This window comes from Dermacentor andersoni, chromosome 10, assembly GCF_023375885.2.
Source record: "Dermacentor andersoni chromosome 10, qqDerAnde1_hic_scaffold, whole genome shotgun sequence".
Taxonomy (NCBI): Eukaryota; Metazoa; Arthropoda; class Arachnida; order Ixodida; family Ixodidae; genus Dermacentor; species Dermacentor andersoni.
The window spans coordinates 49,034,877-49,179,055 of record NC_092823.1 but is presented as its reverse complement, the minus strand read 5'-3'; the positions used below and the strand labels follow the sequence as shown (position 1 = coordinate 49,179,055).

Sequence of the window (144,179 nt, the reverse complement as noted above, 5' to 3'; positions counted from 1 at the left end):
GCTTCCCTGGCAGCGGAAATAATACCTCCGAAGTGTTCCCCAAACTATATGTTGGTTACACCTGCCGAGCAGCCACACAAGCGGCGAAGCAGTGAACCGCAGCCGCGTGCTGCGACTAGAGTGAGTGAGCCAATAAAATTTGATTGGGTCCAGCAAAACGCAATAAAACGCGCACCCGGCTAATACCACGATAGGACTGACAGGTGTAGCCTGCTGGCCCGATCGGGGGCGTGCTGGACGGCCGGGATTAGGTCTTCATAGACGCGACTTCGCAGGAGGGCGTCCTATTCTGCCTGGGTGAACTTCGGGCCCAACGACCCGCACTCTCAGAGCACGTGAGACAAAGTAGCAGCCTCACCACAGGCCATGCACGCAAGACTAATTTTATGTTATTTTTATTTTTTATTTACAATAGTGCTACTCTCATTTGAGAGCGTGGCAGTTGGGCGATACAGTAGACATGTATATGAATACGCATTTAGGCAGAACACTTAATTGAAAAAAGGAAGAACAAAGAAAACAATTGCCCGAGGATGGTAATATAAGAAAGAAGCTGAGTTTTGAAACAAAAATATAAGTTTTCACATGACAGTTAACTAACATGATACTGGCAGTTAAGAACACGTAATTAACTAGTTTATACATAAAATAGGAGCGAACTGAAAGATATCACTTAACGCGTGAAGAAATTTTAAAGTTGTGTGAAGGGATACGCTTTAAAGCATACACTTTGAGAGCGAGAAGACACGAATGGAAAAAGAAAGAACAATCTAGGCAAGCAATCAGCAGAAAATGGCAGTTACAACAATTATCTTAGGAATAGCAGTAGTACAGTAATGAAAATTCATTTTGGGAACACAGTGTACCATATGTCCACATAACGACAATGAAACAAAAATGGAAAAAGAAAAGTGGGAAGTCGAAAGCAACACAATGCGAAATTTGTAACGATCACACGTGCGATGATAAATTGTTTTATTTACGCACTGCAGCTTCCACTTGTGAAGTAAATTCGGACAACGATTCGATGGCGGTTATAGGAGGATCAAGTCGGTTCCATTCAGCAATTGTAAGGGGGAAGAATAAATACTTAAACGTGTCATTGTTGCATGTGTATTATGTTAAAGTGTGCGCATGTTTGTTACGTGTTTTTCGAGCCTCAGAAAATGAAATGTACCTGGACACATCTATCTTATAGTTATTTTTTAGAAGCTGAAACAAGAACTTCAGGCGAGCGTGTTTTGCCCTGGTAGATAGCATTTGCAATCTAGACTGCGTTAGAAGATTAGTCGGTGAGTCAGTGCGTTTATATTTGTTGTGAATGCACCTTATAGCCTTTCTTTGTACTGCCTCTAATTTTGTTATGTTTGTTGTTGTATGAGGAAACCAGACTGTATTTGCATATTCGAGAACCGGCCTAACGAACGTTGTGTAGGCCAGTAGCTTCGTTGATGTTGTAGAGAGCGCAAGGCTTCTTTTGAGTAAGAATAGTTTGCGTAATGCTCCTGCCGTGATATTCGAAATGTGTTTATCCCACCTGAGGTCTGAGGTTAATGTAACTCCCACGTATTTATGTTGTTCAACTTTAGTTAGTGGTATGCCGTTAATCTCATATGTAAAGTTAGATGGTCTTGTTTTCCTTGTTACGGTCATGACCACAGACTTTTTTACGTTAATTGACATCTGCCAATTAGAGCACCAAATAGCTAGAGTGTTGAGAGATGTATTAAGTGCGATGTTATCGTTATAATTAGTGATTTTTCTATAGATAACGCAGTCGTCAGCGAACAGTTTTATATTACAACCAATGTTAGCTGTGATGTCATTAATATAGATTAGGAAGAGTAATGGCCCAAGAACTGAGCTTTGGGGAACTCCGGAAGTAACGGTGACAGTGTTAGATGGCATTTTTTCGTAGGTTACAAATTGTGAACGATTGGCTAGAAATTCTTTTATCCAGACTGAAAGGAGCCCTTTCCCAACAACACTTTCAACTTTAGCGAATAATTTGTTATGGCATACACAATCAAATGCCTTAGATATATCAAGTAAAATCATGTCAGTCTGGCCGCGGTGATTGATAGTATATTGTGGACTAGTTCTGGTAGTTGGGTTATTGTTGATAAACCAGTGCGAAAACCATGTTGGTAGGGAGACAAGAAGCCAATCCTCTCTAGAAAAACCGTTATGTGATTTAAGATTATGTGCTCTAGAAGCTTACAGGATGTACTAGTTAATGAAATGGGTCTAAAATTTGAAATTTCTGCTGTGTCGCCTGATTTATGGATAGGTATTATCTTTGCAATTTTCCAGTCGTTCGGTAGCTGTGAAGTCGTGAGTGATTTACGAAAAATTATGCCGAGGTATCTACTGCACCATTCCGCATACCTTTTCAGAAAGTCGTTAAGTATGTTGTCAGGACCGCTGCCTTTTTTAGGGTCAAGATTAAGCAGAAGATTAAGTATGCCAGCGTCCGTAATGTGTAATTCGCCAATGCTTACGCCCTGTCTCGTTAGAATGGGGGGAATAATCTTATTGTCTGTAGTAAATACTTATTGAAAAAAAAATGTTATATGTGTTGGCTTTCGCAGTTTCTTCCTCTGGGCTTAAGTGGGACGCTTCTCTATCATTGGTGCGAAAGTGCCTCCAGAACCTTCCGGGATTATTAGTAAGAAAGCTCGGTAACTTTGCATTAAAATAATATTTTTTTGCTCGTTTGGCTGCAAGCTTGAATTCCGCGATGGCATTAGGAAGTTTCGTCACCCTGGATTCGTCTCCTCCTTTAATTTTTATTGTTCTACGCAGTCTTTTCAGACGGCGCTTTGCCTGAATTACTTCTCGGGTTATCCAGGGATTATTTTTTGGCGGCCGCTTGGTTTTAGTGGGCACGTTGTTCGTGACGCAGTAGCGGACGATACACTTGAACATAAGCCAAAGGGAATGTACGTCAACAGAGTCATTGGAACCCATTTGGGAAAAAGGCTGGAACTCGTGGTCAAGGTATGTTAGTATGCTATTGTCATCAGCGTTTTGAAAGTCGGTTACTATGGACACAAGAAAGTGGGTAGTAATACCAACGAGTGGTAACACGCATACTCGTACGTCATGATCTGATATGCCACGAATTACGTCTGTTCGTACATGGTTAATATCGAAATGATGGCTGATAAATATTAGGTCAAGAATGTTTTGAGTAGTTCCCACTGAAGGCGTTGGACGGGAAACAGCCTGATGAATATCGAAGGTTAACATGAGATCAAATAGGGCATCCGAGGCTGCTGACGAGTAGTGCATGTCATTCCAGTTATTGTCAGAAAGATTAAAATCACCCATAAGGGCGATGCGTGAACCATGGGCGTGATGTTGCATGTAGTCGTGAATGGCACTGATACACTCGTCACCCGAGTTTGGGCTCCGATAAACACACCCTAAAACAACGTTTCTATCTTCGCAAAGCAATTTACAAAATACCGCCTCAGCGTCTTTTACCTCAGGCGGAACGGAAAAAGCAAAACATTTTTTTTATTAATAATGCCACTCCACCACCACGTGTGGGACGGTCTTTTCGGATAACGGAATAATATGGCGGTGCGAACTCTTTATCAAGAATGTCGGACGTCAGCCACGTTTCTGTTATAGCTGCTACATCAGGCTCATAATCAATTAACAAGTTTTCAAGTGCCTGAGGATTGTTGACGACGCTTCTAGCATTTACAGTGAACAGTGTTAGTTCGCTGTTTTTGCGCCTCGGCGAATTACAACACCGCTTTTGTCTTTTCCGGTGATGTTCGTTGCTTTGCCGGCACGGCGATTTTCTGACCCTCTTTCTGAATCGTTTTTTTCAAGCGGCACTTTGTCATCCTGCTCATTGCTCCAAACATACGGGCGATTGTTAATGTATAGTTTGTCGAAAACAAGCGAAACCTTTTCATTCTTTTGCCGGTTTACCTTCGCGCTGTTCCAAAGTTTTCTTCTGATACCCCGCACGCGTTTCGAAAAGTCTTCTGCAATAGAGAGTTGAGTGTCCTTAAGTTTGTACCCCCTTTTCAGTATTGTATACTTATCTCTAGAATCTAGTAATTTGAAGATTACAGGCCGAATCTTGTTAGGTTCTGCTCTCTCCATCCTATGTACGCGTTCGATGGCTACTGCTTTTAATTCCAGAGGGCCTTCAAAAACGTCTTTATTCAGTGTGTGTTCCAGTGTCAAGGGTGTCTCTCCAGTGGCTTCTGGTAATCCGTATATTATCAAATTGGAGCGTCTGCTACGATTCTCTAGATCGTCAATTTTATTTTGCAGTGATATTATTACCATATTCATGCTTGCGATTTGCTCTTAACAAGAATCAATTTTTTGTTCTAGGCTTGTCAACATGTTCAATTTCTTGTCGATTTCAGCTAGATGATCTTCCTTAATGTCTTTAATATCTGCGGCTATTTCCTTTAATTGTTGACTTATTTCGGGGCCGGGATTAGTTTCGACATCTCCGCCAAGCAATAGAAGCTTTAGCATAAGGACAACATGTTCAAACACGGTACTACACAGCCTTGGGCACGGCAGCACTAACAAGAATTCGGGTAAATCTCAGGATATATGCTGTCAAAGGGATGCAGGATTTTGGTAGGAGTTAGTTTGCAAGAGTCTGAGTGTAACCGCCTGCGGCCTCCTTACCTTTAATTGAGGCGGCGGGAAAACCCTTCTCTCTCTGTAAAATAATTTATTAATTTCATTGTGTGTGATAAAAGCGTCTTTGTTTCCGGGGGGGAGTGTCAACCGATCTGACGGCAGCGCGGTCGGAAAAGCCACGCACAACCTCCTCGCCAGAGACGTTCAGGTCCAGAACCTCCTCAATCGCCCCGACGTGGGCAGGGAACCAAAGGATAGAGTCTATGGAGCTGTCGCCATGTTTTCGCCGTTCAGAAATTGAATTACCTGCCAGGCTACCCGGCCTTTCTGGAATGCCCTGATGGCCGCTTTCGAATCACTATACACCCTGTCTCTCCGAGCTTCTCGAATGCTGAGTGGAATGGCCACTTGCTCGGCCAACTCGGCGTCCGTCGTCCGGACCGAGGCACAGTTGATCACTTTGCACAGCGTGTCCACGACGGAAACCGCAAAAGCCTTGATCGTGTCGGTACGCGGCGGCGTCCGCGAAGCTTGTTTTATCTTGTCCGTGTATATTTGCTTCAGTATACTCGACGCTCTTGTCTTGCGACGACCTGCGTTGCGAACGGGAAGAACGTTGCGGGGCAAGGGGGCGACGACAATCTTCTCCCCTATTGCTCTGAAGATTTTGGTGTTATCAGCCAAGTTCACCACAACTGATCGCCATACCTTAACGAATCCGTTGGCACCAAAATATTCGGACTGGACCCAAACTAAACCACCGAAATTGTTTTTCTTTCAGTTTATTTTTCTTTATTAAAGAGGAGACATACATGTTTACACAAGTATACAGAAGGAGGTCCCAGAGCATGTAGCTGCAAGGGGACATCCTGTCTGAAAATATATACATTAGAGGAATTATAAAGCATAAAACAGCTATAGTAGTCACTATGAGGAAGATTATACAAAGTAAATGTAGTACAAGCTGTAAAGTAATAGAAAGTCAATAGCTAGTCGTAGAATTAAAACAGTAGTTTAAGGCATTGGAAACAGAACAAACCAATATACATATAAACGCTATAAATGAAAAAAATAAACTAAAGAAAAAGGAAAAACGGAAAGAAAATGAGCAGGAGTGAATAGCTCAGATATGTGAATTGTTTAGGCTATCTAGTTGAAAAGTGAATAATGTTTCCTTGAAGAAACCTAAAAGCGGAATTGGGTCTTGACCGCTTACTCGTGCAGGCCAGCAATGAAATGAGTACCACCCTCCGTCCGCCTTGATTTCTCGGTGCCCAACCAAACTGGACTGTCATGATCGTCAGTGGTGCCCTCCTTGAGACATCTTAGGAAGCGACTAAGTCTATCACCTATGAGAAAACTTGCGAATTGCCCTATGAAAGCTTAATTTTTGGCTGAATAAAAGTCTTATGCTGCTACTATTACTACTATAGTAAAAAGTGCAGCGTCGCATTACGCACACAAGATGACTTCGGCTTTCATCTGCACACCAAGCAACGTAGTGTACTGCCTAGAATGCGCCGCTTGTAGCAAACAATACATAGGTGAAAGTGGACAACAAATTCATACAAGACTCAACGGCCACCGCGCGGACACAAAACCCAATTTACCCAAAGCAGTAGCGGGCCACTTTAATGAACATGATCATATATTTGACAAAGCAAGGCTGAATATACTACAAAAAAAATTTCCGTTGCCCTCGCAAAAGGAAATATACGGAATCATACCGCATAAACAAGTTTATTTGCCTACACCCGACGGGAATTAATTCGGCACGCGGCAACTTAGAGTCTTTAAAAGCGGTAACTTGAATCTGAAATTCTCATATAATCAACCAAGACACAAAACACAATATGCCACCAGCTAACCTTTATTCTAAACCTCACCTACTGTTCCATTTGGAAATTTTTTTCCTGCCTGCTACTAGATTTAATATGAACGTCAGGGATGGTTTTATTTATTTTCTTTAGCGTGCCGATCCTACTGGTACATACGAAGTGACCCAAATTGGCATCAAAGGCGCGCATTGAAGGCCAGCACAGTACCAGTGACACATACCCAGTGGCCTTACTGGGCGTCAAAGAGGTTTAGTTAAACAGTGGCACACAACTAGTTGAGCTTCGACAGCGACCCATGTTCGCGTTAAGGTGGCTCATTGAAGAACGGACATATGTACAATTTGCTAGATACTCTACTAGCCAAGTTGGTCAAAGGTTCGTTTCGAACCCAGTTCCCTCAGCACACCAGACATATGCGCGACCCATTCGGCCATGGAGTACCAAGCGTCCCGCATAGGCGAGAAAACTATTACATACATACATACATACATACATACATACATACATACATACATACATACATACATACATACATACATACATACATACATACATACATACATACATACATACATACATACATACATACATACATACATACATACATACATAGCCCCCGAAAAGTGCTGAAGTAGCCCAAGAATGCTAATCGCATTTAAGAGCTATAGCTCAGCGGATTTACGGGCCAGCGTGCTCATTGGGCGAGTGTAGACGGCAGCGGAGCGCTGCACGAAAGCAAGAGCCTTAGGTCAGAGATCCCTCGCTCGAATGAGCGCAGTAGAGCGGAGTGCTTTGTGGCGCCACCTGTCCAAAAAGCTTGGAGTCAGTGGGCGCTATAACGTAAAACTATTCCAAACTTTCCTATTCCAATTCTGCACTCCGTCCAGCACGATTGGTCAAAAACTTTTTTGGACACCCCCACTTCACCTGTCTGTCACGCGACGTCACGAAAACCGCCATAGCTCCCCATCTGATATGACGTGTACTCATTGATTATGCATAATTTGACCGAACAAAACAAAAATGGTTATTTCTGATTCGACGCGTTCCGCCATTAGCCCCCCGACTATTGGTCCAAATTTTTCGGGCTGCACCCACTTCACCTGCCTGTCACGCGACGTTACAGAAACATAAAAACTCACCGCGTCGAACTGACGTGTACGCGTTAAAGTGCAATAATATGCCGAACACAACTGAATTTTCTTCTGAATAGCCGCAGGCTGCCCCGTTCCCAAAGGAATAAAAGATGGCTGCCGCCGATCGCTCCGACGCTCGCTACTCGCCCTTGCCGGACAGCATGGGTTTATTTGCGTGTAATAAAAGTTTTTGCTTGGCCGTGTAGCGTTTTCGAGAACTTCCGGCACGCTTACAACCTCTTTCTGCCAACTCTTCTTTGCTGAGGATCTGTCTAAGCGTCATTCTTAAGCTTCCGTTGCATGCCGCCGCGATTGTCGACGAGACACCGCAAGCCAAGTAAGAGAAAGCGGACCAATCGCACACTCTAAAAACTAAAGGAGTGCCGGGCACTCTCTTTGAGGGAGTAGCTGCTTGTCCCATATTTCACTCTCTTTTCGAGAGTAGATCGACCCTCATTGAGAGAGAGTAGGTCAACTCCTCCTGACAGAGTTTTGTTACTCCACCGCAAGGGATTGCTAGTACTCTTCCGCAGAGTGATAATACTCTTCCCACAGGGAGTGCTAGTACTCTTCCGCAGAGTGCTAATACTCTCCCCGCAGGGTTAATAGTACACCGCCAGACCGAGTACTTCTACTCCCCGAAACAGAGTGCTTGTACTCCTTCAGAACAGAGTGCTAGTACTCTTCCCAATACCCTCTTAGCCAAGTCCTGATCACGCATGCAGGCAGGAAATCAGATCAAATTTGGGCCGCTGATATACTGTTCCCTAGGCGGCTCCTCAGAGACACTGGCCCGATTCCAAGCGGCCTTCAGAATAGGCGTGAGCAAAGTTATGCAGGATTTTAAAGTCATTTTTTCCTGGCTATTTGCTGCCTACCGTGAGGCGTGACTGCTCTGAAGCGGCCTATACGTATGCGTCACGAACGCCACTGAGGAGAAAAAAAAAGCGAATTAACACTTAATCCGCAAATATCTCCGCAAATTTCACAATCAGGAGTCACACAATCTAATTAGAATACAATTGTCAAGGAAATCACATACTTATCAAGAATCACAAAGCTCTATACACCATGTGAATTCGAACCCGCGTACACTCGCATTTGTACAATTCAAGACACGCATCATAACCATTACACCACAGCGCCGCCACGCCCAGTCGTGTTCTTTTAGAGGTTATATATATACCAAACGTATTTGATGAATCTGCTGTGGTGGGTGGGGTTTCTCTGCAGTGTGCTGTGCTGTTGTGTACTGGAATACGTGTGCGTTTGCATCATTTCCATTCCTTGCTACGACTAACGAAGGAAGACAACGTAGACGACAACGTGAGAACTATTCACGGCTTGTCGTCACCGCAGGAAAATAACAAATGTGCCGTTCAGCTCATGATCGAGTGCTTCTCCAGTCCATGTTCTCCAAAATACGCGGATACAAAGTATTGCGCCAACCATCCACGTATGTGAATTTAATTCGCGCGTATACTGGTGAGCAACTGCGACGCCAGTACCAGGCATTTCGACGTGCCTCACGCTGCCGTGTAGGCGTTCTTTTCAAGTGCATTAGTTTAGAGTTTGGTTCAGTCCGCTGTGAGCTGTTGTCCTACATTAGCAGCGGATCGTTAGCGTTTTGAAGCGCATGCATTCCAGCATTTGGAGACTGCTTATGCCGATAGCCGCGTCAAATGCAGCGGCACGCATGTTTAAATGACAAATGTGTCCACTTGTTACGCGTGCACTGCTCGTATCCTGTGGCAGTGCTCGTTCTAAAAGCTTCGAAGAGCATCTATACTCATGCGTGTGTTCAATTTATATATGCACAGGATGGACTTGCCGGCTAGTGGGTTGAGCATTTTAGAAGAAACAGCGCAACACAAGGACGGCGCAAAAACATGCCACACCACGAAGCGCTGGTGTGGTTGATGCTTTTTTTCGTCCTTGTGTTTGCGCTGTTTCTTCTTCCACGATACACGCACACCACAGGTACGCGAAAGTTTAGGAGCATAAGTGGTTAACTCTGTTTTCCCCGTTTTCTCTCAGTGTCAATGGCACAGTGCGTTGCCCGGAATTGTGCACGCTTACCCCCATATGCAGAAATGCATCATAACTTGAAGCCCATGCTTGACTTGATCTAAACGACGCAAGTCGTGAACGCACCAAAAGAAAGACAGTGAGCGCCTTGGGGGACGTTCGCACCAGGCGTCGTTTATATCAAGTCAAGCATGAGCTTTGTATTAAGATACATTTCTGAATACGGGGGCTAGACATCTGCTTCTTCCAGAAAATGTCGAAGAAACGCCCGCCAAAACCAGGCACATTCGTAAACTTAGCTAGGCAATACGAAGCTCCATAGAAAAAAAGAAGAGTGGTATTAAAAGCTTTCAGTATTTTTCTTTACTCCAAAATAGTTGCGCTCTCGTGGCTTCACTGTACAGAGATAGTGCAGCGTTAGCTAGAAAGCATGAATTTCCAAACTCCATGCCAAAATAAGCTTGTAAAATTATTTAGGTGCTAGAATCCAGGGTTTGTAGCGATCCTTGAAAATCCTTTATTTCTAAAATGCCATTTTCAAGGCACTGAAAACCCTTGAATTTTTAGAAGTACTGGAAAGTCCTTAAACTTGTACACTTGGCTAGACTTAGCAGACATTGCCAAGCGCTTTTTTTCCCTTCTGTGACACTCTTTCGCATGTCACAGAAAATTGTCTCTGGAGGTAATAGAAGGAAAGCGACATCCTTAAAGTTGAAATTACAGAGGAGCTGCAGATACCAGTTTTATGCACATGGAACTGGCGACAAATGTGCTTGGAGGAGCAGAAGCAGGAAGCTCAACAGTTGAGGCATTCGAAGAGAAGCCGTGAAGAGTAAATTGAGAGCGACAGACACAATAAAAAGAAATTAGAAATGACTATTGCTTATTTGATGGTGGAAAAAGCTGAGGCAACAGATGACATCACATACACTGTCAAACCAAACAGTATTCAAAAACTGCAAATGTTGCAGGTCCAAGTAGTTAATTGTGCTATTGCAGAAAAAACTTTGAGTGCTTTCTTGAAATGCTTCCTTGTGTGCGTTTAGTGGTGGGCGGAGAAAGGCAAATTAGAAGTCTTTCAAATGTTTGAAATCACTGAAATGCGATTTGTTTTGTTTTCTTTTGTTTGCATTAAAGTTAAACGGTGTTCTTGAACAAGTTATTGCCTGTCCAAACTACTACACAGATTGCACGAGGTCCTTGAAGTTACTGTGTCGGGGCCTCGAAAGTCCTTGAAAACCATTGAATTTTTTTCTTCAATATTGCTAAGAACCCAGTAGAACAACTGTCATGGAGTAAAAACCTTGGCTGAACAGGGGCTTATACGCAGAGCACAGGAAGACTAGAAATGCAGTAGTAGGCATGGAGGGCCCTGAAAAAAATGTGCCACATCCGCTCGTCTGCCTTATGTTTCTGCACCGACTGTCGCATTTTTAATAGAAGTGCACTTTCTGTTCTACTCCAATAAACGCAACATTACGAACTCCAGTGTGGGGCAGTCCTTCAGCCAGTGCAGAACTTTTTCTGTACATCCGAGTCAGCTCTGTCATTTTTCCAGCATTGTAGTACAAGATTTGTTAAACTGGTTTAGCAGAATATGAGCAGTATACTCTTAAATTAGCTGTTTATTTGTATGCACAAGTTCAGGTCCTCAGTTTGGTTGCATGACAAATTGCCATACCTCAATAGATACAGGAAACAATTTTATTACAGTTTCATAAAATCCAAACAGTAATAATCACAACAATATAATGACATACATTTCTTTTGGTACGTATACAGCCCATGTCTTGGCAGTGTATAAATTCAACTATACACCGCAAGTACTGTGTCCTGACCACTATTATTCACATGTGTAAAACCATCACAGCAATTCAACAAATATCACAGTAATTAGTGACATACACTTTGTAACTGCTTTACATGAGCATAATGTATACAAATGGTGCCTGTGTACCTACACGACTAGTGCCAGCCGAGTACTATTACTCACAGGTGTAAAACCAACAAAGCAGTTCTTTAAAAAATATCACAGTGCTTAGTGACGTACATGCTGTAACTCCCTTGTAGAAACTTAATACAAACACGTGAGGACACAGAAAGCTAGCAGTGGGCATACCACCGCCTCAATACTAATTCACAAGTGTAAAACCAACCAAGCAGTTCTTCAAAGAATATCACAATGCTTAGTGACATACATTTTCTAACTAGCTTATATAAGCTTTATACAAACATGAGAACATACACAAAGCTAGCGGTGCACCCGCATAGAAGTGCGGCCATCTGAACACGATTATTTGCAAGTGTAAGCTCAACAGAACAGTTCGTTATAGTGACGCACATTTTGTAACTGCCTTATACAAGCTTAGTGCAAGCACAAGAATGCAGAAAAATATAAATTAAAAACTTGCTCTATGCATACACAAACAGATCAACACAAATGGTAAACACCGCTTTGAAGACAAATGTGACTGTGGCAAAGCGCAGTGCTGTGCCGGTTGAAATTGCCACCCACAAAAGTATTGAGCAATGCTTAAACCACAGGCAATAAAGTGCTGAAAGACTGCGTCTCTAACGTAACCATTTTAATTCAAATTTCTTGAATATAGGGCTCGCTTGCAGATAAGGCATCTGATCCAACTGACCTGATTTTACACCTGCTACATGCATACAATGCACTCAGATATAACTGGTAATAATAATTATAAAAGGCATTTAAAAACTTGATAGTATGATGAAGCTGCATGACTAGACAAGTTCTGTCCCCCTCGTACTTGTTAAAAAGGTGTAAGTACGACACATGTTCTTTTTTTCCTCAATTTTTGCATTAATGGACAGCCGGGAACCTCGAACCGACACACAAAAAAAGATACTGCTATGTTAATAGTGTTATGAAAAATTTTTTTTGAAAGCTTTTTTACAGACAAGTTGCAGTCTCGTTTCTGGAGGTTGAGCTGTATCTTGCAAAATAACTTGAAAAGTGGTCACATGGGAGCATGACACTATATCATAATGTTAGTTTCAGTTGACTCTCTTGCCCTACAAGTCGCTGCTCACTGTGGCCAGTGAAGCAACAGCAGTGTCTGTGTGATTTTCATCACACTTCTGTCCTATGCCATTCTTACCAGAGTTGGCGGCACATAGATACCCAAATTTCGATAGTGTTGCTTTCTCAGGTGGTTGCTTTTGATTTGCTCAATATCAGTTGGCACTTCAGCTGCATCAAACTTCTTTTTTACCTCTTCAACAACAACATCAACAACAATCTTATGACACCTGTGTTGTCCTTCTAGTTGCCTACAAAGACCAGTCAATCTAGCAACAGCACTGACAGTCTCTACTATCTTGTAATGGGGGAGAGGTGTGTCCCACCATGTGTTCCACATTGTTGTCACTATGTGGGCTGGCTGGGGAGGCAACAACTGTAATATGTTTGCATTTGCATATATTAAAGTGATGCTTGTACTGTGTTATAACACCTAACTTAGTCTTGCACTTGCTGCACAATAACACTGGCTCACAGTCGTGGTGAAAAGCTTTTGTATGTTGAGCAAATGAGTTGTATCCACTACAAAAATAGTCAGTGATAGCACACACGTTGCTCTACCAGGCCTGGTGTGGTTCCTTCTGACACTGCTGCTGATGCTGACGCGCTGCTGCTTGCCTCGTACACTGTTGCAGCTGCAGTAGACATGGCAGTCTCTGTATCTATTGCTGCTGTGTCATCTGTCATGGTAACTTCCAAGTGGTATCGGGCTCACTTCTGCAACAGAGATGTTGTTTGCCCCTTGAGGGCTCTCATGATCAGGGCCAATAATTTCGTAGGCATTGTCTCCTGCATCGAAGAACCAATAAGAACAGCATGAATTAATAAACATAGCTCTAAAAAGTACGGACATCAAGACTTAACCACAAGCTTTGCACATTAGTGACCGGGCTTAATGAATAATACTTGCAGGAGGAGTTACACAATTGTTTGTGTATATTACAGTAAAGCCTCATCAGAAGATATTCAAGAGGCACGGGAAACATGTCTCTCGATACCAAAAATTTTGAGACACTGAGGAGCCAGACTAGATCACTTTATTATGCATCATCACTAAAGTATGTTTTGATATATCTGAAGGAATAAATGCTCAGGGTGGCTTAAAGGGCCCCTAAACCACTTCTCGACATTTTTTGAACATTTCAAGTAAACACGCGTATCGAAATCAGAATGCCGTCACGATCGACGAAGCCAAATGCCAGAGTGCGTAGCACTGCCGGAGCACCACAATATGAAGAAAATGACCCCGTGCGCCTCTCTGGACCTATCCTGCACCCCCCAGTTTGTCCTGACGTCACCAGGCTGTCTCTAATGATGTCATCAGTTTCCGGTGCTGTCAATTGGTCGAACGAAAGTGTACGACTGACGGCAAGGCCTGCAAGCAAATACACACACTCCTTCTTCCTCGTCGCGTTGCACGCGATGCCATTGTGGGCAGCCAATGGGGGCAAAGAACAGAAACGTCAACAGAAGGGTCTCCCTATGAGGCTCTTCAACACGAGTCACCATACAGTTCCGTTGTATTAGCGCCACCCCTCGCAGGACGACGGGCCAGCGCGGCAGCAACAGAGCTCGTTGGTGTTGGCCTGTCCCGTAACATTTGGAGGTGTACTAGGCAAGGAAAAGACGATACTGTCCATATGGCGTGTACCAGATGAAAGAGTAAAATGAGTGGGGACTACTTTTCGATAATCAAACACACGTAGCTCCACTATTACTGCACCATTTCGAAAAATTCTCGTGGCTACCTGTTCATTGCCTTATTGTGTAGAACTGCAACACCGCAACTAAATTTCAACCTCGGTGGTTTAGGGGCCCTTTAAAGAAGACATTCACAGCTTTTTAGTGACTGTAGATTGTGTTAGCTTCCTTCCCAACTTCTGGAATTTAAACACTTCACTTTGCAAGCCTTGTTGCTCGCAGTACCTTTGAGGTGCTCTTAGGCGCTAGTCAGCTTCAACTCCCGACACTTTCTGCCCTGCACTGTCCTCGTTGCCCTCCTTTTCTGGTTCATGCTAAAAGAGACGTGCGCGATTGACTTGTGTAAGGATTGCGTGATCTTTACGCCCTTCGGAGCACACAAGGTGCACAAAGTGAATGTGTTTGGGTTGTGTCCCTTCGAAGTAGTGAATACTTAAAAAGTCACCCTTAGTAACAAAGGTGTCTCTTGTATACAGTATTGTTAACGTGGCAAACATCGGAAAACCAACCAAACCATTTTCAGATGTCTCTTACAACCAAGTGCATCTTGTAATGAGATTCTACTGTACTGAATATTTTTCAACTATGGATCATCTGCATGTACATATAGTCACAAAGACATGTTGTGTGGAATGGCGAATCGGGAAACAGTTCGTACTCTTACTTTTTGTCCCTAACATAAGCAGCTGATAACAATATGATAAAAAGCAGGCAATGAGGCTAGAATGGAACATAATCCTTCAGCTCTAAACAGTTTTTTGGGCCTACATCATTCCCTCATATGACATAAGGAAACAACTTGACTGCAGTAATGGCTGCATGTGATCTGAGTTGATTGAAACAAACTATACGTAAGGTTGTCCTGTATGTAATTTTATCAGCGTGCTTTTTAGATGTCCTGCTGGTGATCCTGGCTGAGCGATGCTTCTCATGCTTTTTGGCACGATTCCTTTTTTTCCACTCCACTTTTTTTGCAGATTTTCTCCCCTTTCCCTTCCCCCTTGTGTAAAATAGCACACTTGAAATATCAAATCTGTTGAACTAACGTGTGTATCAAACCTGTTAACATGTGTGCTTCTCTGTGGTCTGGGTTGTATTTTTGCGCTGCACAATTCAATTCAAGATGAAAGATGGAACGTCCCTGCCTTTAGTTTAATTGTGTATGTGTGTGTGTGTGCGTGTATATGTCTCTCATGTTTTGAAATATATGTACATTCAGGAGTGCCTGCATGCCCTTCTCTCCTGCTCCAGTGACGAAAAGGAGAGCCTGGTTATGTACCATAGTAAAAAATTCAAAGGTTTTCGCTGTGCCCATTACATCCCTAATCATATGGATCTGTCACAATACAGAGTAGCAGTGGTCCATAATACTAGCCCATCCCAACATAATTATAAATTAACACATACCGACATGCTGCGAAACAGCTGTTGCAAAGCCGCTGGTGAAGGCAATTTCCGCAGCACTGCAGTGGTACAGCCGAGTTCCACCTGTATAGTGACAAATCCATATGCGTGTCAGCAACTCAGTAGTTGCTGATGGTTTCATAAGCTTTACACTACACAATACAGTAATCTAGACAACTTTGTTGGAACAAATGCACATAATTAGGACACCACTTAAACACTAACACGATTAATTGCCCCCAATCTCTCACTCACTAAGGGATAATACTACTGAAACATCGGTGGAGAGCTCAGATTAACACAGCCCATAAAGGACAAGCGTTCTTTGAGGAAAACAGCTATAACAGCGGTTAGTTTTCTTGATCATTTTATGTGGTAGCTTTGATTTAAATGTCATGCAGTACTATAAAATACGAAGTGCCGCATTTGTAGCAGCAGAAGGCGTCGTCAGGCTCATGGTACAACAGATTTTTGCACTGTTTGTCAGTGAGCCGACACATACAAAGAAAACCGAATTCACACATTCATATACAGTGTCAAGTGCACTTCTCCTTCTGAAAACGCAGCCACCAGTTCCAATGTTGCTGAAAGGAAAGGTTATATAAAGTGCCAGACTGCATGGAACTGCCACTTATGACTGTAAATGTATGGTCTGCTGATTGCAGAGGTAGTCACATGCTATTTCTAGTCTCTTTTAGAAGCATTACTAAAGAATAAATTAAAATCTATTCATAAGTTACGAATTTCATGCATCCACAGTTTGGCTAAATAACCTGTGAGAAAAAGACATGTTTACCTGGAATAGCAACCTTTTTTCCTGCTGCAAAACTTTCCTTCGAATTAATGAAATAACTTTACAGCGTCATAATGCGTTTCTCGCAACTACTTGCCGGCAGTGGCGAGTTAGTGTTTATATCCGACTCATTGGGCGACAATACTGCCAAACACAAATGCTTCACGAACACGAGAACACGTCCCTCGCAGAGAATAGCAACCATATATGCCTCTGTGAGACATGATCGCACCTTTGTGGTCAAAATGTACATTAGAACGACATCACCATCTCATTAAAAAAAATAAAGCCTCCGTACAAGGCAGCCGCCAACTGCATAATGTGAAATTGCAACTGATGTCCACTTACTGGTGGCCTGTGTTTGAGTCACTTTTGGCAGCTGACTGGGTGCTGAGAAATGCACGTCCTGGGTTGTCCCTGCAAAACATACAGGGTTATGTCAAATGTTGAAAATATATATATGCCGGCATTTCATCAGTCGCAAAACAAACGAGTAAACTAATAAATAACTGTAATGTAAACAGAGTACACATCATAAGATAGGCTGTCAACGGTTAATGCATTACGCAAAAAACCTAATGCATAGGAAAGACTATATGTATACACACGAAGCTGACACACAATTTAATTCGTTCTAGGTTTTTCCGTGCAGTATATTCAAATTATGTCTCGTGGTTCGAGCAAAATTAGTGTAAATTACGAACTAAATTATCTACCCTGGAAACTTTTCTTCGATATGCACCTGTGCGCGCTTCGAACGAGTAGCGTTGTAAAATTTACGTACATGGAATTTAACATAGTTACTGAACACGGATTTCCTTTGCCCTGTGTCGTGTACAGTGAGCTACAAATATCTGCCCCCCCCCCTTTTTTGTACTAGCCATACTGCGTGCCACTGCACCTATACGCACGTCAATAAACCTCACGATGGATGGATGGATGCAGAACTTTAATAAGGTCCTGAGGTACGCGACTCAGCGCGCTGCGGGCCGCTCCCACGTTGGGACAGTCAGGCCTTGCCCGACCGCCGCATCGTGGGCCCTCTGGACAGCCCATAGTTGCGCCCCGGCATCGGGGCTCTTGATAGCGGAGAGCCACTTGTCTTCATTGATTCGTTCTGTGCCTCACGACACAGAAATAAAAAAAGCGCCAATCACCCATGCCTGCATGTTGTAGTGGGCCTAACCTAACCAAGCATGGGCTGTTGCTTTTTATAGTAAACACAGGCACCGTGCTCATTGCAAGTATGTATCATGTCGCTAAGCAAATATGCAATTTCATTGTACCACTATTTTTTTATCACATGGATATATCTGTTGAGAGGCAAGACAAAAAGCAGTCACTTCTCAGAACTAATCAGCTTTCTTCAAACACATTTTTAACTTTTCAATGACACTTGCTGCTATGTGTTTGTCTCCAGAGAGCATACTTGATTTGACTTTCCAATCAGAGACATTACATAAATATACCATGTTAAGATGACTGCCTGGAGCACGTGAGAATTTTCATCTTCGTGTAACATACTGTATCTTGATTTTGTTGACATTTGGTCAAATGGTACACCCAATATACCCACATACTAGTTTTCTTGTCCAAATAACATGCCAATGTATTTTGATTTTTTGGCATTGGCTCCTCTGCACTACGTGAAGTCGCGCTGCACTGGCTCTTTCACATCCTCGTGTCCTTGCAGCTGCCTTCTAGCGTTATATAAAGCGGGTGCCTGAAAAATATCGTATGCAAAAGTCAACACAAGGGCATGGTGCAAAACAACATCAAGACAGTCAAGGCCATGGCAATAAAAAAGTCTTAGCTCTTAGTCTTCCTAGTGAAATGCATGCAAAACATCCAAATGACTGCAACAGTCAACTGCTAAACTAACTTCAATTTTTAGATTTAAGCAAAAAAACAAATAAACCACAGTTCATCCTTGTTTTTCATGAATGTTAGAATACTCCTGCTAATGAATAGAATATTGGTCATTTTCAGACGTCATAGGTCTGTCATGAGTCTGGTGTATCGCAAACACCACTTGTGACACATCCTAAACACGTGCCCAGTGTGCCCCCCACCCCGCACCATCCCTGGTTGTGCCACTGCTGAAGCCATAATTTGAGGATTATAGCTGCAAACATGATGCTCAGTAGGGATGAAAATATTGTCCTTCAGCTCAATGGATGTATGTGTGCCTATAAAAAAGGGCAACAAGGCTTGTTATGGCAAGCTTACCCACATTTCAATACTAACAAGTTCACTGCGGCCTGCATCTAAGCTTGCTAAAAGGCATGAACTTATTTTCATGCATGAGGTGCGCAGTGGAGTTCATTTTTGACAGACCCGACTACTGCTGCAGTTTGAAATCTAGCATTTTAGATTCTTGTAGGCATGTAAAAGTTGCAGTTAAACCGCAGTTATTAGTTTATTACACCAACCTATTGTTCTGTGTACCACAGACTGGTAACAGGGAATTAAAGCAACATTTTATTTTGATATTTTATTTCTCTACTAAAAATATTCAAGCGATAAACACATCTTGATCTGCCATGCTATAGCAAAATGCACACATTACGCTTGTAACCCCCAGAGGAAGGCTGATTTAGCTGTTCATATGACATAACTCTGACACGCCAACTCATATTAGCAAATGCACAGGCATGTCCAAAACAATAAGCGTATGCAAAGCGCCCCTGCAATTGTAATTCCATACAGCAGCCGTTATATTCGATGCCGATGCGTAACTAGCTGCTCGACAATTCACCGAGTTTGTAGCCCATAAGCATCCTTTCAGTTTCGCACCGTGCACGAAAACCGCAACAGGAGACAAAACCAGACCTATAATCACACCATTTCAACATGAGCAAAAACAGTTCAGTCTTAGGGATAAACACTGTGAGAGCGATTTAGTGCGCGACGGTGACGAGCGACGGCTTCGAGCGACAAAACGGGCCGTCGCTTGAACAGATGGCTCGGTTCTGGAAATCTAGAAATCGTCGCTCGTCGCCCAGAAGTGCTATGAGCGACTAGCCAATAGCGCGAAGGCGGAACTGGATGTACATACATCGCTCAAATACTACCGATTGTCGCGCGGAACGAGCAAATGATTCAATTTTTATACGTGCAAGGATAAGAACGTACTGCAAGACCTCCGGAAATATTTCATGCTACTTTTTATAGTAAAATACATCAACGTAAATTACTAAAGCACGCGTCACGCGTGACTGCAGCCCTCATGCCGGCAACACCGGGGAGGCGTCGCTCAAAATCGTCGCTCGCACGGAGTACGACTTGTACGCGACGAGCGAACGCGACAGCCGTCTCCGTCGCGGCGCTTGTAGCTGCCGCGCGCAAGATCGCTTATATGGGGTTTATACTTTTTTCAGCATAATACATGGATTCCTCATGCGTTTTCAGTAAGTTCAAGATAACGCGCCCAACTGACCTCTTGCAGCATGCAGCTGAATGCCTGCGGCAAAGTTTCTAACTAGCACTGGTGCTGCACGTAACTTCAGTGGTCGCAGATTCCCCCTGCGCGAGACACCGTCAAGCGCGCGGTTTATTTATAAAAAAAAAGCATGCTGCCAGCAAAATGACGCCTTCTGTTATGTGATTCCTTAGTTCAACAGCGTTCCGTACACAGTAGACTGCCAAACTGAATAAATTCAAACACACAAAACGCACGCTAATCACGCTCCGCATAGGCTCGGAATCACGGGCTGGTGAACTAACCGTTTTAAGCGTCCTCTCGCCTGGCGTCTTATTGAACATACCATAGTTCTGGCAGCGTTTGCGATTTTTAAAGCTCTTACAGACAACGGCAAAGTGATAAAATCACATGCAGTTATCGCGACGACTGGCTTTTTCGATTGACATCGTGAGACAGCGCGTACGCCTAGTCCTTTGTCAATCGCGTCGGCTAAGCGCAGCGACGACTTCCTGGCGATAGCATGACATATACGGAGAATGTGCACCTAAGTTAGAATTCACTTACCGTGGAGGATTTGTTGTTATATCCAAGGCATGACGAACGACTGTTGTGTTTTCGTGGCGACGCGAGATGGCCGACACACGATCTCCCTCGGCTGGCCATTGCTCGCTGGATGGATCACCTGACTCCGGTGCTGTGTTGTTCCGCGATCTTGAGCGCGCGCGCGCGCGGTGGAGCCACTCCGAGTGAAAAAGTAGAGCGCTCGCTACGCGTTCCTTTGAACTGCGGCGGCCTGTTCTCTTAGAAGCAAAACGATGTGTTCTTTGCTCAACGTGCATGAATGATACATTGCCATGTTCGGGGCCAGCCACCTACAGTTGAAGCAGAAGATTACGCTACGTTTTGTTTTCTATTGCCGCAAGAGTCTCTCTTTTCTATTGTCGCAAGAGTCTTTTCACTCTCTCTCTCTGAAGGGGAGAGTGAAAAGCGCATTTCACTCTCTCCTTGGTGACAGAGTGAACAATGCATTTCACTCTCCTCGACATTTCGCGAGAGTAAAACGACGCTTTGAAGAGTGAACCGGCAGCTTCACTCCTGCGATACCCTTCCTAGTTTTTAGAGTGCAGGCAGCGGCACCACCCTGTTCATCCGGTTAATGATATTAAGTGCAGTGGCTCGGCCCCATCGAATCCTTCTCCACTTGAGCATGCTCCTCGCCTCTTGTGAGCCAATTAGATGACAAGCCGCTCAGGGCAGGCAATGTTATTCGTTTTTCAAGCAAACAAGTGTGACCTCATATGAACGAGGGAAGCAAATGATTGGTTTGTTCAGACAACCCTGCGGTTGACCCCCCGAGGCTTCTGTCGGCGGTTACTCAAATTTAACGCCAGGAGATTGTAATATAAACATATTGGAATAGTTTTACGTTACGTTTACGTTTTACGCCGCGAAGCGCTCCCTTTAGATTTTCTATCGCGGTCATCCACTTCAATTCATTACGAAACGGCCTCGTTGCTGATGCCTCACACAGGATACAAATGTCTTCAGCGCTGAAACACCGCCGAGGCTTTTCGCTGCAGGCGAGGCAGCGCTGCGTCTGAAGACGACGCCGACGAGATGCCACTGGTGTTCGTCCGCATGAATGCTGGCCCGCTGCGCTCACTCCACTGGGGGAGGTTTCAGCGAGCTAGCAAAGCGCTCCCTAAAAACGCTCGCCGCCCCAGCGTATCGAACATGCGCAGTCCCGTCTACCACGGCCCTCTGAGCCCACTGAGCTACAACTCTCTATTATGTCCTTCGCCTACGTCACGCCTCCATCACACTATAGTGGAAGTGTGCCGGATACGTCATGCCTGGCAACGAAACTCCACAGCTGCCGTCGCTTTCGACGCTGGTCTTGTAGAATATTGTAGCGAAGTGACGCAGCCGTTAGATATCAGACGCATCAGCTCGCCAGAGAGACGAAGCTGAAGGCGGACGAGCCCCGGCAGGGGCGAGTGCAGGTCCGCAGGTACGAGGACGAGAAGTATAATTTCAACAACTAGGTTTATTCACTTGGCATTTACTTGAAGGAAACACTGTACAGATATTTACAAACAAAGCGATGTCATACCCGTCGTCGACGGCCTGCCTGACCGACCTGGTCTCCCGTGGTGAAGTTGCGTCGTCTGCTGCTGCCTCCTTGCTCTCCCAAAAGCTACTCAAACCATTCCTTAAATAAGTTTCCGCAGCATCCAAGGGACCCACGGACAGCCGGGAGGCGCAGGCTTCTCCGCCAATGGATTATTTCGTCACTCCTACCGATCAGGCAGGCCGACAGCATGCAATAAGCGTCAAAGTTTAAGGGGCCAAAAAAAAAAAGCGGCCGCATAAACACTCCGCATACAAAAGCACTTCACCCATAACTACTCAGCTGTTGACGCCCGAGACCGCCGAGCATGGGAAGAGGTCGCGACACGTGAATGTAGTGACGTCAGGTGCGACGGCGGCGTCGGCCGGGCGGCAGCACATGCCCGAGGCGCCGTCGCTGTTATTTCTGTAGAAAGGCTTCCCCCACATGGAGCAGCTTACAACATTCCCGGATAGAAAGAAAAGGGACCCGCGGTGAACTCTCTTCGTGACAACCGGATGAAAAGGCTGCTGCCGGCGTCTGTGATTGGTCCGCTTCCCCTTACTTCGCTTACGGTGGCTCGTCGCCAATCGCGGCTGTATGCAATGGAAATTTAAGAATGACGCTAAAACGGATCCTCAGCAAAGAAGAGTTGGAAGAACGAGGTCGTAAACGTGCCGAAAGTGCTCTAAAACGTTACACGGCCACGCAAAAAGTTTTATTACACGGAAATAAACTCATGTTGGCATAGGTTTATTAAACCCGGCAAGTGCTATTAGCCAGTGCCTGATCAATCGGTGGCATCCATCTCTTATTCCTTTTGGAATGGGGCAGCCTGCGGGTAATCAGAAGAAAATTCAGTTTTGTTGAGCATATTAATGGATCTTTAACGCGTAGACGTCACTTTGACGCGATGAGATTATTCGGTTTTGTAAGTCGCGTGACAGGCAGGTGAAGTGGGTGCAGTCCGAAAAGTAATGGCCAATAGCCGAGGGCTAATGGAAAGAAGGCGTCGAATCAGAAATAATTATTTTTTCTTTGTTCGTTCAAATCATACATATTCAGTGCGTACACGTTATATCAGATGGGGAACTGTCGCGGTTTTCCTGACATCAAGTGACAGACAGGTGAACTGCGAGTGGTCCCAATGGGTTTTTCACCAATCGTGTAGGGCTGATCGTAGAATTGAAGTAGAAAAGTTTGGAACAGTTTTACGGTACAGCGCCCCTACACTGCTCCACTTCAGGGTCACGCAAAGACAAAGTCATTGTTAGGACTACCTTTTTCGGCACCACGTAGGGTACGCTTCACGCTGAGCCTGGACCCAAAGCGCTGCGTTCGTTGTGTCCGCGCAACGTCCCGAAATGGGTGTCGATATTACTTTACATGACAACAGTATCCTCACTTTTTGTGTCACCACTCACTCAAGGGGTATATGCGATATAATAACCAGATGAATTGATTATAAAGCCATGTTTTTCTTGCCTACTTCCATCACTTTGGCGCGGCTACCGGGCTGCTGGGTGCTGTTGCGACGATCGCTACCTCGGTGGATATATTTGTGCATATATGAGCAAAATTTATACGTGCACGTAATGAAAGTACCAGGCCTGTATAACTCTTGTGCAAGTATGCACACCTACGTTTGGCGTAACAAAAAAACTATATTACTTTTATACAAGACCTGAACATATTATATCGCCTAACAAGTAGCTGTAAAGCACAACGGTCTCTTGGTGAATTTGTGAATTATATTATTGAATTCTATTATGGAGATTAGTTTCTCTGATTTAGGTACTTCGTATGGGCCACTAGGTGCGCACCCGTTCTTTGCCAGCCGTCAAGAAAGCTTATGCCCCTCAGTGGCATAGGATCTACAGAATCTCGAGCTACAGACGTGCTGCTCAATACGTGTTGAACGTTTCTTGCGTACACCTGGTCATAGCCATTCTTCCTTGGACAAGCATCATACATCACCAGCCGAGGTAGCTTAGTGATGTGGCGGTGCACTGCTTAAGTCAAGGTTCGACCACGACCGCGGCGGATGCGTTGCGACTGATATGCAAAAAACACTCGCGTACTTAGAGAATAGTACTTAGAGACGCACGTTCGAGAAACCGAAAAGGTCGAAATCATTCAGTATTCCCTTACTTCGGCATGCTTGGTGTTTAATATCGTAGTTCTTGATCTGGTGTTCACATTCCGCATAGGTTGTGAATGATGTCACGCATCAACGTAACATTCTATAGGAATATATATTGTTATCATTGTGGCGTATAAACCTGCTTTCTATGAGATTACACATCGCACCGAATAAAAGTAAGCGAAATCTTACGCATCGTTGTTAGTTCTAATTTGCCATTTTAATAAAAATTCGCTTCACGTAGGTTCCCAAATTTGGGCTGAATCTACAAATAATTTTGTTCATATTGTCCTTGGTTCTCAATAGCATTTTTTTGGGGTCTCATTTTCCACCCTGCTCCAGTACTCATCATTCCCTTTTCATCTTAGACAGTGCAAAGAATAAGTTACCTAGCAGTGTTGCCTTGTAAAGATGACCACGTGTTATCTTCGATGTTCAGTTCATCGTTCTTTGGCAACGCCAAATAAGCTAAAGGGCAAAGGCGCACCTGTGTTCCTCTAACTTAGCATAACACTTCAAACGCCTGCGGCTTGCATACTGTAAGTATACGCTTTATTATAAAGAGACATGCTATTGTATTGACACGTGTACTTATCTTTATCGGGCAACCACGTTTCGCCGCTTAACAACTGTAATCGCACAGCGAGGGACGCGCCTGCATGTATCCGACGTTTCTGGAAAGTTATCGACGCTTCTATCCGCGTGTCTGTTGTCGCCGAACCTTGTGTTATCAGATTTCATCGCGTGACACGAATGGTGTAGAACTTTGTGGAAGACAAGCGGGTCCCATCAGTTAATCTGGAACATTCGACGACTGATCTATAAAAGCCGACGCGCTTGACCCGCTAATCAGATTTCCGACGATCGCCGACTGTGTTCGCTGCTTTCGTTGTGCTATAAGTGTAGCCTGTTTTGTGGGCACAGGTTCGCCCAATAAAATCTAGTTTTGCCTTTCACAGTATTGCTACTGTGTTCTTAACGTCACCACCACGTGACATCTGGTGGAGGTGCTAGTGCGTTCATGTACCGAACGCCCCCGCAAAGCCGCGATCCAAGCCCGAAGCCCGAGGACAAAACCAACATCGCCCAAGACCAGCGTGCTAGCCGCAGACTTCAAGGACTGCCCCCAGAGCACGGACCTCTACCTGAGTCGACAAAGAAGATCGTGGTGAAAACAACCCCAATGGCTGCCCCAGCGTCCCCCGTTATCCTACAACAACCTCGGGACCCACCAACCTTCCATGGAGCAGCGACTGAAGACCCGGAATCATGGCTGGAGACCTACGAACGCATCGCGACGTTCAACAACTGGGACTCCGACGACAAGCTGCGGCATGTCTACTTCGCTTTAGAAGACGCCGCCAGAACTTGGTTTGAGAACAGGGAATCGACCTTGACAACGTGGGACCTGTTCCGTAGCGGCTTCCTGCGCACCTTTACAAGCGTCGTGCGCAAGGAAAGGGCTGAAGCTATGCTGGACGCCCGAGTGCAGCTACCAAACGAGAACGTTACCATCTTTACGGAAGAAATGAGCCGCCTATTCCGCCACGCTGACCCGGAAATGTCCGAGGAAAAGAAAGTCCGGCTACTGATGCGTGGTGTAAAGGAGGAACTTTTCGCCGGTATGGTACGAAGCCTACCGAAGACCGTCGACGAGTTTCTTCGCGAGGCCACTAGCATCGAGAAGACACTCGAGATGCGCAACCGGCAATTCGACCGCCGCACCAACTCTACAAACTATGCCGGCGTTCAATCGCTGGCCTCCGACGACCTGCGCGAGGCTATCAGGGCAGTCGTACGAGAGGAGCTCCAGAAGATCTTCCCGTCGTCGCAGCCTCAAGTGGCCTCAATCGCTGACATCGTCAAAGATGAGGTTCAGCGGTCGCTTGGGGTTCCGGAGGTGCAACCTCAATTACCGCAACCCCAGCCAGAAGCGATGACCTACGCCGCCGTCGCACGCCGTCAAGGTCCTCCTCCGCGACCGCGACAGCGCCCTGTAACGCCGCAATTCCGTCGACCACCCCCGCCGCCAGCACGCCCACCCGTCGCCCAGCGCAGCTACCCGAGGAAGACAGACGTATGGCGCGCTCCTGACCACCGCCCGCTGTGCTACCACTGCGGAGAAGCGGGTCACGTCTACCGACGATGTCCATACCGGGAGATGGGACTGCGAGGTTTCGCCGTCAACGCTCCGCGCCCGCAGCAAGGTGAACGCCCTCGCGATATCGCTGACTACCTCGCGGCTACTCAGTGGAGCTCTCGACGACCGTCGCGTTCGCCATCACCAGGCCGCTACCTGTCGCCGCAGCGCCGACCATTCACTGGCCCAGCCCGGGGCCGGTCAGCAAGCCCATATCCGGAAAACTAAAAGCAGCAACCGATGGAGGTGCGGTTGCTGTCCGTCGAACTGACGAAGACCCTCCGCCGCCGACGAAGCCGCCGAAGAAACTACCTCGACAACATAACGACACGCCGCCGTCCCGACGAAGTCTGGAAAGAAAGAATGCGACGACGAAAGACGACCTGACGACGTCACATACCAGCCACAGGTCAACGCGACGCAGCCGTGATCCGACGCCAAGACCTAACTGCAACGCCAGACAAAGAACCACCGACCTCGAGGTGCTTCTGGACGGCCACGCAGTTACCGCCTTAGTGGACACAGGGGCTGATTACTCCGTAATGAGTGGACACATCGCCGCCCAGTTGAAGAAAGTTAAGACCGCATGGGAAGGCCCTCAAATTCGGACCGCTGGAGGACACCTCATCACGCCGACTGGAATCTCCACGGCAAGAATAACCATTCATGACCGGACTTATCCTGCCACCTTCGTTATCCTGCAACAGTGTTCACGAGACGTCATTCTCGGCATGGACTTCCTGAACCAACACGGCGCAATCATCGACCTGAAGTCGCAGTCAGTAACGCTGTCGGAAGATCAAGCGATACCGTCGGAGAGCCCTCGTAGTCACCACGCCTTGAGTGTGCTCGAAGATCAAGTGAGCATCCCGCCTCGCTGCAGCATCGTTATTTCGGTCGGCACCGAAACACCCGCTGACGTAGAAGGCGTCATCGAAGGCGACCAACATCTACTGCTCGACCGTGAAATTTGCGTCGCAAGAGGGATCGCTCGACTCCACGGAGGAAACACGAAAGTGTTGCTGACAAACTTCAGCAAGGAGTTCAAGCACATCAACAAGGGCACGACGATCGCATACATCGAGGAAATTCAGGAAACCAGCGATGCCTTTGTCCTCTCGGATTCTGTTGCATCTACCCCGACGACCGTAGTTCCCGAGCCAGACTTCGACATAAATCCAAGTCTCCCTGTGATTAAGCAGCAACAGCTCAGAAGTGTGCTTCGACGATACAAAGACTGCTTTTCGACGTCATCGAGGATTCGACAAACACCAGTCGCAAAGCATCGCATAATAACCGAAGAGTGCGCTCGACCACTACGCCAGAGCCCTTACCGAGTTTCGACGCGAGAACGCGAAGCTATAAGACAACAAGTCGACGAAATGCTGCGCGACGACATCATCCAGCCGTCGAAAAGCCCGTGGGCCTCTCCTGTAGTCCTGGTAAAGAAAAAGGACGGAACCCTACGCTTCTGCGTCGATTATCGTCGACTGAACAAGATCACGAAGAAGGATGTGTACCCCCTTCCACGGATAGACGACGCATTGGATCGGCTCTGCAACGCTAACTACTTCTCGTCGATGGACCTCAAGTCTGGGTACTGGCAAATAGAAGTCGACGAGAGAGATCGCGAAAAGACTGCCTTCATCACGCCAGACGGCCTCTACGAGTTCAAGGTCATGCCATTCGGACTGTGCTCGGCGCCTGCAACGTTTCAGCGCGTCATGGACACGGTGTTAGCCGGACTGAAGTGGCAGACGTGCCTTGTTTACCTGGATGACGTCGTTGTCTTCGCCGGAAATTTCGACGATCACCTTAGGCGGCTCTCGACAGTGTTGGAAGCCATCAAGTTATCAGGGCTCACTCTGAAGCCGGAAAAGTGCCGTTTCGCTTACGATGAGCTTTTGTTCCTAGGCCACGTGATCAGCAAATCAGGAGTACGCCCCGACCCACAGAAGACAGCTGCCATCGCAAAGTTCCCGCAGCCAACCGACACATGTGTGCACCGACACATGTAGGCACATGTGTGCCTACTATAGGCGCTTTGTCAAGGACTTTTCACGCATCGCTGAGCCGCTGACAAAGCTAACTAAATGTGACGTCGAGTTCAAGTGGGAAACGCCGCAGGCCGGCGCATTTCAAGAACTCAAACGACGCATGCAGTCGCCGCCCGTACTTGCGCACTTCGACGAGCACGCCGATACCGAAATACACACTGACGCCAGTAGCCTAGGCCTCGGTGCCGTCCTAGTCCAGAGAAAAGATGGACATGAACACGTGATAGCTTACGCTAGCCGGTCGTTGTCAAAAGCGGAAGGCAATTATTCTACAACCGAAAAGGAATGCCTCGCCATCGTTTGGGCTACAGCGAAATTTCGCCCTTACCTCTATGGCAGGCCATTCAAAGTGGTCAGCGATCATCACGCGTTGTGTTGGCTAGCTAACTTAAAGGACCCTTCAGGACGGCTGGCGCGGTGGAGCCTCAGACTACAAGAATACGACATCACTGTAACATACAAGTCCGGAAGAAAACACTCGGATGCCGATTGCCTATCCCGCGCCCCCATTGACCCACCGCCGCAAGATGACGAGGATGACGACACCTTCCTTGGCATAATAAGCGCGGAAGACTTCGCCGAACAACAACGAGGGGACCCGGAACTAAAAGCCCTAGTCGAGTATTTGGAAGGGCACACCGACGTTGTCCCTAGGGCATTTAAGCGTGGATTATCTTCGTTCACGCTTCAAAACAACCTACTCGTGAAGAAGAACTTCTCACCAGTCCGCGCCAGCTACCTCCTTGTTGTACCGTCAGCGCTGCGTCCAGATATACTGTACGCCCTACACGACGATCCAACCGCTGGGCACCTCGGATTCTCCCGTACGCTGTCGAGAATACAGGAAAGGTATTACTGGCCGCGTCTGACCGCCGACGTCGCCCGTTACGTCAAGACATGCCGAGATTGTCAACGACGCAAGACACCACCGACAAGGCCAGTTGGATTACTACAGCCGATCGAACCTCCTCGCCGACCATTCCAGCAGATTGGGATGGATTTGTTGGGGCCGTTTCCGATGTCAACATCCGGGAATAAGTGGATCGTCGTGGCGACGGACTATCTCACCCGCTTTGCTGAAACTAAAGCTCTACCAAAAGGCAGCGCAGCCGAAGTGGCGAAATTTTTCGTCGAAAACATCCTGCTGCGACATGGTGCCCCAGAAGTCCTCATCACCGACAGAGGAACGGCTTTTACAGCAGAGCTCACCCAAGCCATTCTGCAGTACAGCCAGACAAGCCACAGGAGGACAACTGCCTACCATCCGCAGACGAATGGTCTCACGGAGCGCCTGAACAAGACCCTCGCCGACATGCTAGCAATGTACGTCGACGTCGAACACAAGACGTGGGACGCGGTCCTGCCGTACGTAACCTTTGCGTACAACACGGCGGTGCAAGAAACAACACAGATCACGCCGTTCAAGCTGGTCTACGGCAGGAACCCGACGACGACGCTTGACGCCATGCTGCCGCACGTAGCTGACGAAGAGAATGTTGACGTCGCTAGCTATCTCCAGCGCGCCGAAGAAGCCCGACAGCTCGCCCGCCTACGGATCAAGACCCAGCAGCGTACCGACAGCCGACACTACAACCTCCGACGACGCTTCGTCGAGTACCAGCCCGGCGACCGTGTTTGGGTATGGACCCCGATACGCCGGCGAGGACTCAGTGAGAAGCTGCTGCGACGCTATTTCGGACCCTACAAGGTCATCCGACGTATTGGCGCACTAGACTATGAGGTCGTGCCAGACGGCATTTCGCAGTCACAGCGGCGCCGCGCACTATCTGAAGTGGTCCACGTGGTGCGCCTTAAAACATTTTACGGACGCTGATGAACTTCCATAGTTTGTTGTTTTCTTTGCTACGAGTGCTTTTCTTTGTTACTTTCGTTTGTTAGCAGCATCGCGTCGATGCTTTTTAAGAGGGGGGTAATGACACGTGTACTTATCTTTATCGGGCAACCACGTTTCGCCGCTTAACAACTGTAATCGCACAGCGAGGGACGCGCCTGCATGTATCCGACGTTTCTGGAAAGTTATCGACGCTTCTATCCGCGTGTCTGTTGTCGCCGAACCTTGTGTTATCAGATTTCATCGCGTGACACGAATGGTGTAGAACTTTGTGGAAGACAAGCGGGTCCCATCAGTTAATCTGGAACATTCGACGACTGATCTATAAAAGCCGACGCGCTTGACCCGCTAATCAGATTTCCGACGATCGCCGACTGTGTTCGCTGCTTTCGTTGTGCTATAAGTGTAGCCTGTTTTGTGGGCACAGGTTCGCCCAATAAAATCTAGTTTTGCCTTTCACAGTATTGCTACTGTGTTCTTAACGTCACCACCACGTGACAGTATCATACGTGCCAGGTATGAGGTAACTGCTGGAGAATATATCTCTTTTCGCGCTAGTGCGAAATGCACTTCCTGTACCTCAATTGTGATAATTTCATCAAATAGTACATCTCATACGAGGCTCTGAAGTATACCAATAGTATACGAGTAGGAATTTTGCAAAACCACTGCAAGCCGGTAACAGACAAATGCAACATACAAATTATAGCACCAAATTATCCACATTTTATGCTGTAACAGATGCACTTGGCATCAGTGCAGCATTTATCTTTTGGTGCAGATGTTGCGGGTTTTAAACTTCGTGCTTCCATATATTTTACCTTACCAATATTGCTAACTTCTCTGAAAAATTACCGACGATTACGTTACTTCCTAATGCGAAATTTGAGCGCAGCAAATAAGCTGTTTCACCTTTTCGATAGATTGAGGCAAAGAAATCGAGCAACACATGTATGCGCTATCACAGAATTTTTTTTTTATTTTTCACACGTATTCCTTTAACAAAGACTCCACTAACAGTTCTTGACAGTCATGAAGGAAGCTTGGTGGTCGGAGAAATAGACTGATATATGTTCGACTTGGTACACGAATGCTTGATTCTCAAAGACGAGATCTATACAAGTGCCTCGCGAGGTTGTCACAGCCGTGGGACGCGTTACGAGCGAGAGGAACGGGATGTTCTCCCGCATAAGTGTTAGGAAATTGCTGTTTGTCTTTATGTCAACATTAAAGTCCCCCACTACTAACATCGATGGACGGTTAATGCGAGTTGCAGGAAGTGTACGACGTCTTTCGTGAGTGCGGTAGGGGCGAAGTAGGCAGCTACTACCAGCAAGATAATTTCGCAGTGGCGAACGGCAGCGGCAATTTCGGCTCGGGCGGTGCACATATACAGATCCGCCGCCACCGATCTGGCTCTCTGATTGCCACCGCACAGGGCGAACGGCAGCGGCAATTTCGGCTCGGGCGGTGCACATATACACATCCGCCGCCACCGATCTGGCTCTCTGATTGCCACCGCACAGGGGTTGCATTGGAGGAGGAGCGAAGAAAGGAATTAAGTTCGAGCCGGCGCTTTGACAACCGGAGACTCGCAGGAAGAGGGGGGAGGGGGGCGGCGTGTACACCCAGCGGCAAACGATGGGGGCAGAAGCGCGCGCAGCAAGCGGACAACACGATAAAGGGAGGAGGGAAGAGATAGCAGCGACTGACTGATGCCGCTGACGCCGATAGTGAGTCAACCCCAGCTGCGGAGTTGGTTTCAGGGACAACGCCGCCGATGCCGACACAAACAATATGATACCCTCGCTTCCGCAGCGCTAAGAACCAGGTCTAGCCGTGGGAAGGTGGTCACGTATTCGTCGACGTGCCGGGGCCTACGTGAAATAACCGGCGCGTCGGCAACTGAAGAGCACCCTATCCGCCACACAAGAACAGGGGGGGGGGACCCTTTCCTCCTCTTTCTGCATGGCGGCGACGGTGTTCTATGCAGTCACGTTATCTTGACTCTCTAGCGGCGTCAGCGGCATCCAGCGGTATCAGTCGGTCGCTGCTAGCGCTGGGGGGATGAAAGGGGGGCGGAGCTGGTTACGAGGCCGACGACAACGCCGACGACGACGCGAAACCCAGGAACGGAGGCCAAAGAGCTGCGCTCTAAAATAGAAAGCCGAAATCAAAATTTCGCTTGCTAGTCATTAAAATTTAACGCTGTGTCTCAAATACAACAAATGTTATTAAAAGCGTAATAGGTTACTCATAAAAGCATTTCTGCGTTCAACATGTATTTAAATAGGCGGCATCTTAGTTGGCCCTGATCAAAGCTTCCTTTTAACGCTGCGTAATGACGATAGTGTGAACACGATCGATTGGCATCTACAGAATAAAGATGATGACGTGACGATGGTGCCACCATTATGACGAAATGACAGCGCAATTCGACGAGAGAATAAACATGCTGAAACGATGACACAACATGCTCACGAAGTAATGATCCAAATGGAATAGGCAGTGAAATGACAACGACGGAAGAACAACGATGGCGTATTTCTGTTTGAGCTTAAGGCCAAGCTTATACGTGCATTACCAGCCATGCCGGACTCCTCGGTTAGCCCTAGACATAGTTATTTCTTCATATCTTGACGTGAACCGCCACCGCTAAAAGGTGGCGGCGATTTGCACTATGCCCGATAGAGGACAATCGTGCAAGAAACCAGCTTCAGTATATACATCCACCAATATATATCTGTTAATATATCAACCGATCCAGCAGCAGCTGCTAGTCAGCAGACAGGCGAAGTCTGGAAAAGGTGGAAAAGAAAGCTTCGTTTTAATAAAGTGGCCAAATAGATCTCCAAGGGACAAGCCACCTCTTCTTTATCTGCCTCTGCATCGGGCCGTAATCGTTCTCCTAGACATTAGAACTCCCTGCCGGTCGGTTCGGCACCATCCATTAGAACAGCAGTCGAGGCTCCAATGAAATTTTACCTGGTGTGTATGGCGTAGTAAGAGCCAGAACCGCAGGAAAGAGAACTTAGTCTGACAGGGTTCGAGGTCCGCCTCTTAATGGGCCGTCGGTTTCGACGGAATACAAAGTGGCGACGAGCAAAGTAGCTACTGCGCTAAGCCGAAGCAGCGCGTAATATGATGACGATGATAGCCTTAGAAACTGTGGCGCATACCCCCTCTGGTGGACGGGCTACGAAAGAGACGTCATAAATAAAGCAAATAAGGAGTAACCCTAGGTGCCTGAAATTTAAAAAATAAAAACGTGGGAGCAACGAAAATGGTGAAATCCTTATTCGTATGAGCAGAATGAATAAGATATTGGAGATATATGGAGATGGAGATGGGGATATATATATGGAGATGAAGACATTAACCTTGTTCTTTCGCACTACTACCAAGAGATATTGCAATTTCAAGCAAATATCAACATTATACATATCTTGAAGAGTATGTATTCCAGATTTCATTATTATAGGGTAATTATAGGTGCACAAGGTCATTCTCATGCAAGTCTGAAAAAAATAATTTGAAATTTACGAATCTGTCTTGTCAAAATTCCACTAATTATACACGCAGTTTGGATAAGTATTCGCATTTTGCAGTCTACAGTGAGCTAAATAAGCTACAGCCCGATGCTTTTTGCGCCGATTTCTATACAGGATCACTAAATTTTGCAGTTGTATAGGACATAACTAAAGAAACCAAATGCCACACAAGAACTAATGACACACTTGAAATATACATAAGACACTAGGAAATGCGATATTTTTCCATCACAAGCACAATTATTTAAAATTATTTTTTTAGTGACATGTCCCCTTAAGAGTTGGAACGCGATAGCATTCAGAGATCCCCGATTGCTTCTCACGCTGCAGCGAAACCACAGTTTATGTAACCGGTATGTTTACCGGGAAACGCTTGCCGCGAGCGCTATGCACGAAGGCGACCCTTCTAGCAGAAACGCGGCCTCTTGCATGGACTGCGAGGTGAGCCCTATCTGGAGGTGTTTCAAGGAACAGCAAGCGCCTCTCCGTGGCCTCCAAGATTTGTGCGCGCCGGCGCGCGTAAATATAGGATCCCCTGGCCGGTCTATACATGGTAGAAACGCTGGAAAAGGCTTTTGTGTTTGACTTTCCGCGTTACAAAATTATGTTCTCTCGTATATTCAAATTACGTTTCAACGCTGTCATTTCTCTAGGTTGTGCGCAATTCATGCTTTACAATTTTTCTGACGTTCAGTAACTTCGGTAATTACTTCAGTAAGTTTTTTTTTTTTTTTTGCTACAAGGAGGTTGTGCGTGGCTGGGTATGCGTGGCTGGGTTTGCAGGGTTCGGAATAAGTTTTAACGAAACGATGGTCGACGCAGGGCGCCAACGCTGGATTTGCTGCGGCACGGAGCTCTTAACGCTCACGCGTTAATAACGTAACGCGCAAAGGCGCCTATCCTTTTTTACCACGCATCGACGACCCGTTTTGCAACCTTCAAGGAGTGGAATTATTTTTGTCCTTGGACTTCCGTTCTTGCTGGTGGCAGGTGGCAATGGTGGAGTTTTCCTGTTTCTAAATCAACGGGTGCTGTTCGTTACGGGCAGCATTCGTAAAAAAGTGCCGGTTGAATCTCGGCCAAAGAAAAAGCTATCCATAATGTAAATAAAAAAGGATTGTAAAGAGATTTGGCAAAACTGAATTTACCTACGCAATCGTGCAGGGTTCTATCTGGGGATGAGCCAGGGAATTATGTTTTATAACGGGTTAAATATGTCTCCTTCATCTAGGGCGAAAACATTTCTTTTTTTCTCAACTGCATTCAGCTGCACTGGCAGTCAAAAGGTGGTTGCAAGCAAAGCGGCTGTATATACCGTGGGGAGTTAAATGCTATGCATCCCGCAAGTTGACACGACTGAACACGTCTTCCTAGACCGCAGAAAAGGCGATTGATTTGGGTTGTTTTACACAAAAGGCATTAAAAAGGACTTGCCGCTGGATGCATATGACATGAAGCTTTCGCAGTACTATGTGAAGATGATGCACCAATTGGTGCGGTCATGCCCATTGCTTTGTATAGCATTACAAAAAAGTGCTTGACAGTGCCTAATGCAGATGCTGACGTTAGACAAATTCGTCTCTATTCCCGAGAACTTATCGCAATATTACTTTTAGCACATATACAGCAAGCGTGTGTTCCAGAATAGCTCAACAAATCGGAGCCACTTGAACGCATAAATAAAATTAAACTTCTCAATTGGCGAATACTGGTTGTCATGTTTTATTTCTCATACTTTTGGAAATATGACCGTCTTCCGAGCCAACGCCGGCGATGAAGCATCAGAAAGCGCCCATGGCGTAATGGCTTACACATCAGCCTTCTGTACTAGGGTTTCTGCGTTCAAGTCCTGCCATGCGATAACTTTAGTAGTTTTTCATTTACTTATTTTTACACTGTTCTTTGTTGATATGGACCAGTTTAGAAAGTCATGAAGCCGGTTCAATGCTCAAGAACGAAGTTTAGGCAAATCCGTGTACTAACCCTCATTCCCATGCTGACTGAACCGTCCCGCTTGCATTTACCGTAGACACTAGCGTCAGCGTTCCTACTGGTAAATTATCGCATTAAACTCTATGCAGTTAACAGTTGAGGCTGAAACAGGCAAGCCGGGTGTCCCCAAGACAGGTGATAACGTAGTTTCCGTTGAGCAGAAATCTGCGGAACATCTCGAAGCAGAAACCACCCATTGCGAGAAAATATGGTTATTTTATTGTGTCAGGAAAGCTTAAAATCTATGGCATATTTTGTCAAGCTTACGTAAGTGCAGTTACAAAAGGACGGCAAGACCCTGATACGGTTATTATCGCATCGGTTAGTGAACCCGTTTTGCAGAAGTATATGCATGGAAGACTCAAGGACTAACTGTAGCAAGTTTGAGAGGAAATGTGCATGTGTTAAGATTACAAGCATGTACCGTAGCTAGCATGTTCCGAATCGATCCTATATTATTATTTTCGGTCTCTTTCTACAATACAATGCCCCCGAAGGGTGTGAATGTCGCCACTTGGCATCATGTAATTACCATCATCATCATCAACTTATTTTACTTCCACTGCAGGACGAAGGCCTCTCCCCGCGATCCCTAACTACCCATGTCCTGCGCCAACCGATTCCAACTGGTGCCCGCGAATTTCCTCCTTTCATGGCCCCATCTATCCTCTGCCGTCCTCAGATGCGCTACCCTTCGTTTGGCACCCATTCTGCAACCCCACTGGTGCACCAGTTATCTAACCTACGCATTACATTACCTACCCTGTTCCATTTTTTTTTGTCGTACTGTGAATTAGAATATCGATTATCCCAATTTCCTCCCTCATCCACACCCCTGTCTTATTGTCTATGATGGTTAGGATACCATGGGCGCTATAACATAAAGCTGTTGCAAACTTTTCAACTACAATTCTGCAATCAGCCCTCCGCGATTGGCCAAAACTTTTTTGGACCACCCCCACTTCGCCTGTCTGTCAGGCGACGTCGCGAAAACCGCAATAGCTCCCCATCTGCTATGACGTTTAGACACTGATTATGCATGATTGAACCGAACAAAAGAAAAATAGTTATATCTCATTTGACGCCTTTTCCCCATTAGCCCTCGGCTATTCTTCAAAAGTTTTTCGGCTGCACCCACTTCCCCTGCCTGTCACGCGGCGTTAAAAAACCGCGAAAGCTCACCGCGTCAAAGTGACGTGTACGCGTGAAAGATGCATCAATCAGCCGAACAAAACTTAATTTTCTTCCGAATAGCCGAAGGCTGCCCCGTTCCGAAAGGAATAAAACATGGCTGTTGTCGATCATTCAGGCAATGGCTACTCGCACCTGCGGGAGAGCGTTGGTTTATTTGCGTATAATGAAGCTTTCTGTGTGGCCGTTGTTGTTGTTGTTGTTGTAGCCTGTGGCACGTGTGGCTCCTACCCACGATGGGGGATTGGCCAAGAAATGGGTGGATTATTCCAAAATTATATAGAGCATAAATTTCCTAATATCTATGGGAATAGCATTGAATAGGGTTGAATTACCGGCTAAAATAAAATCAGGAAGGTTCTGTTGAATGAGTAATAATTAATTTAAAAGTAATAAAAAAAGTTGAATTTAGCAGGGCATTCGTTTAGATTCTGTAAGGAATGTTTGGACAGCGAAGCATGCATCCCTGTGGCTGAATCCCAAAGTGGATGCCCCGAACGAAAGAATTGCAGGTTCTGTCAAGTCCAGGCCAATTCTCCGAAAAGGTATCTCCAACAATCTTTTTCTTAACGCAGCAAAGCGGCGACAAGATAGAAGAAAGTGCTGTATCGTCTCCTCCTCTTCACAAAAAGAACAGAGGGGAGAGGGAACCAAACCCGACCTGTGTAAATAGAAATTTAGGGAGGGAATGCGGCAGCGTAATTTGGTGAGGCAGACCTCAAGCATCTTTGTGTAACAAGATTCGCTATGCCAGGGAAATGCCAGGTGTTTATACTCTGGAGAAGCTGTCAAATGTGGGTTTGTTAAGGCTAATCTAATTGATCTCATCCGAAATCTTGCCGCCGTGATCTGTGCTGTCACTGGTAGAATAGGAAGAACAGGGCCGGATAGTGATGCATGTGCCAGTGAATCGGCAGTTTCATTAAAAAACAAACCTTTATGACCAGGCACCCAAATCAAATGAATACATTGCACATGGGCCGGAACTAGTAAGTGGAAGAGTTTTAGCATGGGTGACTCATTAGTAGCGGTAAGGCAAGAGCATACAGAAAGGGAGTCCGTAAGAATAGCAGCCGTTGTAATCATTTGGTCCAATTTACGTAACGCTAGGATTACTGCTAACAACTCGGCCAGAAAAATAGGCACAAAATCAGGCAATCTTAAAGAAAAAGACCAGTCGAGCGCAGGACAAAATATTCCAATGCCAGCTTTTTCCACACACTGTGAGGCATCTGTTGCAATGATAATGTTTGTTTCTAGGGTGCTTAGGTGGTCTTGCAACATGGCGTTTAAGATGCCGTAAGGGAGTAGTTTCGCGTGGTTCGGGAAAATGTCGTCGAACCTGATCTCTGGGTAACTTGAATGCGTATTATTAGGAATCACACCACGAATTTGCACGTTTAGTGGTTCAAGTAATGTTTGCACAAATATAATCTGTGGTCTATGAAACCTGGGCCAATGAACAGGAAAAAATGATTCTGGATCGGAGATGAAAATAATTTGAGGACGGTTTAATGGTGATTCATATAGCCTTATGAAGGTCTGAACGGTCAGAAGGTGAAATCGGCATAATATGGGTGGGATTCTTGCTTCCATGTAAAATACGGCATTTGCAACGTATTTTGGAAGGCCTAAGCACAGACGTAGTGCCTCTCGTTCTAACAAAACTAGCGGCCGAAGCTTGTATGATGGAACACCTGAGAATAAAACACATCCAAATTCTAACACCGGACGAACGTACATTTTATATACCATCAAGAGGGATTTTCTGCGCATACCTGTTCTTCGATTGCTTAACTTGCGCAAAATGCCCATTGTACGAGCTCCTTTTGTCGCAATATATTCAATATGTGGCCGCCAGTTAATATTTCTGTTGTAAATAACTCCAAGGTACTTTAGTGACTCTACTTGTGGGATATCTTCGAGATGGTAGTTCAGCGATATGTATACTGGGTCTTTAACTGGAAAAACAAGTATAGCACACTTATTAGCATTCAGGTTTAAGTGTAAGCTATCCAGCCAGTGTTCCAGTTCCCTTAGATACGACTGCAAAATTTCGTAAAGAGAGTATATGTCACTAGCCATACTAAAAAAGGCAATGTCATCAGCATAAACGTAGGTACTGACTCCTGGGTGAACGGGGATTCTGCTCAGTAAAATATTAAATAATACTGGAGAGAGTACCGATCCCTGAGGCACACCTCTTGTTTGCTTATGTTTTCTAGAAGAATAGCCGCTTCGAAAACAATAGAATTCCCTGTCTTTTAAAAATTCATGCACCCATGCTACAATATAGCCTGGAAAACAATGGCTCTGTAACCGATTTGTTAAAATTGTGTGTTCAATGCTGTCATAGGCTTTACATATATCTAAGGTAACTAAAGCCGCGTATTGCTTTTTCTGTCTGGCGATGTTAATTCGACTTTCAAGGTCTACATGCGCGTGCCATATTGAATAGCCAGATCGAAATCCAATTTGGCAAGGACTCAACAATTGATTTTCGTCAATAAACTCTATTATGTGGCCGAGAAGCACTCTTTCAATAAGTTTCACTATGTTTGATGTCAACGCAATTGGTCTGATGTTGTCGATAGTGTACCCTGCCCCTTGCTTTTTGAGTAACGGAACAATTTTGGCGATCTTCCATTCTTGTGGAATCCATGCATTGCTAACAGAGTTGTTTACCAAGTTCAGAAGCTCACGGGGAGCTTCTTGAAAGAAAATCTTCAACATTGCATTTGTTATTCCGTCCGGGCCAGGCGCTGTAGTTGGCAACCGTAATATTACTTGTGCTACTTCCGAATAGGATATCTCTTTGTAGTCTGATAATGCAGGAGTAAAAACAGAAGCTTGAGGGCGCGTTGCGAACCGGCTCTCCAATCCTTTAGCCAATAGCTCTAAGGACTCCTGCATTTCCTGTGAGGTATAGACGATTGAGTCTACATTAACGCTCATTGGGAGTCTGTTTCTAAACCGAAGGTAATTAAATAAAGCACGTTTGTTTTTGGATTTAGATAGATAATCGAAATGGTTTTTATCGTACTCATCTTTTGCGTTTTTAATAGCACGTTTGAAGGTTGCCGAAATAAATTGATAATCGTTCCAATTTTGTGGGCTCTGATTATGCAGAAGTTTTTTCCAAGCAGCTTTCCTTCTTCGATAAACTCGTGTGCACTCACTGTTCCACCAAGGACTAGATGGGGAACGCTTAGCGGTCTGAATTACAAATTCAGACTTTTGTCGGGACATCTGTAACGCTGAACAAATATTCAAGCCAGTTTCTTCGTTATTACTATTAGTTAATGATGCAATGGTGGAGCGCAAGCAGTCTTTAAATTTTTTGCAATTCACAAATATTCTGTCGTGTCGATCAACTGATGTTAAAGGGCATGCAATTTCAAATTATACTGGAAGATGATCACTGTTTGTACCGAAATCAATCGTAGTCCAAGATGTCACGGCGACGCTTGTGCTAGAAAACGTCAAATCTAACACTGAGCGAGATTGCCCACGGATAAAAGTAGGTCGTCTGACATTAAGGCATGAAAGATTTTTATCTATGGTCCAGTCCCATAGACGTGTCCCACATGCATCTGTTTTGTAACCCCATGACACGTGATGCGAGTTGAAGTCACCAGTAAGGACGACTTCATTTTTGCAGCTGGCAAGCGCACTATCCAATTGGTATGTACTGTGTACGCCCGTAGGGAAATAAGCATCTATAATAGAATATGAACGGTAGCCTGGGATGCTAAGGTGCACTGCCAAAATTTCACATTCTGGAGATATTAATCTGAAAGCTATTTTCGCCTTATGACAGAATTTAGACGATACCAAAACCGTGTAAAATTTTCGAGCATTTTCGGCACGTTTACGACCCCGTTCTGGTACCGCTTCTTTGCTGATGATCCGTTTTAGTGTTATTCTTAAGCTTCCTTTGCATGCCGCGGCGATTTTCTACCAGCCACAGCAAGCTAAGTAAGGGAAAGATGACCAATCGCAGACGCCGGCACCACCCTGTTCATTCGGTAATCATTTTTCAATAGACGGCTCGGTCCAATCGAGTCCCTCTCCATTTTAGTGTGCTCCTCCTCTCTTGTCAGCCAATTAGATAAGACAAGCCGCTCAGTGTAGGGAATGTTATTTGTTTTTCAAGCAAACAAAAGGGACCTCCTATGATTAAGGAAAGTGTTTGATTGGTCTGTCCAGACAACCCTGCAGGACCCTGCCCGATGCTTGCGTCGGCAATTACGCAAATTTGACGTCAGGCGATTGGAACAATACATATTGGAATAGTTTTACGTTATAAGGTCTCCCCATGTAATAAACGACTGTAAATTCCACCCCCTTTATTCTTTTCTGGAGAGGGCATGGTACACTGAACGCATAGAACATGCTAGCTGGTTGGCAAACAGTAAACGGGCCTGTACACACTCTGAAGGTGGTCACTCAAAACACAGAGACTGCAGCACTTTAACGATGTGTCACTAATTTATTCCTTTTTTTAATTTTCTTAGTACATGCAAAAAGGTGACGGCCATGTCAACTTAACGAAGATGCTCTTCTGTCACTGGCACCTTTGATCGCTCGGACCTTTCAACTCCAGACAAAACAGTCTGAGGACAGTGTACGTAGGCTCGGGGCACTTGTTATCGAAGTCCAGCAGGTCCACGTTGTAGAAGAGCCACGCAGTACGCTCACGAATGCCTTGCTGCCTTAGTCCAGTCTTGAACTGCGAGCAATGAAGTTTTATTGGTTGTAAGTTCACTGTACTGGGCGCACTGCGGACGCTTTCATCCTACGAGATATTGCGATCGCATTTGATTTTGATGTGTAATGCTACCGCAACCTGCGGTGAAGAGAAGAAAGACCAAGATTATACCGGATAGTTCCCTATAAACTAAAATCCACTAAGCCGACTTCGAACATTTAAGAAATTCGAAGTGTATTTAATGAAAGCTACTACATTTTAAATGAGAAAATTTATTACAGGCGAGAGAAAAAGGGCGTGCGAGTATTCGAAATTTCAAATATTCCAAATATTCGAATAGTTGATTCGCATTTCATAAAAAAATTGACTATTCGAAACTGCCAAATATTAGTTGGTCCTCAAATATAAGGAACATCAGTATCGCTCGAATAAGGAGAGTCAAGACAGTGATACTGAAGCAAGCGAGGACTATGTATTGCGAATAGACCTCTCGCCAGAGAAATTCCGCTGTTAGGTAAACGCCAGTTTTTTGTTGAACATACACGACGAATAACCTCAGCTCAATAACTTCAAACCGTTCACTTTCTTTATCTAGTTTCTGAATTTCGAATCGGCCTCATTGGCGTCGGCGTCCGCAGACGAAGCTTTAGGCGTGCGCCAGTAAGTGCTTCTACTCTTCCAGTGAACGCTCAAGGGACGCTGTGTACGTGTCTGCCAATGAGAGAAGGAGCTTCGTTGACTCTTCGCTGCAGTACCACCAGAATTTTGTTGCCCTCTGCGCATCATGGGCGTCAGATTACATTGACTGCGCCCAAAATATATTTGAAATCGTAGTGTGTCCCCTATTGACGGCACCTGCATGGCACGTGAGCGAAGGGCTAGGGGGCCTCAAGAGACGTGGAACACGCTTGGTTTCGAAAACAACGAGGCAAGGTGGACGCACCGTCAACGCTACGCTCAGTAGCATCACGGTGGACGACACCGCTCGCGGAAAGTGTGTTTAGTGCTCGAGATCGAAAGCGAAAACGCCTAACCAGCATCGCCGCTAACACCTAAGTAGTTGTTAACGCCCTGTAATTTTTTTAGTCATTCGTCTAGAATGTTTCCCTTGTAGACTGCCTATTAGACATCTATTTTGAACAAAAACATATGTTGCTTACCATGAATACTTTGTTTAGCGCAAAACGACAGAGACAAGAAAGACGACAGGACAAGGTGCTACTCTCAACTGAGATCATTTTATTGCGTCATTCCTTTATAGACCGCTCAAACCAGAGGAACATGCGCAGTGAGCACCATGCGGTGGAGCCACCAACATCCGATCCCAAGAGCGCACTCATGCGACAGAATCCAAGAAACCAAATTCAGCGTTGTACACGGTTAAGGAAGGCACACTAATGCACTGTGACCCCAATGACTGAATGAAAAAAGCTTCCGATAACTCTCGGGCGGTGGTGTCACGGCTCTTTCTCAAAATCGTGGTATCACGAAACATTGGTTTGCACTTGCATGTATTACAATGTTGAGCCAAATGGGAACCTGTGCCTGTTGGTATGGATCGCTCATGTTCTCTAAGGCGCTCGTTAACACAGATTGTGAAAGATTAAGATTGTGAAAAATGTAAAACAATGTAAGGTACTTGCTCTAGAGGTTTTTATCACTGCAAAAACGCACAAACCGGATGTGCCTTTCCGTACAATAGTCAGTGAAAACAACTGTTGGCAGGTTTTGGTTAGCCGCTTTTTGCAAAAACAATTGAAGCATTTAACTATTGGCGATCCTTATGGCATAAAGGATTTTTTCGATGTTGTTTCGTTTCTGGAAGACAACCATTCAGTAGCTGACATTTTTTCTGTTGACGTCGAAGATCTTTACTATTCAATACCGCATGATGAGCTATTTCGCAGTGTGATGACGTGCATCGAAGAAAGTGGCGAGGTAGATTTTCGCAATGTGACCGGGTTGTCTTCGGAAAGTTTCATGTCCCTTCTTGAATTTTATTTAAGTGCAACTTTATCCGGTTCGAAAACAACCTTTTTATCCAGAAAAATGGTGCGTGTATTGGTTCATGTGTGGCGCCTGCTCTTTGTAATATCTTTTTATCGTTTGTCGACCGCGCTCTTAAGAGTGCCTTAAACAATGACTCAGTTCAAATTTTTAGATATGTTGACGATTTTCTTGATGTGATAAAACAGACTAACAATGACTGCTCCGTGACGGTAGCTGATATTTTAACTTTGTTCAATGACAATGGCAAAGGTTTAACTTTCACACATGAGCTATCTAGGGACGGTAAACTCCAGTTTTTAGATTTGCAGCTATCCTTACAAACAGGCCACGCCTGTTGGATGTATTCGCCACGTGCACGTAAGGAACTTTTACCTTACGCGTCTGCTCACTCAAAGACTTTGAAACGCGCCATTGCTTTGATGTGTTTAGAATCTTCCTTAATGAAATCTTGTCATCACTATGCGAGCATGAGTTTCATTGCTCAGTTAAATAGGCTGCAGGCTGCTGGTTACCCAAGTGTGGTGGTGACGTCAGTCTCGGAGGTATTGCTTCAGAAATTGAAAGGGAAGCGGCACAAAAGTAACCGCATCACACAAAAGAAGAGGCCTGAAGTTGTGCCGTATTGCCACAGAGTGGCTCACAATCTAAAGAATGTCGCCACTAGATACCAAATTCCGGTAGTGTTTTCCGCTCCTCAGAAACTGTCAATGTTGTGCAGCCGTATTTCTAAAACAAGTAAAAAACCTGATTGTGAAAAGAACCACGTGAAGTTTGTAGATTGCAGAGTCGGTGTGGTTTGTAAGATTCCCTTGTCATGTGGCAAAGTGTATGTAGGGCAGTCAGGCCGCTGTGTTAACGAGCGCCTTAGAGAACATGAGCGATCCATACCAACAGGCACAGGTTCCCATTTGGCTCAACATTGTAAAACATGCAAGTGCAAACCAATGTTTCGTGATACCACGATTTTGAAAAAGAGCCGTGACACCACCGCCCGAGAGTTATCGGAACCTTTTTTCATTCAGTCATTGGGGTCACAGTGCATTAGTGTGCCTTCCTTAACCTTGTACAGCGCTGAATTTGGTTTCTTGGATTCTGTCGCATGAGTGCGCTCTTGGGATCGGATGTTGGTGGCTCCACCGCATGGTGCTCACTGCGCATGTTCCTCTGGTTTGAGCGGTCTATAAAGGAGTGACGCAATAAAATGATGTCAGTTGAGAGTAGCGCCTTGTCCTGTCGTCTTTCTTGTCTCTGTCGTTTTGCGCTAAACAAAGTATTCATGGATTCCCACAAACTAGCCCACCAACGCATTGTGCTGAAATATGTTGCTTTAGCAGAGTCAAGCTGGAATCCTTTCAGAACACTGCTGAGCATTGTAGGGTGACACATTTTTCAACGAATACAATGTACGTAAATGTTCTGACGTGTTCCCTTTTCTATTACTGCCATCCGTATTGTACATCAGATAACTTGAAAACGTTATTTCTCATTTACACACTGCTGAATCTACTTGGTTTTCAGTTTCTATTGTCGCTACAAAAATGCTTAAACAAACGTAATTTGACCTCGTTTTTTGACACATTCCCAAGAGAAGCAATAAATGTTAATTTGCTCACAAATAAGAACACGTTCAATGCGGCATTCGAAGTTCGTTGTTCTTAGGCATTCGTGTTTGATTCGACTCGAAAATTCACTATTGGAACACACCTAATATATAGGTGCTGTACAATGTACTGAAATAACAAACGAACAAGCAAGATGTGCAGCGCAGATGAAATAACGAATCGATACTACCGCTCGCTATCGCTTATATTCCATGACTGTGCTCCTTCGCAAATCTTCAATTTTGGCGACAATGAGCTAGATGGCTTTACTAAACAAGGTTGGGCTACCGTGGCTACGTGGATTGTTTTATCAATTTATCGGATACAGCGATGATGTTTGCAGCAGGTTGTCATCATCCCTTAAGAGAAAAGCGTATAACATCTGTGTCTTACCAGTACTCACCAACGGGGGAGAAACCTGGAGGTTTACGAAAAGGGTTCTACTTAAATTGAGGACTACGCAACGAGTTATGAAAAGAAGAATTATGGCTGTAACGTTAAGGGGTAAGAAGTGAGCAGGTTGGGAGAGGGAACAAACGGGAGTTAATGACATCTTACTTGAAATGAAGAAAAATAAATGTGCATGGTCAAGGCACGTAATAGGGGCGGCAAAATAACCGATGGCCATTAAGGGTCACGGACTAGATTCCAAGAGAAGGTAAGCTTAGCCAGGGGCGGCAGAAAATTAGGCGGGCGGATGAGATTAAGAAATTTGCAGACACAACATGGCCACAATCTGCACATCACCGGGGTTGTCGGAGAAGCATGGGAGAGGCCTTTGCCCTACTTTGGGCGTAGCCAGGCTGATGATGATGATGGTGATGATGAATTCGCGTAGTCATCAAATGATATATTGCAATGAACCAGCTGCAGAGCACGCAGGTTCAAGTAGGTCGGTTTCATCAGGCCATTTTAGTCACCACGTTCGACGGTGCAAATTCAGAGTTAATTTTTATGCCACCAAATTTACGGCAGGCAAGTGGGACCAGCTATCAAGGGGGTTATTGGAAGTCAGCGCACACGTCTGTTTCTCACGTCTTTTTTTTATTAGCTATTTCTGTTCAAGACGTAATTGAACCAGCCTAAATGTTCACGCTTCTCGAGTTAATGGAAATTATGTCCCGTAACTAGAACGCAAGCACCTGTGTCAGCACGCCACTATTTTGCTAAGTCACAAGGAGAAGCAGCATCTTCGAGAGGCACTACGTCCTATCACGCCAAGAAAAGCACCTGGACTACCAGACTGGCGAGCATCCCCGCCTTGTTTCCATAGTTATCACACTTTAAAATTCAAGTTTTTTTTTCCTGCTTTTAAACATGGCGCGAACTCTTTTCTTTTGTGTCGCGTTATAAACAAAGCATCTTGTTGTATTGCTGCAGCTGGTTTGCTATTTCTAATTTACTTGTTAGTTTTAGGGGGCTTTGCTTTCCTATGCATGTTCACTATCAATAAGGTGCCCCATCTATCATGCACCAAGATTTAAAGGTACAGAAATGCGTGGTGACTTAACTGAACCAAGGTAATGGTTTTCCTGTCGCTTGAAGATACTCAGATTCTTTTTGCATTCTGACTAAATGCATAATTAGTCGTAATTATTTATTTAACTTCTCTAATGATATAATTAGATGAAAAGTGTCAATGAAGAATTTGTACAGCAACATGAAAAACTTCCAATACAGTTTTCTGTTGTTGAATATGTGGTACATACCACAGTAATTTTTTTTTCAGCGTGAAAGAAGCGCGTGAATAGACTACACACAGAATGCCTCGAGCGGCCAGTGGCGCCGCAATTTTTCGTGTATTCGCAAGCTTCTTTGACGCTCGGAGAAAAAGGTCTATGTAGCAACTATTGAGAAACAGAAAGCAGTATCGGGAGTTTTTGGCGCTGCACTACAATTTTCTCACTGGCACTTTTTATCTAATTATAATATATGAGAAGTTCATTGATCGACACTAAGTATATAATTAGCCGGAATACCAAAAATTACTACACTATGTGTACAGCGCCATGGCAAATAAATTTACCGTGGCGCTGTACAGATACGCGGCATTTGCATATTTTTTTTTAAATTTTGGTGCTTGATGATTGGATACCCCTGTATATTTGATGCACCTCCTATAAAGATTGCAATTGTTAGGCTAGTCAGGTAATGTACCGCGTTTCTGGTTAGTTTTCATGTCTGTAAATGTCATGCTCTACTCTGTACTAATTATGAAGCTCTATCAAGCTTGAGGTGGTAGCCGGCATTGCACCATTTAATGTATGGCGCTGTTTAAGATGGTGACGAGCAAGAAAAATGTCAAGGAGTAGGATGGAAACACATTTTACTTGTTCGTTTTGGGCAAATTTCACAAAGAAAGAAAGAAAGAAGTTAGAATATTAGTCAAGGCTTATTGGTAAGTTTCTTTATATTTACGTGCTGCAATGAGCTTAAGGACCACACTTGAAGTCAAAAGGAATTATGGTGCTTGAGGCATGGCCAATAAACTTGCATTTCTTGTGCTTCACTACATGAGAACAGCTAAAACAGTTAAAAACGCGCGGCATGTTAATAGTGAGCTGCCAAAATTTGTCACCCTCACACTCTCTCCCTGCGTCCATGCCGGTAAGGAAAAGGCATGATTGTTTTTTTTTTGTCCGTGTTCTGCCATCACAATTTATACGCCTATGCATAACAACACATGCTTTGCATACCTTTTGTATTAAGAAGATAGTTTGGGGTCGCTAGTACTTCTATTTCATTTTACACTCTAACTGAAAAAAAAAGTAGGATTGTTACAGGACAGAACACTTAACTTGTCTAGGTTGCATTTAACTTCACTGATCCAGAACTTTCCCTGGTAAAGTGCCAATAAATATACGTGATGAACGAAGATCAAGTTTTTTTTCTCCTGTGGGCAGAGATACCGAATTCAATGTATATAGTAAAAATATATTGCCAGCTGGCGAGCTCATTCAACAGAAAACACTATCGTTTATAAACATAAATAATACGGCCTTATTCCTTCAAAGCTGGTTACACTCCTCTCCATTACTTCATTCATACATTTATATTTGATTTTTACATGTTGGTGTATTTTCCAACAGGACAGACACAATCGCCTAAATAAAGATCACCATTTCTACAGCTCGTTTTGCACGGACCTATTGTGCGTATTTATAATATACGGATACACTTGTCGAAAGCACCTGTTAGTAAGCTGAAATTAGACATGCCCAAAGGCAGCATAATCAGTCACACGCTCTTTCCCTCCTATGCAACACGCAAATATCCATTGGTGGACCAGACTTGACTCTGCTGAGTTATTAAATGGTGCATCCTGCTAAGCACAAAAAAAAAAAGAAAATTGAGATGTTTTCGGTTTGTTCCATAACAGCGATATTGTACATTTGTATATTGAGTCATCAAGTGCGGAGGTGCTGCTTCTTGTAACTCTAGTACTGACACTTGTAACTCTAATACTGGCACGTAAAATTTGATTTCGTCGTCGTGAGCACGCTACTTGATGTCAATTCAAGGGGACCCACGTTTTGCATTATCTGACACCTGCCTATGCGAGAACTGTATTGCGTATAGCAGACACCAGATTCTCTATTGCACTTGCAGAATGGGCACATCTGGCCGAAATACGCATTATAGAAGGGCAGAAAGCTGGGTGGTGGGAAATCTTCAATACCTTTACCGATGACTTTTGGTCAACTCGCAAAACATTACGTCTATAGGTGTTAGAAAATTTATACAGCAAAACTGCTCAGTGTAGCTTTGCAGCCGTTTTCATGCGGCAATTGCCGGCGTGGTACGGCATGGTCGATGTCGATTGGTAGTGCAGCGCTGCCTGTGTCGGAGAATCGAGTTTGCTTTGAAATGCGATTATACCTCAATATAAGATAAAACATGCATCGCGTGTATCTCGTTCGAGCAGAACAACTTCACTGCGCTATTTTGTGACCAATAGCTGCATTTCTTTATTATCGCGATAGTAATCATTGGACACTCAAGCCGGATTTGTGCCGTCGCCTCCGCTGTGCCATTCCCTATAAAGTACGAGGACGATCAAATCATCGCCGCATGCCGTATGCTAAATGTGCTCGTGAAAGCATGATAGCGTGAGCCCGCGCTCGCGGCTCAATCTCGCGCACCCAACGGCGGAATGCAGGGAAGAAGCGCGCCGTCTTCCACGAGGCGCAAAGTTCTGGGGAAGGCTAGGGAGGAAGTAGGGAGTGTTCTACTCCGGGCGGCCCTGACGGTCACGCGCGCCTAGCTGGGCCGCTGTATGTCGATAGCCATCTGCGACTGGCAATGAGTCCGTTCTGTGCTGAGTTTTCGCGGCATGGCGTAGTTCGCGTTGAGGCAAGCTACCGCACAAAGGCCAATTCGCTCGATGGTGCTGCCGCGTTTCCTCCATGCAGCGTTTTCAAAGCGAGTTTCCGTGGCCATCGCATGAGATGTGTACATGTTGGCTCGTGCGCGCACGACACCATGCTTGTTGATTTTGTTAGTATTCCTATGCTTACGAGTTTATACGCCCGATGAATCTACTATGCTTACTTCGTAGAGCTGTCCACTAATTTGCTATCGCAATCGATGCTTCGCCTTTTGGGCGAAACTGCGACTTTTCTTTTTTTTTCATATCGCGCTGTTGCGGCTCGAAGATGAGAGTTTGCTAGGAGTTCGTACGGTTGCAGCGATGCAAGCTAAGACATGGGGCGAGATCGCGCGAGCGTCCTACGTCACCAAGAAAAGTGGGGTTGATTTGGCGTTCTCCCTTCGCATAGCAGACGACCGCTGACGACAGCGTGGTGCCAGCTAATCATGTAAGCGCAAGCCAATGTTGGGAAAGCATTTTTCTTGCGCGATCTCGCCTCTGGTACTGGGACGCAAGCAGCGTTGTAGCAAGTTGTCCCATGCCTTCGTGAGGTCTCGTAGGCGCGACGTAGACTGAAGTGCCTGCTGGTACGGACATGGCGACCAGACGCGAACGCTGTTCAATCCTTCCACCACCGTGCCAAAGAATCGTCAGTACTTTTTGCGGCTAAGCTGCGGAATGAGGCAAGCGCCAATTGCGTGTGCCGGAGGCTTAATGCAACATAGGCGATCTTCGGAGCAACGTTTCCTACCAGAATGAGTAGGCAGAAAGACCCCAAAAATATAAAGTATTTTTACTGCGGAGCTGTTGTGCGGTGGCTTCTGCCGGTTCTGGTGCGTATGCGAAATATATGGCAGTTTATCCTTAGCTAAAAGATCTAAAACGTAAAGTAAAGGCAAATCACTCAGTATGCGCAAGCTGCGTTATTCGCGAGAAGTACCAAAACGTATTGCGATAAAAAAAGTTGTGCAAATAAAGAAATCACCGCCCAAGCACTTCGTGCAGATGGTTCACGAGTAATGCGGAAAAGTGCGGCACCGGTGTTTATCACTGGGTTACTCCTGACGGTTCAGTAAACGACGCCTTGGTAGGCTGCCGGATCCTCGGTACGCAGTTGCTGCTCGTGCTCGGCTGCACGAGCCGGTTCTTGTGCCCGTGCAGCAGCATCGGCGCGGCGGAGACAAGCTCATTCCCGATTCAGCTCGCGGCGTTGCTGATCGAAAGCTGCCTGCTCGTCAGAAATAGGTATGGCGTGTGGCCTGTCCATTCGGCAACTAGAGAGAAACAGCAACGACGTCACAACTGGCGCAGCTAATAGCGTACCTCTCTTTCTCTTCTGTATTTTTTTTAGCCCATGCTATTGTGATTGCGCCGGAGGAATTCACGGCCTACATGCGACCGACAGGCGGCCGGGTGAATCGGCTAGCCACACACAGCTTCTCTGTGAAAAGTAAAACCGCAATAGATGCTATTTAGTACGGATGGCGGCTTCCCGTCACGGGCTCATAGTAAAATCACGTTACCTTATCTCACTTCCCTTCCACCGGTACAATGGCTAGGTCGGGTGCGGTAGATCGACACTATGGAAGAACAGCGCGGCTACGAAGAACACCGTCATGAACAGAAGTGGGAATATGGGCGACGACGGTGACACGCAGTTAATACGGACAAAGATCCTGCCGCACGCGCCGAACGTATCCGCCATTAGCTGGATCGCCCCTACCGGCTCCACTCCCATCGTAATTGTGGATGATTTCAACATAGACGCGTCTCGGCCAGACGAAAAGTGCTTCGTGGTGTTTCTCTCGGAATGATTGGGCATTCAATGTTACACAAACATCAGTGCACCCCGGACACGTGATCAGTCATGCGTAGATCTTGTATTTGTCAAGAAAATTTCCAGTATCGCTACACAGCTGCTAGACGCATATAAGATTGATCATAAAGCTATAGTAATTTTGGTGACCAAATATTCAAGCCGAAAAAGCAAAGAAAAGTATAAAAATGAAAAAAAAGCATTCAGTATGCAATAAAATAAATACAAGAAAATTGTGAAAAAATGAAATTTTTTGTGGTTTGTGTCGCTTATTGTCAGTCACCATATTGATTGTCAACATATTTATCGCCATACACACTTCACCGGTGATCCACCTTGACAGAGTGGAATGACTCTGGATTCTTCTTTTTATAGTTTAGGACAGAGACTTCTAAATTGACCAGATTGTCAGCGCCGTTGTTTCAAGAGCCGACGATGACAGCGTTGGAGTCATCCAGTGCATGGTGGGCTTTAAATTTTTACTAGGCACAAGGAACGTCTCAAAGCCAACCAAACTAATGGTAGCCGAGACTTTCACGAGAAAATAGGATTTAAAGCGCTGGGCCACCCAGACGCTTGTGAAAGCACACCGGCTACCGGTATACGTAGTCGACAAAACGCTGCAACACAGCGCTGCAACCGCACAAAAAAATAATAAATAAGGCATTGCGCGTAGTGAAAACCAGACGGAATGAGTTGAGCGAAGTTTGAATGATTAAAATGGAGATGAAGCGACTGGTACTACTTTCAACGATAATTCAGGCCCATGAAGTCACGTTCGAGCACCGAGGTACGAGGCGAGTGTACAGGCTCGGCGGCAGCCACAACCACCCGGACATGGAGTGCCAACGCCCTGCTGCTCCAGCTGCGAAGTCTGTGGCCCCAACACAGAAGCCTGTAGCAATGCATCTAAGAGCTGCGTGGGGCCACATAGAACTAGCAGCTTTTGCCATCACAAATGTTACGCGATAACGTTGCGGACAATGACAGCCAGAATCCCAGAACACTTCCACCACGAGAATCCCTCTGCGAAACATGTGCACCGACCATAAACATCACGATTTCTTGTTAGGATGCCACGCGGCTAGCAGCAAAAGAAGGACCTGCCACGCTTCATGGAATGCTAAAATTGCCCAGAAACTAAAGCTAATCGAGCAAGGACAACAGTACACGTGACCAGTGAAGCTACGAGAACCAAAACAACCGAAACTACAAGACAAACTAAAGACACACACGGAACAGCCGTAGTCGATACATTATCACGATCGTGCTGCGAGAATGAAAGTTCAAACAGAGCAAGCCCAACCGAGCGAACAGCTGAAGGCAATGAAACCAAAATAAAAGGAGAATGAAGAAAAACGAAAATCGAAAAGGAAAATAAAGCACTATGCTCCAACCGCAAAGTGAAGATGTATCACTAAGCCGAGGCTGCAGAAAGTAATCCTTTCAAATAGGTCTTAAGATGATGGCATGGTACCGTCAATTGCAATACCAGTTGAAGAACAGCGCCGCCTAAACAAATAAAGAAACACACACACGGCAGGCTCAAAATAAACGCCAATTCCACGTACAACAAATACACGCGGAATCGATCAAAATAAAGAAGTCTGAGTGGCCGAAAAACAGACAGCGACGATAAGCCACAGAGAAAGAAGCTCTAGTTAGACCTGTTGCTAACAAAGTTCACAAACAGTTGCAATCACAGCTCCAGCACAAGGCTGAATGCTCAAGCAACCTTAGCGAGGAGGCGTAAGCTGCGCAATTAAACCAAGAATCCTTTATTTATCAAGACTGAGTGACCGGACGAGCGCTCTGGATTATGTACGTTCATCCGACGTAATCCAGGTTACCCCATAGCATATCTCCTAACCTTTCTCAACCCGGAGCACAGTTTAGGGACAAGTGAAAGACATTCGGTTCCGCGCGAACGTAGATTGACTTCCTTCCGATTACCTAAACCGCACAAGATTGAAGACGCTCGCGTAACCTGTGTCTGTTTCACAACTAGAATGGCTCAGTAAATCTGGTTTATGTTATTGTGTTGTGAATGAAGCGAAGATAAAGCAACGGAGGCGAGAAGAAAACTGCAATGCCAGAAAACGGTGGCACAAGCAACGAGTGCTACCTGGATACCAGGCTGTGCCTTGGGAAACTGTAGGACACAAGAAAGATGTCGATGCAACGAATGTAATTTCTTTATCATGCTTAGGGTGAAGCCAAATATATTTTAACAGACAAAAGCAAAACAAGAGAACAGCAAGGGAGCAAATTTTCTCTACGCCACTCCCAAGAAAGTATAATTCTGAAATCCATTGAATTCCTTGTAATGAGCAAAGTTCCTAAGGAACAAGTGCACCCAGCGCTCAACATTTCCAAGCTGCTCCAGCAACGCTATACACGTTAACTGCCAAGCAAATATTTCAGGGCATGCGCAGAAGACAAGAAGGAATACAGACCTAAAGTTTCTAAATACCGACCTTGAAAGCCACCGAGTCGTTGTACTCGCTCATCGCGACGACTTTCGATGCATTGGATAGAACGCCGTAGCCTGATACGTCATCGCCCAAGTAATTATTGGCCTTGCTTGTGAAGTCGCCGTTTGCGCAAAGCTGAAATGAAAGATGCATAACAAGCGTTTGTTATACCCATACACATGCGTCCACATAGACAAATACCGAATATAAAAGGCAAGCTCTTCAGCGGTTGCAAAGCATAGGCAGAGGAAGCGAATGCAATCAAACGTCGAAATGCACCTCAAACACTGGATTATTTCCTGTACACTTGCGACACCAGCTAGGGAGTGTGACCGTAAAATAAAAAAGACATATTTCTGAGCTATATAGAATCTTTCTACACTTTTTTAGGAAGCAACACAGTAAAGAATACGACATAAAGAGTCCCAGCAAAAGTTGGCCAAGGTTTAAAAATTTTTCTCTGCGCTAAACGGGGACGCGACTGAAGTGATGTTGTCTTCCACTCTAGCTATGCAGCAAAATGATGGTATTTTTTTCGGGCGTCTAATTTGGATAAGTATTCAAGGTTAAAAAAATCAATGCCGGAAGTACTAAATTTAGGAACTGTTTTACACAGAACACTGGGATTTGGCTCTGACGGATCTTGCTACACTATGCGCATAGCGTGGTGTGATGAGGTGGGTAGCTCCAGTTCCGAAACTGCTCGATGCACAATGTCTACGCAAGAAGTTCAGCTTAGGCTCTACCAGATGGCGCCGCCTACTTAGCCTGAGTAAACGTTTTAACCTTCGAAACTTAGGGCCATCAGCCGGCAACCCCTCGGGGTTTGTGCCAAGAAAGAAGTATATTCAAATAGGGCGCGCTCAATGGGCCGGGTGAAATCGGACACCCGCATGGGCAGGCAACTACGGAGCCTGGCGCAAATTAGAAAGCCGTTCGCTCCTTTTCCTTTCGCTTTTCTGAACAAGTCGATAACAGCCAGGAAAGCGCGATAACCAGGACGGATAATCGTCGCGGCGAAAGTTTGCTGATTAGTTTATTATTGAGAGCGAAGTGAGGGGAAGCATGTGCGACCTAATAGCCATAGAGTTTAATACAATTACTAGACCGAAGTCGGGCGCATCTGTCTACAGGAGCTGCAAGCAGGGTGGTTCAGTCAGCATGGGAATCATGGGTAGTGCATGGATTTCCCAAAATTCGTCCTTCGGGGTACAAGCGGCTTCCTGACATTATAACCTCGTTATTTTCGACAAAATATTTGGAAAAAATGGGTAAATGTTACTAACATTGTCTGACAGATGATTTGACCACAAGATCCCTACGAAGCACATGAGCGCGACATTCAAATCATCAGGCCACAGGCGCATCCATCGACAAGGAGCCATAGTATGGCCTTATGAACTTCTGACAGGCAAGCCAGCACGTTGAGACGCTTGGCACGTTTCCATTTGGCAACATTGAGAGGCTGAACTGCTGTAATTACTAGCAATTGTGAGTGTTCGCAGGGTGAGTATTCCGCACTTAGAAAAGTATAGATTGGTCCGAAATTTCGGACAATGAAGCCAGATAAAGCGTAATAAAGAGAGCCTCAACAACGTCTGAGTGCACCAGCAGGAAGATCAGGCAAATTGTTGTACTCCCCATCATCCACATGTGGCGGAGCGATCGCAGCGCCAGAATTCCCTCCAGAAATTATTGAAGGAAACTTCATGAGACTAGCTGCTACTTGTACAAACGAGGAGGCGCGCAGAAAATATCGTCTACTTGTGGACAATTAATTAATTTAATGATGGGATTTAACGTGCCAAAACCCCTTTCTGATTATGAGGCACGCCGTAGTGGAGGACTCCGGAAATTTCTACTACCTGGGGTTCTTTAACGTGCACCTAAATCTAAACACACAGGTGTTTTCGCATTTCGCCGCCACCGAAATGCGGCCGCCGTGGCCGGGATTCGATCCCACGACCTCGTGCTCAGCAGCCCAACACCATAGCCACTGAGCAACCACGGCGGGTTACTTGTGGAGAACGAAAGGGATTTCCAGATAATTGCGCGTATAGGTGGTAATTCAGCAACGAATCTCGGCCATGAGTTTAACATACATAAATGGGAAATTTTGATATGTAATGAAGACGCAAGAAATGACGTGGTTTCAATTGAACAGCAAGTCGTGCTCATAGTAAAGAAATATGAAGACGTGCTTGTGTAACTCAACAAAAGGAAAACTATTATAAGAAAAAGATATTATAAAACAAAGTCACGCAATATGCCGCAATAACAAAACCTTACTCCGAGTATATGGCTAGAGTAAATTCGAGCTGGTTTGAGGAATTTAGAAAATTTTAATCATTCCAGCGATTACGCTTGCAAATGTAACTTTGTGCTTTAAATGCAAAATATTGTCGTCGGAATTTAACGAAACTTTGTCGGGTGGACATGCATCGATTGCCCTTGTTAAATCTCCGAATGAGGCTATCGGAGGGCTCCAAGAAACTCCTTACTATGTTAACGCCCTCAGCATAACTTAACCGCGTAATGCCCAACCACAATCACACATGAAACGAAACTGAAACAACTTCTTAGCAAGTAGTTTAAGATTAATGTGAGCACACTTCAACAAAAACATGAAAGTCTGTACTTGTTAAAATTTGAACATTTTTCGCTTCTACGTGGTCTTCATAACGGTTAACATAAAAATTGCTCCAGGATATCAAAGACGCTGCTATAAAGTATGCCTTAAGTTTTCAGGGCTTGTTTTACACATGCAGGACTCACTAGTGTGTTGTCAATGTTAAAGAGTGGCAAGACGTTTTTACTAAAGTTAGTAAACGACTGACGTACACATATCATTATTTCTCAATGTACGCATATCTCATGTTTTTAGTGTTGTTTCTACACTTAGAATGGCTCGATTGTTTTCTGTGACCTGGAGGGATTTCCTGAATTTTTCTATTAGCCCATTTTTCTTCTTTAAGGTAGTGCATTGCAATTGATCCTATGGTCTTTCGGCTGCACATACGTACATTAGTTTTTTTCTGTAGAACCTTCTTGAACCTTACCAGCATTTTTTATGTAAACAGTGACTTTGTAGGGTGACGTAGGTTCGTCAGTCACTCTCCTGCCTCTAGCCATGTTCCCTGACGAAATTTCTCACTTGCCTTCGATAAACGAATAAAGAAAGACAGACATCACATTTTCATGGTGTCAGAACGGCGGAAATATTTGTTACCTTGGGCAATTAAGGGTTACAATAAATGCCAGATTCACTGCGAAAATTGAACTTAAGTGACCCTGAAAGAGACTTGCCACATCTCGACTACTCCACTTCCGAGACCGGCACGGTCGGAAAAGACTTTCATTGAGCGAGGGTGCTGTCTCCTCAAGGACGTATTGCAGTGTTGCCAGGTCGAAGGATAGGCCAGTCTGTATCGACGGTCTGGTGTAATTGGCTCGGGGCGACACGGCGTGCCAGTGTCTTAACTGAAAGGAGCCATAAGCAGACACGTAGACAACGGTTATGGAGAGAGGCTCAGAATATGTATGCGGAAAAGGCGAACCATATTGTTATCAAGCATTTCCAGCTCAATACTACAAGCACTTAATAAACTCGGGAACTAAGATCTGTAGGAATTAAGAAAGGCCATTCGCAAGTGCCGTTGACTAGGGAAAATTGGTACAGCATGTTGCTGTATTGTTTTTAGCACAGCTCAGGAAATGTGTAAAGGAAGAGAGAAGAAGGAAAGGAACAAAAATTAAAGAATGGGTGCTAATTTCCAGCTGGTTCATTTTGCGACTCTTGCGATCACATTTTCTTCTACGCGCACAGCCAGGACAATCACACAAAAGGCGTCAAAGCAGCTCAACTGAGCACGTCCTGACTGACCAAGAAAGTGCATTTCCTTGCAGGTTCATGAGGGTGAACTCACTCATACATCTGCAAATTTCGAATTATCCTCCGGATCAAAACCATTTCGCTGTAGTTGATTCTAAATCCGTCCTAGGACAATACACTTGTTCAATAATGGGGTGCAACCCCATATTTTACTGTACGCGGCGAGGAAACCACTGAATCAAGTTTTATTCTTGGTAATGTTGTAACTCTGCATGCTAAGGCAACCTTCCAAGTTCGCCCCCAGATGAAGCCGTGGCCTGCGTGTTTTCGGAAGGTGTTTAAATTGTTGCCCGCTCTAATGATGCACGTCCTAAGTACTCTTTTAAGCATGTTGCAAATAAATTGAGTGCGAATTCTCTCTGTGTTCCGCCTGCCGACTTTTGTACCACACGCAATTTTTGTACCAAAGCAAACGAGGCGATCTTCTTTGTACTTAAATGCTGTCACGGAGTGCCACTAAGCAACGTAAGAACCCAACGAAAAGAAGCTTTGCTATAGATTTACCCTTAGGAAACTGTTGAAGAGCATTCGAATAAATCATCTTATTTCGTTTTGTTCAGGAACTGTTAAACTTGACCTACCAGTAAGGGTGATTGTATCATAAACATGAAACCTGGCTGAAGTCAACAGCGCTCTTTATACAAGCTAAGCTTGCCTGTCTGGCAGTTAATTATCCTTTCCAAAAACGGGACTCAGGTGAAGCTAAGTTCATTAAACCTAATTCTTTCAAGGGCTTCCACGCCTTGTCCATCAAAACAAAAGATATTTACGCAGAAACATCAATATGGTGACACACGGTTTCAGAAGGAAATCCTGAGCCCTAGCGTTATTAATTTAGAGCTAAAAACCACATTGACTACCTTGGAAGACGTCATCTACCCGTACAAAAAAAAAAAAACGCGCATGAACCGGCTCTTGCATAGCTACTTTACCGAGTGATTTTTTTTTTACTGCTATAGCAATTATACGGACACTCTAAGCGTATTTCTGCTGTCGCCTGGGCCACGAAGTTCCGGAAAGAGTCCGAGGATGATAACAACGTCGCCATGCGCCGTATGCTATAGGTACGTGTGTGCGACGAGCGTGCTAAGGTGAGCTGACGATGGAGGCTCAACTTTGCGCTCGCATGGGAGGAAAACAGGGAGGAAACGCACCGTATTGCGTCACGAGCAACGCTCCGGGCGAAGAGAAGAGAGGGGGCGTTCTTTTCCGGCAGCTGCTGCCTATTGTACGGTCGCCTGGGCCCTAACATGATAGCGATTTGCGATGGGAACAGAGTCCTCTGATTGCTGATAGCTTCGTGTGCGCTGTGTTTTTGCACCGTAAACTCGCGTTGAAGCGAGAGGCAGCACGGCGGTCCATTCTCTCGCTGAGGCTTCCGTGCTTCCCAACGCCAGCGCCCTGACAGTGTTTTTCCGTGCTCATCGAGTAAAATGTGTTCATGTCTTCATCTGCGCACGCTACGCCATGCTTCTTGATTCTGTTAGTAAGCGAATGTTTTCATGTCTATACGATTGATAAATGTACACTCGTTATTGCCTATAGCTGCCTACTAATTTGTTATCGCTGCAGATTCTTCGCGTTTCGGGCGAAATGGCGACCTTATTTAACGAGTCTCATCACCACTCTCTCGAACGAGCACCCTCAGAATGACATTTTGAAGGTCTTTCGATGTGTGGAAGATTTTTTGTTTCAAATTGAGTGTTTCTTAGTTCACGCGGAGGACCAGATTGATACATTCATGTCAAATATGAGATTCTCTTGCACACTTAATGTGATACTTGAGCTCCTTCAGGACGGTGCTATCCGGCATTTCGACCTTCGTTTGTTTTGTTCGATAAGACGCACCTTTTGTAGTTTCGAAACACTATCACCAAGTCCAGTCCTACCCTACAACTCGGCTCATTCCTAGCATGTGAAAAGAAGCATCGCTAACCCTTGCTTTAAGAACGCCCTAATGAAATCGTGCCACCATCCCGTGTTTGCTATGACGGACAAAGCAGGCGTTTGTCAACAGCAGGCTAACCCAAGCTGCTGAAAGTGCCTGTGGGAGAACGCATGCCTAAAATTTTTTGGAAGCGCCAGCAGCACGAAACCGACGCGGAATTAGCACGTAGCGAAATAAATGTAGTTCCATATATTCATATATCATCTCACAATTTGATGAAGATTGCTTGACGAGCAGGCGGTAGTGTGCTTTTTTCTGCACCAAATAAATCAGATAGGCTTTGCAAGCTCAATAATGCAAAAAAGCTCACACATTCTGGCTATGAAAAATAACACACGAATGAGTTTGCGGAGAGCGCATAAGGTGCGGTGTGTAAGATTACTTTTATCATCATCATTATCATTATCAGCCTGGTTACGCCCACTGCAGGGAAATGACCTCTACCATACTTCTCCAACTACCCCGGTCATGTACTAATTGTGGCCATGTTGTCCCTGCAAACTTCTTAATCTCATCCGCCCACCTATCTTTCTGCCGCCCACTGCTACGCTTCTCTTCCCTTGGAATCCAGTCCGTAACCCTTAATGACCATCGGTTATCTTCCCTCCTCATTACATGCCCTGCACATGCCCATTCCTTTTCATGATTTGAACTAAGATGTCACTAATTCGCGTTTGTTCCCTCACCCTATCTGCTCTTTTCTTATCCGTTTCTTATCCGTTAACGTTTCACCCATCATTCTTCTTTCCATAGCTCGTTGCGTCGTCCTCAATTTCAGTAGAACCCTTTTCGTAAGCCTCCAGGTTTCTGCCCTGTACGTGAGTACTGGTAAGACACAGCTGTTATAGACTTTTCTCTTGAGGGATAATGGCAACTTGCTGTTCATGATCTGAGAATGCCTGGCAAACGCACGCTAGCCCATTCTTATTCTTCTGATTATTTCAGTCAGATTCATATTTTTTTGCTTAGTAACTTAGGGGACTAATTGCAATGCATGCTCACTGACCTGGAGAGGCAAAGCAGAAGGGTGGGTTTAAAAATTAATCTGCAGAAAACTAAAGTAATGTTTAACAGTCTCGGAAGAGAACAGCAGATTACGATAGGTAGCGAGGCACTGGAAGTGGTGAGGGAATACATGTACTTAGGAAAGGTAGTGACCGCGGAACCAGATCATGAGACTTAAATAATGAGGATTAGTTTAGCGTGTATCAAAAGTTTTATTCGACATATCGGTAGGCGTCCTAATGAGCGTTTGCGTGAACATAACAACGTGAAGAATGACATTTTATCGAGTGCTTTCTTCGCTGTACACTGTAAAACATGTCGCTGTACACCAGCGTTCAACACATATGCTTTCATACGTTGCAGTCACAATTAACCTAAGCGCGATATCGTTGAGTCAGGGGTCATTTCAGAATTTGCTTATACGTGGTTAAGCGCACCCTCTTCTTCTTCATTTTGAAGGAATTAGATTATATTCATCGGGCGGCACGAGTTCAGTGAGCTGACATTAACGATATCTATCATATCATGTGTGCTATGCGCGGAGTACAATATGCGATTGCCGGTGTCACAAAATGAACCATTTGTACGTTGGCGCCCACCCAGTAAACTTTTTCTTGCTTATCTTCTTGTCCTTTTCATTCAATTTGAGTTGCGCTAGACATTGGAAGAAAAAGAAACTGTTCTTGTTCTGCCAATAGAACAGTCACGTCAAAATCGTTTCCAGCAGCCTGCTCCTTGCGATTACAGAAAAACTTAAGAATGCAAAGGTTCAGGCAGTAACTATTGGTGGAAGATTGCTTAAGACTCAATCTACAGCTTTGTCAAATGGACCTCTCCGACTGTGTTTGGTGTTATCGCGCGGGAGACGAAGACAAAATGGCGGAGATGGCCAAGGAATGACTGTTGGCAGCATGACGAAAACAAAATGACAAACATGGAATGATGGTTGTTGAATAACAACGGCGACCTGGCGACTAGAAACGCCACATGACGTTTCTGAGGTTAGGACAATCCTAGAATTAATTCCAATTTCTAGGCGACAGTCTGTATCAGCCAGTCAATCAGTCGCCATGCAAAGTGAGGCAGCTTGAAAAAAGTGTCATGTGCATATATCAAAGAACAAGTGTCTCGTTATGATGACTGGGACTTTCGTTTTACTTTGACAGCCGGTTTATGAGAGGTCTTCCAAAAAGTGAGACGCTGTAACTGGCCAATTTCAATTTGAACCGGTACCCGTCTTCGCAGCCTAGATGCGAAACAAAATATATACGTTGATATGCAGTAGTAATTGGGAACTCGTTTGTCCATTACTTGAACAAGGAGCTGGCAACATAGAAGCACCTTTAAAAGAATTACCTTGCCTACTTCCTCCGATTTTCGTGGTTAATTGTCGCGCTCACTTTCTAGGATCGCAGGCGGCCTAAGCATTGAATAGCCACAACAAAAGCATCATATGAATAAAGTCGTAACGAAATGAAAGAAATCAAGAAGCAACCTGACGTGACCGTCGTCTATCTTTGCGTAATCTTTATGTTATTCTCGATGCAGTAGCCTAGACAATGTCTTCACAAACGCGCTTTCATTGCATTGTCTTCATAAATGCGCTTGCATTGCCCGCAACTGTATACCTGGAAAAATTTGCATCCAGAAGTTATCGCCTCACTACTGCACTCTGCATTCCTTCTGCGACATGTTTTAAATACCATTTAAACACATAGCACTGTAAATAATAGACAAATATGGACCTATCCATCTGTTAAAAGACGCGGGTTTCGCAGGTATATGAGCTGGTTTGTACGTGTTATACCTTTTATTCAACTGATGCGCCTTGTTGTTGGCAATAAAAAATTGAAATATATTATTCTAAGCTGCAATTTCGCGATATCACAACTGTCACAGAATTCTCCACTTTTGCGCAACCAATATTGCTTACATTTTGTTTTGTGGGGCACAATGTTCAGTTACTGAAGACACTTTGCGGCATTGTGTTATTCAGTGCTGCCTTGTGGATAACAATACCGAATGGCAAATGCAAAAATGATAGGATTGGGGGGCGTCCATCGTTATAAAAAAAATGCTGTAAGTGATGTCCAGTCTGTTGGGAAACACAGACCCAATGCTTTATACATAAGTGATACTTGGCTATCAATACCAGGCGATTCTGTTATGCGATTAGCATTTATTGGGAACTTCATGCACTTTCATGGGACTGTGCTTCTATCAAGCGGGGCTGCCTGCTCTCCCGAGAACTTTACTAACTGTGTAGTCCTTGGTGTAATTGGCACAGCATCGCGATGTGTTGCTCAGGGAACAGCGTAGGAAATCAACGGTCCATAGTAGTCTTTTCGCCCTGCGTAGGCCATACATGGGATTTTTGTTGCAGTAAGCAGATTGATGGGACTTTTTGGAGATTTTTCTTTTGCCCAGCAAGCAGTCATGAGTAAGGAGCTTCTTCCTATGCTAAATTCTGATGTGTTAGCATTCTCAGAGTACTTCACCAACTTTCCCGTAGCTGCCTATGTATGTTTTTCTCTAACCGTTTCCCCATCTACCTGTGTCACTGGGAAGTTCTTTTAGGGATTTGGTACGGCACCGGGCTACCCTGAAGCCCAGGTGGGCCCTGGTTCGACCGAGAGCAGCCCCGTTACCACGTTACGCGTTTACCATCGTTCGCACGGACCGGCACGTCACGCATTTCGTAGGCCACACACAGGCTTCTCCGCTGCACCGCTGGATGTCGCCAAGTGTTCTTGTGGAATAGGGAGCCTCCATGTACCGCGTCTTTAGGGTGGTGACATCTATGACGAAATCGCCGGAGGCCACAGTCAAATCTGGCGGGAGAACCACCACGAGGTACAAGCGGCCGCTAAATTTGGCGGGCAGCCATTTTGATTCTCTGCGAAGGTTCAGGAGCGCTTAAACCGCTTCTGCTTTTTGTTGCCACACAGAACTCGCGCTGATTTGCACACTCGGAAACGATCTGAGCTGGTACTGCGGTTACTGGGGTCTGATTTTCAATACTTGGCTCCAATTTAACTTCAAAAATTGGAGGACGCTTAACCTTCGCCTTCAAGAGTGGAATGCGATAGCTTTATCGTACCCCGTTCGCACCGCGCACTCATTCACTAACCACGCGGTGAGCGCCTAGCAAAGCAGCATTCGGCACGGCAACGAAACCTGTGCCTCAGCAAGCGGAATGAACCAAAGAACTCGGTGTCTTGGAGGGAGAAACCATCTACGCGAGCCAAACGTCGTGATCGGCACGGACAGCGGGGCCGCGACGCGCCATGAAGGTGGACGCGATCATGGGGCTGGATGACATCGTCCTCTATCTCGCTTGGGAGCACCACCAAGATGCATGACTCCTCGCCAGCGGCACAGCACACATTACAGGAGACGCTTTCCCGCCTGACGCGGTACGGCACAGCGATCACGTCAGAGGCGTCCAGCATCGGACGCTGCACCTAGCAATCGCGCTGTGAGCGGATAGAGGAGCCGCGTCGCCTAAAGACGAGGGTTCGAGTGAATTACGCTGCAAGTTGGACGGGGAGAGAGCGAGGCGTGCCTTCTGTCGGGGCAGCGCCGTACATTGCGAGGAGGGGGTCTTCCGTGTTTGCCGCAAGATGGCTCTGCGTGTGCGCCAAGTGCAGAAGAAATGTAGCGGAAACGTACTTCGCTACTCATTTAACAGGGAATATGTAATTTACATGCTGATAATTACCGATATACACCGCAGTATAACTTTCTACGGCGCGTTTCTAAGGCAACACCGGTGTCACTAGAGGCGCTTTTGTCATGTTTGAACCATCGAACTCTTGGCTGAGTGGTAGCGTCTCCGTCTCACCCTCCGGAGACCCTGGTTCGATTCAGACCCGACCCATCTTGCAAGTTGTTTTTATTTCTGTATTGCCTTACGCCATTTTTTGCTCACGGCCAACGCCGCCGACACCGAGGACACTGGTTGTTCTGCGACACAAGCTCCTTAACGCTGTCGCGTTAGAACGGTGACATTGGAAGGTAGGGAGGCTGCGTTCTGGGCGAAATCTGGGTGCAGCGAGTCTGTTCGGCAGCCACATGTGTATTCAATGGGATCGGCAGACCCTGTTTAGCTTTCATGTGGTCGCTAATGTGAACAGTGACAGTCCCACAGACAATGCAAACTAATACGCCCCCTCAGAGAGTGTGTCCGGATCTAGCCCCTTTACCTCTTTTAGCATGCGCTTAGCACCTAATCGCCGCCAGCAGTCTTGCGGAGCGCAAACCACGCACTCTAGTGCTCGCGCTAAAACGTGTATGGCCCTTACGTCGCATTTGCTTTTACCTAGTGCGATAAGCAAGCAAAACCGACCTTGAAGGACCACTTTCACCGCTATCGCGACCCGATCGTTCAGTTTCACTATAGGTAGCTCATGCTGTCCATTTAAGTGGACATGTAGATATGCAGTTTCCGAAGCCTATGTTTTGTTTCTACTCCACAGTTGTACGTAATTGAGTACAGGAAAGAATAAAAAAACATACCCGTGCTATACAGTGTGGTAAATCCTAAAAGTACATGTTACTGGGCTAATGGGTTACTTACAGTTGTAAAAAGGCACAAAAAAAAAATAACCGTAGGCGACCCTAACCTTTGACTTTGGTGTCTCTTAGTAACATTCGCACCTCGGCGTTAGTGTTATGTGCATTGGTGTGCGGTAATCAACGATTTCTATTTATTCCAGGCACTTCAGTAACTCACCTTGTAACTAAACTTATGCTCTGATATAATATCTACAATGAAACCCATGATTGTTCTACTGTAGTACTTCTATTTTTATTTATTTCCTAATTACGCAGTAACTGAAGCAAGTGCAGATGTGAATTTGTCGCAAGCCCGTAAAAGTGGGAGCTGCCGTTTCTTCGGCCTCAATTACATCACGTCACGTCCGACAGTTTTTTTTTATGCAGCAAGATTGAAGTAATGCCGGCAAATGGTTCCCATAACTGTGGACGCATTCACAAAACATTGGTAATTGGAATGTACAGCCCTTGAATCCTGCACATTCTCGTAATTTCCCATCTATGATTCCTGCAGAGAGGCTGGTTTACGATATAAACCGCCACCAACCCCCGCCATAGACAAACAACCTCATAAACCAAAATTAGAAGGCTAATTAGAAACGAGTCAGAAAGTAGCATATTCACACTGTAAATGATGCCGATTTAAAATGTCTGTCAAACAGAACAAAGCGCCACAACAAATTAGCCAAGCAATCCTCATCCTCCACACAGTGGGCTGCTCAAAGGTCTGTGCAAGATTGTTATGTACCAGCACATTGAATTCCTGTAGGAGTTACTTGGCCGGATACAAAAACGGACAAGAAATGTTCCAAGGTTAGGTTAACAGTGTTGCAGTCCATACTGATTTATTTAGGCAGAAATCTGTTACATGTGCTGTCAATTATGACATAATAGAGAAAACCTGAATAACAGTAACTGGACTTAACTTTGGAAAAGTGCACAAAGTAACAAGAGTTGATGATCCTTAGTCAAACTTGCTTGTACCTAATACGACGCTGCGCACTTCTTATTTTACGGCAAACAATATGGTTAAAAACAGCTTTCACTGTCACTTGATAACTCGATGTCACGATGCCAACGAATGCTATTTACAAACACATTACCTAGTGCAGTTTCTGAAGCGCATGTTTTGTTTTTCTCCGCAGTCATGCTTGCTTGGTTGAAACTCCAGCAAGAAAAAAGAAACGAACACAATCGAATGTGTGCTAAATCTGCCTGCATGTGTGCACCAACCCACGTTTGCTCGGACGTTGGTAATAACTGCACCTGACTAGATAGCTTGCAATGCAGGAGCTAAAGCAAGTGTAGGTGCGTGTGTTTCGCCCCCTGCCTGTATTGGAGTGATCACCGTGTTTTTGAGCCCTTCACTGCGATAATGCAAATGTTCTTCGTGTAGTCATGAACCAAAGCATGCATCATTTTATGGTCAGCCGAGCTTTTTTTTAAACCAGCAAGACAAAATTCTAGACAAATGGTTCACGTACTGAGAAATAATTCATAAGGCATTTGTCATTTAAACGTACTTCACTTCATTTGTGCATATCCTCATCTACAATTCTTGCCGGAAGGGGCACACCCACACACAAGTGGGCACTTACTGTCTAAAAAAGCAATACAAAACGTGAATGAAATCAAAGGAAATGTGAATATATACAGCGGATAGACAATTAATGAAAACAAGTAGAAACACAAGGAAATATTTAAAACAGACAGTAATTAACAACAAAGGTGCAGCTTCGCACATTATCATTGTGGTCTGTAATCCTTGCAGCAGGTAGGCCTTTCTTACCAACTGCACCATTAACATAAAATGTGCATGTGAAAGGGTTTATTGGTGGCGCCTAATGCGAAGGCACAGCGACCGGGAACGGCGAGGCAGCCCGAAACACTGTCCAAACGGACGCCAGCGATCAACAGCGCGAGCGGAGACGAGCCGCGTGTTGGCGATGCGGCTGTGCCGCGAGGCGCGTCTTCTTCTTCACAATCTCCCCCCGGACAAAAAGAGCCATCCTGGCGCCTTAAGAATCGGGAGGTAGAGGGTCGTGGTAGGGCTTGAGACGCGAGACGTGGACAATGTCACGTCCACGCCGGCGCAAGTCTTCAGGTGGTGACAGGGGCTCAATGAGAAAATTCACCGGAGACGTTTGTTCCAAGACTCGGTAAGGCCCTTCGAATTTTGGGACGAGTTTCGAGGAAAGCCCCGGCGTTTGGAAAGGGACCGACAACCACACAAGAACGCCTGGAGCGTAGGTGGTGTTTGGACGCGTGTCGATGCGGTTTTCTTTCTGGCGCTGCTGTTGCTCTGCCGTAAAGGAGCGCGCTAGCTGGCGGCATTCTGCGGCTTGTCGGGCGACGTCGGACACAGGTAGACACTCGGAGGCGTCAGGACGGTATGGAAGGAGCGTGTCGATGGTATGCGTGGGCTCGCGACCATACAGGAGGAAGAAAGGTGAAAATCCCGTAGTGGCCTGGATCGCGGTGTTGTACGCGAACGTGATGAATGGAAGGATGCGGTCCCAGTTACCATGATCAGATGCCACGTACATAGAGAGCATATCACCAAGTGTGCGGTTAAATCGCTCTGTGAGCCCGTTAGTCTGTGGATGGTATGCCGTGCTTGTCCGATGAATAATGTGGCATTCCGAAAGCAAACTTTCGACGACTTCGGAGAGGAAGGCGCGACCTCGATCGCTGAGGAGTTCTCGAGGTGCGCCGTGTCGAAGCACGAAGCGATGTAGGACGAAAGAGGCTACATCCCGCGCTGTAGCACTCGGTAAAGCAGCAGTTTCGGCGTAGCGTGTCAAATGGTCAACAGCAACTACGATCCACCGATTGCCGTCTGGCGTCATAGGAAGCGGGCCGTATAGGTCGATGCCGACGCGATCGAAGGGTGCGGCAGGGCACGGGAGCGGCTGCAAGGCACCAGACGGGCGTAAAGGCGGCGATTTGCGGCGTTGACAGTCAAGACAGCACCGAACAAACTTGTGTACAAAATTGTACATGCCGCGCCAGTAGTAGCGGTGGCGAATTCGTTCGTACGTCTTGAAGACTCCGGCGTGGCCACACTGCGGATCGTTGTGGAAAGCGGCACATATTTGAGACCTTAAGCTGCGGGGAACCACCAGAAGCCACCGACGACCTTCAGGAGTGTAATTGCGTCGGTGCAGCAGCTGGTCACGAATGGCAAAATGAACTGCTTGGCGTCGGAGGGTTCGGGATACAGGGATGGTCGATGATCCAGAAAGATAGTCGAAAAGAGAAGCGATCCACGGGTCACGACGTTGTGCGGTGACAAAGGAGTCCATGTCGAGAGATGACACTGAATGTGCGGAAGTTGTTCCGCAGGCCGAGTCTGGAGGTAAAGGTGAACGAGACAAGGCGTCTGCGTCGGAGTGTGTGCGTCCGCTGCGGTATACGACGCGAATATCGTACTCCTGGATGCGTAGTGCCCAATGGGCTAGGCGGCCAGTGGGATCTTTCAAGTTGGCGAGCCAACAAAGCGCATGGTGATCTGTGACTAAGTCGAATGGGCGCCCGTACAGATATGGTCGGAACTTGCCAAGTGCCCATACTAAAGCCAAGCACTCTTTTTCGGTCACGCTGTAATTGGCCTCAGGCTTCGTCAGCGTGCGACTCGCATAGGCGACTACGTATTCGGGGTAGCCCGGCTTTCGTTGGGCGAGGACGGCGCCGAGACCGACCCCGCTGGCATCTGTATGTACTTCAGTTGCAGCTGACGGGTCGAAATGGCGAAGAATAGGTGGGGAGATGAGAAGACGACGCAGCGTCGCAAAGGCGGAGTCACATGCAGTGGACCAGCAGGAGAGGGCGGCGTCACCGCGTAGAAGCTGAGTCAATGGCGCCATGATCGATGCGAAATTTCGAACAAAGCGCCGGAAATATGAGCATAGGCCCATGAAGCTTCGAAGTTCTTTGATGGTCTGAGGCTTCGGAAATTCAGCGACTGCTCGAAGTTTTGCAGGATCGGGTAGAACGCCATGCTTCGACACAACGTGGCCTAAAATGGTAAGCTCTCGCGCGGCGAAGCGGCACTTCTTGAGGTTGAGTTGAAGGCCAGCGTTCGTTAGACAGGTCAAAACTTGTCTGAGGCGGAGCAGGTGAGTAGGAAAATCAGGCGAGAAAACCACGACATCGTCGAGGTAACACAGACATATAGACCACTTGAGGCCACGCAGCGTATTGTCCATGAGTCGTTCAAAGGTGGCAGGGGCGTTACAAAGCCCGAAAGGCATCACCTTAAATTCATATAAGCCGTCAGGTGTAATGAATGCGGTTTTCTGGCGATCGGCAGCAGCCATCGGGACCTGCCAGTACCCTGAACGCAAGTCAAGGGACGAGAAGAATTCTGCTCCCTGAAGACTGTCGAGGGCGTCGTCGATGCGCGGCAAAGGATAGACGTCTTTGCGCGTTACCTTATTCAACCGACGGTAGTCGACGCAAAAGCGAATAGACCCGTCCTTCTTGCGAACGAGATCGACAGGAGATGCCCAGGGACTGTGCGAAGGTTGAATAACATCACGGCGCAGCATATCTTCGACTTGGGTGGTAATGACACGACGCTCTTCGGCAGAAACGCGGTACGGTCGTTGACGTAACGGCTGATGTGAACCGGTGTCAATGTAGTGCTGCACTTCCGACGTGCGGCCCAGGCGAGGTTGTGAAACGTCGAATGAATTTCTAAATTTGTGCAGGAGATCAAGAAGGTCGGCGCGTTCGGCAGGTGTGAGGGTATCCGCGATGGCACTCGAGAACGCATCCCTGGACGTTTCCTCAAGCGCGGACATCGAAGACGGTTGGCCGGAGTCGACATCAAAAGAGTCTCCGGGGACGTCAACCAAAGACGAAGAGTCGAGGAGTTCCACGAAGCCAAGGCATTCGCCAACGAGCAACGTAATAGGCGCACAGAGGGGATTGTAAAAGTATATATTGCTGCAGCCGCCAGCCATGTCAAGCGTCGCGAAGGGTAGTGGGAGGCGGTATCCACAAGAGCGAATGCAGGAACACCTTCTACACAAATTTCGACCACGTTAGCAGGAGAGGCGCGAGGACTTAGACAGTTCGAATGGGGCGCAGTTCTTGCCTCTTGAACTGCGACGTTCAGTTTTCCTGGTCAGGTGGTGCGGGTCGCCGACGCATTGGGGAGAGCGAGCGTCGACGAGGGGATGGCGAGCGACGTGAAGGAAATTCTGGGATGTCAGCACGAGCGTACGGTTGGGGGGAAGGAGCGGCGTATTGGCGAAATGGCTGGCTGCCGTACTGGAAGGGCCGCGAGGCGTCGCCGAACGCTTGAGGGCGACGGCGGCAATATCGGGCGACGTGTCCGGGAGTGCAGCAGGAATAACAGATAGGTCGATTGTCAGGTGTCCTCCAAGGATTAGCTTCCGGTGCAGTCCAAGATGCAGCATGGGTTTCCGGTGGCAGCGGTTGGGACTGGGTCGCGAAAGACGCCCGTGGAGGCCTGCGCACTGCCTGCGCGTACGTGAGAGGCGCGGCCACAGGCAGGACTGGCTGCGTATAGGTGAGAGGCGCGGCGAGAGGCTGCACTGCCAGCGCAGAGTTGAGATTCGCGGCTGCAGGTGGCTGATGGTGTGCGGACGGGACAACTTGGGCGACCTCTTCTGAAATGAGGGTGCGGAGCGTGTTTGGAATACGGGAGGTGGGCTCCCGAGTGAAGGGGACTAAAGAAAGTTGGCGGGCAACTTCCTCACGCACGAAGTCCTTGACCCGCTGAAGGAATGAGGATGGGTCGTACATGTTGTCAAGGCTCGCCAATAAGTCGTCGCTTCCCAGAGGACGCCGAGTCGAAGCGCGTTGCTTCCTTAACTCATCGTAACTTTGGCATAGGCTGACAACTTCAGACACAGTGCGCGGATTCCTGGCTAGGAGCATCTGGAATGCGCCGTCATCGATGCCTTTCAGTATATGGCGAATTCGCTCAGCTTCGGGCATTGCGGCGTTGACTCGTTTACAAAGGTCCACGACGTCTTCTATGTAGCTTGTGAACGTTTCGGCCGTCTGCTGTGCTCGGGCGCGCAAGCGTTGTTCGGCGCGCAGCTTGTGAACAGCGGGTCGGCCGAACACTTCCGTAAAGGTTGTCTTGAAGAGCGACCATGTGGGTACGTCACTTTCGTGGTTGTGAAACCACAGTTGGGCAACACCAGCCAGATAAAAGATGACGTGCGTTAACTTGGCTGGATCATCCCACTTGTTGTGTGCGCTCACCCGTTCATATGACGCAAACCAGTCTTCTACGTCTTCGTCGTCTGCACCGCTGAAGATCTTGGGGTCCCGTTGTCGTGGAACGCCGGTGCAGGTGACGGACTGTGGCGTCGGTGCCGTTTGGGATGAGCTGTCGGTCATGGCGGGCGGTAGCGTTCTTGATCTTAGCTCCAGGGTTTCAAGCGACGGGGTTTGAGTCCCAGCACCTCCACCAATTGTGAAAGGGTTTATTGGTGGCGCCTAATGCGAAGGCACAGCGACCGGGAACGGCGAGGCAGCCCGAAACACTGTCCAAACGGACGCCAGCGATCAACAGCGCGAGCGGAGACGAGCCGCGTGTTGGCGATGCGGCTGTGCCGCGAGGCGCGTCTTCTTCTTCACATGCAGAATAAAGCAGGTTAGAAAGGGCAGTTAAAATTCTATTAGCAAGCTGCATGAAAAGATGTGGAAACGCGTATATACAATGAATGTAACGGTGTCCTATGCACAATAAATACAGCAGATAGGTGCGCAGTGTGTTGCACGTTGAAGTTGTCTAAAAGGAGGACTCTACTTACGAAGTGACCTGTTTGGTCTATTATTTGGCTGATGGCTTCACATATCAGGCAAAAATGCATATGCGGCACAGTTGACCCCCCCCCCCCCCCCCGCTCTTCCACGTGGCTACTTTACGAAGCTTTAGTTTAGTAACCAATGCCATGCCAAGAAGAAAAAAAGAGAAATCAATAAGCTGCATTCAGCGGATAATCTACAGTCTGTATCCAAACTATGCCACTCGGTTCACAATGGAGAACAGCAGGCGACAAGGTTATTTTTTCTTGATCATTTTGGTTGACCTATGGAAGGTTTACTCCTGAACACGTCTTGATCGAATGTGCCTAAACATCGAGCAATTTGTTGGCGAAGATGCATTCGGAAGCGTGAGCTAACATACTTCCCCAAAAGCAACTTTTCAACCTTTTCTCTGTGAGAACAACGACACTTTCAAGATTAACCTCGAAATATTCAGCCAGGAATCTTGATATGGTCCTGAATGGACCCTTCATGTCAAAGATGGTATCAGCTGAGACACTGAGACAAACGCCTTGAAATGTTCCTCAAAGTGAACCAGGACAGCCATCGCTTCATTGCTGGGCCTGATTAGGTTGCGAACCCCTTTTACGTACTCCGTTAAGTTGACGAGTGCATTGTAGCTTTCATTTTCTCCAAATAACACTGACCTGCATGGCTCACAATTCCCTGTTGCCTTCGTTACAGCCTTGAGAAGAAATCCTCCAACGTAGCCGAGGATGTCGTATTCAGTTGATGAAACTTCCTCAACAACAGGGTCCTCTAGGCGCTCCTCGTCATCCGTAAACTCCACAAGCTGCTTTTGTAGAGTTGGACCAAGAGGGTCGGCGAGGCAGGCTGTCATCAATGTCGTAGCTTGTTGACTTCGGTGTGTGTAGAAACTGCCGTACACAAACCAGCTTCAAAGCGCATTTGACATCGTTTGCAATTGGCGTGGGCTTTTTCATCCGCAAGATTGAGAAGATGTTTTTCAGGCAGTATTGCATTATTCGGCTGGTCAGGACATACATGTACCCACGCTGGCATAGAAGTTCTTCTGCGAGGCTAAGTACGACAGATGTTGAAATCAGAAGGCCTGCCCGAGACCGCTTCCAGGGTGCTGTTCCGATTTTCACATGTCGCAGCGTATGCTGGGCAAGGTGAAGCGTTGCTATCGCCTCTTTATACTTGGTGACATCTATCTTGCTCAGAGCAAGCACAGTATGATGTGATGACAATAAAGTATACCATCTCCAAAGGAGCTCAAAAAAAACACGCCGTTGCTTTGGCCTGGGCCGGACGCTTTCCTTTCTGGATTAGGTTGCGAATACCAGCAGGGGCCTCGCGAAAAAGCTGTACAGCACTGCTGACCTTCATTTTGTTAAGATGTCCAGTACTCACGTGAACAGCAGACAAACCATTTGCTATCTTAAGGTCATTATCGAAGTCATGCTCGAGTACTTCCTCTACACGTTTGATGTCGACCTGGTTGCCAGGAAGACCCTGCTGGTTCACTGCCTCATTGCCCAAGTAGAAAAAGCTTACCCGCAGAAGCTGAGCCCGAAGATTTTTATAGCATGTTCTGGGTCCGCCATAAAATGCAGCAGCCTACCTTCAAGGTGAGGGTGACGGACAGTGCTAACTGTTTCAGAGTTTTGATGGCTAGAAAGCCCTAGCAACCGCCACACAGCCCAGTTTGTTTACCCCATATCACTTGTTACGACAAGAACTCTTAGCAATATGCTGTGAAGCATTTCTATAAGGCGGAAAACAACGTCTTTCAGCAGTCGTTTATCAACAGAACTGCCCATGAAGTGGTATGCAATCACCTGTTTTCAGCGCTTGTTTAGACTGCCTACCATGAACACCAAGGCGTGGTTTGCTACATTGTCTGGTGTGTCGGGCAGGGTTGTGCTGCCAAAAGGTAGTCCAGTGAGAGGTCATGCTCGTACCCTTGAGCGATTTGCATTTCATTCATGAATAGGACACAATCCTTTTCAATATCCTCCATTGCCTTCCCTTTGCCTTTAAGCACATCGAACACTTCGTGGAGGATACCTGGAAGAAAGTGGATGTTTGGTAACCACCTAAACAGTGTTCTGTTTTAGGGTAGGGGACACGATAATGATCGCAGAAGTTCATAACCAACTGCACTACATGCATGCTTGATTTGCAGCGATGTTCTGATTGTTTTTTCATACCAAACGCATCCTTTCCTATTTTTTAAGGTCAGTACCTTCTTTTGGTCTTCATTTAGGAATTTAATCTTGGACATGAAGTCAAGTTTTTTTCGCCCAGACTTAACTTGTTGCTTGAGGCTTCGAATGGAGGCCTTTGCCTGGTTGTGCAGTATTTCCAGCCTCTTGTACTCAGTGTTAGGTCACTGTACTTTTTTTAAGCTCTGCAGCGCTATTGCATGTCGATTCTAGCTTTTCATTGGTGTCATTTCCAGAGAATGTGAACAAGACCAGATTGGTCGTTCCTGAGTTATCACAGGACCCAGCTACTTCTTCTGGTGACAATTCTGACATCATATTATCAATGGGTTAAGAATGTATCTCTGTCAGCTGTAGTGAGGTTAGCTGTAGTGAGGCTACCACTGTCAGCTGTAGTGAGGCTACCACTGAGGTTAGCCGGTGTATGGCTTGACGACTGTGTGTATACATGGGAGAGGGATAAGGAAAATTTCCATTATCAATGCCGCTTGATTAAAACTTGCTTTATGTTGCAGCAGCAGTCCTCTGTTGTGAAGGCTCGTCATCATCACTGTCAACACTGCAGGTGACAACTAAACACCTGGGTAGGTGAGCGTTTGCCTCATATTGTAATAAACTTGCTGAATGTAAATCTGTAAAGCATGCAGAGCTACTTGTTCCAGAATTGCCTGGAGTATCGCACACGTTCAGGCTGTCATGCTGGTGCGGTTAATGGATCACATTGATGTCACAGCTCTCCGTAAGCTATCTTGCACATCTTCAGCTGCCATCACATCAAGGCACAGGCTGTTTGATATGCTACAGCAGTGGCTTGCAGGTCCATTACTAGCTCTCAGTCGAGTTGCCGCCGCGTTAGCAGAGACTGTGTCTTGGATGAGACGCTTTGGTGGCTTGCGGCGTTTCGGCACAGCTGTAAAAAAAATTGTTCAGAAGCAAGAATTAACAATCAAACCGAACACAGGCAGCCCCTGCCCTTTATTTTAATAGGCGATAGCATGCCACAAGGAATTTATGCTGACTGATCACAGCGTCACTGTCATTGCGATTTCAGTCTTAATGAGCGCAGTGTTGCATCGTTTGTGGCATGAAACGCGAGTGACAAATTAGGTGATGCCACTGTTTTTGTAGAGGAAAGTGTTGTGGAATTACCACTCCGGAGTTGAAATTACTCCGGAACCGTTTTGTTTGAGAGTGTGCTGCTTCATGGAACGTCTTTTTTTAATTCCTCATTTCTCTTTGTTACTGCTGAATAAGTGAGTCATATCATTGCAGAGTACGGCCTGAGAGTGTGCATAAGCATTTTTAGACTGCAATGAGATGGAATTAAAATTAGATAGGACGCAAGCTTATATTTGCCGAAAGTAGTCCTAATTGCCATCTGCCATAAATGTTCACTTCTGTGGTCTACACCCGTTGTATATCGCTCATTCTCCGCCCCCCCCCCCCCACAACCACACCCACCATACCTCCCGGATACCCACGTCATGCCGCGGGTGAAATTCAACATATAAGATTTCTTTCTTGCGGAGGCTTCATAATGCTTGTCTACAATTGACACCGACAAGCATGAATTTTTGAAAGCATTGAGTACCCACAATCCTACATCGATACGGTTGTCAATATTTTGGCAATATTTTGCTGAAGCACCGAGCCATTTAAAATTAATACTATATCAAATGCTAATGAGAGTTAATCTCAAGTCTGCGTCTGCTACCGGGAATCCAGGCTCACATGACCTTGCAGGTGCAATAGTCTCTTCAGAATCGCTCAGCTCGGTTTATCGTATCAAACTACTCCCGTACTGCCCGTGTTTTGCTGATGAAACCTAATCTTGGCCTTACGAACTTGCTCTTAAAAAAAATTTCACGTCTTTGTCTATATCATAAAATTTTTCTTGAACCAGTTACTGAAAGACGAACTTTTATCACAGCCATCGTATTTGTCAGCCCAAATTGATCACCAGCATAAGGTCGCCATTCCTTCTTGCCATACTAACCTGTTTCACGATTCATTTATACCAAAGACTAGCTCAGGATGCAACCACCTTCCCAGTGCCATAGCCAGCATTGAAGATGTAGTCATTCAAGGCCGCAGTTGTTGACCGCTTCACTGAATAACCTGCGCAGCTATTTCTTAATTCAATAAGTTTTGTATTTTCCATGTACAATAATGTTGCTAATGGTATTGTCATTCAAGGCTTTTGGTATTGACCTGTTAGAATAACCTGCTCTGTTAATCATTGTTCTTTTTGTTGCTTTGTATTGGCTCTTCATACATAGCTTTGTTGTAGTTTGCAGTATTGCGCTTGCATATTCACAATGAACCCACCCCATCTGTAATGCTACTAGGTCCCTGAGATTTTTGCAATAAATGGAAACAGTGTCGGGATGGCATGTCTTGTTAGCTTCGTCCAATTATCTTTTCTGTTTTGCTCGAAGCTGCACTCCTCAAAGTATGCCTGGAAGGCATAGAAATTTTGTAAATAACACCGAGGTATTGTCATTGCTTCGATTCTTATTGCGCATCATGCGACGGAAGCCACGTGTGTGAGCTAGTAGCGTCTGAATATGTATCGGCTTACGTACCATGGATGCACTTAAGCGTCATGAAGTGGCAAACTGTTTCTTAGGACCATTCCTTCTATGCAGGAATGGCAGTGTGAATGACAGCTCTCTACGACTGCACATAACGTGCTAAATAGTAAGTCCAAAATATGTTCGCTATCAGGGTCGCTCGCAACCATTCTGGCATTAGCAAGGAAATTGAAATTGCTTGACAGTCTTGGAGAACACCCACTGCAAATGGATGCACTGATCAACATCTACATCATGCTGCAGCCCCTGCCTATTCAATTCCCCACTGCTTCTTTAGAATTTCTTGCTCTGTGCATGGTAGCACAGCCACCTTCAGAATAACAGCAAACAAGCTACATAACTAAGAAAAGATCCAGCAGCCTCCGCTGCTGCAGTCAGTTACTGAGGTTAGGCAGTCCAGCTTACAAAAATATTACGTACGCGAAATTCAGCTTGCTTTACCTCGAATTCTAGTACACATTCGGTCGTCAGTCAATTGTCCACGTTCTTGATGCAATCCAATTCCGCCTTGCTAACTGCAATTGTACGTAAGCATGCAGCAAAACATTATATTGCATGCCAAGAATCACTGTATCGGCTGTACAAGGATTGGACCAATACTTACACAGCATACGTATGACGAGGCGGACAGTGTCCATCGGTATCGTTTAATTTGTGCCAGCTAGCGCTTCCTGCGGGTAGGGCTGGCCGGAAAACGAAACATCCAGACGCCGTTGCGGCTTTTCTTAGAGCACTGCGGTACGCAGCAGCCGGTCATGATTCTCGTCGTTGAGGTCGGGACGAGTAGGGTTACCGTCCGCGGCCGTGCGGGCGCAACAGCTGACTTCTTTCACAATTGCGGGAGTATACGACGGCTTTCAGACCAACCCAGATCTCACTTATTAGTGAAACAGGAAACAAGACTGGCTGCCGGCTTGTTCAGGTCGTTGTAGCGCCTACCGAACCACAGAATAGGGACCACACTGTAGCACAACGCCGCGTTCGAGGGAGAATCAAAATGGCGGAAGCGGGGGTTGGCAACAGCGCCGTCCACGACACTTAGCGGAATTCTGGCGAGCGCGGCACGGGCGCTTACAAAGGCTGGCACCACCCTAAAAAGGCGGCACATGGAGGCTCCCTATGATGGAAGCACGTAAGAGGATTTCTGCTGATGTGCACGCCTCACAGATACGTCATGTTGATGGTGGCAATATGTTCTGCCCCTATAATGATTCAATGTTAACGCATTGTCGTCGAGAGTCATAGTGAGATGGCTTCTGCCGCAATATTTTACTCACAATTAACTGCAATGAGTTATGAATTTGCGAACGCTACAGTGCACTGAAATTCTGTCTTTTTGAAGAAATGAAGTACATGAGTGGTTTCCCGAAATTGGCACTGAATGCCATAAGGTAGTTGACAGTGTTGTATTTTGAGCAATAAGCAGCAGAACAGCTTCCTGCTGCAGCATCATGCCTGGAATTTCAACTGACGTTAACAAAGCGAAGTGGAACTCTTCACTCCCTGCCCATGGACTGTCGCAACTATTAAGTTCCAGCAAATCGTACATTCTTTGTAAGCGATATCTACCGGCGTTACTATTCGTTGAATTATTCATTGCATAAACAAACAAGTACAACATGTTGTATGAAATTGTGGACTTGTATGCGCATGAAATCTACCACGTGTTGATAGCATCCTTCTTAAGGAGACTGCAGAAATCTTATTGTTTTTGCTGAGTAATTATTCTTTATTTTCACCTCCTTTTATTATATTTATTATATTACTAATTTATGGTACCGACGTGAATACTAGCTGTTAGAACATTAAAAAGCATTGGCATTTTTTACCGCGCCCTGCCTTTCGCATGCCTCTTTCTCTAGCATTAAAAACAAAGGCAACGATATTTGAAGAACGGCAAAGAAGCTTCGTAGCGCAGCAGTGGTTCTTTTAAAGGTGATGCAAAGAAACTAGAGGGGTCTATGCCTAATTCGATGGATTCGCAGCAATCACGGGGCGTTCACCTCGGTAGGGTCCGTGGCATTCTGTGTTGATGCCAGCGACAAGCCTGAACATGGTACGGTTTGTGCGGCCTGTAAACGGTGTTTCAGGGGCTATTTCTGAAACATGGCAGCGTAGGCTATCAATGTGTCACGTTCGGTGAACCAATACACGACAGTTTGTGCAACATTCGCGCGGGAGAAATGCAGTTTATCACTTTACTGTAGGAAATTGGTCCATTACAGTGGCAGTAATCAATGTGCTCGTTGCGTGTTTGAGGACAGCACTGCTGTGGTAAGCAGGCGCGAAGCCGGGCGAGCAATGTTATAATTACTTCATGGGCTTGTTTTAAAGAGTAAAACAGAGGTTTACGCAAGTAATAGCGCGAACAATAGAAATCAGTGTTTGCAAATGTGTTTTAAAACCTGCGGTCAATATAAATGAAGAGTTGAACGAATAATCTCTGCCGACTAACAAATCAGAACGCCACAAAAAACACTGGACCTTTCTTTCAGCAAGAGCAACATTATTCCGTTGGTACCATCCGCATCGCAGACTTCGTATATATTTTTCTTTTGATGGTATAAGATAGCTGGGTGTTGACCGTATGTGCAGAGCTCGTGAACTTGCGTGGCGCATTCTCCGCGCTGCTCGATAGATCAGAAATAATTTAGTGTCGTCTATTTGCGAAGTGCAATATTGTCATTGTCGGACAATCTTCTGTTCTGGTTATATAACTGTTCCGCCGGAAATATGCGCCGGTATTTAAGAAAGCGGAGTCTAAAAAATGTGGGTCTATCCCGTAGATTGTGCACTCTGAAAAAGTGGGCTCGTCTCCAAGTTTTTAACGTCTTAAAAAGTAGGCATAACCTGTTGGAACTGAAGGGACTCCCTGAGGGAAGCCCTGAGGGAAGCCCTGAGGGAAGCCCTAAGGGAAGCACGCAGTAGAAGCCCGCGTAACGCATGCCACCCACTGCGCTCCCTGAAATTCTTGTACCCGAAATTATGGTAACCATCTCGCACTGCTTTGTAGATACTGGCGCCCGCGTTTTACTGCGCATGCATATTTTTGTGATGTTCACCTACTCGTCATGAAAACCAGAAGTACGCCTAAACACTGGAGGAAGACACCAGGCACGTTGAGTTTCCCAAATACTATTAAAACAGCCGGCAACATCAAGCAGTAGCGCTCAAAGCCTTCAAAGAGTTGCGAAACGTTGCTGTCCAAGATTTCACGCCAAAAGAAATAATCACAATATTTGAGAGAATGCATCAATGCACTTTTTTTTTATTTTTATTTATTTATTGATACTGTCAGCCCATGACGGGCTATTACAGGAGTGGATGTAACATACATAAACAAAAGTGCATTAGTGCGATTGAACAATGCACTAAAAAAAAAAAAAAAAACTTGGTGCAAGGTCATGACCTTGCACTTGGTGCAAGGTCATGAAATAAATATTGAGGGAGGAAAATACTAAATCCTATATATGACATAGCGAGCAAGGAATCGGTAAAGAAAAATGCTAATGAGGACTTTGTACCTCTTTTCTTAACTTTAAACGTGTCCGTTTTTTTCTTACCCAAATTCGCAAATTCACAATCTGCGCCTGATATCCACAGCAAGCTCACTTTATACCTGTCTAGGTGTGGGAAGGTGAAGGAGCGCGCAAGGAAGTGAGGTAGTTACGGTACCTTTGGCGAAATACCTTTCTCTTTCTGATTGCTCTGTCGTGTGTCTTCCTGTCGCCCATATTTGCCTGCACTAATCATAAGGAAATTGCACTGCTCTATTGCATTGTTTTTGCAATTTCCTATTGACAGCCGATAATATTCGTTCGTTTCTATGCAGTAATTCATTAGGCTAGATATTCCCAATCACTCTCGATTAATGGTTTATCCCTTACCCGGAGCTTTGTCTTTCCCTCTGCCATTTTAAAACAGTCTTTAAAATTGATAGTGACTAATAGCGAGAAATAGAAAGACGACAACAAGAAACAAGGACACGGAAAGCATTCATAAATGTTTCCTTTTCATCACAATCACTTTTTGTTCGCTCTCTTTAGACAAAGGCAAGCTGTAGTTCTCATTGATCGGTTCTGAAATGTTCGGTGGACTCACTACCTGTATTCCAGACCATTCACCTTGCTTCCCCGAAAGCCGCACTGAAGGGATGTGGTTAGGCGCCGATATGTGAAGCAAAATATGTTCAACAATGCGACGAATGTGGCCTCTTACATTCTATAAGAATACTCACCAGACCTTCGCAACGTGGGATCGTGGACGTCAACACGGTGGGCGGCAGGGCATTACAGAATCCCATGTAACTCTTCTGTTCCACCGAACTCATGGCAATTACAATGTCGACCGTGTAAGTGCTGCGGAGAAAGAACGCCGAGCAACAATAGCATCGTCATTTACGGTGGCCCACCACTTCAACTCATTTATGAATAATCGCCCTTTATAGCACGGCGGCCATAGTCATAGGCGGTGGAACAATACTCAGCTACACGTGTTCTCCCGTGTTGTAAAGTACTGGAAGCTCATATCTGCCTTAAAGCATGCACTGATGATTATGTTCCACGATGTAGCTACGTTGTAGTGGATCTGTTGCTTCGGAAGTCTCTCTCTTTCTCAGACAAACACACGCACGCGCACGCGCACGCAGACACATGCACATACAGACACAAAACAAGCACATAACCGCTCCCACCTCGCACAGCATTCTGCCAACACGACCAGCTCCGACATTTTTTGACGCTCTGTTGCACACAGCACTGTGAGACTTGGGCGAAGGAGCGGTGGCTTGCGTTAGGAAGGTATGGCGCAGTGCTGATTTTAGGCCTAAGTCGGGTACACACTTGTTGCCACCTTCTCCAGATCGTGCTACAGCGTCACAGCTTCCGCTCATATTGCTCAATAAGGGTTCCTGCCACCTATAGCGACCTGGCGCGCAGCGGCGTAAGATCGCACTCGCTAGTTGTTTCTCTGATAGGGTTTTCTGCTTTTAATTTCCCGGCCGCGTTTCTTTCCTTTCGTATCGTACATGCAGCGATCTGCTCTCTAAGACAGCAGTCGCAATAATGCACAGCACAGGCGCAGCAGGGGAACCATATATTGAAGCGAAACTTTTTTTACGAGCCATCCCAGATTGGTTTGAGTGTAGTAGCTGCCTGCTGCTGCTCGTGCTTCTGCTGCTCGGGCTTTGTCTTGGAATATATCCTCCTCGGCTGTGAGACGGTGGTGCCACCTAGAGCGATGGCTCATGCGAAATTCCCTGCAGCAGTGCAAGGTAGAGTGGGTAAGACGGCCCGAGCATACGGATCATTTGCCGTTGATAGAGAGGGCGAGGGGACGCGTAGAGCCAACACCACCTAGACAAGAGAAGGCCTGAGCGCTCGGCGAGTGACGTCAAAGCAAAGAGACCGGCGGCGGGCTCGTTGATACGGGTTGAATGAAGGGATCGCGCCTTTATGGGCAATGTTAACCAGAGGGCCGGTATTTTTTTTCAGGAATGGTTGAGCAGACGGCCCGCAGAGAATGGAGAGTATTCCAAGATTATTTTAAGATTATTTTATTTAAGCAAAACTATTTACGTGCTTCATTATTAAAAAGCCCACCCATAAAAAACGAAATGGTTCAACCTTAGGACTGAGAACGAATTTCGGGTAAACGATGACAGGGATATTGGCCTATATTGAAAAGTCACAGTGCTGCCCTCTTCTTCAGAGTAGCTTCCTTGCCTTGATTTATTGTCGGCGTCAAAGAGTTTGCCGTTTATGCTACCACAATATTTCTTCAACAAAATGTTAGCACTGCACCATAACACATACCTGATGACAACTTCACTGTTGTGCGCTTCTTCACATTCGAGACACCATGTATTTATTCCAGTCTAGATTAAGCTGTAAACGAGTAATTACGCTTTCGAGGCATGATTACATATAGTACCGCAGTCCACATGCTTACAACACCTCAAGCCAGTTTAGCAATGGAGATATAAAACATTCGTGCAACTATTTACAAAAAAACAGATGCCTTAATTCGCAGAATTCCGGCTATTATCTTCTTTGCCTTGGCATTGGCACCCAATATTCTGTCATTCATCTTGCGGAAACAAGAACGCATGATTTTTCGGCCCCGATTTGTAGTCGCTCCAGCAATTGGGTGCGCAGCACTTATTAGGCATATGCTGGTATGGACGTAATCCACATTCTGCGGCAATGAAGGCTTGCCGGACACACAAACGCAATCGCAGCAGAAGCGCAGAGACTACATGCACAGTTCACGTCCAGAAAGAAAGGGCGCTCGGAAGCATATCGCAGCATGCCTGGACTTTTCTAACCCCGAAGCTATCCAAGGAGCGGCAGGGTTTCCAGAACTAATCGAATTGTTATCGCCGTCGTCGCCCCCTCGGTCTTCGCGTCTCATTTTCAACACAGGTGCGCCACTCGTAGCTTCGTAGCACGCTGCACGGAACATCTATATGGGTCTCTTTTGCGTGACGTAGATCAAGGGGAAAGCGTACAGCCAGGAGGCCTTAAGTTCTCTACAGGGCGTTGGTAAAACCGCGATAAGACAGGAGGGATGGCCTTACGTTGCGCGTGCCTTGTGCCGCCTAGCAAAATGCGGACGGTCGCATCTGCGCCTCCAAGGGTAGTTACGGTAAACCAAACAAGTGGCGCAGAAAGCCAGCTTGCCTCTTAGAGCCACTATAACGCTGGTTGCGTTGGAAGGTGCACTGCATTGCAGAACCCCTTTTTCGGGGCGTCCTTGAGCCAGATCAGAAGATGCGCGTGAACAATACCTCGTAAGCTTTGCTCTATATAGGATGCAGGAGCATACGTCGCATCTGCTGAATTTTGATCCCAAGACAGTATTTTTATTTCTTTAGGCCCTTCGTCCCGGGGTGCCCTGGGCCAGGGAATCAAGTGCGGGGGGCCCAGGTGCCCTGGGCCCCCAGCACTTGATTTTAATACGCTGCGAGTGACGCACGAGGTCAGGGTTCTGCGGAGGTCCAGCGGGAGGCTAATGAGACACCGCAACACAAATTACACCACGGCATGACCGCTCTCGACGAAGGCGACGATGATGGATAATCGTTTACTTGTGCATCAGAGAAAGTATAGTCACATCTCTGATGAATAAATGGTGCAAAATAATGTTTAGGGTCTCTTTGGCTGATACAAGCGGACGTAGCCTTAGCGAGTGGTTAGCAACAACATAGACTAACATTTCATTGCTGCCAATGTAGGTCGCGAAGCCAAAAAAAATGTAATTTATTAGAATAATCGCTACACAATCATGTATGGCTAGGCCTTCAGCTTTATTTAAACATGGGTTTACATTACGCGCAAGCACTGCTTACGGTCGCACCGATATTTCATGCCTGAGAATAACGCAGTGGGTTTCAAAAAAGGTGTGGAAGTATCTCCATCAAAAACTTGACCACCCGTGGTTCGTTATCGTACACCTAAATCCTAGCCGCCGATCGCTTTGTCATTTCACCACATCGGTGAGCGGCTGCAGTGCTAGGTTATCCTGACGTGGCCTCGTACTCGGCTAAACTCGATGTAAACTGAGCTACTGCGATCGGCGAATGTTCATCCCTGGAAAATTTTGCGCAGGATGAAGCACAATTCGCGGAGGCTCGACTACAAACTGTTTTGTGACTCCTGTCGCAGCAGGAAGTGTGGTTTCGTACAGCACCAGTCATCAGTTGAAACGCATAACATTAAAGTTTAGACAAGTATTGAGGTTGAATCAATGTCATCCGATAAAACTGATCATACTAATCATAGACGCAATAATGGCGTACCTCATGCCCTGTAAGATACATGAGAAACCAATAATATGCAGTGGTATGGATGCTTACTTACAAAGAAAACAATATTCAAAATTCTAGAAGTCAACAAACAAAGACACCAAAGACACCATAGGCTAAATTAATTGTACTTATTTCAATTAGAAAAATGGTATATATAATAGAAATAAAAGCGGAATAAAAACCATCTGGCAACAGGCGGGGCACAAACCCACGTCTTCGCATTACTACAAGAATTAGCTTAATTATGGCTCAATTCTAAAGAGTTCGTGCCCCACGCTCAGCCAGTTGTTTTTTCGTCCACTTTAATTTTCATTATTTATCATGTCTTTATTATTAAGTTCATGTAATTTCCTCTAATCTGCCCTTGTTGTCTTTGTATGTTGGCGTCTTAAGATATCACTAAAAAAAATTCGGGCCCTTTGTTTCCTTTTATCTCGATTACATAGCGAGGCCTCGAATCCGGCAGCACTGATGCCTTCAAATAGCATGTGTTGGTTTATTAACCAGTTGCCTTCACCCAAAAAGATGACGTACACTTGATGCATACTAAACAAAGGATGTTCCACATCCACCGTGAAGGCCGTAAGTGGGGGCGCTGCCTAACACTCCCAGGTTTATTCTAGTAGATAAGCATAAATACCAACGAAAGTGGATGGCAAAACGCCACAGCGGTAATTCAATTGGAAAGAGAATCGGACGCATAATGCGAAGATATGGGTGCGTGCCCACATACGGCCAGTTGTGTTTTCATCCACTTCCATTTCCATTATTTTTATGATTTCTTCAATTCAATTATTACGTACAACTAATTACCCCTATGCTGTCTTTGATGTTTTTCTCTGCTCGCATCTTTTGATATTGCTAACAAATAATAGGGCCCTCGCTTTCATTTCTTCTCGTTCAATGTATCCTGGTGACACTTTCGAAGCAAGCATATTGGAAAGCAGGAACAGGAACTTGGCCGCTAATAATACATCTTCCTTACTTGAAACAGTGTTGGGTACATGTATTCCTTGTGAAATTCTGTAAGGGTATTCATTGGGTAAAAGCATAAACTTACAGTCGATCATTCTTTTCACGCAATATTTTTTGAGGTATTTTGAATCTATTTCACGCAAAAGAAAGAGGGCAATGACTCAAGTTAAGAAGCAACCTATTTGTTTTGCCTTTTACAGCGAAGCTGGTAAGGCGCACATTACCCACTATTGTGTCCGCGTGTAGAAAGAAATCCCGAACGAAGCATGATACCGGGCCACGCCGTGGTGGAGGTGAAACAGGCAATAAACAATCCCCTTATGTGAGCCGTTTCTACAGACAGTGCAATGCCGGGTTGATCCAAGGCTGAGTTGAAGCAGGCATCAAGCACTCCCCACACGTGAGCGGGTACCAAACACAGTGCAATGCCGGGCCGACCCGCGGCGGAGGTGAAACAGGCGTCAAGCTCTCCCCATACCTGAGCCGTTCCAGAAGATAGTGCAATGCCGTGCCGGCCCGCGGTGTGGGTCAAGCAGGCGTTCAGCACTCGCCATACGTGGATCGATCCCGAAGATAGTGCAATACAGGGCCTACCCGCGGCGGAGGTGATGCAGGTAGTAAGCACTCCCCGTAGGAGGGCCGATTCCAAAGATAGTACAATATCGGGTCGACCCATTGCGTGGGTGTAGCAGGCACTATACACACCCCATACGTGAGCCGATTCCGAAATTGTGCTATGCCGGGACGACCCGCAACTGAGGTGAAGCAGGCGTCAAGCTCTCCCCATACATGGGTCAATCCCCAAGTTATTGCAATAGCGGGCCGACCAGCGGCGGAAGTGAAGCAAGCGTCAAACATTCCTTATACATGAGGCCATAGCAAAGATACTGAAATACCGGGTCGGCCAGCGGCGGTGATGCAGTTCGCCATTAGGGGGCCCATACAGACTGATTGGCAGATCATCGTGTTTCATAAAGTGGAAAGGCACTGAGTTTTTATCATGGTAGTGGAGCTAAGTAGAGGAATATTTCGATATCACATGTTTATTCATAGGCATTAAGTGCGCCAAGTTAGCCATGATCGCATGGCTCGTCTTTCTAAAGCATAAATGTTGTTTAAGTGTGTTATTGTCAATATCTCATATTGATAAACAGTATTTATGACGTGAGTGAATCATTTAAAAGTCTATTTGTGTTCGTAGTTAGGTAGACAAAAAAGATAAATTTCACTACTATGACCGAACATTATCAAGAGATCATATCCGTTTATAACTAAAACGTAACTACCAATAGACAATGCCGGCGGTCTTGTTCTAACGATTAAGCATTGTTAGAAGAGAATTTATTCTTGCAGGCTATTTCTTTATTCCTTGAAAAGAAAAGCTTGAATATTCGTTGCGCATTTATTTAGATATTTAACAATAGCAACAGGTTTTTCTTAACTACGCCTTTTTCGTTCCTTCCACAGTCAAATTGTACACATCAAAAAAGCACAATAATACGATTATCTGCATACATTTCTTCGCAGATTTTGGAGCATATAAAAAGTACTTCATTACAAGAAATATCGAAGAAAACCTAATACGGGGGGATGCCAAAGAACACCATGCTTGGTCAAACTTTTTTAAGATTTTAGATAACGGAATGAGATAAACAGGCAATGGGAATCTAAAGAGTTTTGTTCAGGTGTTTCAGGTTCTTGCAGCAGGATACAGCATCTATTTCAGTTGAAGGCTTTACGAAACTCTTGCAAAAAAGAATAATCGTAAAGAAATGTCATTTTCTTTATGTTTTATGTTTTAAATATTTATCTGTTTCATTTATAGGTGCGCCGCTTCTGTCACTCACTGTGGCGAGTACCAGGCCACATTTCTACTCACCTTTATTTAGGCACTCTCAGACCACGTCTTATTCATAGGCTATTCGACCCACCCAGACTTACACTTACTCGGACTGGAAAGTAACACACGTTGATGGTCCTTGCCCTTGCATCCATCCACTTGCTCTACTCAGACTTGCGTGTCAGTTCGAGTGAGTCTGATCAATTAGACTAATATCTGAGTTCGTCGACGTATGACCGGATTTGAAAGGGCATTTGCTGACATCACTGTGGAATGCCACGGTGTAATGCCACCAAGGCAAGAAGGTGCTGGTTATCCTCCCTCTCGTGGCAAAATGCATGTGTCTTCTATTTGCTCCCAAGTACAAGCGTCGTGCTTTGTCACGAAGAGTTTTAGCTAGGTAGCTTGTATCTAAATACTCGAAGAATGTGAAATTTTTCGGCATTCATCGCGCATATAAGGGCTATGGTCAGTTTTTATATCGAAAAAAGTTTAAATGCACTATTTACGAAAAACTATTTCATTATTCAACTTATCTTTCGCAAAATTTGTTGAAAGTTACAGAATTTAAAAGGCAATCTCAAGTACGCAGTTCTCGACCTTGAAGCTTGGTATTTAAAAATAAGTCACAATTCTTAATCTGTCCCTAATACGACACCTAAAGAGGGCAGAATGAAACGCTTACAGATCTGCAATACCCCGCTAATTTGGGAAAAGTACGTTTGCAAGATAGACGTAAGCGTTATGACAAATTTATAAAGCAGTCAACTCATATATCAAATTTGACCTCTGTTGATGATGCACTTACTTGTGAGGGTAAGAGAACATATGTTCACGTGGATGTAAATATGCATGTGTACATATATATGTACGTTTTGGTGCACAGTCACATTGGTGCACAGATTTGTAAACCTCAGGATCGTTTTATTTATGTCTTAAAAAATTAGTGCAATTTTCTTGCAATTATGGGGTCCTCATTGAAACGTTTATTCCCCACTTGCTAGAGTTTTGCCTTTCACTCCAAACGCAACAATTTAATATAAATCTTCAGGCAGTAGCCTCATCAGAACATTTGGACATTTCGCGTTCATTTGATTAGGGAAACTTAAGGCCCCATGACCCCGAGGGAAAGCTCCCTCTTAAGTTTCCCTAACAACCCCGTTAATAATCTTCTTAGCCATTGACACCAATTTCCAGCTGGCGCCTTGTGCCACTTTGGAAGCTCTCGATAAATAGTAGTATGGTGTGCGTGAAGTTGCTTTCGTAGTACATGCAGCCTGTGTTAGGTACACTCTTGCTATTTGGCTTTAGCATTAGCTTACAAAAGCTTCACTGAACATATTGATATTCGTTCACCCTCAATGGGGTTCTCTTATCACTTACTTGGCAATTTCCGTGAGTGTCGCTGTGAAGTTGGATAAGAAGTTACCGCTGTAATCTTCGCAGCCGATTGCGATGACGGTTTTCGCTGTCTGGTCCCTGCCCTGGAGCTGTTTAAGTTTCTGCAACACCAGCAAAACACGACGGCTACGATATGCTTCTAGTCGTTGTCTACATAGTAAGAGCTTGAGGAAGTGTAAACCTGCATTCGTAACCACATCGCTCCGTATCTTTTTCTTTAAACACAGTGACTGACTTCTAGCACGTCGCATACGCACTTTTATAAGTAACCAAATCGTGAAGAGAAGATACCCGGTGTAGGAAAGACTAAACAGGAAATGCACATCTGCTCTCCGCTTGCTTGTAAGGCTTTCAATACAAACTGAGGGCTGAGCGCTCCACTTGGTGATGTCGACACACACAATTATGCACACGTATCTGTATGCGTCACTTTGGCAATTTTACGGAACAAGCGCTAGTGCCCACTGCCGACGCAGTCATGGAAAATATACAGTGGTTGCTTGAATAACAATTGACAATGTCATTATTAGGAGGTTGCCAACGATGTGTTGCACTCACGTTTTCGTAAAATAAATTATAAGCAATTTTGACGAACCAAAATTAAGAACACAAGCTGTTTCAACACGTGGGGCGCAATAGCAGCATTTACATACAATTGGTCGAGCACCTTGCATTTGCCCATGTCGGAAGCAAACGCAACGTATTAGCAGGAGCATCAGCGTTGTCTCTGCGTGTTGCTAACAAGCTATACAGACACACATTGTCATAAATCTTTCCATGACACGTGATACGTTAGGCCCACTGCGAATGCGCACCTTGTGTTGCTCATTATTGCGGTGTCTTCGGCAAGTCACCGTGAGTATGGAACCGTTTCGATATGCTCAGAGCGCCCACTTTGTTTCAAATTCACCCGTTATACTTTCTTGGTGTAGCGCGAGCAAGAAATAAATCCTAATATTGATCACTATTTCGAATGATCTCATGCTGACGAAAACCTATTAGCGATGATTTGTTTGTATTATACAGATCAGCTGTTTGCTTTAAAGATGTTATGCCTAGCGAGATGGTACTAAGTCGCGAACCTTTCGGTCTCCACCTACCAGATGGTGCCACAACATCAGCATCGGTGATGCAGGGTGTATTCTGAACGCTGCCATGCCTAATTCTTTATTACATAAATCACTTCTACCTACGCTCTCTACGATGCTACGCCAGGATGGTATGCTAAAACGTATCTCTCGGCATGTCTTCCGCTTTTCAACGAAGACGTGGCGCGAATACAGAGGGCTTAACGTATCACGTTTTAATGTATGCAGTCTGTCTAAATTTGCACATTGGGCTTGTTGGTATATCATGATGGAGGCAAACGCAGAAACAGGACAAAAGAACAACACATACTACACACACGTTTGGCGCTGTATCCGGTTTCTGTGTTCTTTTGTCCTATCCCTGGTGCGATACGCCTTTTGCCTCCATAAAGTCAGTGTTTGCGTGCCAAAACTAAGGATCTGTTTATGAAGCACGCTCTAGTGAAAGACTACAGAACGCTTTGCACGACCTGAAATTCTTTAATGTGCTCCTAAAATGAAGCACACAAGCGTTCCGCCACAGGAGATCGAACCCGCGGCCTCGATCGCAGCAGCGCAAGCCTAGAACACTGTTGCACGAAAATGACCTGTGTGCGGTTCTGAACCGGTCACTGCAGGAGAGGCGTTTCGGTGGAATCTGAGGCGTGAGCATTGTGTCGCAAGACGAAGAAGCACTTTCGTTATGCCGGAAATGTCTGTAGACATCTACAGTGTGGTCAAGTGTTAAAGGGAACACTCCAACGTCAGCCTCTCACTCCGCCAGTGTCCTAACTGCATAATCCGGCTGAAGTGGTGTCAGTGAGCCGCACAGCCGCGCAGGAAGGGTGCCAGTGTTACTGAGAACTTCGGCGGATGACCGATAGGAGGAGCCTTAAGGTGGTATAATATTCCGTCCGCCACGTGGAAGGTTCGTCCGAAAAGAAAAGATGCACAGAATTTAAAATCTACTGCTTCTGGTGCGCCAAAATATTCACGACATAAAGTAACATATCAAACAGCATTAAAACTATAAGATAGATGTAAATCATTATCGTTTTTGCAGAACGCCTAATGCTGCTTTAAGCACCCTTGCATAGGCTAATGAGCAATTGCTGCTTGTCAATGAATATCCGTGTCTTGTCACATGAAATTTCATTTATTCCAGCTTACTTAAATATTATTCGTTATCATCGGTTACGATTAGTACGGTCCTCTATGAAGAAAATGTGTAAGCTGGGTTGGCTGCGGCATTTCCGAAACTCACTTTGCATCTTTTGATCAGTGTCCTCGCCTAATTACTAGCCTGTAAATGCCCACTAAGGGCTCCCTCAGCTAACTTTCTTAAGGCTACAGGCCACCAGGTTTCCACGTCGCCATGAAACCTGATGTATATGTGTATGTACACAGAAACGCCATTTCCTTGACATGTAACAATACCTAAGCCGCCTCTTTCGGTATTTGCCGATCCGACATGCTAGTCAAACCCAGTATAGGATGCTTTACTGCAGCTGCGTAATTTGGGCTGAAACAAGCTAGCAGTCCACGTTCAGCAATTCTTTTTTTAAAGTTTTCGTACATTGTCGTAGGCCTATGGAAAGCCAAAACAAATAATACGACGTTATTTCTCATACATAAAGGCTCGGGTCAGCCAACTTCCTTATAGTGGTTCTACACTATAATCTGTAGCACAGCCTCGTCAGCCTTCCCTTGTCAGATAAAACATTCTCACGTCATGTTGGCTGCCTTTATTAAATGGTGACTCCAACTATAAAACATCAATTCTTCTGAGAAATAATATTCAACACTAGCTTTACTTACTGCATATGTTAATATTAGAGGACACTAGAAAAACTATAATTTGACCTGTATCAGCGCAACACATTTCTGCCGTGCCGAAATCACAACCCTTGCCAGGAGAATACGTTTGGCAAGACCGAAAATACATGAAAAATTAAACAGAAGTGGCGGCGCTACCTTGAACTTTGCACTTCAGCTTGTCGTGAAGTCACCGATTTTGATGGCGTATGCTCGAGCCTCAATAACGTTTATCGCTTAATTTAGACTACTCTTTATTCGCAAAATAGCCAAAGGGTAAACATCTTAAGTTCCAGTAAGTTTCACTGATCCACACAGGCTCAAATGAGATAAAATATTTTGAAATTCACAATGTCACACTAGCAAAACAGCGCTAAGGTGACGGGGCGATAAACAAAGATATATTTTCCCTAATTTACATACTACAGCAAAATAACAGAAATAAAGATTTGAAATATTACACGATCTTATGAAATTTCTTTTTAGTTGCTCAGTAGCGTCCCTTCGGGCCACGATTGAATTAGCTCCTGCTCAAAATAACAGTCGACTTGTGTTATGTAGCTGGCCGGTAAAAAAATATATTTGCATGAAGCAAGAATGCACGCCTAAAACATACCACTTCTATAAACTTTTGCGCTGCAGCTTACTGCGTTTCCAAGCAAAAATGAAAGCATACGAACAGTTTCAAGGTACACATCTATGGCGTTTAACATGAGCATCTCAAACACACACTCAATTTCAGGATACAGGACAAAACCCTCCTCATGGCATTACGGTAGTAAAATACGAGCGGGTGCTTTCGATGCCTAGCCAACGCAACGTTGCAAAGGCGGGAGCACTAATGCGCCATTAATTCCTTTCTCTCGTGCAGCTTTGCGTAGAGAAGAATGTATTCGTGTGCTCAGTTGGGTCGAGACGTCGAAGCGTTGAAATATCTAAACAACGCACATCGTAAATTACGCTCTCCTATGCGATTTTTCCTGCGACCTGGAAAAAAAAATATTGCGTAAAAGTGGCATCAACCAAGGCATATGAAATTGACGACAGGGTGAGATCGGTTCTGCCAGTCTAGTTTGACGTGCCATGTTGTTGCTAAGGCGCCACGTAGAACGGGCTTCCGTTGTAGCCTAAACAGGAAATCTATTGCAGGCATATATATGTATATATATATATGTATATATATATATTACTCAACCCTCGCCCACCTCAAGAACCGGTTTCGTAAGCGATGTCATGTAGCTGAATGCGGAGCGAGGTGCCACCACCGTGAGCAGTCCGTAGTGCTTGATGCCTTCGTTACGCAGTGCGCTCAGATCGCCAGTTGCGTTGTCCAAATCATCCAGTTTCACGGCCCTGCAACGGAAGATTCGGCTACAAGTGCCGTCCACGGCGGCTACTTTATAACTGCGATATCTCCGCTAAAATAAAACACTCGATGGACTTGCATTTCCGAAACGAATAATCGCCCGTTTTGAAGAAGGAACATGGTTCTTTAATTAGACAACGTAATCTGCAGGCAAATAGACAAAATATTATTAGGTAGAAAATGTAAGAAAAAGTTAGCAAGGAAAAAGAAAACATATAGATAGATTATGTGGAGAGAAAAGTGGCCCGCCCGTCCAGGGTGAGAGTTGCGCCTAAGGCGCTCGGTAAAGCAGCGCGAAATAAACGGCAGTGAGCTATTCCAGCCGACGAGACGAAGTTGGCCCATAAACAATAATTGCCGTTAAGGAGTTCCATCCTTTGTTTATTTCGGTGCAGCATACCTGGATGGAATTCTTTCAAATGACACACCGAGTCAGCCTTAGCGCACCCAGAGGACACAGGAAGTATTTTGTGCTTAGTTAGTTTCCTTCCGTTATAGCGTACGATTTTCATACTGCTGAGACAAAAGTCAACGGGTAGTCAGCTGATAATAGTGCCTCACACTAAATCACGGACCTATCACAAAAAAAGCAGCGTTTACACAGCACCTGCGCATATGAGAAAGGACAGCCCATTCACACGTTTTCAAGCAAACAAACAACCAGTGAAAAATCTCAAAGGCTGCGATTGTAGTAGTTTAGCAACCGAGACCAAAGACGTAACCAGACGTCAAGTCGAAGAAGTGGTCAAGTGGGTTGAGTAGAATTCACAAAAACAAAGGCAAATTGCATATTTGCGTTTTTTGCAAGTGCCAAGGAAGGCTCAAATCTATACTAGGTGGCCTTCAATGGTCCGAGGAAAGCGGTACTAGCTTCATTTTTGTGTATGGTTACGTACAGAAAGTTAAAGTTGCTTGCCGTCACCAAGTGGCGTCGCTATGAATCTTCCCATGTGCTTTTATCTAGCCAAGGATGCAAGATATATATTTTATTTCAGATTCCTTAGCACACTATTCCCTTCGAGTAACAGCGCATTACATGGAAAAATTTGTTTCGCCCGTTTTTTAATTGGTTCATTCAACGTGTGGTCAGCTAGGTGTGTGTCCATTGTTGGTCAGTTCTCTAGAACGGGCATGTGCCACTGCTATACAGTTGTACAGAATTCATGAATGTGACTAGATGTATGTTGTGTTTATAGATACACCTCATCGTCAATCGACCGTCGACAAGCATCGTAAATCGCCTTCCCGTCCTGACATTGTTGCGTAAACTCTCGCACTATGCCAGCTTGATTTGGCGTTTGCACTGCGACTTTGCTTGCGACTGGTGAATATTCGTAAAAGAACATTCGGTGAGAACAAATTTGCAGCATTGCTGATTGATAAGAACAGTGCGCGAGGTTCCCTGTTCCGAAGTAATCAAAGAAACATTTATGCACCCATAGCCATTGGTTATACTGCATTTAATTAACTGCTTCACTCAAACTTTGTTTCATTTAGATTAAACCATGTGTGTTAGAACTGCGAAACAACTTTTTTTTTATTGCGATAGCAATTATATGGACACTCCAGTCGTATTTCTGCCGTCGCCGTCGCCGTGAGGTTCCGTATGAGGGAAAGCGTGTGAGGGTGAGCCGGTGAACGTGGTTCCGCTAATTGTGTTTAGTGTCTCTTCCTCTTCACAATCACTCTTTCAATCTCGCGTGCTTGAGCGGGGAAGGCGGCCCGGATTCATGCCCTCTCTTCTGGGGCACGAGGCAAGGGGGTAAGCCAGGAAGGAGGGGCGTTCCTTGCCGTCGGCTGGTATACGGTGCCTCCATTTCCTCCTCGCGCGCCACTCCGTACAGAGTGGAGACAACCGCGGCACTTGATACGACGTTGACCACGCGAATCGCGGGCGCCGTAGTAGACGCCCAGGCCCAGAACACTCTCAAGTTCAACAAATGGGCACATAAGGCGGAAGAATCGACCTCGGTGCGCTGCTAAAGAAGCAGGCATAGTATACCAATTAAAAACGTTCCCCCGTGAGCGCATTATCTCCCGCTAGAGTCGCCGTAGTAAGGGCAATTTTAACCTACAAACTTTCTTCAACAATAAAGGAAGCGTTTTTATTACATGGCAAAGTACAATATCATCATTTCCAATTTTACATTGCACTCTTTAATTACCAACTTTGTCGTTTTTTGCCATTTTAAACGCAAGATAGCGTTCAGCGTCGTCGACCTCCCACGTGACCTCTTGCGTGGATTTTAAATCTTTACCAGTATGTTGGCGGCCACGGCAGGTACGGATTCTTTGGTTCACACATCGGTTGGTTATATTGTGCTAAAACCAGTTTATTGCGCTTCGATATCTCGCGTTATTTAACTTGGGGTGTAAGCCCGAAAGTTAGGTTTAACATCGCTGCTTCAATCGCTGTGTAATATATTCGTCTCGTTAAATTACAGGTGGAGGCAAGTTAACGAAGTAGATGCTGCATTACATATGGGCAGTCAGGACCATCCGTTGCTGTTTCCGAAATAAACTGTCCGTTGTGAGGCAACATTATGCACAATCACGAAAAAGAAAGCGATAACGGAAAGCACGTCACATTTTTCATCTCGTAGCCGAGGCCATGGGCGACTGAGTAGCCTTATATATATATATATATATATATATAGATATATATATATATATATATATATATATATATATATATATATATATATATATATATATATATATATATATAAATGTACCAGCACCACCTAGAATACCAGCACAACCCTATGTTGTGCTGGTGGCACAACATAGCACATCCATGCGACCGTCCGCCTCCCCGCAGGAGCACGCACCTCAGGTGACTGGCAATGATGGCCACCCCCTCGAAGCTGGGGTGCACGCCATCAGATGCGAGTACTCTGCTTGGGGACAGCCAAAAAGAAAGAGAGCAGTGGAATGCTATACTAAGGAAAACCTCGCTTGGGCTCACTCGGCTGGTTGCACAACATAGCGTGCACAGAGCATCGCAGCTTAAAAACGAGGAGCATATGCTGTTGTGTCGGTCAAAGCTAACATAATTCGAAGCGCTGCAACGGGTAAAATACGAGGGAAAGAAGAATGTCAACATCCAAGAACAACAAAAAAAGAAACGGGAGCGTGACAATATCCCATCGGCGAACACAGGTGATTTTCAAAGCCATAATCTTGTATTCGAAGTGACCGGTTGTTCGGAAGTAATCAGCGAAAAAAAGCACGAGACAGTATGCAATGCCTCAAACGTCATAAACTTGTCGAACAGCCCATTGTCGAGTGCACACCTAAATCTCCTTTCGAAAGGTCTAACTTTTTGTCCGGCGCTAGGAATGATGAACGAGTTTCAATGGTTTCAAGATGTGGGTGATTTCGCGAGAAATTTGCCACTACGGGAGTACTTTTATGATCGAAAAATTACAGAGGGGTGTCTTGATCAGCTACCTGAACTCTCCGAAAAATCATGGACACCTGGCGAGGCACGCAAAAAATACTTGGACATGTATATTTGTGCGGTTAAAAAAAGGCATTATAAAAGAGTACGAGAGGCATCGTCCCATCCGCAGTAACCTCTCAAAAGAGGAAGAGCAGGCGCTGCGAACCCTACATGATGATCAAAGAATTGTCATTAAGCCAGCGGACTAGGGTGGTGCAGTGGTGGTACTTGACCGGAGTGTTTACGTAGCCGAAGGTTTCCGTCAAATGGGCAACTCTAACGTTTACACAGAACTATGGTCACTATGGATGTCGTATCTTTGTACGCCAACATACCCCACGCCGAGGGCATAGCTTCCGCAGTTTCAGCTTACGCTGGCTCCACCCAACCTAAACAATTAGATAAAGATACAGTCGAGACCCTTCGATATCTGTTACTGAAATATAATCACTTTGAGTTCGAGGACAAGCATTATCTGCAAATCAGCGGAACCGCCATGCGAACGAAGATGGCGCCAAATTATGCAAATATCTTTATGGCATCTTTCGAAATACCCTTGCTCGCAAACTCGGACTTAAAACCAATATTTTGTAAGCGATTTCTGGATGACATTTTCTTTGTATGGGCCGACAATGAACAAAGTCTCTTGCACTTCATTTCCAATTCCTATTCTCTACACCCGTCAATCTGCTTTACGCGCAACTTCTCCCAAGATAGTATTCGCTTCCTCGACGTCACTCTGCCACTGAGTGGTGGTCGCATTTCCACGTCCCTGTATAAAAAGCCGACAGATCGTCAGCAATATCTGCATTTCTATAGTAGCCACCCTCATCACTACAAAACAAGCATTCCCTACTCGCAATTTGAGCGACACGTGGAGGAATTGAAATCTGCTCTCATACACCAAAAATATCCTCCAAAAATAGTAGACGATGCCATTGAACGCGCCAGCCGCTTACATCGAGCACATATATTGGGAGAAAGGGTAAGCAATACCAATACGCAATCAGATCCGAACTTGGCCCTCACATACACTACCGGTCTTCCGCGGGTCAATGCCATTCTCAACCGCCATTTCAATATCATGAAACAGAGCATCCGACTCGCTACTATCTTCAAGCAGCCGCCTCGGGTTGTGTATAGAAAAAACAAAAATTTAAGGGATTTGTTAGTCAGGGCGAGGACTCAGAAGTCAAACACGGCCAAGGGCTGTCGACCACGTGGGAAACCTCGTTACAAGTTATGCCGTCACATGACAACAGACACGGCTGAGGCATCGAACTCGTCCTTCGTACATAAAATTAACGCAAATCTTGACTATGATTCCAGTAACGTCGTGCACCAAATTCGATGCCAGGTGTGTAAGCAGGAACATATCGGACAAACAGAGAACCCTTTCCGCCAGCGGTTCGGCTGCCAGATCACTCCTTTGAACGCGTGAGCGTTGTGCTCTTGCAATCTGGCTTCCAACACACCCGCACACGCGAGCAGAGAGAATCTCTGTTCATTCATAAATTTGGAACATACGCTAAAAAAATTAATAAGAGTCCGGGGCGGCTGACGTGCCTCCGGGATATGACGTCAGAGTGCATGGGAAACGCGAATACATGCTCTGTACTCTAAAATGGAGACGCTGCTAACCGCTTGCTCGTCCATCAGCATGCGCCTCAAGGAGGCGAGCGGAAAACCAATAAATTCAGTTTCCTGCACCCTGCCACTCATGTGGTCATTCTGAGTGACCTATTGCCCCTTCTTGGAATCCGCACAAGCTGACTTGATGTCAGTTGTCGGATAAACGTTCAAAAACTGGACCACAAGGAGGGTATTTAACTCGGCTCCCTAAACCTAAGCCCAGGGGCGCACTTGCTTTACGAATCCCACGCATATATTCTTTTTGGAACAATATATTTTTTTCGCACCGTAGCTGGACCACAAATTTGCCGGAATGGGCCGTGCCTTGTATATGTGTACTGTGACACTGTATTTCTTTCCACAATTGGGCACTCTTCTGTCTTCCTTCTGGGCCCCTTCTCTATTGTGCCCCCCGCCGCCCAATTCAACTTGCCCTCTCACCCGCTACAACGGCAGCACGCGCACTGGTGCTGCGCAGCGACCGTTTTCTCCCTCCTTGCCTCGGGTCGACGGGAACCTAGCTGCCGCTACTTCCCGCCCCATTCACTTTCCGACTTACATCTGCTGCCTCCTGCGTGCCTTTTTCTTTTTCGTTTCTTTTTTTTCTTTTTTTATTCTCACTGACCTGCTTGCTCTACATACATGGGACTCCTCCTTCCCCTTACCCTGCATAGTTGCCAAAGGCAGCTGTAAATCTGCCAAAGCACCGAAAATCAATCACTGTCACAACTGTCCCTCACGGTTTGATGTATTCGAGAACGACTGGGCACACGGTCCGGTGGCTTCGCTACCAGGGCCGAACTGCCATTTTTTTGTAAAGCCTGGTCAAGACCGGTCTACCGATCGAAACTGTCGAAATTAAATACTTGTTCTATTTACTTTGTAGCACCACTCAAGTTTTTACGTTTGAAATGTAGCCTGAAGAATTCCTCTTTGCCTACTACATCTCTCTCTCTCTCTCTCACTCTCACTCTCTCTCTCTCTCTCTACATATATATATATATAAGCTTGTTCGTTCACAGAGTCGAATAACCCTTTGATAAACGGAAGCTAAAGTACGGAATTTAATGTTTTAAACAGTTGTACGCGTGATAAGTCACCCATATTTCGTACCTGTTGGTTTCTAATGTTCTTGCTTTTCAGTTTGGTTTAACTCAGGATATCTATTTTTGCAGTAGTGAAGCGGTGCATCACGTTGATGCAGAAAAATAATGCTTCATTTCTAATAGCTTCATGTATTTCATCTATTTGTTTTTGCAACCAGCAGTGTGATGTCTTCTAATGTATAAACGTGTGCCCAAATGTTCTCATTTGTTATCTTAATAATACTTAAGCTGTTGACATGCATTGTACTTAGGCAGACATCAATTTGGCGGAGAGTAACAATATTTATTTACCATCCTGCTTAAGCACCCTAGGAAAAATAGCACATTTGCATGTCTTCTGAAGTCACAAACCATTAGAATGTACATGTTTCACGTTTTCGCATTTTATATTGCAATATTGTGCTCATTCAATTTCTGATGTAGTCAAAATTTTTGTTCCAGACATGCAGTAATGAGGATGGCAAAAGTATAAAGTAACACACTACATGCACAAAGCAGAAGCTGCTGCCTGCTACAAGAAGGTCATTGTATGGACTTTCGATGCTACTACAAGGTAAACAACACCTGGTTCAGAAATAAATAAGCTTGATGTACGCTTTATTTGCTTGCTAGCCTTGAGATACATGCCATTTGTTTGTAGCAGATGATATGAACGTTTGTTCAAGTTTAATTCCTAGTCTGATTCAGGATTGCTATTCTTGCTCGACAGCCTGTGTTTTTGCGCTGGCTACATTGAAGTGATTGATTGCAGAATCTGGTGTCGCTGCTGTCCGATTTGGCACTTGTCACCGTGTTACGTTTCTCATATGTGGGAGCCTGGTCAGTTGCTTTGGGAAACAGTCTCTCGAGGCAAGCGTCTGCTCCTACAGTCCGCACAGTGACATAGACTGCGAATTTACACGCACCGTAGTTGGTGCTCCCCGTTTCGTCCTTTCCTGCTGCTGCCATGTGCAAATTTTGCTTGTGGCCTTCATCGGTCATGATTTGGCGCCGACGGAGACTCTCATAAACGATTACGTGGTTCTAAGTGCATGAAGTTGATATCGACATGTGTGGAAAGGCCTGCCAAAGTGGATGCAAAATGGTGATGTTCACAAAAACAACCATGCCCATGTTTAGAGTATGTGGGGTACAAAGTGCGAGTTACACATTAGCGGCATGCAAAATAACAAAAAGAAACATGCAAGTAGGAAGGCGGTAACGCTAATGTGCCGGGCACTGCATGTCACTCTGTTGGCTGCAGCAGCAGATGATTGCGTCACCAGATTGCTTCGCAATGCAAGTTGCTCATCTTCAACGGCGACTGTCGGTGCAAACACGTGAAACACACTGTCCAACCTGCTGGCACTGCTGGTTGCTCCTTGTTAGCAGACTACCATGTGCGATGAAGGCATGCACTAGGCCTACAGTCGGAAGGTTGAATGAGCCGCAAGCAACCCGTGTGCGTGTATGCTCACTGTTGTCATGTGGATCGTAGCCAATGTATAGTGTATAGTGCCAATGTATAGATTGAGCGTTATGTTAGAGTATGCTGAAGTGATTGCAGAGTCGTTTTCAATGTTGTCCCACTTGGTCATGGTTGCCGTGTTACATTTCTCGGATATGGCGGCCTGGTTAGTTGCATTGGGCAACGCCCTCTCGAGGTAAGCACCTGCTCCTGCAGTCCGTGCAGCGACAGACTCCCTGTTTACATGTACTGCGATTAGTGCTCCCTGTTTGTCGTTTCTTGCTGCAACCGCTGGTAGATTATGCTTGTGGGCCTTCATCGGCCGTGACGTGGCGTGAACGGAGACCGCAAACGTGATTAAATGGTCCAAAGTGAATGATGGTAATAGCCACATGGGTGGAAAGGCCTGCAAAAGTGGCTGCAGAATGCTGATGCCCACATTGAGTACGTGGGGCACCAAGTATGAGTTACACATTAGCGCCCCCTGAAAGGAGAAAAAGAAACATGCAGGTTGGAAAGTAGGTAAAGTTAAAATGCCGGGTAGTCCATGTCGCTGTGTTGGTTGCGGCAGCAGGTGCTTTACGTCACCCGATTGCTACGGATTGCAAGTTACGGTGACTGTCGATGCAAACAGGTGTTGCATTGCCCAATTTGCTTGCGCTACTGATCGTCGCTCGCTACCAGATCGCCATGTGCGACGACCAAAGTGAGCAGTTTACGAGCTCGCGTTAATGGTTTCAGCGCATCTCCTCATGCAAATTTTATTTCTGCTCTTGTTCGAGTAGGTGCACTGCTTTTCTTCTGGCTACAAATTCCCACGTCCTGTTCATTCACTTGTGGCTTGTTTGTATGGGCGTCAGTAGAGGCTGTTTAGTTTCCTGGAGATTAAAACGCGGCAGCTGATGCAAGCCGCAAAGCCAACAAGGCTAGCAGGGCGCGTACCCAACGTGCGCCACCAGTAAAAAGCGGCCATGTTGAATATTGCACTAAAAATGGCATTTCGGCGTCCTGTTTAAGTAGCGCCATCTTTCGCCCCCCCCCCCCCCCCCCCCGCTAAGTTCCATGCACTGCCGTCTCTTATTTTCCACAGAGTTTCTCACTATATTACCTAGAGGGAAGGAAATCTGGCGCTGCTGCGATGTGGTAATCATGGGAATGCCGGTATATTGTGACTTCGCATTGGCATCGTTCTCGGAGAGCCAAACAGGCCCCGTTCCGGCTGTTCGAATCATCCATTTTCTACTAAAACAGCACGTAAGAAGCTGTTTAGCTTTATTATTACACAAAAACACGTTTAGTTTAGCTATGAGAACTTGTTATTGCATGTACAATTATATGATACGTAAAAAGTATCAGCGGGCCGCTAAAGTTGGAGGACAGACGACAAGATTCGTGCTCGCTTTGGAACAGTTTATCGTCTGTTCTCGCTTTTCTTCTCTTGGTCATGGATTATAGGTGAGTAAAGATGTAATATGCGTGAACTAAAATATTTTATGAAGATTTGACTTTAAGAACGCCGTATTTGTGTAGCCATATCCACGTTTGAGATGAAGCTTCTTACAAAACCAGCCAACACAAGCCTCGCAGACACATATACCGTCATTCCCATGACGGCACGGCACCCCTTAACGAAATCGCATATGCCGTGGCGCCAGATTTCTCTCTAGGTGTTATAGTGAGAAACTCTGTTTTTTTCGAACCACTGTCGAAGGTACAGTTTTCCTTCTCTAAAGTTGGTTCTTTATTCTATATACGCCTTTGGCGAACGCCACAGGAACGCATTGCAGGCGCTCGTATGTCTTGAAAGCGGTCTGCGACGTGGGTAACGTGCGCGCCTATGCGGGCCTCATCTTCAAAGCCATCTGCGATGTTTGCACAGTTCGCATAGTGTCGGTAGCTTCGTATACGCTGTGCTTTCGATGTTTCGTACACGTTGAAGCCACTGATGCACGGAGCTCAATTGGCTCGCGTCTCCCGGCCGCGATTACTAACTGCACCGTTTTTCACAGACAGCTTCCGCTGTCATCGAGCGATGTGTATTCATTTTACCTGTGCACGCGTGAAACAGCGTTAGTTAATTTAATTAATACACGTTGACAGGCTACATGGTTTAAAACCATGATAGAATTGCGACCATGATAGAAACATAACCATGATACCATGATAAACCATTATAACTATGATAAACTATGATAGAAGCGGGACTCTACAAGGAGGTAGAAAGAAGAAGACAAAGACAGCGCTGTCTCCGTGTATCTGTTTCTTTCTACGTCCTCATTGAGTCACGCTTACTCATACTGTCATTGTTAATTTAGTTACTTACTTCGTACAGCTATCTACTAATTTGCTACCGCAATCGGTGCCTGGCGTTTCCGGCGGACTTGCGAAGTTTTTTTCCGGAGATCACTTTTTTAACCTTGAAAGCCAGCGATTTTTATAACTTACAAAAAGTCGAACGAAATTCCCAGCTTCATAATCTTGTATGTCATGGCTCTCTGGCGGAATACATTCCAGCTGATATCTCCCGAGCCATCAATTTGGCCTTCACGTACGAACACGTGACTGTAGAACAGGTAGTCACAGTACTTGTCGGGTGGGTACATGCTTTCAGAGCTGGCAGTCTCGCTTACGGTGCAGATGATTTCTTTCACTGCGTGCAGGAAATGGGAAGCGCAGGATTAGTCTTGCGCTTATCGATTACACATGTGTAGCTTACCTACGAGAAAAAGGATTACTCTTGTGAACACACCTTGCTCAAGTGTAACTGAGGTGGGTTTCTTCTAAGCGAAAGCTTTCAATGCTTCCATCTGAGCTCAACACAAGCTCTATGAGCAGCTCTTCGAGCAGAGTCGTTATTATTTTTTAAGGGCATTCCAAGAGTCGTCTTGCAACTAACACCGCCAGGAAATGCAACAAATTACGAGAGGCGTCGAGTTTAAAAGAAAACTATTGCAACACCGAAAGACTCTAAGAGCTACGACATATAGCCCCCCCCCTCCCCCCCCCCCCCCCCGCTGGGGAATGCTGGAGAAGAACTCTTACTAGCTCGGACTTTTTTTTTAAGTACAGTCAAAGCGCGGTATACCTAGCGATTTATGTACACCGCAAATCCCAGCATTTCGGCAAGAGTACTTTTGCCCACGTTGTAACAGCTACCTCGTTTAAGAAAAGTAGCACGCGGCCAGCGCTACACGCAGCCAGTGCATTTCCCTTCGCAGATATGGCAATGGAAGGTGGCAGCATATTTGCAGCGAAATTGACTGAACGGCACCGCGCTTCACTTTGCGACTGATTAATGGTGACGTCTCAATGCTGGTGATAGCCTTTTCGAGGCATGGGGCCAGAGAACATAAAGGGGGGCGATGTCTTCACACGCGTGTATGAAGAGCGCACGCTTTCAAGGTCCAACTGGTAGGCTGCTGTACTAATAGGTTTTCCAATTGTTTTCGGTAATTATTGATCTCGATGCTAGGGAGAACCTCCCGCGAAGCGTACCCCCCTGCGTACATCTCATGGGGTAAAGTTCGTTCCCCCATAAGAATTGTTAACTTGTCAACTTCGCAAAATCCCCTTGCAAACGTTGCAAGACGCCCTTCTTGTAAGCAGCAATCTTCTTTTGAGATCTTGCGCTGAATATTGCAAGTGCCGTTCTGCTTTAAAGCAGCTTGAGGATTTATTCAACGGGGTCTAAACGGAACAAAAACCATTACGTAAAGAAAGCTTTTAATCGGTTCGCGAAAAGGCGTTTTTAATCAAAGTCGACAATAGGATGACCGAAAAAATAAACACTACAATTTCATAGGCCTTTATTGGCACTAGCGTTCTTGGTGCGTCTGTCCGTTCTTCCGTCTGTCTGTCTGTCTGTCTGTCTGTCTGTCTGTCTGTCTGTCTGTCTGTCTGTCTGTCTGTCTGTCTGTCTTTCTGTTTGTCTGTTGGTCTGTCTGTCTGTCTGTCCGTTGGTCTGTCTGTCTGTCTGTCCGTCCGTCCGTCCGTCCATTTTCCCCGCCTCTGTAGATCACTGTTAAGAACGGCCGGCGGAGGTGCAAGTTTTACAGCCAGGTGCGATAGCGGCGTCGACTTTTCCTGGAAAGCCACCATCATCCTCTAGCCAAACGGTGTCACTAAGTCTACTGTGTCCGGAGGACAATACGCCGCGTCCTCGATTCTTCGTCGTGGGATTGCCGACAGGAGTCCGCTGAACCAGGCTTTGAGACTGAACACACCACTGCGGACCCGGTCTGCCGTGACCAAGGGAGTTCCCGAGAAAACGTATTTAGAGGCGCCGTCCCACGCACCGTTCCTGACGTAAGCCCTGAGTTCTGCGAAGACCGCCTGACCTCGTGCGGAAGTGCGTGTGTGCCCTCCCTCTCAAAGGCGGCTCGGCTACCCGTCCAAGCGTCCTTCCTTTCCTTAGATCACTATCGGGAGATTTCCAGGAAGAGTCGCCAGGAGAAGGTCGACCGTTGGACCGGGAGTTGAAGACGGGCCCTCGGGTTCCGCACCCGAGCCATGACCCGACTGTGGCCTCCTGCCAACCCGTTCCTGTGCGTCGGCAGTCTACCCGAGCGTGCCGCCAGCTTCTCAAGGCCGGCGAGCTTCTGTGCCCGTGGGCACGACGAGAGCAGTTGGGCTACGGGCCCGAGTTTTACGCGCAGCTGCCCGGCGTCTCCCCCTGCGTCTCCCTCCTTCTGCCAGCGCGCGCCTCTCTTTTTCTCCCGCTGTGTCAGATTCGTCGTTTTCTCATTGGTTGGTTGACGCCCCGTGGTCTTTCCAAATAGGTTGGCATTTTCTTCTTGTTTGCTTTTCTTGCGCCGTGCGTTCACGTGCCTGACGCTCTTCGGCGTTGTCATTTTCTCTCCCCCTCCAACATGGAATTCGCCTCAGGGCGTGCAGCCCTTGTCGTCTGCTTCTGTCATTCCCGACCACCGCACCATACCGCGCACCAAACAAATCACAAAGGCAAACCTAGTCGAGTGGATGAAAAGCGCGGAAGCGTACGAGAGCAGAGACAGGATCATTGAATGCATGTGTCTAGAGCAGTTTTACAACTTCATCCTACCATCTTTGAAGCTGTGGGTGCAAGACAGAGGAAATGCAAACACTGTGGAAAGGGCGGCGGAATTAGCCGAAGAGTACACAACGCGTAGAAAGCTGAACGCCGAGGACGGTAATTGGGACGGTCGAAATGCACCGCGGAAACAATTTCCGTTTAAAAGGGGTTCGTAGACTAGATGATCGGAGCCTGTAGACGTGGAGGAAAAGCCGGCAGAAAAGAGCGAGGAGAAACCTAACGGGGAAACCGTACAAAAAGAGCAGAAAAGAACATTCGAATCTTTCAGACCGATCCGCTGCTTTAAGTGCCACAAACTGGGACATACCACTGGGAACTGCTGAAAGCCTAGCGTAGTTTTTTCTTACGTAGATGAAAAAGACGAGAATATTGAACTTTTAAGCCCATATCTTCATGACTTAGAAGTTAATTGCAAACCATGCCGGGTGCTAAGAGACAGTGCCGCCACGATGGACAATGTCCATCCGTTTTACGTGACGGTAGATGACTTCAGTGGAGAAGTAGCATGGATCAAACAGGTTGTAGAAAAACACAGCACGTGTCTGCCCATGGCCAAAGTCAAAATCAGTGGACCTTTCGGGGAGCTAGTTACCGAGACTGCAGTTTCCAAATTTTAGCCACTGCAGTACCCTTACATTTTTTTGAATCGTTCGAATCGGTTACTGCGTGAAAAAGGGCTTAAACTGGGAGAGGGCATAGTACAGACATTGGCCCGAGGCCAAGCTCGTAAAATCGCGTCGTTATCCGCTGAAAATGCTCAAGCTGCTCCGGCGGAAGCAGCAAAAGAGATAACTTCAATACCCGAATCCGAGCTAGGCCCGAGGGACAAAAAAAAAATACAGTTGAGGAAAGCCTGCTAGGTCACCAGCTCAATGAGAGCGTATCACTAGGGTGTCAAAGTTCACGCCTGAAGGAAGAGCTAGCGGACGCAAGCGCAAGCGAGACAGGGTTGTTATTATCAACGGCCTCAAGGAACTTTGATCAGCTCTTACGTGTGGACAGAGAGTCACTGGCAGCCGAGCGAAAGAATGATGACAGCTTGGGTAAATTACATCACACAGCTAAAGAAGGCATTGCTGGGCGCAACGTGACGATACAAGAGATAGGAGGATTGTTGTATCGGCACTACAGAGATCGAAAGGGTAGGATTCTAGATCAGTTAGTCGTGCCTGCTAAGTATAGGGAGGACCTTTTCAGCTTCTGCCATGGAAATGGGTGGTCCGGCCACCTAGGCATAAGCAAATCAAAGGAAAGATTGCTTATAAAATACTACTGGCCTGGCTGTTTCAAAGACGTAGAAAACTTTGTAAGATCATGCGACGCCTGCCAGCGCTCGGGTAAACCAGGAGAGACATGGAAAGCTCCACTAAAGGTAGTGCCCTTAATAACAGAACCTTTCAGACGACTTGTTATAGACACGGTAAGGCCTCTACGAAAAACAAAATCGGGTTACAGGTACTTGTTTACCATGCTGTTTTCGGCTACAAAGTTTCCAGAAGCAATCCCTCTGAAAGAACTCAGCTCCACCGAAGTAGCAGACGCGCTTTTGACAGTATTTGCACGAGTTGGGCTTCCATCCGAAATTCAGGCGGATCAATGTCAGAATTCACCAGCGCACTGACTTCCACATTCTTGAAAAAGTGCGGGGTAAAGTTGATACACAGTTCCGTCTATCACCCTCAGTCAAACAGTGTAGAGAGGTGGCATTCAGTGCTTAAGCGAGTTTTGCGGGCGCTCTGTTACGAGTGCAAGGAGGACTGGGAGAACTGTCTTCCGGCAACTTTGTTTGCTTTGCGAACGGTTCCACATGAGGTTACAGGGTTCTCGCCAGCAGAACTAGTGTCTGGGAGCACACTTCGTTGTCCACTGATAATGTTAACAGAGATGTGGGAGGAAAGAGCCGAGAGTCCAACCGTGGTTGAACATGTGCTAAATCTGCTGGAACGGCTAAGCGCAGCCCAAGACCTAGTCGAAAAGAACATGGGAGTAGCTCAAAAGAACACCAAATTCTATTACGACAAGAATGCGAGGCTTCGTACGTTTAACCCCGGAGACCAGGTAATGATCCTCAAACCTTCAAGAAAGAACAAGCTTGAAGTCCACTGGGGCGGGCCCATTAAAGTGTTGCAGAAACTTTCAGATACTAACTGTGCTCTTAAAATGTCCGGTCGCAAGAAAGGAGGTGAGGATATGTCACTGCAATTTAATGAAGCCGTATATGGAGCGGAGCGGAGTCGTTAACTATACCATCAAAGAGCAGCATGGCCCTAGTACCAAGTTTAAGGAGTATAAAGCGACCTCCAACTGTGAAATCGGCCTAGAAGAAGAAGTAAAACATTCGGTAAGCTCGCACGCTCTTAGAGCCGAGCAGCTAAATGAGCTAAATGGGGTGTTGGGGGAATATCACGACAGATTTAGCGATCGGCCAGGTAGAACCAAACTAACAACGCATGAAATAGAGCTGACCTCAACCGAACCCGTAAGATCAAAGCTTTACAGGGTGTCTCCAAGGCAGAGAGAAATAATGGAGGCAGAGATACAGCCCATGCTAAAGTTGGGAGTTATTGAGCCCGCTCAGAGTGACTACACGTCACCGCTAATAATGGTAGAAACCCTTAACAAGGACCCTCGTCAATGTGTTGAGTACAGGAAGTTAATAGCCATCACTAGGGATCAGCTGTACCCGATACCCAACGTTGAGGAACGAATTGAAAGAGTTGGCGCTGCTAAATACATTGCAACTATAAATGTCGTGCGGGGGTACTGGCAAGTTCCCCTTTCAGAAAGTGCCAGCCGCTATGCCGCATTCATCTCACCTGTAGGCACTTTTCGCCCTCTCGCATTCAGCTTCGGGCTGAAGAACGCGCCGTTTAGTTTCTCTAAATAATGAATATTGTCCTAATAGACTTGCAGGAGTCTGCCTTGCCATATGTTGATGATGTAGCAATTTTTTTCGGACAGCTGGGAACAACACGTATCACACCTCAAACAGGTGTTCTCATGGTTGAGGGAAGCCGGCCCAAAGATGAAAGCGCAAAAGTGTAGATTTCGTTGTTGTAGCCTGCTTATCTGGGCCATGTTGTCGGCCAGGGCACGAGACGGCCGGCCGAGCTGAAAATAGCTACGACTGGAGAATTTTCTCAGCCGCGCACGAAAGCAGACCTTCGTTCATTTTTGGGACTTGTGGCGTACTATCAACGGTACATTCCGAATTACTCGCAAATGGCAAGTCCATTAACCGACGCCCTCCGAAAGGGAGCACCGAGTAGCGTACACTGGGATAAGGACAAAGAGAACGCTTCCCTAAGTTTGAAAACGCTATTGGTTTCTCGTCCTGTGCTTCGCGCACCAGACTGCACAAAGGAATTCATAGTTCAATGCGATGCAGGTGAGAGAGGTATGGGCGTGGTACTTAGTCAGGTCGGGGACGATAACGAGGAGCATCCTATCCTCTATGCCAGCCGTAAGCTAAATGTAAGAGAGGAAGTAATAATAATAATAATAATATTTGGGGTTTTACGTGCCAAAACCACTTTCTGATTATGAGGCACGCCGTAGTGGAGGACTGCGGAAATTTTGACCACCTGGGGTTCTTTAACGTGCACCTAAATCCAAGCACACGGGTGTTTTCGCATTTCGCCCCCATCGAAATGCGGCCGCCGTGGTCGGGATTCGATCCCGCGACCTCGTGCTCAGCAGCCCAATGTAAGAGAGGAAGTCTACAGCGCTTCAGAGGAGGAATGCGCTTGTTTAGTTTTGGCCGCCCAGAAGTTGTCGTGTTACTTATACGGAGCGAACTTCATCTTCGAGACCGACCACTGTCCTCCGACGTGGCTCAATCAAAACTCACACAAAAATGGCCGCTTGCTCCAAAGGAGCCTCACTCTCACAGAGTACTTCTCCGTTAGATATAAGAAGGGAAAGTTGAATAGCAATGCGGATGGCTTGAGCATGCTAATTTGAATTCTGCGTTGAAGAGTTCTGCATAGATTTTAGGGATATTATTGTTAATTTTGTTCAGCCAAGAAGATCCCCTCTCATTTAGCAGGATTCCCTCCATGATTGTTGAATTTGTCAGCACAATATTGCTTGAAAAAGTGGCGTAGCGAAATGCAACATTTTTTTTTGGTTTCTGCGCTTATGTATTCTTTGAAGCCTAGCGGGTCTAATGTGAAATCCAAGATACGTCATCTCGGCGCAGAGCCGTGTTGTGGGGTTCGTTTTGCAGTTGCCTGTCCTTGTTGGATGTTTTGGGGTGGTGACATGTTACACAAGTGGTCGTTGCGAACCAAGGCGTCACCCCCTGGCCACAAGCCGTTCTCTTCCTGCGCAGCGGTTGTCAGCGCTGTACAGTCGAGATTTTCCGGGCCATGGAGGCGCTGTTAAGAATGGCCTGCTCAGGTGCAAGTTTTGCTAGCCAGGTGCGAGAGCGGCGTCGACTTTTTCTGGAAAGCCCCCATCATCCTCTACCCAAACGGCGTCACTAAGTCTACTGTGTCCGCCTCCTCCTCGACTCTTCGTCGCGGTATTGCCGAGAGGAGATCGACGAACCAGGCTTTGTGAGTGAACACGACACTGGCGACCCGGTCTGCCATGAGCACGGAAGTTCCCGAGGGTACGGATTTGGAAGCCTTGTCCCACCCACCGTTCCTGACGTAAGACCCGAGTTCTGCGAAGACCGTCTGACCTCGTGCGAAAGTGTGTGTGTGTGCCCTCCCGCTCAAAGGCAGCTCGTCTACGATGACTGGTCGAACGGTTCTCTCACCTAGAGATCCAGGGAGGACCGAGTGTTTATAAGCCGGTGTTGTGCGGCTGCTCAGGGTACTTTCTCTCGCAGTCATGCTAGATTGATGAACTGCAACGTCCTTATGTAGATACTGTAAATAAACCCATATTCGTCGTTCTCAATGAGAAGCAGTCCTTTCCTTCAACAGTCCTCAGCGTGGATAAGTTGGACAACAGCATGGGCCAGCTACTATCGAATTCATGCCCGACTCCAATCTCGACAACTGGTTACGAGTGGTGGAACTGACCTCCCAATCCCTACACTGTGAATTGTCACGTGGTGAGTAAGTGAGTGAAGAAACTTTATTGCAGGTCCGCCGAGGACGCGAACACGTCGTGCACTAGGCTATTCCCACGTCGGGACCGGCAGGTCTAGCCCACCGGGCCGGTCGCGGGCACGCCGGACAGCCAAGATTTGCCTTTCTAGAGCGGCGCTACGCAGAAGCGAGTCCCACTCCTCCTTGATGAACTTGGGGTATGTCGACCCGCACTGCCAGAGGATGTGCGCTAGAGTGGAGGTCTTCCCGCAGGAGGGGCAGGCGTCGTCGCGATACACGTCCGGGTAAACTTCGTGCCGAACGGACAGGCACGGATACGTGCTGGTCTGCAGAAGCCTAAGCGAAACGTCTTGCGCCCTATTCAACTTCGGGTGAGGGGGTGGAAAGACCCTTCTAGACATGTAGAAGAATTTAATATTCTTGTTGTGAGTAGCGGGAGCGTCCCTGTGGCCGTAGGGAGGAGGGGAGTTGGTGCTTCTTGCAGAGGAAGCGCGGTCGGTGAGGTCACGCGCAGCCTCGTGAGCAGACTCATTGAGGTTCGGGGGAGCACCCTCGACCGGCTCTACGTGAGCGGGAAACCAGTGGATTGAATGATGCGTGAGAGCATATCGACTCGAGCTGCTAAGAAGACCAGCAACTTGCTTGGCGATGCAACCCTTCTTAAAAGCCCTAACTGCCATTTTGGAATCGCTATATATCTCGGACCCACGACCGTCTAGCAGGGCGAGGGCGATGGCGGCTTGCTCGGCGACTCCGGGTTCTGAAGTGCGAATGGAGGCGCTATTGGAAAGCTTGCCGCTGGAGTCGATCACTACGATGGCAAAGCTCTTCCCATCGCTGTACTCCGCGGCGTCGACGAAGCTTGCTCTAATGTCTCGTTGCTTGATCTGTTTGAGGAGGGCTGCTGCTCTGGCCTTGCATCTGCCCTCGTTATGGACGGGATGGACGTTTCGGGGCACAGGGGCCACTTCGAACTTGTCTCGAATGCACTTAGGAATCGGGGTACTGACCATAGGGAATCCATTAGGTTTTAACCCAGCTCTTCGAGGATGTGTTTACCTGCCGCTGTGGTGCTCAGGCGAGTGAGTTGCGCGCGTTCTTCGGCTTCGACAATCTCTCGGCAGTGTTATGCACCCCCAGCTTGAGGAGATCCTCGGTATGGGTTCTGATGAGTAGCCCGAGAGCCCTCTTGACCACTTTGCGGATGAGAGCGTTGAGGTTGTGTCGCTCCGCTATGAGCCAGTTGTGCATAGAAATTGTGTACGTAAAGTGACATAGTACGAAGGCATTGATAAGTCTGAGGATATTGTTTTCTTTAATTTCTCGGTGCTGGTTTGCTATTCTGCGAATGAGGCGGAAAGCGCTGTCCTTCTTTGCGATAATCTTACGGAGAGCCGTTCCGTTCCCGCCGTTCAATTCCACAAACATACCCAGGACCCGAATAACGTCGACCCTGGGTATCACCCCCCCCCCCCCCCCGTCACGGGTGCGAAGACTGATGCTGCTTTCGGAGACTGGCTTCCAGTCCTTGGGTCTGCCACCCTTCTCTTTTCTGTAAAGCAGAAGCTCCGATTTGGCGGGGGAGCATCGAAGTCCGGTGGGGCGGAGATACTCCTCGATCAGGTCGATCGCCTCCTGCATGCATTTTTCGACTCTGTCCTCGCAGCCGCCGGAGCACCATAAGGTGATGTCGTTGGCGGATATGGTGAGCTTGACGCCTTCTACGCGTGCCAACCTCTTGGAAAAACCAATCATACAGATGTTAAACAGTGTGGGTGAGATGACCGCGCCCTGAGGAGTGCCCCGCCCTCCGAAGGGCACATCTTTGGAGCGGAAGTCTCCAATGCGAAGCTTGGCCTTCCTGTCAGTCAGAAAAGAGCTGATGTAGCTGTGGAATCTGGAACCGAGACCCAGGTCTGAAATAGTCTTTACGATGAAGCAGTGGAGCACGTTGTCGAAAGCTTTCTCGAGGTCCAGAGCGAGCAAGCCTTGACGTCTCTGGAACGGCCATCCACAATCTGATGCTTTATTAGCTTCATTGCATCCTGCATCGAGAATTCGACGCGGAAGGCCATCATGTTGTACGTGTAAACCTCGTTGTCTTCGAGGTAGCCATTGACCCTGCTGAGGACGACGCGCTCCATGACCTTGCCGACGCAGGAGGTTAGAGAAATCAGCCTGATGTTCTCGATGTTCGGGGCTTTGCCGGGCTTCGGAATTAGCACCGTGCAGGCCATCTTCCATTCTGCAGGAACAACGCCGCTATTCCAGGACTCGTTGATTTTGTCGGTCAGAAAGACGATCGACGTGTCCTCGAGGTTTCTCAACATTCTGTTGGTGACTCCGTCTGGACCCGGCGCAGACTTGCGGTTGAGCGCGAAGTTGGCCTCTCTGACCTCAGCAACGGAGAAGTCTTCGTCGAGCTCGGGGCGTGGAGGGCCTCGATAGTCCTGGAGTTGTGTCACTGGATCTCCGTCGCGACGGACGGGTAAGTACTTCTGTACGAGTTTTGAGACGAGCTCATCGACCGTGTGAGACCTGGTGGCTTCGTGAAGGGCCCTGGCCAACGTATGCCTCTCATTTGACTTTGAGCCGCTTTCGTCGAGAAGGTGCTTCAGCATACCCCAGGATTTGCCGTTGCGCATCTGTCCGTCCACGTGCTTTGCCTCCGACACTTCAGACACATACACTTCTTCCAATTTACGTATACTCCTAATGCTGGCACCTAAAAATGCAAGCCTAATAACAAAACATTATGGTAAACAAACTGGGACTAGGTGCTTCAGCATACCCTAGGATTTGCTTTTGCGCATCAGTCCGTCGATGGATTCGCAGAGCTCGTCCCACTGCTGCTGGCATAGCACCTTGCAGTGGTCATCGATGACCTTGTTCAGCTCCAAAATCTTTTATCGAAGTCTGCGATTCCATCGGCGGAGCAGGGCGTTTTTGGCCTCGATCAGGTGGGAAAATCTGCTGTCCATCTGCTCGACGTCGAGATCGGTTTCCACTTTCTTGGTAGCCGCGGAAGCGTCGTTCCAGACGCCTTCGCACCATTCTTCGAGAGTGCTGGGTGCCCTGGCTCTGCCGGGTTCTTCGCGAATCTTGCGAAAGCGGTCCCAATCGATGAACGTTAATTCCTTGATCCTACTCCGAGACACCTTGATGTTGGTCTCGAGCATGTATTGGTCGCTGCCGAACTCCATGGCGTTGTTCTCCCAGCCCACGTCCTCAACGTTCCTGACGAACGCAAGGTCGGGTGTCGAGTCCCGCGGGACGGAGTTGCCGATGCGCGTAGGAAAATTCTTGAAAGTGACCAGAGTGAGGTCCATCTCGCTGGCGTCTTGCCACAGATTGCGCCCCTTGGTAGTGTCGTAGATGTAACCCCAGATGCGGTATGGTGCGTTGAAGTCAACGACGACGACCAAGGGTCGAGGGCCGGCCAAGTCGGCCGTTTTCTTGAGGATGGTCTTGAACCGCTGGCGCGAGTTCCTGGGGTTGCTGTAGATATTGAGGACGAACACGCTTTTCTGCACTGATTCTGCTGTGGTACGTCGCGCAGGATCTCAACCATGACATATTCAATTCTACCACTCGCCTGCTTGAGTTCGTGGGTGAGATGAAACAGCGTTTTATCAATCAAGGTGCAAATCCCTCGCCCCCCGGGCAGGCCCGACACGACCCTGTAGCCCTGGAGCCAGGCGGCGGAGACTAATGTTTCCTGCAGAACAATGACTTGAGGTTTGACAGCGAAATGCCTGAAGAACTGCTGCAGAGCGGCTTTTTTGTTACAATACACCCTGCAGTTCCATTGCCAAGTGCGAAAACTCTCTTTGGGCCTATTCATTTAGGCGTACCGGATGGACTACCACCTAAGGGGCAATTAGGGCTGCGCAAAGACTGGGTCCTCCTGTCGCCGCTCTTGTTGGCTACTGAAGTCTAGCTTCCTTTAGTATGGCGGAAATGGTCAACGGTTGTACGACGGAGGCGGATGAAGCCATTCGCGCCTCAATGGCGTCGATGTGATCAGCGAGGGCTTCGAGACCCATGTTGGGGTCTCCGGGTGCAACCTGAATTTGACGAACGTTATGGGTGAGACAACTGACGCTAGCAGTGACCTGTTTGAGGCCAGCCAGCCCAATGAGAGTTTGCTTAATCTCTCTGACTTCTGTGGACAACGCTCCCGATTCACCTGTTTTACTACTGCTCTGCGTTTGGAGGACATCGCAGCAGCGTCTACTGGGGCTGGGATTGGAGTCTCTGTGGCCCTGCCTGGCGCACCGTTATCCGACGCATTCGAAACGAGTTTCCGAATCTCTGCCATTTCGTTAACTAGCCTCTGGATCGTGTTCTTGAGGTCGTCATTCTCTTTGCGTAAGCGAATGACTTCCGCGTCCCTAGCTTGCTCTGGGTGTGGGTAGTTACGAGGTGCCTGAGCAGCTTCTATATTGGCATCGGGCTTGGGACGTGCCAGATCGGCCCAAAGGAGGGTCGGCTGCTTCCCCAAATGTGTGGAGGCGGGCGGAGGTCCAGATGCTGAGGTTCTGCAACCCAGACGGCTCCTGGAACTGTATCTGGATCTGTATCGCACTCGGGATCTTGACATCGACCTGGGCCTGGAGACGCAGCGGCTCCTGGTACATCCCTAGAGTGGCCACGAGACCTGGATCTCCCCTTGGACCGGGAGGGGCGGTGACTGTATTGGTGTTCAGGGGATGCTTGCCGGGCTTGATTCATGATTCCGGGCTTGATTCGCGCCCTCCATGGGCGAGAAATGTTCGGCGTTGAGGGCACGGGAGCGTTCCCCCGTCAGCGCCTGACGAGATATGGCATCTGAAATCGTCCCTTGCACTCCTTGGCGGCGGTAAGGTGGTCGCCACCGCACAGCTTGTATTTGAGATCGCACCTATGCTGGGCGGCGGGGTTTGCTTCTCCGTATCCTCAGCAGATGGCGTCGTTGTGCGAAGGAGAGACGTCGAAGCGGTGCCCGAGTCTGCCGCAGCTGTAACACAAGTCCATTTGCTTGCGAAATAAAGTGCACCTGACGATAGTGCCGCCGTACCCCTTTGGCACCCGGTACCCCTAGAACAGGACCACCGTGGTGCCGGTGTTCTTGATTCTTTTGGCGCCCAGCGCCGTGGGATTTCTCGGGTTGACGAGTTTTTCGTCGTTTGCCGCGGGCCCGTCGGTAAGGGATACGCCTCGGATGACGCCCTTACACGTGTAGTGGGGGGCGGACTCGTAAGCGCTCACCTCGAAACGTTGACCGGCGACAGAGATGCCCTCCATGCCGACGTAGCGTGAAGCGTTGTCCCTGCTTGGTGTGCTGATCACCATTATGTTTTGTTGAAAGTTGGGACACATCGTGCCGGTGGCTCGCGACACCGAATCGAGTCCGGCAGCCTGCCATATCGCGTCGGCGACTGCGGTAGGTCCACACTTGCTGATACACAGGCCTCCCCTGGGCCGGACGACGACCTTTGCCTCTTCCTTGGATATCAGAGGCATCCTTGCCCCTTGAATGATCTTGCCTTTAATGCCCGCGTGGTCAAAGAACACAGTAGTAATACAGTGAAATGCAAAACTAGCTTTTAGTGGTCGAACCTGTGCTTTCTTCTCCTCGGGCATTTCAGGGTAGGCGTGGCGGAATAGACGGCTCATTTCCTCTGTGAAGATCGCGGTTGTCTCAATAGGTAGCTGTACCCGGGTTTCTAATAGCGCTTGGGCTCGTTCTCGGCGTACGACGCTTGCGAATGTCTGCAGGAAGCCGCTTCAGAACAGGTCCCAGGTGGTTAAGGTGGCTTCTTGGTTCTCGAACCACGTCCTGGCCGCATCTTCCAATGCGAAGAAGACATGTCGCAGTTTGTCGTCGCTGTTCCAGCTGTTAAATGTAGCGACTCTCTCATACGTCTCAAGCCAGCTTTCCGGGTCCTCGAACATTGAACCGCGGAACGGTCGGAGGTTCCCTGGGCTGCTGCAGCAGGAAGGGGGACGCTGGGGCTGTCATTGGGGTGGACTTGGTGGCGATCTTCCTGGTCGTCTCAGGCAAAAGTCCGTGCTCCGGGGGCAGTACTCTTAGCCTGCGGCTACCTCGCTGGTTCTTGGCGACGTTGGTATTGTCTTCCGCGTGCGGGCTTGGGCCATGGCTTTGTGGGGGCGTCCGGTACATGAACGCAAAGCACCTCCACCAGATGTCACGTGGTCGTGACCTCAAAGAACAGAATAGCAATACTGTGAAAGGCAAAACTAGCTTTTATTGGGCGAACCTGTGACCACAAAACCGGCTACACTTATAGCACAACGAGAGCGGCGAACACGGTCGGCGATCGTCGAAAATCTCCTCAATGGGTCATGCACGTCGGCTTTTATACATCAATCGTCGAATGTTCCAAACTAATCGCTGGGAACTGCGTGTCTTCCACAAAGTTCTACATTATTCCCATCGCGCACGCATGCAATCAGTTTTCACAAGGTTCGGTCACAGACAGCGGATGGAACAATCGATAACATTCCAGAAACTTCTGATACATGCAGGCGCTTCCTGCGCCATGCGATAACATTTCTTGGGTGGTTAAACGTGTCGCCCGATAAAGACAAGTACACGTGTCACTATGGTACATCGAGCTCCTGCGCTGAAAGAGCATGTTTACGAACCAACCATGCTACCACTGCGAAAGTGCTCCCTAGTGCAAGCGGGTTTGAATTCGTCAGGCACAGCAAGCAGTTCAAGTCCAGGAGCGCCGGCGTCGCCCTGTACAAGGAAGTTCTCATTCGTCATTTCACATTCGAAACCGTGGCGCCAAGTATGTCGCCCCACGTGGATGACACCTTAGTGCACAACAGTGTGGGAGACGTCTGCACGGGTCACGTAGCGTAGAACGGGCAAAACATTGTTGTCGCCGATGTCTATATAAGTCATGGAGCCAACAAGGAGATGGTGCAGCAATTCATGTCAATGAACCTAATAGCTTACAGGAAGACTGTGCTTATACGTCGCTGCGACAACGCTAGAGAACAACACATGCCCCTCACCACATCTTCGCTACTTCTACACCAACCTCTTCAAATCCCAAAGTGTCTGGTTTTCTGAATATATGAGGGATACGTCTGGCGCCGAACGGGCGTCCTTTGTCACGGTACGCATGGCCATGACCGCTGGTGTGCTTGATCAAATTTTTGCCCGACTAATCAGATACTCTGTGCCCCACACTTATGTATCGTTCTTTTCAATCAATCAGCCTCTGCTCGTCGCCGTAAGCGACAGACGAGAAGATGATACTCAGCTATTTACTATAGGACTATCGAAGTTGTAGCGCATTTCGTTCTGAGCTGTACAAATGTCTAAACATGTACCGGGTGTTTCAGCGAATACTTTCAAATAAAAAAATGCCCCTGGCAGATAGCCAAATTCTAGTGGATGAGTTGGTCTCCACAAAGTGGAGCACATCGCTTGCACAAAAAATAAAATTAATTACCTACTAATTAGAAAAACACTAATGAAGTTTTCAGCTACCTAGCCTATGGCTAATATTGCAATTTAGAATTTTAGTTAGGTATATCATAATGCGGATCCACTTGGAACGAATTCGCAGGAGGAGATATTAGTTTTCGGACATTGCCGAGAAATGCATTACCGTTTCAGTTACTTGCGTGCTTCAATGCATAAAACGACGTTTTGTTCATAAAGTAAGTTGAGCGACAGGGCATTTTTACTAGAAGTTTGGCAGCGAATATCTCGTAAATGGTGTCCTCCTCACAATTCTTTTCAAGTGGATTTTTTGTACAGTCTCATGCGCTAGGATTTGCAGATAGTAAAATGTACCATTAGGTAATTCCTAAATCAGTCAATGAGTGCATTATCCTTAATTAGCTTATTATGCACATCAATATTTTGTGCAAGTGTTGTACGCCCCTTCGAGCAGACCAGCTCCTGAACTAGAATTGCGCTATCTGCCACAAGCAATCTTTAAACATTTTTGAAAGCGTTCGCTTGAACATCTACATATATTCAAATGTGCAATATTGCATTTATAAACGCATATATAAACCAACAAAAGACATAAATGTAAACAATATTCTGATATTGAATATGCCATCGAACCCTGTTTGTGTGTCAGTATTTACGTAATCACAAGCATTCCTCACGTATAATCACCAGCTACGCACCACCAGTCGCGAGAAAATGTTAATCGCGTTGCCATCGCCATTAATTTCCATACGCAGAATGGACCGTAAATATTTTTACCTTGGTTTCAAGTCGTCTACCGATGTCATGAGTAATTGCCCAAGATTCGACGGCAGACAATGTGTGAACCATATTTGGTTCTAGAATTGATAAAGCGTTTTCTAGCCGTTACTCATTTTGGAGGAAGTAGGTAAGTGAGCGCGAAAACGAGGGTAAACATGTGCACCTACCTGGGACTACCGTCGTCGTCGTCGTCGTATTGGTGGTCGTCGTCGTTGTAGTATTCGTCGTTGTCGTTGTAGTAGCAAGCGTCATTTTAGCCGTCCAGGGCCTCTGAACTAACAAAAAGAAGAGAAGAAAAGTGTACGACAAAGCGGTACTCTTTAGAGAAACACGGCTGCAAATTTTCAACCCTAACTCATGCAGTGCATGAAAACCTTGCGTGTTCCTTACGCCACCTTTTAAAGCTTCCTTTCTTTAGACCGTTTCTGAACATTATGTCGGACGTCCTTGAAGCGTCCTTACCATGAAGGATGGCTGAAGGAAGTAAGTATATCCTTAAAGCTCCCTTGACCCGTTCTCCCGTGAGAAATGCTTTGTTTAGGGAACTAACTCTTTGCAGGCATCTGTGTTCCAGGGCACTTTCATAAGTCTCGTCCTAACGACTCAATTCAGTAACGTAAATGTCGTTCGTGAAATACTAGTCATTACACAAATGAAATGAAATGAGATGCTTATTAAAAAAATGGCAGGTTTTCTCCCCAGTTACGTTCAACGCTAAGGCATGTAAAGGTACCTTGAGTATACCAATATGACGGCCCGAGCCGATAAGGGAGCCGGCGGCTTCGGGTATACAAAGCCTGTGCTTTTTTCATTTGTTCGTGCTCAACTGACAGTTTCATTTGCTTTGAGCTTGTGTCATGATGCTTCGACAGCAATACATTGGTGACAGTAGGCCACTGTTTCTCAGGTGTGCACTCAATATTTTTTTTTGCTGTGGGCTTAACTAGAGAGGCGGCACTAGTTGAACATGGAACCAAGATTCGGCGGCGGTTGAGGCAAGCAACTTCCGCTTATCTTGGGGGACATAGACTAAATAGTTGGCTGTACTTTATTCAACCGTCTCCTGGAAGGCGCAGCCGCTAAAGTACAGTGTACTAGAAGTTGGTAGTGCGTTCAGGAGTGGCGTACGCCATGCATTGGTGTGGGGTGGAAGCGTGGAAACATCGGGCCAGCCCATGGGACAGCAACGCAATCGCCAACATCCGACGTTCACCAAGGACTGCGGTTATAAGTTACACTGGTTGTGCGCGGCTCGCGTGGGCATCCAAGTTCGTGTTGTTTGTGATTTTTCCTAGTTTTTGTAATTTAGGTGACGCATTCGTTTACAGCAAACGCTTGATTTTCCCCGATTTAATTTAGCTTAAAGTCCAAACATCGGTTCTCGCCGGAATATTGTAATCCACGCTTAATAATATACCAAAGTAATGAAGTCTCTTTGTTCGCCTAATTATTTGAATATTTATTCATCTAAATAACGAGTATTGTTACGTTTATTCGCGAACATTTGTTCATTTATTTACTCATTTATTGATTTTGAATGTGTGCTCGTGTCTTTCGAGACCCCGGCAGCCGCATCTCGATGGGGGCAAACGAAAAAACACCAGCGTCCCGTGCATTGAGCGCACGTGAAAGGTCACCTGTCAAAACTTTTCCGGAGGCTGCATGATAATCACGCGTGCCTCATAATCGAGTCATGGTTTTGGCACTAAAACCGGAGTAATCATACATTCATTGCATATTTCACATAAAACGACTGCGTAATTAGTTATGTATTCCTTTTGTAATTAAGTATTGTTGCTATACTGAAAACCTTGTTCAGCAGGAGGCTTTACATATAAACTCAGCAGCCCGATTAAATAATTTTGGTTTATTTTTGTTGTGTCGCCCTTGAAAAATCCTTTTACCCTTTCAATGAACCTGTACTTGTTTGCCAACTTTCTTGAGCTCTTCGTCTATTATGTGTCCACGATGTTTTGTTACAGATACCTGTGCACTTTAGCCGCCAATTGATCTTGATCTATGTTCGTGAGTCATGATTCAAAACAAATTTTGCACTGCACTTCTCTGACTGGCAAAACCCATGTCATCCTGCACCAGTTTGTCGAAACAAAAGCGAAAACGAAAAAAAAACAGTAATATTAACCTGAATGGAGACGTAACCGAAACGTTATTTATTTCGTTGTTTTGGTATGAAACCGAAATATTTCTATCGGTTTTGGGTTCAGACGGAAAGTCGACAATCCGAAACAACCGACTCAGGCAACCTGAGCATTAGGGCTCACCTCACGGATTCGCATAAGCGCGTACCTCAGGCAGGGATAGTGCGAGCGATAGCCGGTGGAGCGCTCCACTTATCTCAGCATGCCGTCCGGTGCACTAGCAGATCGGCATCGTAGAAAAACCCAGAGCTTATCGTTTCGTTTTCTACGGGCACAGCGCTTTGTTACCGAAGCTTTATCCTTCGTTTATGTTCGTTGAAACTCGTTTTAACGTAACAGCGGCCTCGCAATTCGGTGAGTACCCTCGATGACGTGCTGCTTGCGAAATCTTGCTCAGCGCCTTGCGTCAATCCACTGAGCATCATCTCAGAATTCATATTTCACTTATTGAGAAAATAAATATAGGGTTTGTATCGTTACATTGCTTCCAAAATTTTTCCACGTGAACCGAAACCTTTATAAACCGCCACAGGTGGTTCTTCCTTTTTTTTGTATGTGTTTACGAAGCAGAACAGAAGCGGACCATTTTTCAGTAGAAGGAATTTAGAGCCAGCAGGAAAAACATTTCGTTCCGACATGCCATCCTGGAATGCCTCACTTGTGATATTACCGTGGGCTCCCAAAGCCAACCGGCCTAACGATCTATGGTTTTCGACAACGAGAAGATATTAGATGTTAAGCGCAGAATGGCATTTGCGAACGTTAGGGCGTGCACCATTACTGCTTTCCAGATTTCACGCATCACCTCATGTTTATTGTGGCCCCTAAGTGCGCCGTTTCAATATTGCTATATTCTGCTTCCCCTTTTTTTCAAAGTTATCTGTGCGGGGGCTTGAGTAATAAGTATTTCCTTCGCTTATCTATAGGCGAGAGTATTTCTATGTATTGCTTGACTGTGGGTGTAACTGACTGTTGAACGATACCATGTACTTACTCGTCCCCTAACTAAAGATCACAATTCCCACTATCTGTGCTAAACATAAGTCCTAAATTTATCGCTTCGTTACCACCAAGGAGGTTAAAGAAAAACTGCTAGATTGGAAACTCCCATAGCCTCTTACAAAAAAGTGTGAAGCCAATGCTTGCACTTCCTTCACCTGAACTAGGGCCTTGTCGGGTGATATGCGCTTACAGAATAAAGGATTTGGCTCTGTTGTTGTAACGCTCGGCTAATTAGAAAGTAAAAGCTGGTTGATTTCAACGAAAATATTAAGTTCTGAATATTGATGACGTTCTTCCCAACACAATATGCAGGCGCACGGTAAAGAACCCCAGCTGGTCCAAATTTTTGGCGTCCCCACTACGACATCCCTCATAATCAAGCCGTAGTTTTGGCACGTAAAAACCCATAATTCAACACAATATGCCACAATAATAAGATTTCACACCAAAACCAGTAATACAGACGCAGCCTTCTGGGCGAGTCATACGGCTTTGCGCTGGGTATATGGTTTCAGCCCGGCGTTACTTCCGTCGGGGCAGAACGTCATCCTTTGGTGAGTCGCGCTGTGGTATAGTTCATCCTGATGAGAGGGTCGAGTACGGCAAAAGGGCCATCATAGCGCGCCAATAATTTATGTGTTCACAGACCGTGTGTTCGTGGTGAGGTCGCCAACCAGACCAAAAGAACTAGCTGCAGAGATGACACCGCAGCGGCAGCTGCTGTATCCTATGATTTATCATGCGAAGCTAGCGTGCGTAGACGAGCAAGACGACGAGCCTCTTCAGCACAACAGGGTGTCTCTGCCGTAGAAGGATCGCCAGTATAGTCGACACAGCGAGGGTGGTGTCTAGGGTGAAACGAGAGGGTCGTCGAGCAAGTCGTCGGGTGCCTTGCGGGATGGGAAGCGTACGTCCTAAACGAAATAATTTCATTCTAATTCCTATGATTTGATCCGACATAGATTTGTAAGCATAAGCGTTCGGCTGGCACATTATGTAAGCACATTTGTTTGGGAATGGTACAGCATGGAGTGTAAGAAGGTAGGAGCTCACTAGAGTAGGAGCATCTCCACATCTGCAGTGAACTGCTATCAGTGCCCACGGTCGCTGATTAGCACTGGAGGCTGCCCTTGCCGGAGAATTATGAAGCGAAGGAAGAAACCAGAGAGCGCGGCAGCAATGGCTGCCGTCTCGCCGTAACAAGTATTACGGTCTACGCATACGACTACCCAGTGTTTACCCGCGGCAGCTCGTGGAAAAGGCCAGCTCGCTAAAAAGTGGAGGTTGGAGGCCGCACAGGTGGGAGTTGTCTGGCAGGCTCTTTGTTCGCGTGTTTACGACACTGACAGGCAGTGCTGCTGGCAACGATTGTTGGCTTGTATGACGGATTTTTGCTAATGAGGGTGTTCTCAACCCCAGTAGAGAGACCGCGCTGGTCCCAGGAGGCTTGAGGTGGGCTCATCTCGTATGATACGTACAGCAAAAGGGCGTAGGCTCTCCGGACCCACCAATCTTATGGATGCATCAGTTGTAGTTTTACCTGTGGGATTTCGAATTGCTGTAGACTATTCTCTCTTCCATTATCTTCGTGGGTTCCACTGGTACTGTATAAATCTCTATAGAACTCCTCAGCCACTTGAACTATCTCATCCATGATGTTGGCTTCTAGCGCGAAGTGAAACACGGACACAGAAAGGAGCAGACAGGACGAGCGCTAACTCTCAACTAAATCTTCATTCAAACGAAGAACATATACATAGGTTATTGCAAAACCGTAGCATAAGAACATGGCAAGGTGAAAAGCATCAGTTAAACATATCAGGGGGTATGGAAGTCAAAGAAGAAAAATTACTTCAGATTAGTACACGTATTGCGAAGGTACTGAAATTCGCAATCTAACAGAGACAACGAAGCATGACTGACGCAAGTGTCTCCTAACCTTTTAAGGTGGAATGCCTCGATAATTTCCTGCGTGGTTTGGCATCTGTGTCTAGGAAGAATTTTTGTGTCTTCAAAGAAAGGTTTGCAACCACAATCGAAACAATGTGCCGCTAAATGTGATGCATTAGGGTTGTTTAGTGAATGTTTGTGTTCTTTTAGTCTAATGGTAATGCACCTGCCGCTCTGTCCAATGTAAGCTTTCCCACACTCGAGTGGAATCTGCTAAACTATACCCGTGTTGCAAGGCACTAAAGGGGACACATGTTTAACTCCGCAATCATCATTTCTTTTTTTGCCTTCCTGTTCAAGTCTTCTATTTATCAAAGGGCACATGTTAGACAATTTGCGTGGGGCCGAGAAAACGGTACTGACGTCATACCTATTGGCCACATTCCTTGAACCATGGGATAATCTATGTATGTAGGGTACTACAGCAAACTTTGTTTCTTTTTTCTGTTTTTCTTGTTTCTTACCGGGGCTTTTTACCCATTTTACACGTTTTTCGCAGGTTAGTGAAAATAAATGCACGGGATAGCTAGCCTTTCCAAGCCTTTCCAAGCCTTTCTGTCTGTTGTGAAAAACTTTGTTGCATATTGTGCGGACATGACTTAGCAATGGCAGACCTAAGAGTTGAATAAGCTATCCCCTGTTTAACAAGTTTAGAATGGCAAGAAGAAAATTCTAGCAGTGGATTCTTGGCCCTAGGCGAATAATGCCAACAGACATGCTCATCCTGGAACGTTAAGCACAGATCTAGAAACTGTAATTTGGTGCCCTGGATAATCTCTAGCGTGAAACCTAGGCCCCCACCACATTCCCTAAAAACTTTTAAAATATCTGTAGCTTCCTTGGTGTAGTTATTGCGAGAACAAAACACTAGATAGTCGTCTACGTATCTAAACGCATGCACCGCCAATTCCTTAAGATTGTTTTGTAGTTTTCAATTAACGCGACTTAGATAAATGTCACTCAAAACTGGCGCAACTTTAGAATCAATACAAACTCCCGATTTTTGTACATACATAGAACTACCCCATTTTACAACGGTATTCCCTATGTAAAACAACAAAAGTTCTAAAAAAGATTCCACGGGCATCCCACAGTCCTGAGTAAACCGGAACTCATCATTGTTGAGCGCCAGTGCTTCTTTAACGCTACACAGTAGTTCCGATTGCGGAAGCGAATAAAAAAGGTCTTTAACATCAACACTGATCGCTGAGCATTCACCTAGATTATTTTGTGTTAGGAAGGCTACAATTTCTTCCGAATGTCTTATGAAGAAGGGGTCATTAAGACGAACTGAAGACAATACATTAGGCAAAATAGCTGAGACTGTGTACTGCCACGTTCCTGTTTCAGAAATAATGGCTCGAAAAAAATCTTCCGGCTTATGTGTCTTAGCACTAAAAAATATGTCGAGGTGCAGACCCTTGGAATGTTTAACTCCCGACGCGAGGCGCTCCAGACCAAATTTCTCAAGCAAATCAATTGCAGTTTTTTAACTTTCTTTAAATTGGTTATTTTTGGAACAAAATTTTTGTCTATAGCGGTTTTAGCTTTTTGTGCGTACAATTCTTCAGGAACAACAATAAAGAAACCTTCTTTGTTTGGAGGAATGGAGGAATAGGGCCGTGTTTCACTTCGCGCTAGACGCCAATATCATGTTACCGTACCAACTCGCCCAACTGTCTATCCTTTTGTATCTCATCCATATTAGTAATGATATTGCCGGCTTTGTCTCTTAATGCATACATCTGATTCTAGCGAATTCCTAGTTTTTTCTTCACTGATTTTAAGGGTTCCTCCGTTCCTGAGAGCATGTTCAATTCTATCCATATTATACTTCCTTATGTCAGCTGTCTTACGTTTGTTGATTAACATCGAACGTTCTGCCAGTTCTATTCTAGCTGTAGGGTTAGAGGCTTTCATACATTGGCGTTTCTTGTTCAGATCTTTCGTCTCCTGCGATAGGTTACTGGTATATTGTCTAACGGAGTTACCACCGACTTTTATTGCACACTCCTTAATGATGCCCACAAGATTGTAGTTCATTGCTTCAACAGTAAGATCCTCTTCCTGAGTTAAAGCCAAATACCTGTTCTGTAGCTTGATCTGGAATTCCTCTATTTTCCCACTTACCACTAACTCATTGATCGGCTTCTTATGTACCAGTTTCTTCCGCTCCCTCCTCAGGTCTAGGCTAATTCGAGTTCTTACCATCATATGGTCACTGCAGCGCACCTTGCTGATCACGTCCACATCTGGTGTGATGCCAGGGTTAGCGCAGAGTATGAAGCCTATTTCATTTCTAGTCTCGCCGTTTGGACTCCTCCACGTCCACTTTCGGCTATCCCGTTTGCGGAAGAAGGTATTCATTATGCACACATTATTCTGTTCGGCAAACTCTTCTAATAACTCTCCCCTGCTATTCCTAGTGCATATGCCATATTCCCCCACTGCCTTGTCTCCAGCCTACTTCTTGCCTACCTTGGCATTAAAGTCGCCCATCAGTGTAGTGTATTTTGTTTTCACTCTACCCATCGCCAATTCCACGTCTTCATAGCAGCTTTAGACTTCCAGGTCATCATGACTGGATGTAGGGGCGTAGACCTGTACAACCTTCATTTTGTACCTCTTATTAAATTTCACAAGACCTGCCACCCTCTCATTAATGCTATAGAATTCATGTACGTTAACAGCTATATTCTTATTAATCAGGAATCCGACTCCTAGTTCTCGTCTCTCCGCTAAGCCTCGGTAGCACAGGACGTGCCCGCATTTTCGCACTTAACATGCTTCTTTTGCCGTCCTAACTTCACTGAGCCCTATTATATCCCATTTACTGCCCTCTAATTCCTCCAATAGCACTGCTATACCCGCCGTACTAGACAAGGTTCTAGCGTTAAACGTTGCCAGGTTCATATTCCAATGGCGGCTTTGGGAGCTATGCAAAGAAATAGCTCCCAAGAAAGCCTTGGGAGCTATGCAAAGAGTGAAGGCAGCTGGGGAGGATCAGGTAACAGCAGATTTGTTGAAGGATGGTGGGCAGATTGTTCTAGAGAAACTGGCCACCGTGTATACGCAATGCCTCATGACCTCGAGCGTACCGGAATCTTGGAAGAACTCCAACATAATCCTCATCCATAAGAAAGGGGACGCCAAAGACTTGAAATAGTATAGACTGATCAGCTTAATGTCAGTTCCCTTCAAACTATTTACTAAGGTAATCGCAAATACAATCAGCAACACCTTAGACTTCTACCAAGCAAAGGACCAGCCAGGATTCCGTAAAGGATACTCAACAATTCACCATATTCGCACTATCAATCAGGAGATAGAGAAATGTGCGGAATATGACCAACCCTTATATATAGCTTTCATTGATTACAAGAAAGCGTTTGATTCTCTCGAAACCTCAGCAGTCATGGAGGCATTACGGAATCAGGGTGTAGACGAGCCGTATGTAAAAATACTGAAAATTATCTATAGCGGCTCCACAGCCCCCGTAGTCCTTCATAAAGAAAGCAACAAAATCCCAATAAAGAAAGGCGTCAGGCAGGGAGATACGGTCTCTCCAATGCTATTCACAGCGTGTTTACAGGAGGTATTCTGAGACCTGGATTCGGAACAATTGGGGATAAAAGTTAATGGAGAATACCTTTGTAACTTGCGATTTGCTGATGATATTGCCTTGATGGTAACTCAGGGGTCCAATTGCAATGCATGCTCCCTGACCTAGAGAGGCAAAGCAGAAGAGTAGGTCTAAAAATTATTGTGCAGTGAACTAAAGTAATGTTTACCAGTCTCGGAAGAGAACAGCAATTTACAATAGGTAGCGAGGCACTGGAAGTGGTAAGGGAATACATCTACATAGGGCCGGTAGTGACGGCGGATCCAGGTCATGAGACGGAAATAATCAGAAGAATTAGAATGGGCGGGGGTGCGTTTGGCAGGCATTCTCAGATCATGAACAGCAGGTTGCCATCATCCCTCAAGAGAAAAGTGTATAATAGCTGTGGCTTACCAGTACTCATCTACGGGGCAAAAATATGGAGGCTTACGAAAAGGGTTCTACTTAAATTGAGGATAACGCAACGAGCGATGAAAAGAAGAATTGTGGGTGTAACGTTAAGGGATAAGAAAAGAGCAGATTGGGTGAGGGAACAAACGCGAGTTAAGGACATCTTAGTTGAAATCAAGAAAAGGAAATGGGCATGGGCCGGACATGTAATGAGGAGGGAAGATAACCGATGGTCATTGAGGGTTACGGACTGGATTGCAAGGGAAGGGAAGCGTAGTAGGGGGCGGCAGAAAGTTAGGTGGGCGGATGAGATTAAGAAGTTTGCAGGGATGGATTAAAACTTTATTCGATCTATTTGAATGTGGTTGGGCTCCTAGACGTCCGGGAGCCCCCTGGCCGACATCTCCAGGTAAGCACGGTCCACCAGCCAGAGCTGGTCATCCGAGCAAGTGGCCCGAAGAGCGGCCTCCCACGAGGAATAGGAAAGGTTGGGAATGGGCTCTACCGCCATGGGCGTGGGGCAGCTCCACAGACAGTGGAAAAGATCTGCCGGGGGCGCTCGGCATGTGGTACATTGTGGATTATGGAGACCAGGGTGAAACAAATGTGCCAGATAGGCAGAAATAAATGCTTTGGCCTGGATCTGGCGCCAGATTTAACTCTGATGGGCGGTAAGGGAATGGTGAGATGGAGGTAAATCTTGTCTTGCAGGGACGACATGGCCACAATTAGTAGATGGCCGGGGTTATTGGAGAAGTATGGGAGAGGCCTTTGCCCTGCGGCTGGCGTAGCCAGGCTGATATTGATGATGATGATGCTTATGATGATGATGAGTTGTAGCGTAGCTCGTTTTGTAGAGTAAACCACCGCGGACGCGAAAACAACGTGCAAGGTCAGAATGTCGCGTTGCGGAAGACACATGGCTGAAACTTGGGTACTTCCGCTTCTGAACCTTGAACGCATCGCTGTCGGGAAAGCAAAGCAGGTGCCAGGGAAGCAGGACAGCGTTCAAACGTAGTCAGCGTCGCAGTTCGTGGAACCAATTGACATACTTGAAAGGCAGTCAGTGTCAGCATGGCGCCGTCCGGTGTTGCACGACACACCGAAATCTTACAGGTGAAATTTAACGGCCAATAGCACAAGCCAACTAGATTCATGACAAAAGTTCATGAGCCAGCAGATTGAGTGGTGGTCTCTGAGAACTGTGAAGTGTCGGCCGTAGAAGTACGAAGGAAGCCTTTGAACAACGATGACTGCAACATATTTGGGAGGCAAAATATTCGTCCCAAGGTCTCGTTGAGGGTTCAGCGCATGGTGGTTGAGGGCCTTTTTAAAAAACTGACACCCGCTTATTAAAACAAGAATTGTGTTTAATAAGTGGTTCCTCAAGTGTATAAACAATCTGCGAGCGCTAATATGAAAATTGGAGGCAGCCGCTTCATCCCGAGTTGTGATACGGTTGTTCGAAATTACACAAAGCAAAAAGAATGTTATTAGCTGAAGGGAACGGCGGAAATGCGAACTTTGTTAGAGCCGTGATTTTTTAGGACCTTTCTGTTCCTTGGCCTTTCCTAGAGGATATGTTAAATTATAGTACTACACATCCCTTGATTTTCACTACTGTGAGTGTTAATATATTTTAAAAATTGGACGTACTTTAACTCTTGTTAAACCTAGTGGAGTAGCGATAGTAAAGACACCGGCTGCGCTTAAGCTTCGCTTGTAGCTAGACATGTTGTTATTAAACTTAGTGCTGGCCTACTTCCCACTATCCATACTCCGGCCTCAACTATGGCGGCAGCGACGCGAGCTCTCCCGTTCTATAATCCCGGTTATCACAACTGAGGAGCGCGGGGTGTGACGTCATACAGAGGGTGCCGCGAGTGCCCAATGGCAGGAGCGGTAGTCGCACGGCGACAGCGACGAGCCGAATTGCTGCAGGATCGAGGGCCGTGGTGTGACGTCACAGTGCGGCCACGGCTCAAAGTGCGGCGACGGCGAAGAGGCGAAAACCTGGCGTAATATAGCTATCGCTACAAAAGGAAGAAAGTCTCACGACTGACATTACTGCTGAAGCCAAGGTCTTCAAAGCTGGACAGCTTAGGTCTTCAAAGGTGGACATGGTCATTTTCATAACTGCACTCAATTCGTCCCCATCTAGTCTAAACGCTTAAGACATAGATGTTTTTAAACTGAAGCTTCCCTTGAACCACTTTCGTAGAAAAAAAGAAAGCAAAGAGAGAAATTACCATGTAATCAAACATTGTTCAGACATTTCGACAACAAAAAGCCACCTACCAATGGGTGGGGTAGAAGATATCCGTTCTGGGGTGGCTGGCGTTGGGTGCTTTGCTGCTGAAGGACGCGGAGTTGCGAGTGGATCGCTGTCGTTGTCTGCATCCGTGCGCGTGACGGTGATGCCACCACCAACTGCGGAGGAACAGGCCACAATGGGTCGCATGTTGTAATATAACAAACGTTCCGGCTCAATTTGCCCTCTCTAGCCCCACGTGACTACGATGTTTGACATTCTAGCGATTGTTTCAAGCAACGACGTATGTTATTGCCTGAGACTAACCAGCTAAATAATCCCTGAAGAGAAATGAATGAAACGCTGTCAGAATTTAAGCCGTGAATTCGAGGTCGGCTTATCCAAAAAGCGAGATGTGCGCCATAGCTGAAGCCGCTCAGCCACCATTGGAACAGACGGCTTTAAATACATGATGAGATCGTTTGGTAGGGTTGTCATTACACCTAGCGACTATCTCATTAGGACATTTTAATGAAATTGTGGTATTTCATTTTTCAATGCCGAGGGAGTTTATTATTTCGCATAGGGATATGCAGTTGTAACAGGCCTTGTTCTGTGCGATATACGACGAGTTCCAGATGGGCAGATAACACAGTACTTCTACGTAAATCGTTCGTTGTGCGTAAATTATGAACCCGTGTATGCTCCGAACTTCCAATCATGGCGTAGGTTCGAATATAATATATTGCCACAAAAGTCGGTAGAACTACTCTCATGAAGTGTCGCTGGGTGTAGCCACCTTGCATATTCAAGGCAGCTGGCGTGGAATGTTTACTTTGTGTGCATAAACGGCACTGACAAGATTGCGATTCCCTATAAAATATTGGGATTGATGTCACGTCAGTTGATGTGCTCCAGCTGTATGAGCGCCCAAGTTAAGTCTCGTTATGTTATAGCGCATGTAGCCCTAATTACAGATGCAGGTTTCCAGAATTCAAAATTTTGTGCAGGTCGAAGACATTTCAGTATGCGCTAAAGCGAAGCTGGCGTGAAGCGGTTATTCAATTGCCGTAAACCGTTCAAGTTCGGCAACGTCATTTGAAGCATAGATGTTACTTACCCTCTCGGCAAATTAGTGATACAGCGAAACCCCCACCAACAAGCCTCACGTTATCCTCGCGACTGTGGATTACACTGTATCAAATATGAGGCCACTTTTATTCACGCCATCTAGAAAATTAGCCCATTTTACTATGACAATATTTAGCGCCAGCCCACATAATGTGGCGAGAAACCGACCGAGTAGGCGTGGCAATGCTCCTCAAGAAGGGCATAAAAAGTTTCAATTTGATAAAGAACTTAGTCTCCCAAAATTATATTTAAGGTTCCCTCATGATATTCAGGTACACATTTTTGTATAGAGCAGAGCCAGCCACCTGCAGATCTGTAGGGGTTGCACAGATGGGGAAACGGTTAAAACCAATTCGGGATATTATGGCAGTCGCGGGTATGACCTATTCGGCAACACAACGAAAACGCCATCACTCAGGAGGGTCGTATACAGTATGACCCAGCTAACGGAGGCCGAGCTGTTGTGAAAAAAAAAAGGGGGGGGGGGCACTACAGGACACGATGGTGGGACCAACAGCGTTTGATTAGTAGGCGCCCTGCCCACGCTGTTGAATTTTTTGCGTTACTGATGTTTGGCTAATTCGTGCAATTTATTAGCCCAAATATACAATAACTTGCACAAATGCGTAAGCTGCAATGTCAAATTGTGCATCGCATTCGAAAACAACACGTTCGTCAATTTCGAACTGGCTACGTTTCCTCCAGTTTCTTTTTTCTGTGTTTCAATGCAGTGGCGTTAAACCAGAAAGCCAAGGAAGCGCTCTCAAACAGGGTTTCAAACAACCAACGTTACTCAACGGTTGACTCGTGACCCCCAAAAAGCCACAAATCGACGGCGTATGCATTTCCTGGTGACATTAAACTCAGCGAAAGCTTTCTGTGACATTCAGGGGAATGCACAGCGGCGGAGGTTCCGCACATATGTTACCGGGCCAAGTAGTCCGACAGCTTTTAGCAAGGGTTTTTGGGCCCTCGGACCAGACGCTGTATCGACGCAGATTCAACGTGCGACTCTGTAGCAATATCCTAGAACTGGAAGGGATATATCGTAAATTAGGTGACTTCAACACTCAGTGATAGTTCTTTTATGTGTAGCTGTCTTAAATAAAGTTTGTATGTTTTCTCTTTCCTAAATTATATTACCGCTGTTGAAAGTTCGAGACTCATTCTGGGAGCGCTGTCGCTTCCCTGCGATTTGCCTGCGTAGTGTTATCTTAATTACCAAATAAATTTTTTCCCGACTATACGGGTATTGCACCGCCTATAGAGGTTCACTGACGGCCATCTAGCGGGTGCTTCCGAAAGTATTATTGCAATGTAGTGGCCGACAACCCTTTCAAAAAAATAAATTATGGGATTCTACGTTCCAAAACCACTTTCTGATCATGACGCACGCCGTAGTGGAGGGCTCTGGAAATTTAGAAAACGTGGGATTCTTTAACGTACACCTAAATCTAAGTACACAGGTGTTTTCGCATTTCGTCCCCATCGAAATGCGGCCGCCGTGGCCGGAATTCGATCCCGCGACGTCGTTCTCAGCAGCCGAACACCATAGCCACTGAGCAACCGCGGCGGGTCCCACAACCCTTTGCAACAAGGACGGCAGAAGTTAGTGGCCGCGATTGTGTCTTTGTTTCGAAGGCACAGCGCTACGTCCGCGTTTGCAGCTGCAGGAAAGGCGCAAACTTATATAAACACAAACAGGTACACATTGCAACCGGACATGAAGAAAAGCATGTTTACATACTTGCCACACGCGTCCAACACACATGTGCAACGAAGCCCAGTTACAGAAAGCATAGCTCGTGTAAAGCAGCCACTTCGATTTATTGACTAAGGAACTGTCTCAACCGTGATGTTGTTGAGTTTGCCCTTGCCCTAACACTGTTTTTGTACTTCTACAACACGCATACGCCTTTTGTGCAAACTTACATCTCTCCACACGGCTCGATGCCGACAGATATTTTAGTGATCTTGCTACCAATGAATACACTTTAGGTTCCCAAGTAAGTTCTGTCAATGCCACCTCAAGAATAGTAATTCCAAATTTGTTAATGGGAATACGTACATTAGTGAATGAATTCAACGAACTCTGGGGAAATAAAAACTGAGTTAGCGCTGCACCGTCCTTCCAATTCTGCTGCTTACGTCGTCGTTCCCGGTGCAGTTATACAATCTAAATTTCTTGAGTGACCTGCCTGAAGACGTGCAAAGCTGAAGTCTTAACAACCTATGACAACATTTTTCTAATAAGAAGGAAGAAGGAAGCCACACAATGCATTTAAAGGCGGAGCAGCACCGGCAAGGCCAGGTTATGTCCTATGTGTCGTAGGCATTACGCTGCTACGCCGCGAAAGATAATAAGAAAGAAATCACAGCAATATCCTAATCCAAAAGAACACTACTCGTGGTAAGTCTGCTCAAAGACCATCAAGGTGCAATGACTTCACAAACACGATGAGAGTTTTTCTCCCAAAATTGAAGCGCAATACCATAGGTAGCTCCTAACCGCAATCCTCGCCCTAAACCTGCCTCTCTTCTAAAACATTTCCAAAGCAACTACAATATCGAAGGTAACCTCGCGTGAAAGAGATGAAGCTGTTAAAGAAGCACTTGAACGTAAATATTCGGAACAAACTGCAAGTGAAGTTCAAATGGCTGGACGCGATGGAGGGTTAGTACCAGCTTTTAGCGTTTGACTTGATGTATGTCATCGTAACTAGGCCGCACTTCTACTCTTCTCAAATTGCGACAAAACATAGCATTGTGCAAGCCCCTGAAAAACGAGGCCAGGCGAATACCCGGTACTTGCGCATGAAGCCACTAGTAGCAATTCAACATGCGCGATAGCACGCATAACTTGGACCTACAAACATCAATGATGTGACAGCTCGTGCGAAAATAGGACGGGCCGCGTTAAACCACCAAAATTAGCCCTTGCAAGTCTGAGGATCTTCAACACAAACCACGATGCATTCCTACCGTAATGCTTCCTAACAAGAGCTACACGGTAAGGAAGCGGCCAACGGTAGAGACGGCAAGCGCCATTCAGAACGTAAGCGAAATGCCTTTAACCCGGATGCTGCATTGCAGACAAACTCAATTACTACATGGGCAGGACGGGATCATCTTCGTCGCCTACCTATGTAAACATGATGAAGTGCAAGAAACACCCATATAACATAAAATGCGCGATAGCAATTATTTTCCCTGGCGGCGATTGATTACTGCCATATATAGCTGCCGCTGATGAGACCTGGCGAGAAACGGTTAGAACAGTGTCACCTTAGATTTAGGGCGGCGTTAAAGAACCCCAGGTGGTCGAAATGGTGGACGTAGAAAACCATAATTTTTAAGAACAGTGTCACCGTATGTTTTGCGAGATATTTGACCACATGCCCATGCAACAGTTGTTTTTTTATATTTGCCTTAAAGCTTCGGCCACCACAGACCTGTGACGGCTGTCGTTTCTTTTCTTTCAAAAGCGTGAATCAAGCGGAGAAGCACGAGCGTCGGGAAGACAACGGGAGGTGGCTGCCTTCTTTCCGGAGTGAATTTAGCAAGGTCGCCACCAGGGGCGCATCGGTGTACCCCCACTACGCACCTACTTAACAGCCGTGGCTTGCTTTCTGATCCCTTTTCTTGCGCCTCAGTCGTGTATTTTCTCGTAGCCCTAACCGCTGTGCGGTGCTTCCGGAATGAGCGTCACGCAACTGTATGCTTGTAGCAGCACCCAACAGGTGAGCCTTCGCCTGGTCGGTTTTTCGCGCTAACAAGTCAGCTTGTCCGCCATTTAGTGGTACAGCCTCCATGAAACCTGTTTTGCGAGAGGCGTTGTCATGTGCGCTTAATGTAGGGCTCCGCCTTCAGTTCGCATTCTTTTGCAGGTGTGACGCGTCTCAATAGGGAGAAGGCTAAACAAGTATGCTGAAAAGGGCGTGAAGACATGTGAAGAAGACGACGACGCCGGATAAAGAAACGAAGTGGAGAGCATCGTTTGGACACTTGATGCGTAAAGCCCGAGAGAGGAGAAGAAAAAAAACCATTCACCTCTGTCAAAATGGAATGGCAGCGAAAGGTGATGACAGTCAAAGCTCTCAAACGAAAAGCAAAGTCCTTTTCGCTGCCATTCCATCTTCACGGAGTGGAATGGTTGTGAGTGTGGTGTCGTTGCTCGTTCGGAGGTGCCCGGGCTCGCGGTTGTCGTTTTTGTTCAGAATCGCGGGAACGTTCTTCGTCAGTGTTTCTCTCGCGCCCGCGCCGCTTGCATTCTCATTCCTGTTCTTTCCGGCACTCCTAGTACGCAGGTTGTTCTTCGGGTATACGAACTATAGTTGTCCGCTCCATCGGTAACGCAGCTGTCTTTAGTGCCGATAGCTCTCCTGCTCATATACTGCGATAACCTTGACGTTACGCTATTTCTCGCGGCGAGCATTCTATCAGTTCCGCATTTTCACACCTAAACCGCAACACTGCACCCGTACGCCATCACACAAAGCAAATAATGAAGCCAATTGTGTATGGCTTTGCTAGAGATCGATAAGTCTGTTTCGGCTGTCGGACGCCGAAAAACTATGGAAGGTTAGCCATATTAAGGTTTCACCATAGAGAAAGAAATTTCAACGAGAGCGGACACTCCCATAGAGCCCAGCGGCCGAATTGACTGTAGCACACCAAGCGGATGTTGACAGACAAGCGGAGAACGAACAGTGGACCGTCCTTAACGATTTCTCGGAACCCACCTGCATCGGCTCCATCGTACAACGGAACACTAATCCGGACATTTCCATCTGCGAAAATATCCCGCACGCCGTGTGGACGAACACCTGGGTCTCTCTCGGTAGCGACCACTATATCCTGTCCGTCTCTTTCTCCTTTCCCGCCCTATCTTCCTCCCGCAAGCGTCTGGTGCAGGTGGTGGACTGTGCTCGCTTCCGCCAGTCGCGGCAACAAGCCTCCACCTCCATCTCAGACCTTTCTCAATAGACCACTAACTTCCTTCAGGATGTTTCCTCTGCCACCTCCACCATCCACACCCATCCTCACTCCTACACGGCTGATAGTCGCCTCCTGACCTTCTGGGAGGCGTATCACTCCCTGCACAGCTGCTGGCTTTCCGAGAAATACAACCGCTCGCTGTGCCTCCTCCTTGCTCGCCTGGCAATGGACATGGAGGAGCACTGTTCCTCTCTCACCAGGCAGCAGTGGGGCCAGACCTGCGAGCGCATGGCCGGTAACCTCGGGCTGAGGGATACGTGGGTTCTCCTACGTGTCCTCCATGACCCGTCGCATTCCAAGGCCACGCACCGCAGGGACGTGACGCACCTCCTTCACTCATCTCCACTCTCTGATTCAGACTTTCTTCTTGCTCTTCGTGATCGCTATCTCTGGACCAACCCCCCTTCCTCTCTCCCTTCCTACAACAGCAACCCTAATCCTGCGCTCGACGCAGATATCACCCTGGGCGAGGTTCGTGCCGCGCTGCATAAGCTCCGCACCACCGGGGGCCGACAAAATCTCTAACAAGGCCCTCCGTAATCTGGACACCCCATCCCTCGAGGCCATCACTGACCTCTTTAACAAACATTGGCATGAAAGCACTCTGCCTTCCGAGTGGACCCATGCTAAGGTAACTTTCATCTCCAAACCTGGCAAACCAACAGACATCCAAAATCTCCGCTCTATTTACCTCACCTCTTGTCTCGGTAAGCTCTTGGAGCACGTTGTTCTCGACCGCTTGCAGAACATTCTAGAAGACAACCACCTTTTCCCCGAGTCGATGTTTGGCATTTGCCCTTCCCTTTCTACCCATGAAGTCATCCTCCAGTTCTCCGAAGAAGTTCTTTACCCTCTTCACGCCAGGCGCACTCGTGCGGTCTTGGCACGGGGCATGACGAAAGCATTTGACGTCCTTCATTCCGCCATCCTAGATGCTATATCCACCGTTAACGTGGGTCCTCGTATCCACGGTTATATCACGGCTTTCCTTGCCAGTCGCACTGCTGAGATTTCATTCGGCCCTCTGACTTCTCCAAATTTCACGATTGGAAATCAGGGCACCCCCCAGGGTACCGTCCTCTCCCCCCTTCTCTTCAACATCACTGTATTCCCCATGGCACGCGCTCTCGCTGCCATTCCCAACCTGTCCCATGCTTTCTACGCCGATGATATCACCCTCTGGGTAACCACCGGAAATATTGGAGAGACGGAGGTCATCCCCTTAGCGGGTGTGGACGTGGTTGCCGGTCATGCTCGCGCAGTCGGGCTTGCCTGCTCCCCGTCAAAGTTGGAGCTTCTGCTCCTCCCGGCTCAAAGCGCGCCCCCCACCTCTTCCCCCACACTTAGCATCATTACTGACGCGCAACCCGTCCCTTCTGTCTCGTGCCTCCGCATTCTGGGTCTGCTTCTCCAATCCAACAGCAAACACACTGCCGTCCTTTCACGCCTAACTACCACCGTTCACCAGACCGTCAGACTTATTCGACGTGTCACTAACCGGCACCGCGGCATGCGTGAGCACGACCTCCGTCGTCTTGTCCAGGCCTTCGTCCTCAGCCGCTTTATCTACTCCCTCCCCTATCTCTTTCTCTCTCGCGCCGAAGAAGACAAGGTGAACTGTCTCATCCGCCAAGCCTACAAGTCAGCCCTTTCGCTCCCCACCTACACCCCCATATCTCGCCTGCTGGCAATGGGCGTTCACAATACTCTTTCAGAGCTTGTGGAGGCCCATCGCACGGCGCAACTCGACTGCCCTTCTCGCAGCCCATCTGGTAGAGCCCTTCTCTCTTCCCTCCGCTTGACCCCTGTGTCCCCTGCCTGTGTAACCCACCCCTTAACCTCCTGTGTATCTTCAATGCTCACTGTCAACCCTCTTCCCAAGAACATGAGCATCACGCCACCCGCCGCGTTGCCCGTGCCTCTACCTCCTGGCGCCAATACGGCTAACAGTCTAACGCTGTGTATGTCGATGCGGTGCCATACGATTCCCACCCCGCCTACGCCCTTGCCACCATTTCCCATACACTTTCTCCCCTGACCGTTGCCACTATACCTGCCCCCACCTCCACTGCCGCAGAGGAAGCAGCTATTGCGCTCACCATTGCCACTACCCCAGCCCGTTTCATACTCAGTGACTCCAAAGCTGCAGTCCACAACTTTGCGAAGGGTCGCATGTCCTCCTCCGCGCTCAGCATCCTTGAGCACTCCCGTCCCCTTTCTCGTTGTATGCAACTCCTCTGCGTTCCGGCTCACGCGGGGCACCCTGGCAACGAGGAGGCGAATTCCATCGCTCGCGAGATGACAGACCGAGCTGGCCCCGTCCACTCCGGTAAGAACACGCGTGACTCGCTCCTCGCCTTCCATGGCATCACCCTTCATTACCACAACTCTCGCCTATCCCTCGCTCCCCATCACAAATCCCTGTCTAAGCTCCAACAGAGCACGTGGCTTCATTTACAGGCCCACACTTTCCTCTCTCCTGCCCGACTTGCCCTTATTCGCCCCGGTCATCTCACCTGAATGCACGCTCTGCAGACACCCACGAGCAGACTATGCTCATATTCTGTATTTATGCCCGAAACACTCACCCCCTGCCTCTTGGTATGTATCTAGTCCGCAGCTGTGGGAGGCTGCTTTGGCCAGCTCGGAGCTGGATGTCCAGCTACGGCTAACGATCTGGGCAGCGGAAGTCGCCGCCAGGCATAATCTGGTGGCAATGACCGGAAGCCTGAAGGCCACCCACGGAACGGTGGCATCTTAATTGCCTTTTTTTTGGCCATCACTAATTACAGTTTGTACCACCACCACCTGAGTTCCCCGACCCGGTCTACTTATACTGCCTACTCTCGCCCCCCAGGTGGCCCTTCTCGTCCTTATGCCTGACGCTCCCATATTGCTGCCACTGATTTTCCTACGCCGAAGCGCCCCTATTCTCGTTCGCTTTCGCCCCAACGACGACAATCTCGCTGTCCCCAACCTCGTCGCTCCTATTTGCCAACGCCCTTCGGACGCCGATCCCAGCTGGAAAACTAGACGATGCAGCGCCTCGAGGTGACGTTGCATTGCTCCCTACGCCGCCAAATCCTCTACTTACGTTGCCCACTCATCTGAACCTTCTTGACGTGCATGTCCACGGTGTTTCTGTGTCTGCTCTTATAGACACTGGGGCGCGTTTGTCGGTACTGAGCGCTGATCTTCCTAACCTGCTGAAGAAAATAATCACGCCCGCCACGACGCCTGTTGTCCGTGTCACCGATGGCGGAAGAGCCCCCGTAATTGGTATGTGTGCCGCCCGCGTATCCTTCGCCGATCGCTCCACTATCGTGCTATTCACAGTCATCGCGCTCTGTCCCCACGATATCATCCTCGGCTTAGACTTCCTATCCGCACATTGTCCTCTCATCGATTGTTCCGCCAGTACTCTCCGCCTTAACCTGCCTCTTCTGGATCCCGCTGAACCACACCCCAGTGGCCTCAGTTCCGTCGACTTCGTTCGTTTGCCACCTTCCGCACTAACCTACGTTGACTTAGTGTCATCCCCACCAGTGCCCGATGGTCATTACATCGCGGTTCCTCTGCATGACGTCCTCCTTACACACGGGATCACAGTACCTCATGCAGTTTTATCTATTACGGTGAATTGCGTCTGCCTGGCAGTGGTCAATTTTGGCTTGACGAAACAAGTGCTGCCACGCGGGATGTCTATAGCCCAGCTTTCCTTATTAGAGGATCACTCAGTAGCATCTATTGGAGTAGACGACAATTCAGCCGATCCTCCTCTACCATCGCATTCGGCAACTTGTACCATCGCCGACTTACAGAAAATGATTGCGCCCGACATGCCGTCAGAACACACTAGTGAGCTCTACCGCGTTCTGTTTTCCTACCACGATATTTTGACTTTAACAATCATCCTTTGGCCTCGCATTAATCCCGGGAACATCGCATTAATCCCGGGAATGCCCCTTCTATTCATCGCCGCCCGTTTCAAGTGTCACCGGCTAAGCGTCTAGTTATTCACGCCGAAGTTCGCAGAATGCTTACCAAGAACATTATGGAACCGTCATGTAGTCCATGGGCGTCTCCTGTTGTACTGGTAAAAAAAGAAGCATGGCGCATGGCGCTTTTGTGTGGATTATCGGCACCTTAAGAGGATTACCAAAAAGGACGTGTATTCACTACCTCGTATTGATGACGTCCTTGACTGCCTCCACGGCGCTCGCTATTTCTCCTCTATTGACATTCGCTCCGGCTACTGGCAGATTGCCGTGGGCGATCTCGACTGCGAGAAGACAGCTTTTGTAACGCCCGACGGTCTTTATCAATTCAAAGTGATGCCGTTCGATCTATGTAACGTTCCTGCCACTTTTGAACGCATGATGCACTCCCTTCTTCACGGTGTCAAAGTGTCCACGAGCCTGTTGTACTTGGACAACGTTATAGTATTCTCCCCCAACGTTCGCTACGCACCTCGAGCGCCGCTAAGCAGTTCTGGACGTTTTTCGTCGAGCGGGGCGCAACTCAACGCATCGAAGTGCCAATTCAGCCGTCGGTAGATTTCCGTCCTTGGACATCTCGTTGACGCGAACGGAATGCAACCGGCCCCAGGCAAGATCCATGCTGTCACGCACTTCCCTGTTCAGAAGTGTGCCAAGGATGTGCGCAGCTTCATCGGCCTTCGCTCGTACTTCCGCCGTTTCGTGAAAAATTTCGCCGCCTTTGCATGACCACTAACCGAGCGTCTGAAAAAAAAAGCCCCTTTCCAGTGGGGAAACAACGAGGCCTCTGCATTCTCGCATCTAATCGACCTTCTCACAACGCCTGCCGTTCTGACCCATTTCGATCCTTCTGCGCCTACCGAAGTCCGTAGTGATGCCAGCGGTCAGAGAATTGGCGGAGTACTGGCACAACGCCAGCGCGGACACGGCCGTGTTATCGCTTACGCCAGCAGGCTCCTCTCACCCGCGGAGCGCAACTATTCCATCACTGAGCGTCAGTGTCGGGTCCCAGTTTGGGCGGTTGCGAAATTCCGCCCATACTTATATGGCCACCCTTTTCCGTTGGCACAGACCATCACGCATTGCTGGTTATGCTCGCTGAAAGATCCTGCAGGAAGACTTGGTCGCTGGGCCTTACGCCTCCAAGAATAGTCGTATTCTGTCACCTACAAATCTGGCCGACTACACAAGGACTCTGACTGCCTATCTCGTTACCCGGTCGACGAGCCCGACGACGCCGACAGTAGTACCGCAACGGCATTTTCTCTGTGTCTGCCTTCGCTAACATCACCGATGAGCAGTACCGAGACCTATCGCTGTGAGCACTCATCGAGCGTTTGCGCTCTACAGCTACCGACACATCCGTTCGCCGATATGTCCTCCTGGGTGGCATATTGTACCTTAGGAACTTCCTCCCTGACGGCTCTGATCTTCTTGTCATGCCAAAACATCTACGACAGACTGTGCTCTTTGAGATGCATGACGCACCCACTGCAGGACATCTTGGGGTAACCCGCATGTACGACCGCGTCCGCCGCTGCGTCTATCGGCCTGGTGTTGGTCGCTCCGTCCGACGCTATGTTGGTTCCTCTGCTCCCTGCCAGCGTCGGAAAACACCTCAGGGGCTACTTGCCGGTCATCTCGAGCCGATCACCGTCCCTGTGGAACCGTTCTTTCGGGTTTGATTAGGACTCCTCGGACCCTTTCCCTCCTATATCTTGAAGCTCCATAGGTTAACCTTTCCCCAAACCAAAATTACCACGTAATTATGTGCGCTTCCTTTCTTTAGCGCTGTGCTCCCCGTACTGTTCATGCTTCGAGTGGCCTGCGCGTATCAACGAGACATAGCAGTCCCGAAAGGAAAGTACCACGTGCTTAGCGCTAAAGAAAAAGAAATCAAGGGCACGCAAGACACACGATTGTTGTTTCAGGACAGATCAGCCAGAAAAGGCGGGGAACATTTTCGAGGAGCAGTTATACACAACTATGTGTAACAGCCAGATATGCAGTCCGCCGGTGGCCTAGCCATGGTGGAGTGTGCAAATAAGACTCCTGAAAAAAGTTTACCAATGAGGTTTCTTTTACCGTTCACATAAGAGAAAGCATACCGACCACGTTACATTATACCTCCAAATATGAAATGCATGTGACAGGCATAGCCAGCGTCACACTGGTGGGAGGCCGCACAGTAGAGGGGCTAGGTCCTAAAGCGACCCCAATGCTCTTTCTCTGCTTCTTATGTGTATTGCGGAAAAATACAGTGAGGAGTGGAGCTTACGAATATCGCTTGTAGCAATAATGACGGCGAGCACCATGCCCGCCATGGCCATCAGGCAAAAGCACATGATAACAGCCAACGGAGCCACCCTTGGTCCAGAGACACTGCAAGGAAGTAACAGGCCACAAGTAGAAGGAAAAGTTTTATTAAGTAGCCATTCATAAAGGAGTTCTTTTTGTGATAAACCATGTTTTATTTACGTTATCCCACTGTTTTATTGGACCCTTAAACGGTTTTAAAGATACTGCGCAAAAGCAATGAGTCATTAGAGTAGGTTCCTCTTAACATTCAGTGACGCCTTGAAGCGGTTCACCTAAATTTGTAGTGTATTATAATGTTTTGCTATGAAAATAGCTATGCTATGAAAAGATCTATGGAAAGAAGAACGATGGGTATAACGTTAAGGGATAAGAAAAGAGCAGATAGGGTGAGGGAACAAACGCGAGTTAATGCCATCTTAGTTGAGATCAAGAAAAAGAAATGGGCATGGGCAGGACATCTGATGAGGACGCAAGATGACTGATGGTCATTAAGGGTTACCGACTGGCTTCCAAGCGAAGGGAAGCGTAGCAGTTCTATTAAATTTCGTTTAATTTATGCATATATACGTGAATTTATGAAAAAAAGTCATCAGTGTTTTGTAGCGTGATGTGAGCAAAAATATTTTTCATGAAATATAAACGAAAATAAGGTAAATAAACACTGAACATTCATCAGGCGTTCGACATCGGTTTTTGTTAAAAACATAATAATCGCGCTAAGGGTAAGCATACTAATTAACACTGCAGACATCACCCAGAAAAAAAAATCGAATAGTGAATAGTCAAGAAAAATAATGACTTAAGCATACAACGCTTAGTGTTTACAAGCACGTTTTATTCTCACAAGTTAATTATGGAAGGAACATTTCTTTTGCAACTTGTTTCTAAATGTATGGGTATAGTTACAATGGAAAAAACAAGAGAAAGCAGCTTTCTACAATAAAACCGACATCTGAATATGGCCTTGCATCTTAACCAAAAGTTGAAATAAAATGATTGATGTAAACAAATTGGTACAAAAAACATTCTAAACCATGAGAAGATCCCGAGTAGTTCCTAGTTCAA

General features: G+C 46.6%; 2 protein-coding genes across 2 annotated transcripts; both read right to left on the bottom strand.

Moving 5' to 3' along the window:
* Positions 1-11,581: 11,581 nt before the first annotated feature.
* Positions 11,582-18,281, bottom strand: LOC140213794 (uncharacterized). The gene is made up of 4 exons (XM_072285117.1): positions 18,153-18,281; positions 16,921-16,989; positions 15,783-15,863; positions 11,582-13,463 (listed from the first exon to the last, which is right to left on the bottom strand). Exons 1-4 carry the CDS (start codon positions 18,199-18,201, stop codon positions 13,351-13,353), a joined length of 312 nt encoding a protein of 103 aa, XP_072141218.1. The 5' UTR covers positions 18,202-18,281; the 3' UTR covers positions 11,582-13,350.
* A 23,239-nt stretch (positions 18,282-41,520) lies between these two features.
* Positions 41,521-143,171, bottom strand: LOC129388268 (uncharacterized). Its single transcript, XM_055078410.2, has 9 exons — positions 143,074-143,171; positions 130,716-130,847; positions 119,462-119,569; positions 103,361-103,565; positions 93,125-93,272; positions 89,020-89,138; positions 81,252-81,372; positions 54,017-54,148; positions 41,521-41,764 (listed from the first exon to the last, which is right to left on the bottom strand). The coding sequence occupies exons 1-9, from the start codon at positions 143,138-143,140 to the stop codon at positions 41,600-41,602; spliced, it is 1,197 nt and encodes a 398-aa protein (XP_054934385.2). The 5' UTR covers positions 143,141-143,171; the 3' UTR covers positions 41,521-41,599.
* Positions 143,172-144,179: the final 1,008 nt, after the last annotated feature.

What these genes read in the sequence shown, in the direction of transcription:
- LOC140213794 (XM_072285117.1), bottom strand. Translation starts at nt 18,201, where the DNA reads ATGCCAAAAAATCAAAATACATTGGCATGTTATTTGGACAAGAAAACT. An exon ending in TTATTTGGACAAGAAAACTA is followed by an intron (nt 16,990 to 18,152) that starts GTATGTGGGTAT and finishes TATGTTTTGCAG; the next exon opens with GGACAACCCAGGACGTGCAT. An exon ending in GACTCAAACACAGGCCACCA is followed by an intron (nt 15,864 to 16,920) that starts GTAAGTGGACAT and finishes GTCACTATACAG; the next exon opens with GTGGAACTCGGCTGTACCAC.
- LOC129388268 (XM_055078410.2), bottom strand. Translation starts at nt 143,140, where the DNA reads ATGTGCTTTTGCCTGATGGCCATGGCGGGCATGGTGCTCGCCGTCATT. An exon ending in TCCCACGTTGCGAAGGTCTG is followed by an intron (nt 54,149 to 81,251) that starts GTGAGTATTCTT and finishes CTTTCATTTCAG; the next exon opens with CTTTGCGCAAACGGCGACTT. An exon ending in ACGACTCGGTGGCTTTCAAG is followed by an intron (nt 41,765 to 54,016) that starts GTCGGTATTTAG and finishes CATTGCTCGCAG; the next exon opens with TTCAAGACTGGACTAAGGCA.